At 43.2% G+C, this 144,179-nt stretch overlaps 5 protein-coding genes, 1 long non-coding RNA gene and 1 pseudogene across 14 annotated transcripts in view; 2 read left to right on the top strand and 5 right to left on the bottom strand.

Moving 5' to 3' along the window:
- The window catches only part of LOC116219592, a 12,340-nt gene extending 2,265 nt beyond the window's left edge, over nt 1–10,075 (bottom strand). Inside the window, exon 1 of the long non-coding RNA XR_006152327.1 lies at nt 9,508–10,075. This is a non-coding gene — a long non-coding RNA (uncharacterized LOC116219592). The remainder of the gene's footprint in view (nt 1–9,507) is intronic.
- A 5,928-nt stretch (nt 10,076–16,003) lies between these two features.
- Nucleotides 16,004–18,691, top strand: avpr1aa (arginine vasopressin receptor 1Aa). The gene is made up of 2 exons (XM_012842424.2): nt 16,004–17,223; nt 17,726–18,691. Exons 1-2 carry the CDS (start codon nt 16,353–16,355, stop codon nt 18,022–18,024), a joined length of 1,170 nt encoding a protein of 389 aa, XP_012697878.1. The 5' UTR covers nt 16,004–16,352; the 3' UTR covers nt 18,025–18,691.
- A 14,851-nt stretch (nt 18,692–33,542) lies between these two features.
- ppm1h (protein phosphatase, Mg2+/Mn2+ dependent, 1H) lies at nt 33,543–62,455 on the top strand. The gene is made up of 10 exons (XM_012842468.3): nt 33,543–34,446; nt 39,709–39,871; nt 40,476–40,832; nt 45,901–46,013; nt 46,730–46,814; nt 47,066–47,184; nt 54,387–54,450; nt 56,991–57,098; nt 59,105–59,256; nt 59,456–62,455. The coding sequence occupies exons 1-10, from the start codon at nt 34,214–34,216 to the stop codon at nt 59,601–59,603; spliced, it is 1,542 nt and encodes a 513-aa protein (XP_012697922.1). The 5' UTR covers nt 33,543–34,213; the 3' UTR covers nt 59,604–62,455.
- A 2,461-nt stretch (nt 62,456–64,916) lies between these two features.
- On the bottom strand, nt 64,917–102,727 carry mon2 (MON2 homolog, regulator of endosome-to-Golgi trafficking). 7 transcript variants are annotated; one of them, XM_031564937.1, is made up of 36 exons: nt 101,746–102,727; nt 92,781–92,844; nt 90,728–90,855; nt 89,401–89,532; nt 88,909–89,038; nt 87,952–88,049; nt 87,452–87,577; nt 86,498–86,698; nt 85,883–86,007; nt 85,302–85,447; nt 84,862–85,015; nt 83,687–83,883; nt 82,498–82,579; nt 81,830–82,011; nt 80,364–80,476; nt 80,023–80,127; nt 79,246–79,326; nt 78,792–78,865; nt 78,606–78,696; nt 78,172–78,273; nt 77,749–77,751; nt 76,772–76,882; nt 76,137–76,312; nt 75,509–75,671; nt 75,076–75,369; nt 74,096–74,294; nt 72,776–73,431; nt 72,039–72,182; nt 71,099–71,116; nt 70,451–70,579; nt 69,471–69,661; nt 69,263–69,323; nt 69,023–69,146; nt 68,541–68,748; nt 67,361–67,443; nt 64,917–66,971 (listed from the first exon to the last, which is right to left on the bottom strand). In XM_031564937.1, exons 1-36 carry the CDS (start codon nt 101,851–101,853, stop codon nt 66,808–66,810), a joined length of 5,163 nt encoding a protein of 1,720 aa, XP_031420797.1. In that variant the 5' UTR covers nt 101,854–102,727; the 3' UTR covers nt 64,917–66,807. The 7 variants fall into 7 exon arrangements, with proteins under 7 accessions (XP_031420797.1, XP_031420799.1, XP_012697956.1 ...); XM_031564939.1 differs by having other exon boundaries at nt 85,308–85,447; XM_012842502.2 differs by lacking the exon at nt 71,099–71,116.
- A 74-nt stretch (nt 102,728–102,801) lies between these two features.
- slc6a13 (solute carrier family 6 member 13) lies at nt 102,802–123,359 on the bottom strand. Of its 2 annotated transcripts, none has more exons than XM_012814222.2 (15): nt 123,002–123,359; nt 117,149–117,349; nt 115,842–115,976; nt 115,338–115,478; nt 115,151–115,238; nt 113,599–113,731; nt 112,365–112,499; nt 108,540–108,643; nt 108,292–108,416; nt 107,749–107,861; nt 106,851–106,988; nt 106,322–106,424; nt 106,026–106,126; nt 105,463–105,633; nt 102,802–104,990 (listed from the first exon to the last, which is right to left on the bottom strand). In XM_012814222.2, the coding sequence occupies exons 2-15, from the start codon at nt 117,342–117,344 to the stop codon at nt 104,826–104,828; spliced, it is 1,848 nt and encodes a 615-aa protein (XP_012669676.2). In that variant the 5' UTR covers nt 117,345–117,349; nt 123,002–123,359; the 3' UTR covers nt 102,802–104,825. The 2 variants fall into 2 exon arrangements, with proteins under 2 accessions (XP_012669676.2, XP_031420801.1); XM_031564941.1 differs by lacking the exon at nt 123,002–123,359 and adding an exon at nt 119,911–120,142.
- Nucleotides 123,360–132,854: 9,495 nt separating this feature from the next.
- LOC105913388 (aldo-keto reductase family 1 member D1) lies at nt 132,855–137,772 on the bottom strand. Of its 2 annotated transcripts, none has more exons than XM_012842442.3 (10): nt 137,646–137,772; nt 136,654–136,772; nt 136,174–136,341; nt 135,931–136,047; nt 135,641–135,718; nt 134,981–135,103; nt 134,680–134,789; nt 134,336–134,501; nt 133,522–133,604; nt 132,855–133,439 (listed from the first exon to the last, which is right to left on the bottom strand). In XM_012842442.3, exons 1-10 carry the CDS (start codon nt 137,698–137,700, stop codon nt 133,397–133,399), a joined length of 1,062 nt encoding a protein of 353 aa, XP_012697896.2. In that variant the 5' UTR covers nt 137,701–137,772; the 3' UTR covers nt 132,855–133,396. The 2 variants fall into 2 exon arrangements, with proteins under 2 accessions (XP_012697896.2, XP_012697897.2); XM_012842443.3 differs by having other exon boundaries at nt 137,642–137,755.
- A 1,664-nt stretch (nt 137,773–139,436) lies between these two features.
- Nucleotides 139,437–143,482, bottom strand: LOC116219646 (annotated as a pseudogene).
- Between the last annotated feature and the right edge of the window lie 697 nt (nt 143,483–144,179).

Raw genomic sequence — 144,179 nt, 5'->3', positions numbered from 1 at the left:
GTGTGCAATGCACCTTATCAGGATCTAGGAAGAACTCAACCACTTCATTCCTCTGCAGAACGTGGGGTCTTCTTTCCAAAGCAAGAGATGGCAATCAAGACTCTTTTCATTAGCGGTACCTCAGTGGTGGAATGACCTACTGTACGTAGTGCTATATATTCAACGAGTATCACAAAGCCTTTAAAGACTAACCTCTTTAGAACTCATTATTCATTCTTATGTTAATTTTTACAAGCCCTGCAATTTTTATATAAGTACAGTTATTGTTATTGTTGACATTAATCATTTCTGACCACACCATCTTCCATGTACTTGACGTTGCTGTTTACAACCCAATTTAGGCAGTCATATTCAAGGCTTGCAGACTGTCCATCGACTGATACATCTACATTTGCCTGATGCAATTCATTGCTATAATATCACAACTTAAACGTTAAAAAGCTTAATATGTAGAGTGGCCTCATATGTACTGTTATCATCACTCACCCTGGCCTGCAAACATAGTAAAATTACTTTTTCAGATCAGTCAGATATGATGGACAAAGACAACCTGTTCTGGCTCAAATTTGCATTTGTTACTGTACTGAGCTGAACTAAACTGAAATAACTGATACAACAGTCCAAACTCAAAATGTTGGGGCAAGTTGTCTTCTAAAATAACTTGATAAGGTATATGGTTTCTATAAGATAAGATAGATAAACAGCTAGTTAGTGATGGGCAAGAGTAACGTTACTCGGTTTGGAGTTTTTGTTCAACGTATAGAGTAATTGCATTCGTAAATTGAGTCAAGTTACAGTCAAACTTGCGGTTTCTGTTGTATATTTTTGCCACACGGGTTGTTTCCGACAACTGTGGCCCCTTCTGCTCCTGGGATGTGACTAATAGCAGTTAACGTTAGCATGTTTTAGCATGACGGTTTTAGCAAGCGCTACTTGGGATCTCTTCACCGGCTGTGTGTGTCAAATTCTCGCTGCCTTGATAACCCAGCTGCACATGGACCACAGAGAATGAATGTGAATACCTAAATGCTGAAATTACCTAAAATGCCCATTCCTACTAGTAGCCGTACTAAATTAGTTAAGGTTAGCTAACCTTAGCTGAAGCTAAATGCTTAGATACCTGTTCAGAAGAAAATCTGTCAACTTGGCATCCATCTTAAAATCTTTCTGGGCTCTAAGCTGTCTCCAGCTTTCAAATGCATCTACAATATGTACCCACAGTTAACTACGTCTCTGGTCATGGAGCTTTTTAGAAGGATGCAAAGGATTTTTAGTTCGGGTAGAATCTAACGTTATCTCTGTTATCCAGTTTGTTTGCTTGCTTCCATGGCTGCCGCACGCAGTGTTTTCTTGCCAATTTGTTTCGTATCTGGCAACCCAGGATGTCGAAATGGTAATGGGAAATGGGCAGTGGACGGGGTCACACAGGCCAAAACACAAACAGATGTTCCGCTCCAGTGCTAAAATCTCAAAAGGAGAACGTAGTTGGCTCTTAGTACAGTAAATATAATATTTTATTCACTTCAGTCCTATCACACCATATGAAATACAACTAGTGTCTGAATGAATCACTGTCTGCTTCAGTCAGTCCTTTTCTGTCCTACACTTGGCACATCCCACACTCATCCCAGCATGTAATTCTCCTGGACTAATGCTCTCAAATCATCCAAAGCTGGGTGAGCACAAGCATCTCTTGCCATTCCGACAGCTTTAGTGCCACACACAAATCAAAACAAAGTGCCAAAGGAACAAATGCAGGCCCAATGCCCACACTCAGACATTATTTACTGATAAAGTGTCAACTTAAAATGTAACCAGCTAATTAACTTGTCACACCACAGAATTAATACATGGATTAATACTTTGAAATGTGTTGGAGGTCGTGCCAAAGTTAATATCACGTGGATGCGTTATCTTCAGCTTTGTTCAGCATCAAGAGGTCGACTGCCCTTCCTTCTCTCTCGGTGATATTGGATGCCTAAAACAGTTTTATTATCATTTTTTTTAAACTTCTGTGTCATTTTTCTAAACACAAACCTGTATGATCTACACGTTGCACATGCCATCTTGTAGAGGGCTCTTTGAAATAGGTTCCTGTACACAAATAGCTCTTGAAGTCGATAACTTCATATTCAGTTGAACAATCTTCTTTGCGCTCATGCACACTGTACACATTCAGACATTTTTTCCCGCTCCTTCAGAGCTAAGATAGAAAAATCTGTCCAATGAGACAGGAATGGTGTGAAGCAAAACAAGAGATCTCACAAGTGCAGACCCTTGAACCTTCCCTCACAATGTGTCCCGGGTGAGTTGACTGTGAATCAAGGTAAAACTAACACAATCCATCATTCTGTCTAGGATGCATGACGGCTAACTCTGGTGTCATAAAAGTGGTCATTAAACTGGATCATTATCAGTTAAATGTTGCTGAAAGAACGTTTCGAGTTTAGAGGAAAGAGAGAAGTGCCAAAGGAAAAGGACTAAAATGGCAGCCATCCTCCTCCCTCTTTTCCTTTCATCTGAGTTCACCCTTAGACAGGTGACTGGCCAAAGTGAGGACTCCCACAAAGAGGTTTCAAACTGGGTGACATGATCTAATGCAGACTGCTCGAGATGAAAGAATGTCAACAAAACAAGACAGTGTAGCGACACACTGCCTCTCTGTCATCGTTACTCATGAAGTCATCACTTAATCACGTGTTTGTCTGGCTCCTGCTGTTGGATTTAGCTTCAGTTTCAGAAGGATACTTAGTCATTCGACACTGTTCATCACTTTTTCTAGAACAGCAATTGTTTGGTCTGACTGATTTAGATTTGGTGTGGATGAATTACTCCACTCGGAGACCATGTATATTAAAACACACCGTTTCTTGTGAATTTATGGAAATCTTTTGTAAATGTCCAGAATATGTAAATATGAAAATATTCAGAGAAAAACTCAAGAAAATATACAAAAAACTACAGGCATGACCTAGGTCAGTATGTACGGCACTTCATTCCCATAGCATTTAAGAATTTCACAGCTCCTTCTGAGACCTTTGGCAGTTGCATGTCTGTGTGTATAATACACTCCACTCATGTCATGTGGTGCAGAAATACCCCTCTGCTCTCCTCCAGGAACAGACACATCCTTTGTTGATGTTAAGCACTTAACAGCCTTTTGACAAGTGGCATAACTCTCTCATCTCTCTTGATAAAGGAGATATGAGATACTTCTAATATGGGGCCATAACTCAGTGAGGGCAATTGAAATGTTTAAATTGATTTTTTTACCACAGTGTTGCTATTAATGGTTTTACAGCGCTATATACGTTTTATTATTATTATTATTATTATTAATAACAGCAAAAGATTGCAGATGACTCGTTAGCATTGTGTAGGGCATGGGTCAAATGGACTGTGCTCTGTGAAATGGTGGAAATTACATAAGGCTCCCTACTCAAATATAGCATACATACGCGTAATGCAGAAAAAATGATGGCATGAAATTCCATGGACCATTTGTTGGCACTTGTACAGGCGCTTGTACCTATGTGCACTTAGACCTATGCACGTCAGCCAGACCGTTCCCACATTTTCATACAAGCAAGCAATGGAATATAACAAAGCCATTACATTCCTGAAAGTTCAAGTTCAAGTTCAAGTTTTTTATTGTCAGATGCAAAGAACATCACAGAGTCAGACTGGGCACTAAATATACAAAATAAATATAAAATACAATATGCTAAACATATAATACACATATAATAACCTATACTAACCTAATAAACCTATACTACAGAGATGATGGTCTGAGGAGAGCAATTTCAAATATAAAACTGAAGTCAATATGATCCTTTCTATAAGGAGGCTCGCATTGGGCCTAGCATGGACACAGCTTTACAGGACTGAGGTCTGTGCTGAGCACTAGGAGCACTCCCACTTTCTCTAAGCTATCTATAGGTCATGTGTGTTCTGAGGACAGATAAACAACTGCAACTGCTGTTCTTCCATAATCCATCTGGACATTAGTCATTCGTGACAAGAGACCGTTCCCTGCAATATAGAATACCGGATGTAGGCTGCCAGCAACATCCCAGGAAGCTCAGTACATTGTCCCTTGAGTTTCAGCACTGGGAAATTGGCATTTTTTCCTAGTAGTGCTGGTTCACACTTGAGCTTTACTTCCTAGAAAACAAGTACAGCAACCAAATGGGGTCAAAGCTATAAGGCTGCCATTTAGAGCTTGCCTTAGCTGCTTTTTAACCTTCCGAACGTGAGTGATAACAGCAACAACTGAGAGGAAAAACGCCTACTCTACCCCCCGGGGGCTGGCAGGGGCACTTGCGCCCAGACAAACATGGCGGGCACTGCAGGACACAATCAGCACGGGCGCTTTAGCTAATCATAAACCCTCTCGACCAGCATGGGCCAGCGGAGCGTGGTGTGTGTATTGAAAAGCCGCCGAGGGAAAAGGAAGCATTTTAATTGGCTTGCGATAGGGGCAACCTGGAAAGGCCTTGTGGTCCGTTATCGCAAAAACACTTTTCTCCAGAGGGCCTGGCAGCTGCTATTTCTGGGGCCGCTTGCTCACCCTCTGTCCTCTCCGGGAGGCGTCAGAGGAGCCGCAGTCGCTCAAACACAAAAGCAATAAGAGGCCAAGTGGTCCAGATAGCTGACAGCCCAGATTTTCAGGGCTGATATGTGGCCCTCCTGAAAACCTATTTCTGCTTATTTTCACAGGGCCCGGGCCTGTTGCTCACGACGTCAGTGAAGGCTGTCACGGGACGTTGCAAGACAGTGGGGGAGGCGGACAGCCGGTATAACTCAAGCTCAGGCTGGACACAACACACAAAGACCCCGTCTCAGCCTGGCCTCACAGGATTGGTGGTGGTGGAGAGGTGTGTGCAACCATGCTGTTTGCCATGCCCAACTGCACAGCTATTACGCTACAAGTTATCCCCCCCCCCAAGGAACAGTTTGTCAGCAGGGTCCCAGTTGTGCCCAGATGTGTGGACATGTGAGTGTGTTTATGAATGTGTGTGTGTGTGTATGTGTGAGTGAGTGTGTGTGCATGTGTGTGTGTGTGTGTGTGTGTGTGTGTGTGTGTGTGTGTGTGTGTGTGTGTGTGTGTGTGTGTGTGTGTGTGTGTGTGTGTGTGTGTGTGTGTGTGTGTGCATGTGTGTGCATGTGTGAGAGTGTGTGTGTGTGCGAAAGAGAAAGACGGTTCTTAGTGGCAGCAGGAATGTAAGCAATCTCGCCGAGTTTCTACCATGAAATGAATTGGCTGAAACGGTCGACATATGTTCTAGTTGAGTGAAAAATATGAAGGGATGAAGCTCCTCCCGTGTGACAAAGGCATAAAGGGCTGTGTGTGTGTGTGTGTGTGTGTGTGTGTGTGTGTGTGTTGGGGGGGGGGGGGGGCGTGAGAGGAGAGATGTTTGACTGAGATGAAACCCAGGAGGAACCCTTCTTCTCCCTCGCATGAGCTCAGCTCCAGTGGCCAAACTTTCCCACGTGCCCCAGTCCAAACAGAAGTTCACATGACACCCACAGCCACAGAAGGATGCGCCTCCCTTGCGGGCGGTTCATTATATCATCTCCACAAACTGTCGAGTAATGAAGGCTTGAACAGTGTTATTCTTGGATGGCATTGCTATTTGCGTCCGAATTAAGACATGCTTCACATGAAAGGGGAGTGAACTGTTGAGAAAGTAGGCCCAAGTGGACGTGCGGCAGAAGAACTTTTGGTGTCCTTTGGAGTGGGATAAAAGATTAGTGATGCCATTTACAGATAATGGAGTGGATATTGGAGTGATCTCCATTTGCACCAGCACTTTGTGTACTCAGAGTGCATCCCGAGTGGGCTGAAATCTGAGCAGTGTTTACAGTGAGCTGGACATTTTGAACTTTTTGTTTGGAAAAATGTAAAAGTATATATCCCCTGCTGTTGGATTGAACTCACATGAGGGCTTAAAAGCTACATATCTCATAAGTAGCTCGTAGTCGGAGGGTAAGGACATAACCCTTGAATCCACTTCAGCCGCTGTCAGTAAATTAGATTCGTTATTTTTTTTATTGTTTTTTAATTGTTTTCTTGGATTTGCGTCCTTGCTTCGCTGATTTTAGGAATATCAGAACACTGAATTTGTTGCTTAGTACAGCACAAGCATAATAAATAGACCCCAGTAGACACACAACAGACACACAATTAAGCTGAAATTGAGAGTGGGTAGGCAATGAAGGGCCTTATTGGGAGGGGGTGTATGTATATATGGAATGGCAGACCATAATATATATATATACACTACCGTTCAAAAGTTTGGGGTCACTTAGAAATGTCCTTATTTTTCAAAGAAAAGCACTGTTTTTTTCAATGAAGATAACATTAAATGAATCAGAAATACACTCTATACATTGTTAATGTGGTAAATGACTATTCTAGGTGGAAACGTCTGGTTTTTAATGAAATATCTACATAGGTGTATAGAGGCCCATTTCCAGCAACTATCACTCCAGTGTTCTAATGGTACATTGTGTTTGCTAATCGCCTTAGAAGACTACTGGATGATTAGAAAACCCTTGAAAACCCTTGTGCAGTTATGTTAGCACAGCTGAAATAGGTTAGAGAAGCTATAAAACTGGCCTTCCTTTGAGCTAGTTGAGTATCTGGAGCATCACATTTGTGGGTTCGATTATACTCTCAAAATGGCCAGAAAAAGAGAACTTTCATGTGAAACTCGCCAGTCTATTCTTGTTCTTAGAAATGAAGGCTATTCCATGCGAAAAATGGCGAAGAAACTGAAAATTTCCTACAACGGTGTGTACTACTCCCTTCAGAGAACAGCACAAACGGGCTCTAACAGAGTAGAAAGAGAAGTGGGAGGCCCTGGTGCACAACTCAGCAAGAAGACAAGTATATTAGAGTCTCTAGTTTGAGAAATAGACGCCTCACAGGTCCTCAAATGGCAGCTTCTTTAAATGGTACCCGCAAAACGCCAGTGTCAACGTCTACAGTGAGGCGACTCTGGGATTCTGGCCTGATGAGTGGCAAAGAAAAAGCCATATCTGAGACTGGCCAATAAAAAGAAAAGATTGATATGGGCAAAATAACACAGACATTCGACAGAGGAAGATTGGAAAAAAGTGTTATGGACAGACGAAATCAAAGTTTGAGGTGTTTGGATCACACAGAAGAACATTTATGAGACGCAGAATAGGTGAAAAGATGCTGGAAGAGTGCCTTGGTTGCAACACCATGCCATATCCTGTGTACAGCGCTTGATTGGAGCCAATTTCCTCCTACAACAGGACAATGACCCAAAGCACACCTCCAAATTATGCAAGAAATATTTAGGGAAGAAGCAGGCAGCTGGTATGCTGTCTGTAATAGAGTGGCCAGCGCAGTCACCAGATCTCAACCCCATTGAGCTGTTGTGGGAGCAGCTTGACCGTATGGTACGCAAGAAGTGCCCATCACGCCAATCCAACTTGTGGGAGGTGCTTCAGGAAGCGTGGGGTGAAATTTCTACAGATTACCTCAACAAATTAACAGCTAGAATGCCAAAGGTCTGCAATGCTGTAATTCCTGCAAATGGAGCATTCTTTGACGAAAGCAAAGTTTGAAGAACAAAATTAATATTTCAAATAGAAATCATTATTTCTAACCTTGTCAATGTCTTGACTATATTTTCTATTCATTTTGCAACTCATTTGATAAATAAAAGTATGAGTTTTCATGGAAAACACGAAATTATCTGGGTGACCCCAAACTTTTGAATGGTAGTGTACATACCCCATATATATATATATATATATATATATATATATATTTATACCCTATATAAATACGTATCCAATCTAGATGTTAAAAAGAGACTGAATAAATGAAGATTTGTGTTAACCAAACATAGTTGCCATGGTCACACAGACCTTAGTTATTATGAATAATTATGATTGCTACAAATGGCCGGCTGTTCACATGCCATCTATTTCTATAGCTATTTATAGCTTCTTGACATAGTTCCTCAGATGCAGACCAAAATATTTCAGCCTGTGTTTATGTTTTCTGTGAGTAAACGTGTATTTTTAACTTTAGGTACTAAAACTATGGGAGGAAATAGTTTGAGCTCTCTAATAGCTTCTCAGGCGAACAATGAACATTGTAAAAACATGTATTATGGTCTGCCATTCCAGTTACAATGTTCAAAAGACACGTGTGACATGCTCAGATTTGATGAGGCACGACAACACACACTTCTGACAAAGCTGACAAAAGAAAACTCGCTTTGAGATAGACTGAAGGACCATTTATGCCTTTAACTAGACATAGTTACACATTAGCCTGCAATCACTCTTCCAGAACACTGATTTATGTTAAATTATTATAACTATTGATTTTTTTGGTCACATCTTGAACAAGCGCAGCTTGAACAAGTAATAGCAATTTAATCAAAATGCTCACACACCCATAAAACACTGCTGACGAGAGACTACAGAGATAGATAAATGCTAGAACATCCTGCCTGGATGACTGAAAACGCATTGGTCTGTGTAATAATCGATGCCCACTGTCCACATCAGCTGCCTGACATGCTATAGTTATACAACAGTGCACACAAAAACAGTATCTCCCACTTAGCTGGAGCCATGGCATTTGGAAATCTTAGATATACAAAGGTAGACTGACAACTTCAATAACTCTGTGCTGTCAGGTTTTCATAAAAGTACATGATAACGGGTTACATAAGCCCTAGCCCTACAGGTGTATATGTCTTCTGCCTATAAAACGGCTGTCCCTGTTTGTTGAGCTTTCTCTGGGGCACTTGGACAGAAACTAAAGCACACATATCGACGTGCATAAAACTTACATAAGTCTCCACTTATTGCTTTTGCCGATCTCCGTCTGTGTGCATAAGGTCTGCTGGAGATTGGCGCAAACTCGTAAAAACTTAAATTGAATTTCCTTGTTTTATCTCCTTCTCAAGAGTCGGTCATTCAGTCAAATTTCAATAAAATGCCCTGTCATTATGACGGTAGGTGGTGGGGCATATCTGAGGACTGTTAATGAATAGTGAATGAATCATTTCTATTTCAAATTATGGCCCATTGCAATGGTAGAATATTTTGCTAAATACTGTGCATTTACACAACTGCCATATTACCATGTACAGCTACATATAACTGAATATACATGCAGTAATTTGCTATTTAAAATAACTATTATGTGCTATTATTGTTCTCTCCTAATTGATAATTGTGAATTATAAGTTTGTATGTGTGTGTGTGAGCGGGTGTGTGTGTGTGTGGGGGGGCTTTCATTTTAACACAGACAGCCGTATCCCTAAACAAAAGAACTGTGGGAGAACAAGGAAACTGAAGACTGGAGAAACTGATGAGCATTGCAAAAACAGCACATTGGGGGTAGTGCTGGCTTCTAGATTTGCTACCCATTGCTCTGCCAAGTTCAACAACACAAATAAAGTAACAATAAATCAATTTCCTGAAACTTGCTGAAGTGTAACTTACAACACAACTAGTGGGTGGTTCTTGTAATCTTCTCCCTCCCCTGCAATTCCAGAGATTCTTCTGTCATTTCCTCCTTGCTGTGATACAATCATTTGATATCATTTTCATTCTCATTAATACAGTCTGCGAGACGTACAGAGGTCTCAAGTCTTGATAAACAGCACCCCACATGATGTAAAACAGCTGGAACTTTACTCACTGTGTGAGAGACAAGAAACCCTCTCTGGTGTCATTAAGATTTAATGTGAATTTAATTTAACTCAAGACACACTTTTTGAAAGTTATACTTGCAAAACCCCACCAGTTTAAAGGAATACTATGCAACAACTTGCAGTGAGGTATGTTTGAGGTATGTTTTTATAAGCAACCAAGATATCATCTTCTAAATCTTGATGGTATATAGTCATATGAAATGAAAGATAAACACACCTGCGGCACCCGCTGGCCATGTTTCTTGGTTGATCCGATCGCAAGTGGGCAGCTCTAAGTGCATCAGTTCACACTTGGCATTAGAATGTGTCTAATCAAATTATACGGCGCATTTCGTACCAGGAGGTAACACAATGCGCCTCACAGAAGGAAAATGGGGGGGGGGGGGGGGGGGGGGGTACAAACAAACACAGTTTTTCCAGTGGGATGAAAAACCATATCATGTAAGTGCAAACATATTACAAGGCACGCACACATGTGAACACATGTGATCAGATCCCACTTCCCCACTCTATATGCAAAAAACCATAAACATAACTGGGGGAAGGCAGCAGTCAGGGATTAAAGAACATAAACCTGTCTGAATTATATAGTACGTTCCCCATCTTATGAAAAAAGCAGAGAGTGTGTAGCCTACATGCCCTTAGCCCACATGAATATTTGCGTTAGGGTCGTAACGATCTGTTTACCTGTCAAATACGTTCTATATGTCATGGTTTCATACAGCTGCTGGGCTCAGGTTTCCCAGGCACTTCTAATCTATTTAACACTAGAACCATGGCGTCAGAGAGTGTCAAAGTGATAATTTATTTGTAAATGAAAATAAAAAAGGCCATGTATGTGTATCTAATTTTGAAAACCGGTGCACGGTTCATTTTAGGCAGGTCTTAAGTTGAACTTGAACTTGGTGCTTTTGTGTTTTTGCCTTTCTTCCGCAAGGATTAATCACTGTCAGTAAATCCAAGGTGTATCTTCATCAGAAAGACACGAAACTAAGCTACATGCACAACTCTTTACTGAACTGACAGGGATTCACCAATATCTGTGACACCGTGAGCCAGGCTGCCCTATACCATGAGTTTGCAGTTCTGTCATACACGTACATTTATCATGTTAGCATATTTGTTACATATATATATATTTATACATACAGTACATTTAGCATGTTAGTAGCCATTAATTAGTGCCAACTGGGCTGTTAGTGGTGTTTCTAAGGTTTTTGCATGCCTTTTAGTTAGTAAACTCGCTACTTTTGGACCAAAACACCATAATGCTGCTTTAAGCCCAGTATGGTGAAAGAGCATATCATCTAGCTTTATCTCCATATCATGTTTTATTAGCACTGTCTACTGGGCAGCAAGGGTGGGAGTCGAGGAGATCCCATATTCAGAAATTAATATTTTCTATGTGGTCACACTGGTGGCTAGCTGGCCTGGCCATCTTTCAGTCCCTTACATCCCAAAAAACTAATTCTGCAGATTTTTTGTAGTTATATTCCACAGTTTAAAAAAACTAAAATCCTAATAGGCCTACTGGCTTAAGGTTGAGAAGAAAATGACATAATTCTTTTTATTTCATAATGAAATGAAATTAAATAAAAAGAATTATGTAGTTCAGCTAATGAAATAAAAAGAATTATGTCTTAGACTTAGATAGGTAGGCTATTATGTAAAGAACATCCACACATTTAAACAGGGCTTTAATCACAGAAATGTTCTGGAACAAATTTCACCTCAGCGTGAGCATTTTCTCTTCCCAGACACATTGCTTACATGACTGACACTGCGCAGGCAGGCTCTGTGCGGGAGCTTCCGTCAGTAATGAAGCGTCCTGAAGAAAAGAAAAAGAGAAGGGAGAGACAGTGAAGACGGATCACCAGTGTCAGCCCACAAAACATTGTGCCCAGGACAAAGACACTTTCTGCTAATGCTGAAAACAGAGAGGTGGCTACTAGGGATGAGGTAAAATAACACACACACACACACACACACACACACACACACACACACACACACACACACACACACACACACACACACACACACACACACACACACACACACACACACACACACACACACACACACACACACACACAAACACCCCGCAGCTAGAAAGGGCTATTGTCTGCACCAATTCTCCCCTCATTTCCTCATAAGGATGTGTAGTCCTCCATTCCATTTGCTCCACTGAGAAGAATGATTCACTCTGACACTGGCAAAATGTCACGTAAACAACTCCACTCCAACGTCTTTTCAGCATCTCAGCTGAAATCACTCTGGTCAGTTCCCTCCGAATTTTGGTCGTTCTTGTGAACACGGGTTTAAGGTTACATCTGGCGATTCTGAGACTGTTGATTGTTTGGTAAACTGTAGGGAATAGTGTGTGGGCAGACACAAAGTTGAGGCAAGTGTCATTTTGGTACGAGAGGGCTATCATTGTGTGCCGGAACTGAGTTCCTAAGAGACTTCATATGTCAGTCATCGTGAAAGTTGCACTGCATAGCTCCTAAACAAGATGCACAGAGTTCCACTAGGAATTATTATACAGTATATAGGAACCCTTAATACGCTTGTTTTTTTTTAACATAATAGGAATACTCAGTGGAATTTGAAATTCAATCAATGGTGTGCTCAGTGATGAGCTGAGACAGGATGAAGTCTGCTTCCCATGTCAGTGGGGACTCATAAAGACAGAATAAGGCAAGCATGGTTTGGTGCTAAGCAGATGCTGACAGCCACAGATTAGCAGAGGGTTCCAGCTCTCAACACAGGGAAATCCGTGGCCTGAGAAGATGGTTTAGCATTTAAAGTGATCTTGGGAATTTAGACAGAGAGGACATTGCACAAACGTGTGTGTGGATCTTCATATTACTGAAGAAAAGTTTGACTATTCAATTACACTGGTATCATCTCTCGGGAACCAGTGCCCTTTCCCCAGGAATTCATCTAATTTCCAAAGCGTGGAGTTCAATACAAATATTCCCGATGCTTTTCAGTCAGTAGATCTGTGCAATATCATGGTGTACCTCAACAGTGTTTGACATATTACAGATATAACTCTGACTGGGAGTGCAGCTGGAGAAAAGAGTGGAATACGTCTTCCTGTACTTCACATGTGTTTTTTTATTTTTTATTTATTTTTACAAATAATGAATTGAGCTCCACTCTGAACAGGCTTTCCACCAGGTCGTTTTGTCTGTAGATGTGTCAGGGTGTCAGAGATCAATAAGCGATGTTCTTGCTGGAATGCTGGAGGCTCCCATCCAAACTCCTAATGGAAGTCATGTGGTTTGTCGTTGCACTGAGAAATGTTGGTCAAAACTCTTATTTATCATACCGAACATTTTCCCAAAAAAAGTAATGATCAGGAAACTAAAAACATAAAGTGCACTTGTAATGAATTGTTGACTTTTTCTAATTGTATACATATAATGTGCCTTAGAATTGATTGACAAAGAGGCTGGATAATGGCTTGGAATTGTTAGATAATGATCAGCAAACAAACACAGAGGGGTAACCATCCCATAATAACACCGTGATGTACAATCAGCTTTGTAATACTGACGAACACTCTATGGGTGAAACATGAATTCTGAACTTAAATCCAGTCTTCCGTCATATAGATAACAAAGACTCGGTATTCTGTCCTTTTGATAAGAGGTGCTTCTGTTGTTGTTGATTTGAATGCTAAAATGGGTGCTAAAGTAAGAGTGCTAAAAAACTGCCGTTGAACAACAGATTAGTGGCAACTCAAGGCTGTCACGCTGAATAGGCCGTTTGCATTGTGTTTATCTTATCTCTTATCGGGGCCGCCTGACTTCCACATATTGTTCTTTGTACTGTACAATGTAGTGACATACCATCACCCAAAATGCCGCAATTCTTCCAGAATCTTTGCATGCCTAGACCCAGATCTCACAGCTGCACAGAATAAAAAGTTAAAAGCGCAACACTTACACAAAACTTTTTGATCTCACTGGATAAATATGTTGTGTTGTCCAAACTCACATTTCACCACATTTCAAGAAGGGGTGTCAGGTGTGTGCTGTGCACCTTAAAACCCCAGGGAGCGGATTCATCAAAAGGAATTGTGTTTAGGTGAGCTCAATGGAATTTCCTCTTCCTATTACACAACCCGTGAAAGACTTCAGGCAGGGGACTTTTTCTCTCTCCTGTCAGAGCGGTCTGCTTACTCTCACAAACAAGAATGGTAAATGCCTCTTCCTGAAGCGGACTGTCCTCTATATAAACAATTCAAGAACTGTGCAAGGGGATTAGCAAGCTTCCTTGTGTGTGTAGTGTCCCAAATTCTGTGTGTTCTGTTTTTGGAATGTATTTGTGTTTTCCTGTTTGTGTTAATATAAACATGTATTTCTGTTGTCATTTAGGGTCCTGTGTGCTATACAGATGCCTGTGTGGTGGATCCTGGGTAGCCAGCGTATTCGTCTACCGTCAAGTGTTTTAGTCATGTCAGAGCGCCCCTCCTAGGTTGATGCATGTTGGTTGGCTGTCTGGGTCAAACTAAAGGACTGTATCTGAACTGCCAGTTCAATGGTCTACCCTGCTGGGCCCTGGCCCTGGTGCAACCTGGCATCCTCCCGGGCACTGCCAGCCCACTCTGGTGGCATGGCCACCAACCAACACCCTGCTGTCGACAGTGGCAAGAGAAAAGGCTGGCATGAGAGGGAGGAAGCCACTGTGAGACCAGGAGCTGGTACACAAGTTCAGGCCCGCCGACATCCAGGACCCATGCATCATTGGCCTCGACCTGCTGACCCTCTGGGCAGCCATCACCACCCTTGGCATGGAGACTGTGGCGCTCTAGTCGGGTCAGTGAAAAACGTACGGACCTGAGGGCCAACGAACCAGCTACTGAGCCCCCTGTGCTTCATTGATCCAGTACCTCAGCTCACCGTCCAAGCCTTCAAGCTGCCTCTGCTGCTGAAGGCACAGCCAGCCAAGGGGGGGCTACTGCTGTGCTGCCAACAACCCAGGGGTCTCCACATCGCCACTGCTGCCAACATCAAAGCCACAGTCAGCTAAGAGGAGCTGCTGCACCAGGTGTGGGGGCTCTGTGGGCCATCTCCGCGAGTGATGATGGTTGCCTCTTTAGCAGTCAGTGACGACAGCGGTCTTCAGACTCCGGCAGCGGCAGCCAGCGATGGCAGGCGATGGGAAATCATCGACCCCCAGCTGTTTTGATGAGACCAGAGTCAGGACCCCGTCCACTGTGGCGTCCAGGGTCAGTGGGGGCGGGCAATTCCAGAATTGGCAAGACGCTTCATCGGCTCCGGTCCCACTTCTACTGGCCGGGGTGTTGCTAGGACCCTGAGCTCTATGTCTATAGACGTGCCTCCTGCACGGCTGAGAGGTGGGGGGGAGGGGGGGGCGTCCCAAAACGTTATATGGGGGACAGGGACATCCCAAAACGTTGGGTGGCCGCCTCAGTCCCTCACATGTGCCTAATGTTCCGGTTTTGGAACGCATTTGTGTCTCCTTGCTTGTGTTAATATTAGTGTGTATTTAGGGTGTGTGTGCTATCCAGATGCCTGTGTGTGGGATCCTGTGTAGTCAGCGAGTCTGTCCACCATCTTGTCCACCGTCTTTGTCAGTCAGAGTGTAAGACCTGCCTCCTTTTCCTTCAGCTGTGTGTTCTTTGGCCAATAAACTGGCACTAATTGGGGGTGGTGCGGTGTGTGAGGCAGGGGAGATCTCTGTGTCAGTCTGCATTCTTTTGGGGCAGCTCGCTACAATACGAAAAATATTTTGGATGGCTGACCCTTGAATGAAAATAACTCTAATTTAATGTTGGACTATGAAATTTGGAAGCGTGGACATTCATTTTCTTTTATAATTTATCTAATATATTTTTTTTTTCAAAGAACATGTTAATGAAAAACTGAAATGAAATGGTTATGTAAATGTATCTTTAGGTATAAAGACTACATCTTGGAAATGAGGCAGTACTTGGAGTGAGGATAATATTACATCCTTTCAAATCACCCACATCTTAAGTAAATAGTATCCTCAATCAATTTCTAGGGAAGAGCATAATTCTCTCTACTTGTAGATATGGTCAAAGGCTATTCAGCTAAACTTCTGGGCCCTCTCTTGGCTTTGCACAGGATTGATTATGCTGTCAAACTCAGAATCTTAATCTTGAACTCCAGACTGCATAGGCTTCCTATGTCGGGCACAGAGTGCCATTCAATGTTTTCCTTACATTCAAAATATTATGCTGGAGAATGGGTGGGTACACTTTTGTCAGGACAAGAGGGCAGTGGCCATATATGCGCTATATGACTGGTCGCTGGAGTAAACATCGGTGGGTTTGGCTCATGACACAGTGCGCATGGTTGCTGGAATATGACTCCAGTTTAAAATACCAGGCGACTGAAAGCGCACCCAGTGTGCACTGTGGCGGGCCAGTTTACGCTGTCCGAGTCTTGAGAGCGTTGGTGCGAGAGACGCAGCCTCTGCGCCACACTCCACCTGGAGTCACGGAGCGCACTGGAGACATTTTGCCATGCGTTTTTACGCAAATGCGTTTAACTTGAGCGGGTTTTTATTCACCTTCCACCAAAGAGCATCATAATCAGCGACCAGCTCTGCCGGCAACAAAACACTTTAAAAATGGAACCACTGATCAACACGTCTCTTTTTAAAAATAACAGCGATCCTTACGGAAGAAATGAAGAAGTCGCCAAAATTGAAATTACAGTTTTGAGCATTACTTTTGTTGTGGCCGTCATTGGTAACATTAGTGTTCTGGTAGCTATGCACAATACCAAGAAAAAAACGTCTAGGATGCACCTTTTCATCAAGCACCTGAGCTTAGCCGACCTAGTAGTTGCTTTTTTCCAGGTTTTGCCACAGCTGTGCTGGGAAATTACTTTCCGATTTACTGGCCCAGATTTTCTGTGCAGGGTTGTAAAGCATTTACAGGTGCTGGGCATGTTCGCTTCAACTTACATGATGGTGATGATGACCGTAGACCGCTATATCGCTATCTGTCACCCGCTGAAGACTCTTCAGCAACCTACTCGCAGGTCCTACATTATGATCATCGGCACTTGGATCGGCAGCCTGCTGCTCAGCACGCCCCAGTACTTCATCTTCTCCCTGAGTGAAATAAAAAACGGGTCCGACGTGTACGATTGCTGGGGACACTTCATCCTGCCGTGGGGGGTGAAGACTTACATCACCTGGATCACAGTGGGGATCTTTTTAATTCCGGTTTCTATTCTGATGGTCTGTTACGGATTCATCTGTCACAGTATTTGGAAAAACATTAAATACAAAACGAAAAAAACTACGTCGGACACCACTCATAAAAAGGGTTTAATTGGCAAGAACTCTGTTAGCAGTATCACCACTATATCCCGAGCCAAATTGAGGACAGTCAAAATGACTTTTGTTATTGTTCTGGCATATATTGTGTGTTGGGCACCATTTTTCACGGTCCAGATGTGGTCGGTGTGGGATGAAAACTTCTCGTGGGACGGTATGTATTTTCATTTATATTTGTATATTTTTGAAGGAAAAGTTATTACATTTGTTCCATATATCTTCGTACTAGTTTTATTTCACAGAGACTTATTTTTGTCGCCAAAGGTTGCCTTTTACCTTTGGCCAGTTTGTCCATATCACGTAAAAACAGTACACTGTGACACTAACGTCAGACTGCATTTTCCTCATTTTTGAAATTCGAAATATATAATTTCTTGTAAACAAATGGAATGACTTGTTCTGTGGTGTGTTGAGGCTCAAAGCAGGTTTCCCTCCTCATCTGCCCTCTGCTTTGTTTTTAGAAATAGAAACATAATTTAAACAGGCTTTCAGCCAATTTAAGGTTCCCCACTCACAACTTTAACGTGCATAAATTAGACTTATTTACCACTCTGTTTTAAAGGCTGGCAATAAACATTAAAATGACAGGAAATCGCAATTACCATTCTAAGCCCCTCTGAATGTTTTTCTCCCCTCCCTCTCTTCTTTCATAACAGATTCTGAGAACACCGCCGTCTCTATCTCTGCACTGCTGGCCAGTCTGAACAGCTGCTGTAACCCTTGGATATATATGATCTTCAGTGGTCATCTTCTACAGGACTTTGCATATTGTTTTCCATGTTGCCTCAAAATACACCAAAAGTTCAAGAAAGAGGACTCTGAAAGCAGTATCAGGAGAACCACACTATTGACTAGAATAACCAACAGAAGCCCCACATGCAGTTCAGGGACATGGAAAGATCTTGATAACTCGCCGAAGTCAGACAGGTCAATTCCATTGGATCTGCAGTCCTGATGCCCTGCATCAATATTCCATATTTATTAACTTTTAAAATGGTGGACACAGGTACCACAAACTGAATGTGATCTTGCCATAGACATGTCTGTGAAAAAAAGGGCATTAGACACAACATTTGGGGCATGTCCTGTGTGACTGATAAAGTGTTGGGAATAGGCACAATGTGGTGGGGACAAGTCTGAGCCAACTTCCCTCTCGGGTGTAGGTCTTGATCGAGGGCCAAAAAAATGTCTGATTTTTTTTCCAGACTTTGCTTATCTACATTTACCCTCGATCTGTCAGTCTGCTACACAAAATGCCAAGTGTGACAGTTTGTGATATTATTGAGGCTCAAGCGGCACATGCCTCGCCAGGGGTGTTAGAGCAAATCAAGAGGGGATTACCAAAGGAGACATGGCTGGTCTGTGCAAGACTAAAAAGTGACCAGCCAACTGTAAAATACCAGCCCTGATTGCAGTATAGTTTACACAGATTTGATAGCTCTCAGGATGAGGTTATTGGCCAGGAATTCACTGTTCACAAAACAAGACAGTCTAAGGAGGTTGCGAAAGCACTCAGTGGATCTATCCATCACTGTATATAGACTTGTGACATTCCATATGTGCTCCACGTGAATGTAAACATGCGTGCATGTGTGTGTGCGTGTGTATGTGCGTGTGTGTGTGTGTGTATGTGCATGTGCGTGTGCGTGTGCGCGCGTGTGTGTGTGCGTGTGTATGCGTGTGTGTGTGTCTGTGCATGTGCGTGTGTATGTGTGTGTGTGTGTGTGTGTATGTGTGTGTTTGTGCTTGTGCTTGTGCTTGTGCTTGTGCTAGAGATGGAAGCGTATTGCTCCACTCACATGCTGAAAATATGTACAAGGTTTCAAAATCGTGCTGGCATTGTGTATGTGTGTGTGTATGTGTATGTGTGTGTGCCTGTGTGCATTGTGTATGTTCTACTCAGAAATCACTTCTATCGACTCCTCACTCACGCTGCTTTGTACTTTGTACTGCGATATTGTATTTCAAAAGACGCAACACAGTGCATGTTATGTATATAGAAAAGTAATCTCTTGTCGTTAACTCAGTACACAAAGGCACCAGCTTCAATGACAACAAGGTTTCAGAAAATGTAGATATGTAGTCTATTGGGGTGGTGGTAAATGTGTAGGAGGACAGAAGGTGGTGGCTAAGCATTAAAAGGGACTACACAACATCATGTCTCACTCTCTGGTGAAATCTGGTCTTCAGTTATATTACAAAGGAAAGGGGTAAACACTTTTCACATGAACAACGTAAAGAAAGCATGTTTGGCCCCTTGCAGTTCTACGACTTAGAGGACATGAACCCAAACTATGTCCGGCCACTTCCCGTGTCAGGGTTCTTTCGCAACACCTCTAGAATCCTCCCGACTGACTCAATCTCTAGTGGGCGTTAGTTATCAAGGAGTCTCTTTCCGTCCAGCTTAGCCACAGTGATTATGCATTATTGCTAGGATTTATAAAATGTTTTCCTCATTTCTGAAATCATTGCCCTCAGCATAGATAATGCTTGTTGTAGGCTATATAAAGACATTGTACAGAAGGTTTCAAATGTCAAATAACACAAATGATGTTACCTGCATGTAATACATAATTCTTTTTTGGTGATGTTATGTGACTTTTATGCTGTTCTGCTTGTACACAGTGCCAAGAGAAGATATATAGCTTAATATAAAAGAATGCTAAGCTATGACTGCCATATTTCTGGGCTCTTCTTCCACACTTACTTTGGCCACACTGAACTCTTTGAGGTCTTTGCAAAAATGTGAGATGTATTAACAAACCTATCGACCTTAAGATGCACTTCTACCTGTCCTTGAAGCAGCAGAAGAGTTAGAATATCCTCCAATTAGAGTTAACATGCACTGAATAATGGTTATGACAGTAAGTGCTCAGTAAATTGTGTTCATTGCTGTAAATGTGGTAAAATGCCCAAAGTCAGTGGGTTTTCACTGCTGGGAGACACCTGAGGTGAGACTTCGGATCCTTTGAAGTCATTAATAATCAGATGGAATACCTCCATGAGATGTACGCAAGGCATACTTAAATGTGACTGGATGGAGATGCTGAAGGAAAATTGCGCTAATGGCACAAAGAGTGAGAATGAGACAGTTCAATGGTAAGAGAGAGAGAGATAGAGCGAGAGAGAGAGAGACTGCCAACAGTCAGGCAGTGCCTTCCAAGAACCACAACCTCTCCTTGGCTCTGAAGATGAGCTTCACTTACCCTGAATTAACCAACTCCTTATCCTCAGCTAACCATAATAGAGCCCAGCCATAGGCAAGGCCAGGGGAAGAACTACAGCTGTGGCTTGGGGCCCTAAGAGGAGGGGACCCCCCCCGTCGTCCCATACTGGGGGCCAGCGGAGCAGCATTCATCACAGTGGCCTCCACGCTGCCCGGTCCAGCAATGACCCTCTAATGCATTCCAGACCAACCTGACAAGAAGGGGCCCGTCTCACGCCTAGTATGGAAGTGAAGAGGGTGTGTGTGCGTGAGTGTGTGTGTAGTGGGGGACTGGGAAGGAAGGGGCAGGAGGGGTGCATGTGTGTGAGGAGGGGGTGATTCCCAGTGATTGGGAATAATGGAGTTGAATGAGCACTGGACCAGCCGTATCAGATCACTGCAGCGCTCTCCTCCGGGCCCCGACTCCCACATCTGTCTCTGGCTGGCTGGCTGACTCACACACACACACACACACACACACACACAGAGCAGCAGGGTTCACTGAATCTCTCACAATAGTAAAGGGCCCATGGTGGAAAAAAGAAGCACTCACTGCTCTGCAAGGTCATTGATAAACACAAACAGAAAGCCCATAAAGACTTTTTATACTTAGAACATTATGACAGACTACATTATGTTTGGAAATAGCTGCTGAAATAAACAAATGGGCATGTTTTCTATAAAGCCGCATCAAACATTGCCATTATCTAGTGACCAATGGCCCGAGTCATACATTTCAAACTCATGTGAAGCCACAAAGTATAATATGCTTTTTTTAGATTTCAAAGATTTATTGTAAATCACAAGAGAAATCCTATGTTTTAAAAATGAAAAAAGACCCCATCTTGAATTTGAAATGTTGGTCTTTCAAGTCCCTGTGAAGTAGAGCCAGGTGTTTTTTCTCAGTGTCTGTAATCAAACGAATTGCAATGCCTTTGATATCAGAAGAAAAGGACGAACGTTTCAAATTGCGTCTGGTGTTTCCTCTGACTTAGCTGTAAGGTACAAAGACCAAAGGTATACAGCATAAATTCTAGCTCTGACAAGAACACCTCTCAAACAAAGGCTCAACAACCTTGGTGATTATATTCATGCCTTTGTTCCTGAGGTATGCGCATAGCAGCAAAATTACTGTCAGATTAATTCCCTCATCAAGTCAAACAGCAGAAAGTGGGTCACATGGAAAATAGTACACATTCTGATCATGAAATCATATGCCATAGCAGAAGCCCATTTACCCTGTAAATTGATTTGTTAAGATTCAGGACATGTGAAGAAATGTATAGATGTGTGTTAATGGATGGTTAGCAAGGCGATCTATCCGTAGGTCAAGTGCACAGGAGCTGTGGGAATCATATACAGCAGCTGTCTTTTTAATAAAGGGGGATGATGCCTGAGGAGGAGAATTATTTTCACAGCTGTCTCACTTTCACAGCTGTCTAACTTTCCTCGCATTGCTGGAGACACATTGCAGATATTACTGCTTGCACATTGCACATGGCAAATCCATACTTTTGAAGATATTGGCCGACCCTGTGTTTCTTTCCACTGAAGTGTGCAATTACACATGCTTCTAAGATAGATAGATAAATATATATATATATAGAGAGAGAGAGACAGACAGAGAGAGAGAGAGAGAGAGCGAGAGAGAGAGAGAGAGAGAGAGAGAGAGAGAGAGAAAATTAAGCAAATGTTTCAATTGCAAAATAAGCAACTGATATCAGCCTCTGCCATTATAGACTATTAGTATACCAACAAATAGTGTAATACATTTTAATTTGTGTGGGCACCTCAAATGACCGTTGCTGTCAACAGGGCTGTGAATTATAGTGTTATCATAAATTATTATAACAATATGCCAAAATTCTAACTGATAACCCAACATGGACACAAAGCATTCTCACAGTTAGACACAGCAGGGTAATGCAGTCATTAGGGAGCCCATGACTATGTGAGTGGCAATGCTTATATTTCAGCAAATGGTTACAAAATTGACTGTTTCCTGAGTCTTAATCTGAAGCAGGATAAACAACCCTAATTACAGTAGGCAGTGCATGAGAACGCAGTTCACTCGCTCCCAGCTCCCAAGTTTCCCACTGCGGAGCTTCGTTGCTGGAGACATTCTCTCACATTCTTCCTCTCTGAGTTTAATAAGCATATGACTGATTCATGGTTTTAACAAAAAAGACCCAGTGATTTAGGACTGATACTAATAGACAGATCTTTGAGTCTTTTGAAGTCCAAGTCTCCCAGGTCTCGTAAAACCCTGAAGGAACACAAAGACAAGGTTGATTGTCACTTGCACTAGAGGTTTTTTTTTCTTCTTCTTCTTCATAAACAGACAAATTGGTCTGTGTTCAACATGGCAAGGGGAAGGCAGCGTCCTTTATTAGTAGGGATGCAACCCCACCCAAGGCTTGCTGACGATGAAAGCGCCTGCTGCAGCCTAAACGGTCCAACGACGTGTGCACTTCCATCCCAAAACAACACACTTCCTCTTCCCCTGTTATTGTTCTCCCGCACTCTTTACGACAACATAACGCCCGTCATGCGAAAAAACGTGCATTTGCCAGTGAGGCTCATAGGACCTGCCAGTGTTTCCAGGAGAAGGCCGGAGAGAAAGGGAGGAAAATCTGAGCAAGGATCCACTGGAAGGAGGTTTGGAATGGCCTTGGGAGATTCCACAGGCGAAGGATCTTGCCACTGATTTTTAAGCTCTTGTGGGTAATGGATGTCAAAGGCAAGCGCTCCAGTCACTCTGAGCTCAGAGATATTCGGTCACAGCCCATAAGTCATCTGGGGTTCTCGGAACTGCATGCTGAGTTCTCTCTGCGAGCTCATCTATTACTGGGAACGGAGCCCTCTGCAGTAGCAAGCATGCTTAGCAGGGCTCCATCTTTTGGACTCATAACGATAAACACATAACTGACATGGCATGCAGTAAACAAATATAACTGTCTCACCACATTGCACCCTGTACTTATCATCTGAACCAGACTGACTTCTACTAGAAGTAAATAGCCAGGAGAGGGAGAGAAAGAGACAGAGAGTGAGAGAAAACAGCTGTGCGCTGGTGATAATGCAAGACCTGATGAGCAAGGCCTGCTCCAATGAAATGACAGAGAATCCCAAAGCTCTCCTCAAGTATTTGTGAAAAAAGTAAACCTTTCATCTCCTCCAAAGTACACTTGCATTCCCAGGAGCCTGTTGACTGGATGTCGTCATGGTTCCAAAGCTGGGAGTTTTGGGATCAAATTAATAGCAGCAGCATGGGTTAAACTGAGTCTCCAGGGTCCAGTGTCCTTCGCGCACATGAGTGCAATCTACAACCTCCCGTCCTTATCCCAAAAGGTCAGAACAAGCAGCTGAGAGGAAATCGAGGATGGAAACAGATATTGATTTGCTGCTGACATATAAATCTGCAGATGCTTTGCTTTTATGTGTGGGCCAGGTACTGGTAATCACTCAGGTATTCAAGAGGAGACTCTGGATAGTACAGTCCTGAATAGAAGTGATTGTTTGGGACAAAACCTCATGACATGAGTATTATTCGTTGCACGCTCAGAAAACTATTACAGGTCAGTCATACGCATGTTCAAAAAGATCGCACAAGATTGGAGTTACACTACAACAAATAGATTCATTCTTAAATCTGATTGTTGCTGAAAGGTCATTGCGTCTCGTTATCGTTAAGCCCAAGAAAAAACCCTCATCAGAGTCCTGTTGTTGCCCCGACTGACCTGAGCTCATCTTAGTTAATGACAAGCAAATAATTCCAAACACGCTAACGAGCACATTTGTTACAGCAAGGTGGGAAAAGCATGACATTTATAAACAAAACGTCCTCATTAGCACCATGATCGCCTTACTTATCAATCAGCTGTGAGGGAGGGAAGATGCCACCGCAAGATGCATCTGGGTCAGCAATGATAACATCCATCTCGAATGAACCTCGCATCATTGAGTAATGAGAGGTTAAGAAAAGGTTGCAAATCGAACGCTAATTTATAGCACATAGAATATTCTCTCTCTCTCTCTCTCTCTCTCTCTCTCTCTCTCTCCCCCTTAGTGGAAGGTGTATGGCATATTCATGACATTTACCCCACATGATTCATAACTAAATGATAATACTTGATAACTTGATGATCCATCTTGATTAAAGAACTGACAGGTGTGCCTGCTCACTGATTTTAATTCCTGTTGATATATTTTCATTGCACACTACCACAGCTGTGTCCAACACAAGTGACACTAAACAGCAGTGCTCAGGACAGGTTTAATGGACAACCGAATGACATGTTCAACAAACTGTCGTGGTGTACTCATTTTTCACGCAGCTTTTTAACACCGACATGTGGAATTTAAGGGTAGAATGTGTTGTGTGAGAGTGTGACCCCAAATACAGATTTTGAAAGAGATGGCCTTAGCATAGACACATCACATTGAAGTTTTCGTTTGTTTTCATCCATAACAGGAAGACTTAGGTACAACATTCGTACAGTATGTTTCATTACCTGCAGATGTAAATGCATTTGTTTTGCCCACCCCTGACACCACAGTAGTATGCTTATATTAACTTGCGGGGGCGTGTAACCATGGCCTTGTCCTTGTCATGAGGAAACCATGAGGAAAGAGCGGTCAAGGTGCCCCTGATGAGAGCACCAACCCATCACAGACTTCAAAGGACACACGAGGCAATACCTCTGATGTTTACCTACAATGGCCTTCTGGTATTGTGTGAAGTTCTAAGGCCTCATCTTTGCTTATCTCCCCTGACATTTTCTGTCATGTGTGAAATTGCTGAAATGTCACAGCTATGGATGTTTGCTGAACCTTCAAAGATCAATACTCGAAACAATAAATAGTTCCTCTCCCAGGGTAGACACTTAGAATATTATCTCATCTAATTGCAGTCACCAGACACATGTGCAAAAACATCAGGAAATAATTCCCTTCCACAGCATCATTTGTCTTCATTATGGGAATATTGCAAACTGCAGTGTGAAAGTATCTGTGACAACTTGTGTTATGAAGGAAACCCCATCAGACATTTTGTGAGATGTTTTATCCTAGAAATGTCAGTGTCTTTGTGGCGTCCCCACTAGGCTGCACCCTGACCCTCATCCTTGTTCTATGACGGACAACTGTCTGGACTCTCAGGCCTTCGGGTGAATTGAGGTCTCGTAATCTGGAATCAATCAAGGATTTTACTGTGTGAAAGCCCCGGCCGGGGACCCCTGTGGTGACATCACTGGTCACGGTTATTTGGTGTGTTTATTAGAGAAGTTATTTTTAATGCCTCCAACCTTTATGTGTGCGTGCAACTCACTGAGAGAAGAGCATCTCGTCCAAGTCACAAGGGACTGGGCAATCGATGACATTCTGCAACGAAACATCCGCCTCCTCTTGCAATTCCAATTAAAAATGTGCCCAGCGGTGTTGGTCCAGGAGGATTAAAAATAATAAAAATGCATGATTTATGAGGTTGCGTTTCAATCAAAATAAGTGGGAGCCACAGAAGAGGATTCTACGCTCTTAATAACATGGCTAGAGGGTGCATACAACACCTTCTTCAGACATGATGGCAACACAGTCACAGGATGAGACCCAGGCATGCACTGCCCCCCTCTGGCAGACTAAGCTGCTCTTAATGCACTGCAGTGAGCACAAAACAAGCATGGCATGTCTTGTCTCACGAGTTGAGTCTCCTCAGTCTCCACATAAGGCAATATGAGGCCATGGATCAAGAAGAAATGAATAGATACAGATCTTATAATGACCTTGTTTCTACAACTAGAAGCAAAAGAAGTTAGATTCAGAAAACGCATGAATCAACATACTGTTATCAATGCCATGTTTACTGCTCTCACATCTCTACCTTCCTTCTTCCATCGCAGGACAGAATAATCTTCTCAGAAGAGCAAGTGTTCCCAGTTTCCTTTTTCCACGCTGGTTGGGGTGTGTTTGAGCCAAAAGGCAATAAAAATAATATACGGCTCCATGGGCAAATCCCTGAAGTCGGCGGCAGAACATCCTAAGCTTAGCATCGCAAAGTAGCAGATGTCAGTGGAATCTGTGCATGTTGTGGCGATAAATCTCTCCATCAATACACACAAACACAGCTGCCGGTAAGAGTGTTTTTGGATGTGAAACACTCTCCTCCGCTCTGCTCTCGCTCAGGTAGAGATAGTGTGGACTCTTGAAGCCAAGATTTCCCTTATGAGTTTGGAGCACAGCTTTTGGGGGCCCTCCAGTCAACTCTACCCTAAAACACCCTCCAAAAACACAATCTATCTCAAGCAAAGCTGTAACATTTTCTGGTATACCAGAAGATTTCACTGCACTTTACCAGTCTCCTAGAAACGTGACAAATTGGCCATCCACTTCACATCTGAGGAACAAACACAAGAGAATTGATCGATAAAGTGCAACAATTTATAAATCCATAAATAAAATGGTCTGTTTTCCATTCAGTTCATTTCAATTTTATTTATATAGCGCCAAAACAATAAAATAGTCTCAAGGCGCTTTACAAAGCCCAGTGCCTGGACCCCCTCCTCGCTCTAGTTGACCCTTCAGTGCACTCAAGGACACAAACCTGTCCCTGAATTATTTACATGTATTGGAATGGGTCACAAAGAAAATGTTTCATCTGACAATGTAGCTTCTTTTTAGGGTTATACATTTTATACAGTTTTATATATATCTATATAATAAAACAAACATACCATTGTTAAGCATTTCACTGTTGAACTGTAGAAATCAAACTCTGTATGTATATCCTGCAAATATATATCTCTGTATGTACAGTATCAGTATATCCTGCAAATGTATATCGCTGTATGTATATCCTGCAAATGTATATCTCTGTATGTATATCCTGCCCTCCTAGGCACTCGTCCTGGGCAAAGGCCATTTGGATTTCACAATTAACAGACATCCCTTGATGAGAGGCAGTAGCTGTTGCTGGAACGATTTCAGACAGGAGCATTACACACTTCCTCCCTTACTGATAGCAAACCTGACGGGATATAGACTCCATACGCAGCATATGGACAGGGTGAGGGAACACATTTCGTCAACACATGCCATAACGCCACGTACTTTTGCATACCAACACCTCAGATATGATAAGGCCCAAAAAGAAACATAGGTGTATGTCAATGCAAATCTGAACTGGAATGAACTAGTAGGAACCAGAGACACAGGAAGCAAGAACTGCAATTAAATGGAACTGCAGTCATGCTTGGCTCTACTGAAGAGTGAAATATAGTCTGGTCACAGGTGAGGTTAGAAGAAGCCCAGGAAAAACAGAAGTCATCATTTGCTTATTGGTTCAAAGTACATGAACTGCAGTGGACTGCAAGTCCTCAATTATTTCTGTATCTGCACTTCTGTTAAGTTGCTCAGATTACTGCTTAATTATATAGTGTATAGTGTATTAGTTGGTTGGGAAACCCACTGAGAGAAAATGGTTGTGAGGAAACAGTCAGCCATTTGGGCAAGCTCTGGAAACAACTTCATTTTTAATGAATCAATATGAATTAGAGGCCTTTTCATTTTGACGTTTTTCTTAACGCTTTTACTCTGCAAGTTTCATAACAAATCTTCAGACTGAATCAGTGACTGCTGACCACCATTCTATATAAGCGTGAGCCATTAAGCATGTGAAGCTGAAGTAAGCTCTGACCTCATCCACTTCCTGGCATGGACGCACACTCAGTCCACCTTGAAAGAGTGCCCATAATCCCTTTCATTCGGGGAAGGACTGAAGGGACAGGATCATCTGCTCCGGCAAAGGCGGAATTCCCAACAGAACCTCTATCTGTCTATGGTTCCTATCTGTGTGCTTGTTGTGATGAGGACGGTATGGTTGAGCAGAGATCCACGTTGACTCCACACACTCCATTCCCATGTCCTCAAAAGGGATTCTATCCTAGCTGTCACAGATGTTAGTGTAGTACTTTTCTTATGTGTAGTACTAATTTATGTTTTTATGTTTTATGTTATGTGTAGTACTTATTGTGTTTGTATGTTTTTATGTTTACTGTATGCACCTATACACCAGAAAAAATTCCAGGTAGGTGTAGGTGTATTCTGATGTTGTGGCAGCATTAAAGGTGCAGGATTGTAATCCCATACACTTTTTGTCAAATTCAGCAAACTGCTCCTCATGGTCCTCTAGCTGTCTGTTCAGTGTTCAGTTTCACTGTTCAAAAAACTCCAGTGTTCATACACAGTCCTGGCTCTGTAAATGGAAAACACACATAGTGTTTTTCCAGACCGAGCCATAAACAATCCAAGACATTCAGGAGCACAGAAGCTAGGGGTGTAACTTGATTGGCTTTTGAGCACTTTTAATCAACAACCTGTGCGATTATGAAACCGAATCGCGGACTGCATCTGTAAATATGTCAAGCTCTCAAGGGCGAACTCCACACGACCCTGATGGTTCAGTGACTCACCTGACCTCCCTGACAGGCTTTCTCAATTGCTTACGTAAAAAAGTTGGAGTTCAGGGCAAGAGAGAGAGAGAGAGGAGGGAAAGAGAGAGAGAGCGAGAGCGAGAGAGAGAGGGAAAGAGAGAGAGAAATTGTGAGAGAGTGAGCAGACACTATGCTGACTGCGGTACAAAAGGAAGACAAGAGAGATTTACCAGTGCTTACTCTGGCTGGCAGTGATCACAAGGTATTTGTAGTCTGCTCAGGCCCATTAAAGACATGACGGCACAGCCCCAGACAACACAACATCAGTTGCCAACCAAACAGCAGAGAGTGGTGCCAAAGAATTTGCAAGCTTGTCTGGAACAACACAAGAACTTAAACGACCAGAGCCTCTAAAAGCCGTATCTAACTTCACACACAATTCTGACAAATATTTTGCCTATGAGGAAAGACAAACTTTAGAGAACAAGGACAGAGCAACAAATGCATATTGAGGCATATTGACTTTAAAAACTTAAAAAAGTCCCAGACTGATGAGATTGTGCCCTTGGTTCTAAACATCTGGAAGGAAATATGTGGCTGATTCATCAAACAGCCATAATCCCTTTCAAATTAATTGTGATATTTATAATCAACTGCCTGTATTTCTGGCCTATTGTTGAAAGAGGAGCTGATTTGAATCAGCTCTGTCATGCAGCATGGATCCGTAATCAGTACCAGTCATGTACCATTTGCAGTGTCTGCAGTCTAAAGTTACGGGTTCAAGGCTTGAAACAACTGAAAGTTAATTTCTAATAAATTGCTTCTAACAAAACATGTTTATAAACTGTCTTAGACTGTCGGTCTTCTGCAGCTTGTTTGCTTAATGTACTTTCAACAGTAATGCCTAGCCAGGCAAGAAAAAGACTGACTAGTTTTGAGGCAAGTATAGTCTAAGAATGGTGTACTATGGTACCTCACAGGATCGGCCTTCTTCAGAGGTCTCCTGTGGAAACCTGATTTTAACCTCGCTTCCCTTCAGTAACAGCAGATGGGATCACATTCTCAAAACAACTTGACAAGAACTCAGCAGCTGTAAAATCAGGTGTGGAGTCCAGGAGTATTTCAAAAGTTCAACATCCAAGTATTAGCCAACAGATGTCACTTGTAATCAGTGCGGACCTGTTTTGTGCATCATGAATTTTCTGCCAATCCTCCTGGATTAACCTAGAGACTCAACATGTATTGATTTATCCAGACAGGAACAACAAAATAAACATGAAGGGAATGTCAAACACACACACACACACATATGTGTGTGTGTGTGTGTGTGTGTGTGTGTGTGTGTGTGTGTGTGTGTGTGTGTATGTATGCATAAATTAAGTCAGGATATGCTGAATTGCCAGTTCAGTTTAATTGATGTTTTTGCGAGAGAGAGAGAGAGAGAGAGAGAGAGAGAGAGAGAGAGAAAGAGAACAATCACGGCAGACAGTGTGAACTGATGCTCTGCTCTACATGATTTTTTTTATTTATTTAATCATCACTGCCACTGGACCGCAGAGTTTGTCAAAGTTAGTTTTTTCATCCGCCCCCCCTGTGATGTAAGGTCAACAATATCATATACTTAACTTGGAAACTTGCCGTGATTGTAGCCTGACATGGCTGATACGGAATATAAAGTTTGTATCCCTAGGTGTGTTTCTCTTCACGCTAGCACTCCTTAAAGTGATATAAGGCTCAATGTAGTCGACAACCAAAAATTACGAAATTGTTATGGCAAATTGACCTCTAGGAGACACTAGCTCATTGTGACTAATTTGTGAAGTAGCGCCACCTAGTGAATAATGTTCATAAATGCAATTTATAATTTGGATTCTTATACTACATTTGCTTACATCTCCTAAAGTTCCATTTGCCTTCCTCAACAAAATGGTTATCTATGGCAAATCAAAATTCAGCAGCTAATACATGTGTGAATGGCAAATCTTGATGGAATTTTGTAGGAATAAAAAATTGCATGTAGAAGCTATTTACCCAATTTCAAACAAATCATCTAAGATGCTACATCAAGTTACAACATGTTTTCCCTTATTACTCTGACAGGGTCTATCTTCGAAATTAATTTTGACTTTAAATCCTTGTGGAACATTAACAAAATCATTCAATCCTTCAATACTTGGGGCAATAAATACTATTCTGATTCTGATTCTGAGTTTGCATATTGTGCTTGGAGCTGAATGACAGCTGCTTGTAGCTATATTTCAATGTATTATAATATATACCCCTGCCTTGTATGTGCACAGGTGGTCATATAGTGTTACTGTTTCACACCCTTTTAGTGTAATAGATAATACATTTTTGGAAACCTAGGAATCTTTGCTATTTAGTGCTGTTTCAGTAAATAACCTTGGTTTATTGCTTCAAAGATTGGTAGGGTCTGAAATATATGGGAAAGGTAAGTAACTGCACATTCATTTAAAACTAGTATTCACTGTGTCTTCATAGATCGACGAAACATGGCATCTTAAGATCGGAGCATTTGTCAATTCTTGGGGATAGTGGCCATTTATTATGTCAGTTTTGCAAATACAGCGGACACGTTTGACACATAACAGTCCAAAATAACAGTCTTCTGTTTACCCAACGTATGGCAAGTTTTTTTTACTTAATCCTATAACTCCTGTTGTATCATATTTGCTACAGGTGTTTTTGAGAAGTCTATGACATCACGATGAATACTTTCTTGAAAAACCTGTTGTATGCAATCTGATAAATCTATAGCTTCAGCCCTCTGGTGGATTATCCGTGCACTGTAGGCAATAGCGGGCTTTTGAATGCTATATTCAAAATGGCTGACGTTTATATATTTGGCAGGGAAATCTTTGGCAATTTTGAAAAAGTCACTGTAAGAATAACATTTATATTGTTACTATATTACTGTACTTGAAACAACTTAACATTGCTATTTTAACCTAGCCAGAGTTGTTATTTCACCCAGCAACTTCAAACCATATGCTAGTTGATATTAAAACAAATTACTTCATCTGTACAAACTAGTGCTGTCAAACGATTAAAATATTTAATCGCGATTAATCGCATTTATGTCATAGTTAACTCAAAATGAATCGCGATTAATCGCAAATTTTTATCTATTCTAAATGTCCCTTCGTTTATTTATTTTTTTCCATCATTTTATTTTTACTTTAATGCCCTTATCAACATGGAAAAGTGGATTGGCTTGCTTTATGCAAATATTTTATTTTATTGAAAACCAATATTGCCAAACAGGGCGGTACAAAATAAAATTATAAAGTGCACATTTCAGGTAAACAAGGACTCAGCCTATAGTGCAGTTAAACCATGGCTTAATATTTTCTTTTTTTCAAGTTTGCTGGGAACATAGCTGTCAGGCCTCTTATTTCAGAAACATTGAACCGTAACAGTAAGGTTACCAATAAAAGGTAAGCCTACTACTTCTTTGCTTTCAGCCAGCTGCCTGTTGACATTTTCAGACAACAGTGAAGCTCTCTTCTTTTGCACAACACAACTTTTAAAAGTAAACTTTCCATTCAGAAGCTTTTTATCATCTATTTCGCCGTATCGCGCTCACCATTCACTCAAACTGTAACGTTAGCCTACTACACAGTTTGCGAGGCCAAAAAGAATGTAAATCTAAAAAAAAAAAAAATCGCGTTAATCTCGCGATAAGAAAATTAACGGCGTTAAAATGGGTTTGCGTTAACGCCGTTAATAACGCGTTAAACTGACAGCACTAGTACAAACTAAACATTTTCACTGAGTTGAAAGTCACACATTCTCCTAACAGTTCAACGCATATGCTAATGTAGCCTAACATCGATTATCCAGGCTAATATTAAAATAACAGGTACCCAACGCAGTCAAATAAAACAAGTTAGGCAGAAAGTAGATTTTAAGATTTTAGATAGTAGATTTTTATTTTACAACAGCCGTCGTTTTAAAAAGCAAGTGTTAGGATACTTTCCATCATGAGGGGTAATCCCACAGTTCCATCTGGTTTTGGTGTAATGTTAGACCTGTAAATCAAAATATACGGAATTGAAGAGTAACAACTGTTTTTTTAACTTGTTACAGCTCAAATAATGAAACAACTGAGTTAAAGTGATCCAGCCGCTAGGTAAATTATGTGACATCTGGTGGAGGAGAGGAGGGGGCACTGTCCTTAACCTCGAATCCAGCGGCTGGGCTACAGAAAACAAGTCAGAATGAGTTAAAATAACCCAACAAAATGACCCAAAGCCTTAACTCAGCATTTGGGTTGAAAACACAGCCTAGCATTTTTTAGAGTGTATAATTATATTTCATACTTAATGGGGTTAAATATTAAGTATAAAATGTATGTATCAAATATGATACAACAGGTATTGAAGGTCATTTATCTGTAGATCCCTCCATTGTCTTTCTTTTGCAATTCATGATTCTGACAGAAAGATTATATCTCAGCAACTCTTTGATGACACCAAACTTGGTATATGGACTCAGGATCCCTTCCTGAGGTAGTGCAAAAGAGTTGCATCAGTTGACCACTTCATTGACCCCATCATTTGACCACAACATGTTTTGCCTACAAAGTTAAATAACGGTTCCTGTTCAGAAAAAACCCACATGAAATATTCCAAAATGTTCCAAATGCAATGAACAATACCAATCTGATCAATTAACTGCCACAAAGGTCTGTCTTTTTATATATCAATAGCCTACTGTTTTTATTTTCCTAGTTACACTTCATTCTTGCACATTCTCTCATTTTATCCGGAAGTCATATTAGCAGTGTAGTTTTCAGTCCGTGTGTCATGCCTTGGTTAGCCCCCTTGTGTTAGCGGATTTGTCCACTGTTACTGTTTGTGCGATACGGGATAGATTTCCCTCTAGTCCTCTGTAATCTGTATGAGTTTTCTCACGCGTTCGCTAACAAAGTGACACTGAGGTCGTTCGGTGTATGGGCAACAGGAAATACATTAAAACAGAGATTTCTCCCTCGCTGCGCATTCTTTCTGGCTAGCTTGCTACAATTTGTTGACACTGCCCCAGGCACACAAGAAGAAGCTGTCAATATTTGCCTCAGTCCTATGCTGCAATCCCAATCAGGAGTTGCCATATGGAAGCAACCGACACCAATACCTCTAATTTTGACTCAGATAATGCTATCAGATAAGGCTTTGGGAATTGTCGCGATTCGGTCCAGTAGTCAAGAAAGCGCAATCCCGGGTGACGACTGGCTCACTGGTCACAACATTAAGCTGATCATCAGTGGTGGCTATGCGACTAAATCCCACAACAGGACTGTCACATGACTACGCTCACCGAGAGTTTATTTCCGTGTTCACTTGGGACTATATGAAACTGTAACTGTGAGGGGGTGCCTGTCTAGTCCTCGCATTTGGATGGAACGCCGTGCCAATTTGGAGTGGAGGGTAAATTCGGAATAAGGAGAACACCTGAATATACAGTAGGGGGGTGCGCACTGTAGCAGGATCATGTTCACACGAATGAAATCGGCCATGGCCAATATAGTGGGAGGCATCATGGCTGGTGGTACCAACGGCGATCATCTGGGAAGCTCTGATTTACCGCTGAAATTCCCCTACATGAGACCGGAGTTTTTGGGATTGTCACTTGACGAGATTGAGTGCTCCGCGGATCACATCGCGCGACCGATCCTCATCTTGAAAGAGACGAATAGATTGCCGTGGTCTACGGGTTATGCAGAGTAAGTGCTGAGTCCATCTTAAAGTAATAGGCTACATCATCTCTGTAGCCTGTTTGGAGCTGTCTTATCAGCGTGTAAGATGCAGACTCTTAAATGACAATCGCATACAGTGCCTTTTGTAAACAAATGGATTTATACATTTTATAACGCATTCGTCTGCGACCATAAAAAAATAGAGTTTATGATCTCATAAAGCCTCCTGTAAGATGCAGTACAAATGAGCAGGTCAAGCTACTTCTCAAATATGGAATATAATACACATGTCTTTGATTACTGCACACCACCGCTTTGATAGCCCTTATTTTCTACCTAGCTACAATAGTTCCATCCAATCACAGGCAGTAGCCTACCCTAACCTACTTGCAGAGGGCCCCTTTGCAGATGATGGGTGAATAAAGCAGCGCAAAGCTTTAAAGGAAAACAATCAAGGATATTTATTTGTTAGATGATTTTCAGTAAGGGAAACCTATGTGGAGAAACAGTCCTCCTTAGAGACGTCAGTAGAAGAGCCAGTCCTCGCGGATGTTGGGCTACGTCACCGCATTGAGTTGAACAAGTTTACTTTGATAAGTCCAAGAAATAATTCAAAACAAACTGTTATACCTCGACTTCTTTACCTACACATATTTTCAGTTTTCACATTTAAACATGATAATGATAGTTAATGGATCATATTTTTATTTAATAAACAGTGTTTTGATAGACTTTTGTTGTCACAAAGCTAGTTGGTACCACTAAGGTCCATTTTAATTAATTGGCATACTCCCAGTAATTAATTACTGCAGTTGTGCATGACAAGCAACCCCCCCCCCAGAACATATCACTAAAGTGCGTGAGCTCCTACCATTAGCAAGTAGGCATATTTACAGGATGTGGATGGATTTGCTCAATACAGATTTTCAAATGCAGACTTGCAGAATGCATTTCCTCTTCCACAGTAGCCTATCATATACTGTAATGCACTGGGAGACAGCACAAGTTAGGATGAAAACAAACCATCAACTGCTGCAGGAAGGGAATATGATATGAGGGTATCCAGTGGTGTCCATGTGGTTGTACCTGTTCTGTAAATTCATCTCTCAAAGCAAAAGACAGCAAGTCAAGCAAAACGTGCCAATTGTCATTTTACTTCCGAAAATTATGAAACTAGTAGTATAGGAAAAGTTCCTTTTTCATATCATAAGTATACGTTACACTTTCATGAAGAATAATATGTCACTATCACAGACAATAAGAAGTGACTTCTCAATATAGTCTCTTCTCAATCTTGTTTTTTCAGTGGATGTTGTTCAGTGGTTAAGTGGATATGCTGTCATGCAGCCTATTTACATGCAGCCGTAGAAGTGAACTGACTTAATATGCAGAACCGCTCTGTACTCTGTGAATACAAAGCACATCCAGTGCCCAGATATTCAGATAAAATGTCAACGTTGGCATGAGCACACGGCAAAGTAGTGCTTAGGACTTGTTTACCAACTGTGCAAAACAGCCACTCTGTGGCTGCCACTCGGCTCCAGATTGTGCCCACTTCTTGTTGAAACTAAAGCGATGGGTCCGTGGGAATCTGCACCCTATGCTCTGTGGAGCGTGCGCCAGGCCTCGGTGGCTTTAAGCAGGCTTGTCATTTTGTCAACAGCTGGCTCTCCAGCTGGGGGGCTTGAGAAACCCCACTCAGTCAGCAGGCCAGCAGAGGCACAGAGATTAACTGGCCCTCCCTGTAGAGGCAGCCGAGGAGAGAACTGAACTCTGATAAGGAATTGCTTTTTGCTAAGAGACATGCATGCTTCCATGCACATACAAAGGCACACACACACGCAAACACATACTTGCTTGCTTACACACACACACACACACACACACACACACACACACACACACACATGCACACACACTCATACTCACATACACACACACACACACTCGCATACACACGCACACATACACACACTAATACACACTAACACGCACACACACACACTCAAATACTCACACTCTGGCTCTCCCTCTCCCATTTATGACAACAGACACCAGGGGTGGACAGTCACTGTTTGCACTGGGCATACTTTCGTACTGCACTGCTATTGAGAGCAGCATATCAATTCAGTCATCTGTAAACTGCACTTCTATTGAGAGCAGCATATCAATTCAGTCATCTGTACATTTGTCTGCATCAGTGTCAGAGTCAGTCATAGAAATCATTCAGGTTATAATAAGTGTCCGAACTTCCCTACGTTACTAACGGTCCAATATTTTTATAATCTCATAAAACATCCTTTATACTTTTGCTGAGCTAAGGAAGTTGGGCGCAAGAATGTATCAGAGCTTCTTTGAAGCATGTCTGCAACATATGTACACACAGAGACACGCAAATACACACAGATGCAATATTTTGTTATAAGAAATGCTACTCAGCCTGATTGACAGTAAATGATTAATGCAGTAGTTCATTCACTTTGGCATGTGCTGTTTTTGCACAAGTGAAGCCAAATAGAAACAGTGTCAGTGTTTGAAGCGTAGTGGAAAATCTCAACAGATATTAACAGATTATATCCAGTCCCAAACACACAGCCTTTCAGTGAATTTATTTAGTAAATTCTCGGAACACATCATCAGCGCCAAACTCCATAATGTGTGTTTTGACCCCGGGTAATATGTTTAACATCACAGACGGGTATTCCGCAGGTGAAAGGGGTCTTTCTGCCAGTGCCCTGCGGCTGAGCCTGATTTTGTTTGCTCTATTTCATCTGCCAGTCTAGTAATGAGTTGGCTTCGATCACGGCATAGAAGAGACAAGGCTCTTTCAATACCAACAGCCGGACTTGCCTTTGGCAGGGGGGCAGCCAGGGGCCGAGTAGTGTAACTTTTGAGACTTCTGCCAGCTAGTGCGCTCTCACAGTGCTCATATGCTACTTTACATTTGAGCGCTGTGTGGATGTTTTTGTCTCTCTCTTGCTTTTGAAATTGGTGTCCTTTACTTTCAGTTCTGCCTTTGTCTGAGTTTCACTTTGATTCCGATGTAATTGAGTTTCTGCACCTCTGGCTTAGCTTGTATGTGGAGAGCAACTGTTCATGTGATCTGATCTGATCTCAGCATGCACTGGCTTCCTCTTTTCCACCCCTTACCCCATACATACATAACCCCTGGGGTCCTCCATGAGAAATCCACATTCAGCTGTGTCATGGGAGGACAGCAAGGGCCTCCGTTTGAAATGTCAAACCAAAACAAATTAAGGAAGATTACAGTCAATGTCTTCCCTATCCCCTTACCCCCAAGGGTGTTGTCTCCTCCTTTCAAATCAGGGCCGTAACACGTGTGAGCTGCAAATGTTGGGGATGGCAACCAGCAATACCTCATAGTCATCAGCAGTGGTAGCCCGGTGGACAGGATATGGATCCTTTCCTGCTTTCAGTTCCTCTCTGTTGACCAGGAGCTGAAGTGTTTCTATTGTATCTCCCAACAGTGAGGTAGCTGAGTTTTTTTTTTGTGATTGCCAAGTTTCTTTGCAGTGCTCGCAAGAACGCTCACCACAATGACTTAGAGAGAATAATTTATCGTTAACATAACAAAACAAATATTGAAGAATGTTTTGATGGATGAAGTGTTGTTGGCAGTGTTGTTGCTGTGAGGTTTTAAAACATAACATTTCCTTCATGGTCTTTACTTTCTTTGGGCAATTAATAGTTTTTTAAATGCTCTATGAGGTAACTGATACTGTCAGTGCCCTTCGGGTAAACTGGGGTGATGTGACACTAATGGCATCCCATGACCTGTATTGTCCAGTCCAGTTCTCTTATTTGATTGACCTGTCTGTGTTGTGACCCATGTAAGGACAAGGGTCACATTGTTCCCCACCATGGTACTATACTCTCGGAAATGTTAGTACGCTGTTGCTCTCTCTTGAGAAGTCACGCTACCCAACACACGCTTTTTCAGAAGGTGAGGCTGCAGGAGAGTAGAATAAACCTCACTGTCACATTATCAGGCATCATCATAACCTCCTAACAATTTTTCCACATTAGTCTCAGCCTGTTGCACTCGATAGATGGAATGAGGTTAAGTGTATCAGGGCATGAAGTCTGGGACTCTTTATCTGACCATGCGGGCCGGCCAGAGAGAGAGAGAGGGGGCTTATATCACCACCACACCAGGGGAGCAATCAGACAGGGCTCTTTTCCACTGATAGAAAACAAGCAGCATCCCCGATGCGGTGTGACAATGCCCCCCTCTCCGTGCTGAGTAATATCCGTGAGCGTCGCAGAGTCTTCCTCTCTTCTCCGACGCGGTATCTGTCTCCTGCCCTAGTTTTCATTGGTTGTCGACCTGTGACTCTGTCTCTGGGTGAAAGAGAAAGCAGCAGGTCTGTGTGAGTTCAGTAGAAAGCCAGGACACTTGACACATAACACAAATCTCTACCCCTCCCGCGACCCATGCCCCCCCTACCGCCCCCCTTGGCATTGATCTTTCGGGCAACACCGCGGTAACCATGAAAACCAGTGCTGCTCTTCGTTTGATGACCAGTATTCATTAGATGAAAGACCAGATTGCCTTAATCCTGTTTGCTATGAGTAATTAGAAGCCCTGGGCAACCACCCATAGAGAAAGCAGCCAATTATCCCTTGGTGAACTTCACCCTCTCCCTGGATGTGCGCTTCTTAGAAAGCTGAGAGGTTATGAGCCCGCTTCATCAATGGAGTATCTGAAATGCAAATTAAACATGTATGTCGATGTGAGATGATTTAAAAAGGGAGGACTCTGAAATGGCATAGAAGCTGTGCTTGGACTTGATTAATTGAATACACTTAATCTTTAAATTAATTTTGTTCACATGTATATTAGTTGAGGCACATTTCTGTCAATAATTATAAAAAAAATAGGCATAATACCGGTATGCACATATGTGTCAATATTGCGATGCAGTATTTAATGACGTTCTCAATATACAGTGTGCTTGTTGCATGTGACACACCAAAAGTCTTACTATTGATCCGGTAAGAGGTTGTGAGGAGGTTGCCATGTGTGTTATCAGCCACAGGACGGGACAGAGGGGGTAGTGCTGCATTACTGGGCTCTGTTTGATGGGTATGCGGGCACTGCCACGGTGTCCAATTGAATCTGAGCTCAGTCAATATTAATACACTTTATGACCGCAAAAATGTATGTCGTATAGATCATGTTTCTGAGTGCTGTCTGTAGTGATTTGTCAGTGTCAGGAAGTGAAGTGATGGGTTAAAATAATGACTGAATGCGCTGTGGTTGCACAGGGTGATCAATGCTGGGAAAAGTGCTCTGAACGAGGACCAGGCCTGCTGTGAGGTGCTGGCCCTGAAGAGGAGGCCGGCGCCCTCCACCCCCAGCCGAACCCCCACCGCCAGCAGGAGGTCATCCCTGCCCAACGGAGAGGGCCTGGGGCTCCGAGAGAACGCTGTGAGTAATGGCTCCATGGTTCACCTGAAGATCTTACAGATGCCCCCCCCCCTCCCCCTGGTTTGTGTCACTTGGTCTGGCTTGGCTTTGCTTTGCTTCTCTCACTCCATGTGCTGTTTGTCATCTGTCAGCTGTCTCAACAATCATTTCTGTCCCTGTAGCTATGCTATTCAAAACCAGGTCAACCAGTTTGTGCACTAAAATCCAGTCACTGCCAGTCACATACTTCTCCATTTCTACCATGTCATGCCTGGTGTTTTCTATGTTTTCAGATTCAGTTTGTAGCAGGTCATTTAGTGTATACTGTAAACAAATAGTGTAACAAGTTGCATTTCCTTGTTACTGGTTATGCATAGACCAGCTGATAAAACTTTTGCCCGCTTTATTTCCCCTCATAAACTCCACTGAGAAGAGATGACGCATGTATACAATGAAAGAATATTTATACCAGACAAGGAGTTACTGTTTCGGAAAGCAAATAGTTTTTTACATATCCTAGTGTGGGCCATAAGTTAATGTTTTATGGCAAGCAGCTGATAAAGAAGAAATAAGGTGGTCCAGTAAGAGGTTGTAATGAGGCGTCCATGTTTTGCTCCTCCCACAGGACGCCGAGGGGCTGGTGCTGCACTACTGGGGGATGTTTGATGGGCATGCGGGGTCGGGCGCGGCCGTGGTGGCCTCCCGCCTGCTGCATCACCGCATCCTGGAGCACCTGCAGGAGGTGCTGGAGATCCTGCGCAACTCGGCCATCCTGCCCCCCACCTGCCTGGGCGAGGAGCCCAGAGACCATCACCTGTCCCCAGGGGGCTCCCAGCGGGCCCTCACCCGGGCCGCCTCGCTCCGAGCGTCCGCAGGGGCTCCCAGTTCCCCCAGCTCCCCAGCCCCGCGCTTCTACACGGAGAAGAAGGTCCAGCACGAGAGCCTGGTCATCGGTGCCATAGAAAACGCCTTCAAAGAGATGGTGAGTGTGTAAGACCTGCTGGCCACTTGGGGACCGTTTGCTTCAGGGGACTCGGTAATCAGGCGCGCAAAGTCCTGTGATGTTTCTGATTAGTTCATTCCTATGCTGATCAAATACACTGATAATCTTTTCCACCTTGTTCAAGTATTTTGTTATGGTGTGACGATGTGATCGTCACTACAGATGAGTATGTGCTCTGACTGCCATGCCATTGAGCCTGGCTCTTTGGCGTTGCGGTCAGAGTGCATGTTTGGCACCCTGTAGACCCGGGTTCGTGTCCAGGTGGGGTGACCACGCTCTCCCTTCGCTACATATGGAAATTGGCAATTCAGTAGTTTGGCATACTTAGTTCTTCCTTTTACTTTTTGTTCCCTTGACATGGATATGAGATATTTTGATCACACGTGTAGTCTTGTCTGACCTGTTCTCTCAGGTGTTGAAAGGCAGTCCGGGAAGGAAAGACAGTCATGTGTCACTTAATGAAACTGTTTTGGGAGGAAATAATACAATTAGGCTATTTAGCCTTTGCCAATGTTGTAGAACAGTGAATAAATAACTTGCATAAGTCTATGGTGCTGTGGGCTCTGTTGTGTAATGACCATTACTGAGATTGCAGAGGCGTGAAGATTAAGGTTATGGGGAAGCAGGGGACCGTTGCTATCCTCAGCATCATTATGAAATCATTAGGCATCATTAAACATGGCCTCCTCAGCATTGAGCTCCACAATTTCACAAGATTAAATACAGCCCGGGACCAGAAGTGGGTTGTGTTCAGACAAACGATCTTCTCCCCAGGCTGACCTCCTCTGAAAAAGGCCAGCAGAACCCCAGATGAGTGGGCACAGTGAGGTGATTTGCCCCTTACGCCGGTGCTAGTCCATAATGTGCCACAGCTCCGCTGGGATGGGCGACATATGGTGCCATTCCACCGCATCGGAGCCAGTGTGCCGCCCGCCATCTGGCTCAGGAGTCAGTGGATGGGAGTCGTAAACTGTGGTGGGGCAGAACCGCCATCACCATCAGGGGGGACTATGGAGGTTAGCGCCCAGTCGAGACCAGTGGCCTTTACCAGTGGCCTCGAAGAGATTGCTGCTGCTCTATCCCAGACATAACCTAATCTAACAGTAAGGCAGCTAGAACCCTAATCTACCATTACAGCGAGGGAGTTTGGACTTAATCTAATCCATGAGGCAGAAAGGACCTTATTTAACAATGGGGCAGTCAGGCCCGTATTTATCTCTTGGGGCACTTAGAACCTTATTTAACAGTGAATCCACTTTTGTCTGTCTGTCCCGATCCATTCTGGAGAGGTAATGTGTCATTGATGATTGGAGCATAGTGAGAGACCTTGATAAGAAATGTGATGTCATGTCAGGCAGATGAATACATCTGTAAAACCATATAATCAATTTGTGTCAAATTCAATTGGTCATGCTATTTCAGTATTCTTTGTGATGGAAATGTGTCATAAGCTAATTAGATTGTGTGTGTGTACGCATGTGTGTGCAGGCTTGTGTGACTTGGCACTCGGACCAGGGGTATACATATACTTATGATCCATAGTGCTTTCCAAAAATGTGTTTTCATCAGTAACATTTTGTAAAAGTTCCAATCCTATATCAGCATCTGTGGGGCCCAATGCACCACTGACTCCACTGAAAGTGGCAGGGATTCAAAAAGGTATGTTACTGACACAGTGCACCTCACTAGGCAAACTGCCGTTTTTAATCAATTATGCAGCATTGCTCTATGAGGCCACTAGATGGCAGCATGCTACAACTCATACTGTGCTGCAGAGTCATCTGCTTCAGCAGTGCTCAGTGTGTCTGAGGGTTCTGCAGCTCTACACCATTTATCTGATCGAGGAGCTGCACTTCCTCCTTTGAACCATCTAGCGCCCTTTATCAAGTATCGCTACCTATTCATCACTTTACCCCGCCTGAGTTGTTCAGATAAGATAGCAGAAGTAGGCCATGAAATTATGTGCTGCTCGTCTGTACGACAGAAATATAACATAAACATTAGATCAAATATGAACTCCACATTAGCCCTACAGTTTATTAGATATGTAATATTTTAGAACAGGTAGACAGCTACATTTTACTTTCGTCTGAAACCATGGATCATAACATGATGATTTATAGGGTAGGTGTGTCTGACGGGGAATATGAAAGAGCAGGTTTGACACGTTCCTCACTGCAGGAGGTTTGGTGAAATTTGGACCTGGTTGCTTCTCACATTCTGCTCCCCTCCCTCATCCAGGATCTTTCTTGCTCTCTCTCTCTGTCCCCCTCTTTCTCTCTCTCTCTGTCTCTCTCTCTCTCTCTCTCTCTCTCTGTCCATCTCTCTCTCTTTGTGCACCTGCACCACAGAAGGCATGGAAATCTTTTACGCTGCACAGCCACACCTCATCTTATCCACGCTGTCTCCGGTCTCCTTGCCCTTTCCGTGCCCTTGACGCACCGTCTCCCCACTCTCCTCCACCCACCCACCAGCCCATCCACCCACCCTTCCCTCCCTCCCTCTCTGAAGATGAAGCTGCGTTGGTTCTTTGTTCTCGGCACACCTCCGTTCTCCAGGCACCTAATCATGAGCGCCGCTCTCCTGATGAAACGGTGGCTGCTGGCTGTCAGGAGCGGTTTGGTGGGCGCAGCCTTCTACGCTAACGGTGTCAGAGGCTTATCTCGTAGCCCGACGCCTCTGGTCGGTTTGTCGCTGACATGAATCAGTGCATTCCTGTGGAAGCAGCATGTTTTTTTTTCCTCTCTTGTTTTCCTCCTTTTTTTTATAGAGAAGCTGTCTGAGTCAGATAAACACGGGCCAAAGTGCAGCCATCAGGTGTGGTGCATCTGTCACTGGGGCTTATCGCCATCCTTGTTTGGGCACACAAGTGGGAAATGGTGAGCCTTCAGTCCCCGTCCTCATGCCTTGTAGACTGGAGAGAAAAACACTTTAACCTCCAACCCGTCCCCCCCCCCAAAGCATGGGCCTGTCCCTGACGGTGTGTTTGAGCCACTGCACCACTAAAATCTCATTAACCTCCAACACATTTACACTTAACGAGACAATGACTTGTTATTGTGTCATATAATGCCACATATGAAGCAGTAAAGTGAGTGGATTTATTATCTTGTAACTGAAGTCCTGTAAGTCCTATGCATAAGTCCATAAAAAGCCACACTCAAACCAAGTGAAGGGCTGTACCCATGAAGTGAAGTTGTCACAGGCGTAACATACTTTAAATGACATAACAGGCTAAACTTGGCCTCCGTGTTATGGCACTCTGCAGGTGTAGATGCTCCACCGACTAGCTGGGGCGTATTTTCAGTGTGACGGGGTTGAGTGCTGAATGTTGTAAACGTAGGCGCTTGGCTGAATATTTATAATTTATAATGCTGTACACATTGAGTTGCAGCATTTGTGACATAGAGTTTTCCCAAGGCAACCGCACAACCTGCTCTGACCTGTGTGTGTGTGTGTGTGTGTGTGTGTGTGTACGTGCATAAGTGTGTGTGTGTGTGTGTGTGTGTGTGTACGTGCATAAGTGTGTGTGTGTGTGTGTGTGTGTGTGAGTTTGTGTGTATGTCTGGAAATATAGTTGTGTGAGTGTGTGCACATGTTTGAGTGTGTATGCATGCGTGTGTGTGTGTTTGCACGTGTGTGTTTGTGCACGTGCATATGTGTGTGTGTGTGTGTGTGTGTGTGTGTGTGTGTGTGTGTGTGTGCGCATGTTTGAGTTTGTGTATGTCTGGAAATATAGTTGTGTGAGTGTGTGCACATGTTTGAGTGTGTATGCATGCGTGTATGTGCACGTGCATATGTGTGTGTGTGTTTGTGTGTGTGTGCACGTGCATATGTGTTTGTGTATGTGAGTGCGCATGTTTGAGTTTGTGTGTATGTCTGCGATTATGGTTGTGTGTGTGTGTGTGTGTGTGTGTGTGTGTGTGTGTGTGTGTGTGTGTGTGCGTGCACATGTTTGAGTGTGTATGCATGTGTGTGTGTGTGTGTGTGTGTGTGTGTGTGTGTGCGCACGTGCATATGTGTGTGTGTGTGTGTGTTTTGATGACACAGAGAGTGTAAAGGTGGAGGATATGTGAGGATAAGGTCGGTATTGGGACTCTGCCACTTTGTCCTTCCATGCCCATGCATACACACACACACACACACACACACACACACACACACACACACACACACACACACACACACACACACACACACATACTCACACACATACTCACACACATATAGTTAATCAGTGAGCTGATGAGCAACCAAGCAGATGGCCAAGTCACCACATGATGAGGCCTCGCTGAGACTGCCTGCCATCGCCTCTTGTCACAAACACTAGGTATTCATTCTGTGGCCCAGGAACCTTAGGCTTAGCCTTTCATTGTTTATTCATTGTGTAGTCAGACTAAGACACGGTCGGAGAAAGTCATTAGATAGTCATTTTCAGTAGAGACAAAACATATCGCAGAGAGGCAGTACGAGTAATTATTCCGTATGCATAATGAGAAAACCCTGCCATCCTTCAGTCCCAGGTTTATACAGTCTAGTATGAGGAAGACCTGTGTCTAGTATGAGGAAGACCAGTCTAGTATGAGGAAGACCTGTGTTCTGGCTCAGTTCTGCTTTACATGATGTAAATCTGGTATTGTCTAAATAGTAATGCTTCATTGAAATTAATGCTAACTTTGTATTTAATTCAGTTACTGATCAATTATTCATCTCATTAATTAACATAATGACTTTTAAATAAATGAATGCATTAATTATCATAATTAATGAGTTTAATTATACACTTTGGCTATGGGTTTTCCTTTTTAAACTCTTGGACATCGCTTTGTCTAGTGCTTTTGCCTTTCCCTTGACCATTTATTGCATACTGATTTCTGAAGGTCTCGTATAATTAATTAACATACTGTACATTTTTTAATCCATGTGCTTCAGGAAGAGCCCTACATCATCATATCATACCTCTGTCTTAATTTGTGCAAAAAACAGTGCATTAGTATGGAACAGATATGTGTTTGAAGCATAACATGGCTGTGCTTTAACCCCACAGGATGCACAGATTGAGAGAGAGAAGGCTGTTTACTGCATATCGGGGGGTTGCACTGCCGTGGCCGTGGTGTATTTCCTGGGCAAACTCTACGTGGCCAATGCTGGAGACAGCAGGTAAGGACATGTGAGCCCATGGTTGGGTCTCTGTGAAACTGCCAAAACGATGGCTAAAAATTGGCACACATGCCCATGTTCATGACAAAGTTGCATGAATCTCCATAGGAAATCTGCGTGGGTGATATTACTGTGATGTTTGAGTGTGTTGTAATGATTTAGCTTATCGACGAGCAGGTATCTTAACCAGTTCAGACAGAGATGAGCGAACGTCTTGTAAGACACAGCTGAACATGTTTGGGAATATGACGCTGCAAAACATTCCTCCTTAACATGCACTCTATTCCCGAAACAACTCCATTAAAAGCTGTCCTTATATATCTACACACGGATGTCTAAACGGTGATGCAGTGTGTATCCAATGCGCATATTTATGTGTCTGTATATAAGAGTTCCTCTGCATGTCCAGGATCTTCCGGAATAGTGTGCAGACAGACCTCCGGCCAAAAAGTCCCGCTTACATAACTACTGTAAATACGAACCTAAAGGCTAAATACCACCCTGCCTTTCCCCTCAGACCACACCGGAATAGAGGACCCTCTGTATAAAAGGACGACATTCTTCACTTGAAACATACCATAGACTTTGTTTTGAAAGCGCCAGTCATACGGCATGTTTCACTCGCCCGTCTCTATTTTACTGTTTGCCTACAGAAAGCAGGCCATGCCCCGTGCATGTGTCGTCTGTAATGCATGTATTCTTTGTTCATCCATCAGGGCCATCATTGTCCGCAATGGCGAGATCATCCCCATGTCGACCGAGTTCACCCCGGAGTCAGAGCGCCAGAGGCTCCAGTTTCTGGTGAGGGGGGAAAGCTGTTGACGGCGCCTGTTGTATGATCCAGCCCTATCATACAAACTCAGCCGCTGCAGATGTTAAAACGACAGAACCGGGGGAGGGGTGGGGGGTGGGGGGGGTGGTGAGTCAGGTTCTGTCAGGAAGAGGGATGCTTGAGTTCCCACGTTTGAAGGCACAGGCAGATGGAATCACCTCTCTCTCTCTCCCTCTCTCTCTCTCTCTCTCTCTCTGTGTTTTTCTGTTGTTTTGGACAGGGTTTCATGCAGCCTCACTTGCTGGGCAATGAGTTTACGCACTTGGAGTTCCCCAGACGGGTGCAGAGGAAGGAGGTGGGCAAGAGGATGCTCTACAGAGACTTCACTATGAACGGATGGTGAGTCCTGCTCTACGCACGGCCGTGGGATCTATGAATAAAAGCTCTGAGTCACCGCCCCGGCGGCCTACGTAGAAACGCCACCAGTTTGTGATTACTGTCAGCCTATTTTCACCGCCTCTTCCACCTTCTCCCCTCTTGCAAAAGAAGTTATGTTAGAAGAAGTCTGCCAGCCAACAGTAAGGCCACTTCTCTTTCAAAGTCCAAACAAATCACTGGGCCAAATGTAATCTTTCCAACTCTGTCCAGTGTTTTTACTCAGTGATTAATAGATTGTGTTTGTAACAGGCTTTTTAAATAGGTTTTAATCGGATCTGAATGGATCTTTTAAAAGACCAACCCGCCATCTTTCACTGTAATGTGTGTGTGTGTGTGTGTGTGTGTGTGTTTTGGCCTTCCTGGATCCACCGTACGATAGCAGTCACTCCGTGTCAGCTCAGTTTTAATTGGCGTAGCCGGTTGTGACGCAACGATCGATCAGAAGCGTCCAGCCTGAATCCACTCGGTTGTCCACGGCTTTACAGTGGGAGAGACAGGGTGTCTGATCGCAGCTGAGATAGTGAGACGTGCAGCACGGGGTCAAAGCTGCTCATTAACTTGTCCAGCATGGGAGGAGACAGAGGGCAGCGCTGGGGGGATCACAAGTGATGAATTATCAAACATGGCCCCCCGAGAGGGCACCCTGCATGAAGGGGGGGGGAGCTGGGGCGGGCGACAGACACTCGTCAGACCAGATGGGCTGAGTGCTCTGTGTACACTGGAGGTCCTGTGAAGACAGCGGTCTGGGGACAGATGTTCATGGAAATGTGTTTGGGAGTGTCACTCGGTTGGTTAGTCGGCCGCTCCGTGTTTGTCTTGAGTGTTTGGCAGATCCCAGGGCGGCGTTTGACTGATGTTTGGCATCAAAATAGCTTTCTATTCTGCAAATGTTAGCTCTTCTGTTGCTTGTATGTATGTGTGTGTATCTGTGTGTGTGTGTGTGTGTGTGGGCATTGTAAGAGAGAATGTGTGTGTACAATTTGTGTGTGTATATCTGTTTGTGTGTGTGTGTGTGTGTGTGTGTGTGTGTGTGTGTGTGTGTGTCAGCTTGCTTGTCTGTGTGTATGTTGGTGCACCTTTGGGACGTGATTGAGCCCACAGTCTAATTAGGAATGCAGGGCTGTGCCTCTGGCTTCTCTCACTGCTCATATTTTTACACTCTTTCCTCCCCCCACCTTCCTCCAGCTCCTCTCCATCACCGCATATCTGTCTCTTTCTTTCCCTCTCTCTGTCTCACTCCATGTCCCTTTCTCTCCTCTCCTCTCCTCCCTCTCCCTCTCCCTCTCCCCACCTTCCTCCAGCTCCTCTCCATCACCTCTCCATATCTGTCTCTTTCTTTCCCTCTCTCTGTCTCACTCCATGTCCCTCTCTCCTCTCCTCTCCTCCCTCCCCCTGTCTGTATGTCATTCTCTCTCTCTTTCTCCCCCTCTTTTCCCTTACCTTATCACCTACTTTTCTCTCTCATCCACCTTTTTCTCTTTATCTCTCTGATGCTCATTCTCTGAAGCCAGCTCATCCCTTCTCCTTGTGCTGCTCTCCACGCCTGTTTTCCCCTGACCCAGCTGGCTATGAAATTCGCACTGCAGATGGAGGGCTGTTGAGACTGGCAGGCGGTGCTGTCTGGGGGCTGTGTTAAATTGATGGATGCTCTGCAGTGGGCATGTTCTGCATTGGGCATGTTCTGCAGTGGGCATGTTCTGCATTGGGCATGTTCTGCAGTGGGCATGTTCTGCAGTGGGCATGTTCTGCATTGGGCATGTTCTGCAGTGGGCATGTTCTGCAGTGGGCATGTTCTGCAAGTTCAAATGCCACGGCAGGCTGTGGTCGGGCCAGCCACCAGCATCTGAGTTACGATCCTTTTCCTCCTCCTCCTCTTTTTCTCTCTATCGCTCTCGTGCTCCTCCTCCTCCCCTTCTCCTCCTCCTCATTTTCTCCAGTCATGCCACTATCTCCATAGGATCTAGCCTTTTGCCGGTCCTCCATAGCTGAGGTAGACTAGAGATGGATTGAAAATCAAAATGGCTGCCATTGATATGGCTGAACAAGTCTGAATGTGATGACAGTCACTTCTCACTGGAATAAGGAGACTCTAAATGTTTGGTGAACAGGGCCATGTGAGAATACCCAAAGTGACTGGGTGGAGGTCCCATTCATCATCTACAATCTGCTGTGGTATTTTTATTTGTTTTTAACTTTCTTAGTTTTTCGACACTCGACGTCTTTATTGATTCGCAGGCCTTTCCTGTGTCTTTCTCATCTCTGTGTTGTCATGTATGGTGGGGAAAATAAGTATTTCGCAAGTTTGGCCACTTGCAAAGAAATGTGTGATCTATAATTGTAATGGTAGGTCTATTTTAACAGTGAGAGACAGAATATCAACAAAAACATTCAGAAAACTGCATTTTATAACAGTTATGAATTGATTTGCATTTGTCGCAGAAAATAAGTATTTGAACCTCTATTTGAGTCACGTCAGGTGAAGTACCCACCACAACTGCAGACTACCTTGCCTACCTTCAATGAGTACGTCTTTAGAACCACACAGGTACTCATCCTTTAGAAACTAGCCTTTTGGCTATAATTGGGTGCATTTACATTTTAATGTTCATGAATGTACACTGTCCCTCTTGATCAAATAAATAAATTGATTAATTGATTGATTGATTGATTGATCCTGAGGGTACCATCCCATACCGGTCAGTGGAAAAGAGTGGCTGGAGGTGATGAATAGAGTGGGTAAATAGACCCCTATCTTTCACAGTCTTCTCTTGTCATACAGACAGACATGTCAAAACAAAATGTGGAAGCCTTAGCAATACCACTCCTCTGAATTCCCAAGGGCTCTCCTATCCTGGAGCTTCTCCCTCTGATTGTGATGGGAAGCGACTCTGAACTCACTCTGATGGCCTCAGTCTGATGCGACGTCTCCGTGTTATGGCTCAGTGGGATGGGATCTGACTCCGTGTATCTCCTGGTGATGTAACGACTGCTTCAAAAGCTTGATATCGGCCGTTTTAATTGGCCTATGCAATTGGAATGGAAGCATGATTGAGCTGAATGTCCAATTGAAATGTCAGTAGGAATTTGTGCATCATTGGAACTGAGACTAATTAGCAACTGATTATCTGTACTTTTGTTGGAATCATGTTGCTGCCGTTTTAAAGCAATATTTGGTGTGTCTGTGTAAGGTTTTAAATAGGATATTGAAGAGAGAAAGGGAAAATAATAATGATTTGAGTGATTCGACAGTAGGCCATACAATCAGGGGGAAATGCTAGACAGTTAGAAAGCCTAAAAGGAATGATCAAGTAGCCTAACGTCAGTATTTTAATTACAGTCTTATATCCATCAACCTCTCTGATTTAGAGCTAGTGACAGGCAATCCTCAAATCTATTGACTAGCAGATACGGTATCACCACATGAAAGCTTTGAAGTGTGGTGCAACTAGAAGAGGGTTATATACTATCCTTTTCCTGATAATCCTCACAAGGTCATAAAACATTTAACCTCACATCTCCAAACTTGTTTCCTTGAAAGAAGAAATCCACACTAGCAGGCAGGCGGGTAGGTGAATCCGCCCACACCTGCATTCCTCCTTCGCAACTGACCAAGGGGCGATCAGAGAGGATGATGGGGGATGGTTTAGGCACTTGGTTTGCTGAAAACCATCATAGGTTAGAGTGGGAAGTTAATCGGTAATGCTATTGATTTTACAAAACTAGACAATCTAAGCAAAGGTCGTTAATAAGTATAGCAGGAAACTCTGTCAATATTTTTCAACATTATATTTGATTATATTGACTAACAAATGATTTCCCTGTGGTCTGTAGCTATGCAACATAGTGTCAGCAAAGAAACAAATTAATTAATTGACATGACTGCCAGGTAGCCAGAGGAATGACACAGACACAAAACCAATGATGCATTATGCAGATATGCATAAGGTTAGAAAAACGTATGATGCATTATGCAAATATGCATAAGGTTAGCATAAGGTATGATGCATTATGCAGATATGCATACGGTAAGCATGGTTTCCAGCCAATCCAGTTGTGTGGCAACTGAACAAATGAAGTACGGTGTGTACTCTAAATGAATGTATGAATGTCTGTATGAAATCTAAGATATGACCATCCACTGCACAGACAAGGGGTTCTGATTCATCTCTTATAGGATGAATGTTGAGTGCTGATAGATGCATGGGACACAACATGATTTTTCTTGTCCTTCGTTTTCTTGTTTACTGCAAAAGTCTGTTCATTTTCATGGTATTTCAAACAAAATCGTTGTGGTTCTCTTGGCTAATTAGAAGGCAGTGATTTTTTTTTTTTGTGTACATACTTTATATAATGTGGAGACAGACTGTGTTGCCTGTCTCCCCAGTTCAGTCACTGAGCATTTTTCTCAAGCCACAAATGTTCTTGAAGTGGAGCTTCAGTCGTGTTGGTAAATAGATGACACTCAGTCAGAGTTGAGTGCGACCCAAGAGTGGGCTTGGATGTGTGCTTTGGGACCGCGCTTCCTGCGATGACTCCGGCTCGAGCAGCCTGAAAGTGCTGAGTGCAAAAGATCACCCGGTGAGAGCGCATATGGGCACTCGTGGTGGAACCAGTAATCTATCTGCACATTTCTCTCCAAAAGCTTCACTAATCCCCCTTGTGACTACACTAAGAAAAGTCTCTCATGTCACACATTTAGAAGATATAAGAATAACTACCATTTCATTTCATCATTTCTGAATGTCTGATGCCTTCAGTTTATTCTGTTGACACCGCCACAGTACTTGATTTGGATCTATTTAACACAAATAAAATGAGGAAAGTTTTGTATATTTCAGTGGTCATATACTATGTGTGATTCTACAAATTGGCCATATGAGGAGCTGGATGCATGTTTCCCCATTTACTCTCAGTTAAGACAAATGTTGCTCGACAAAAAATGAAGTCAAACAGACAACATGTGTGTTTGCTAGGGTTTTGCAGAGCTTGTCGCATACATAAATAAAAAATTGAAAGGGCACAGACGTGCTCGCGCAGTCCGATTGGATAGCAACTCAAATTTCTGCGTGCTGGTGTGTTGCCGTGGTCCCGGTGTGTGACTGTGTTTACTTTGTTGTTTTCGCGATGAGATGTAACGTTAGAAAATGTTGTCATAGAAACAACAGATGATGTTCTAATCCAATGTTTAGTCTCTGGCTCAGGACTGTGAAAGCCTACAGCGCCGCAACATCTGTCGACCACAATAATTTTTTGTCTAACTACACTTGTTTCCTGGACTATAAATTGGCCTTTAGTGTTTGACGAATGATTCAAAGGCAGCTCAGAGAGTCCACAGAGCACTCATTATACCCGACCTGCACGTCACTAGCGCGTCACTTAGTTGCACTACATCACAAGTCCTTAGTTCAAAGAAAACTGAGCTGTTCTAGAAATATGGTTGATTCCACAGGATTCAGATATTAGAGAGCATATGGATGAATGTTCTCTTTGTAGGTTTCGTTTGGTGAAGTTGTGCTTTAGGAGCCATTCCATTTTAACTGGTTTCTGACCCAGAGCACAGATCTATACAATGAATAGCTGGGGGCAGCTAGTAGGGATGACAAATGTGTTCACATGACCACATCCCATTAAAATGAATTTGAGGATGAATATACCACATGACCAGATACCATCAATATTCATTTGAGTATGTTATAAAAACTGGCTACCTACAAAAACATACCTTAAAAACAGTAAATACCTACATAGTATTGCTCTAAGCCCAATATCGCTAGCATTATTTAGTGTGTGAGTCCGGAGTGGGTTCTCTGTCTGCTTACTGCGGGAGAGATGAAAAGTTTGTCTTGTAGGTCTTACTCCACTCTAGTCCACATCTCTACCCCAGACTTAGTCTGAACACACAGCCCCTTGTAAGTCGCATAAATGACGACATTTAAATGTAATATTTTTTGTTCTGTCGGATTCTACCACTAGACCGTCTGATCTGCCTCTGTATGTCATTGTTGAATCAGGTAACAGTCATTCAGTCAGCCTAAAGTCGTGCTTCAAATGGCCCCGCCCCTTCTGGGGCGATTTGGGGCGAAATGAAAATCGCCCCAGACCTCTCCCATTGACTCCCATGTTAAATCCATTTTTTTCACAAAACAGAGCTCTCAATACATTATCTATGGCTTCCGGGAGGGCTCGCCCCTCCATGTCGTGTCATAAGTAATGGACGTAAAAGCCTATACAAACGTCATACAGCTCGACAGAGGCATATTCTGTCAAGATGGCCCCTGTTCAGTGCAATAACTCGATTCGCTCTTTGACAGAAACTATTTTTTAGTCGGCGTACTAATGAAGATACATTGACAACAAAACAATTAGGACTTCCTAGACCAAATGTATCCATTCAACAGGTTTCTACAAAGGTAGGGAAATCCTACATCCAAGAATTGGAACGAAAGAAAATTGCGGTCTGTATTTCATATACATAGGTTTCACAGTGTGTTTCACAGTTCGCTTCTTGCACTAACACTGAATAATTTTTTATGTGATGACTTATTTTGCTTTTGTAAGCCAATACTTTCAAGATCAGTCAATAAATATTGTTGGTTTTGACTTATGTTACCCCTTCTTTATGTTGTTACTGGACATATCATGTGTCCTGTTAAGCTATGTTACATCATACAACATATGAGACACGTGGATAATGAAAAAGTGGGATAATTTAATGTGGAGCCACATCATGTTTGCTTATGAAGGCTCCTGGATGCAACTTTCTTCCATAGCTTTCCACCTGTAACTTGCTACTCTAGCTATGTAGCAAGAGGGGACATATTACTGTTGTGTGCTGCCAATAGTGGACAAAAAGGTATTGCTGTATGAGTTAATCAGCTAACTTAATGTACCTACTGAATGGGTCGCCTTAATCATTATCAAAAAAATTACCCCCCCCTGAGAATTTCTTCAGGAGCCGCCACTGGTTACCACTATTACCACATTTCTTTTGCAGTTCTAACAAATGGTCAACATGGCTTTTCCACTACAAAGGCTTTGGGGAAACCCACCCCTGTGATCAATCTCTCACCTTCTTGTCAAGCCTCGGAGCGGTTTTCCTGGAGCATGTGTGCACTGTCTGCCATAAAGCAAAAACCCATTACAGTCTCCTCTCATTTGTGCAGGGCATATAAAACCATAGAAGACGACGACCTGAAGTTTCCTTTAATATACGGGGAAGGGAAGAAGGTAAGAAATGCTGTGCTGCTGACATAATTATTCCTGCGGCCTTGCGGGGCGTTCGACAGAAACTAAGGTCCACTATTTTTGCCATTTGTCAACTTCTGACATTTACTGACTGCTGCCTCAATAGAAATGAGGAACCATGTTCTGTTCATAACTTCAATGTAATATACTCTTTCAGTTAAAAGCATATTAAACATGTGTATTAGTATATATTACATTCCATATTTAATTAATTACTCTGTAAAAATATGGGTCAATGAGCGTGACAAATTACAGTTTTGTTAGACTGAAAGCCATTGCTGATTGTGTTGAATAAGAAGTTTGCTGGCTGGGGGATCAGAAGGAATTGCCAAAAGTTAGAGTGTGGTGTCCAAAGGCAAGCTGAAATATTACCTGAATGAGCCCTGGCCTCTACCTACCCTCCTTAATGAAACTGGGGTGTTTGAAAATGCCTACTTCATCAAGTCTATCTTTTTAAAGTCTTGCAGGGACATGAATGGTGGGTCGAAGACAGTGGGCTTTGTGCCAGACTAGCGGTGGAGGCAAAAAAAGAAGAAAAACCGCTCGCTGCTTATAGCTGCCTAATAGTAAACAATTAATCCCAAGATATTTCTCCTTGTTGGCCTGAGGAACGCCAGCACTTTGAAAGACTCCTACATCTTTCTCCTCCACATACTGGCTCCAGCTCTCCTCGATGTGCACTCTCTGTGCCTCCCCCTCTCCCACACACCACTTTTATGATTCCATTTCAAGTAGACCAGCCTCTGTGGTAGACAGCTGTTTCAGATGTTCGCCGACAGAGAGAGAAAAAAAGGAATCAAGAGTTACATTTCAGGCAGTGTGCAAATGAGGACGGCACTGAGGACTGACACCGCATAGGGAGACAGCTGGGAAACTTGTTTTTAATGGGGTGACACTTAGATTACAGATATCTTTTGCAGTCAATTGACAGCTTTATCTGAATGCTCCGGGGTGAATCTTCTCATCTGGCTGTATTTCAGTCTAAAATCTATAAGGTTGTTTTATATTTTTGTTATGGTTATAGTATTTACTGGACATGTTTTGTCCAAAGCGACTTACAAAACATAAAAAAGGTATTAAAAAACACATAAATGATTAAATGTAAAATATAGTGCTGTCAGTTTAACGCGTTATTAACGGCGTTAACGCAAACCCATTTTAACGCCGTACATTTTTTTATCGCGAGATTAACGCAATTTTTTTTTTATTTTTTAATTTTTTTAGATTTACATTCTTTTTGGCCTCGCAAACTGTGTAGTAGGCTAACGTTACAGTTTGAGTGAATGGTGAGCGCGATACGGCGAAATAGATGATAAAAAGCTTCTGAATGGAAAGTTTACTTTTAAAAGTTGTGTTGTGCAAAAGAAGCGAGCTTCACTGTTGTCTGAAAATGTCAACAGGCAGCTGGCTGAAAGCAAAGAAGTAGTAGGCTTACCTTTTATTGGTAACCTTACTGTTACGGTTCAATGTTTCTGAAATAAGAGGCCTGACAGCTATGTTCCCAGCAAACTTGAAAAAAAGAAAATATTAAGCCATGGTTTAACTGCACTATAGGCTGAGTCCTTGTTTACCTGAAATGTGCACTTTATAATTTTATTTTGTACCGCCCTGTTTGGCAATATTGGTTTTCAATAAAATAAAATATTTGCATAAAGCAAGCCAATCCACTTTTCCATGTTGATAAGGGCATTAAGGGCATTAAGGGCGTCTTGGCTGCGATCTCAATATTTACATAACAAATTTGATATGATTTACAAAATCTTACACGTATATATGGAGCATACAGTGGAAACGCTTCTGTTAGGTTACACATATCTGGTTTCCTTTATGTTTTTCTATAATCGGCACAAATTATGGCAATTTCTTATCATGGCTTTTTGAGTTCTCATAGTGGTTCTGATACTGGATGATACAAAGAAGACATTTCAGTCAATTTATAGATCTAACACAGACATACTGTACATGCTGCTTTTTAGTGTCATTCACAGCAAGTGGTATTTTAATCAGGATTATTGTAATGTCCTTAATAGAGCATATCATATTTTTGAGAAGCTTTCATTTCTGAAAATATATTTAGAATAATGACTTTTATTGGTGGATTTTATGGCTATCTATCAGGGTTAATGGTTCGTGTAAACACTGCCGCAAAGCTGTGCATACCACTCAAGCATACCACCGGTTTGCTGTAAATTGTGGTTACCACAGGGCCTGCATCTACTCACCGGAAAAGTCAAAACAAGCATTTTCATGCACCTGTATCGTTTTTCCTCTGACGAGAACATTTTGACATACTGGGCATGTTAGATCAATTAAGGCTCTACACATGAGACACACATGAGACACACATGAGACTCACATGAGAAACTGGAGCCCAAAGACTAAGTGATCAGACAGGCATGTCCACTGCATTGCCAGCCAACACAAAGGTCATGTAGACCACCCTTGCTTCTGCTAGAATGTAATTGTCAAACTTGGACCGTTTGCCTTCATTCATTTGCCTTGTATGTGTTTTTTCTGCTCAGGCACGTGTAATGGCTACTATCGGTGTAACCCGGGGCCTAGGTGACCATGACCTGAAAGTGCACGACTCCAACATCTACATCAAACCCTTCCTGTCCTGCTGTCCAGAGGTACTGCACACACATCAGTATACCGTTTCATAACTTATACATGAAGATCCGTTTCTAATGGCAGCTACTAGCCTCACGGAGCCAGGCCTATATTATGATATACAGCTGGTGGCAACCAGGGAGAATTTGGTCTAAGCGTGGGTAGCAATTATTAGCATTCTTCCAGACCAGTTCAGCACATCATGAAAGGTAAGCCAGAATGAATTGCATCGGCTCTCGCTGCAAGCAGACCTAATTCTTTAGAACTAAACCAAATTGCCAGAAAGGGATGTTTGGCCTTGCACAAGTAGGCAGTTGCTTGACCTCATCTTGCTCAGAATGCCTCTGTGCCAAGAAAAACCCTGACAATCTGACCCTTAAGCACTACATTTAATATTCCCATTGATGCTCAGTCTACTCTTTCTCAGCATCAAAGTTTAATAGAATGAAGTTTTCTTACTGGTACGGGTTAGAAGTTTGACAGTTATATTCAAACACTACAGCCAAACACACATTCGGTATAAAATAACCTGAGCACGATGCTCATTATTCTTTAATGAATTGGAGTAGGTGATGTTATTTGGGATGTGTCATTACATATGGCAGGTGTCTGAATGTCTCTGTGCTTCGAGAGCCATTATCTGATGATAAATGTTGTGACAATGTGAGAAGATAAGTGTCGCATTGAGCATCTACACTCGAGACGTGGTAGTTGTGTGGAGAGGAACCCATCCACTCACTTCTTGAAAGTGACCTCTTTTTAATCTGCCTTTAATCAAAAATTCCACGATCCACACACTCCCCTACCCACCCTCCCCCCCAGACCGTCAGACACCCTTCCCGACCACATGAGCTGCGCAGCCGGAGTGTGTGCTCGTAATCACCATGGGTCGGATTTCTCCAACAGCTCGCTTGATCTTTTATTCACTCTGCTCAGAGTTCAGTCACAGTTCAGCCTGCAGTCAAGTCTCTTCACGGATTTATCCATAGACACTTTTTTTCCCCCCGCTTTCCATCCCTTTGAACCTCTCTCCCTGAGCCGAGACGCGTTATATCTCCCCAGCCTTCTAAATATGCTTTCACTGTGCAACTGTACGGCACAGTAATAAGATGCGCATCCCGACGGTTGAACTCCGGGTCAGAGTCTCGACTCGTAGCGCCTCTGTTGAAAAGTTTGCAGCTCAGGAAGGAGAGTAAAGACCGTGAGCGCTTCTATGATGTGTGCAGGTGCCAAAACAAATCCTCCACGGTCAGAGTAGATGTTGCCCCTGAAATGCTTGTGTTGTCTCCACAGCCAATCAGACGGAAGCTCTGTGGGCTCTTTCTCCACCTGGGTGTGTGGCTGTGTTTTGTCATGGCGGGGGACCGCGGCGTGTTACCGAGCATTTTGTCAGCGCAGGCATCCACTTCAGTGTTTGTGGCAGCATGTCACTGTCGCGGGGAGATCAATGGCCCCGGCTGTGTGAAGGTGACTCGGGTGTATCGGGAGGCTCTTGTGCGGGAGGGAGGGGTGAAGTAGTGGGCACGTGTGTGGTCACTGCCATCACTTACGAGTGAAGCGAGTGTCAGCCAAGCAGAAAAGAGGTCACAGAGGAAGGCATAATTGCTATTCCTGTGAGGTAATTGATCACGCCCAGGCACTCTGAGCAAGGAGAAGAGGAATGCGAATGAGTTTGCTGAAGAGGAAGGGCAAAGACCATTGAATAGATTTGTGAAAAAAAGTAAAATATCTTTAAATATTAATGCTGTTTATTTAGGGTTAACTCGAGGCTACCGTCTTCTTTACAAAGTTGGTGTCTCTGTTCATTACATTCTCATGGATCACCAAAGCAGGGCTTTTATCACTAGAAATAGAAACAGGATATGTGTGAGAATGTCCAACCTAAGCTTCCATTTTTCATGGATTTTCCTGACACTTAGTGGACACAATATCAATCAATCAATCATCAATCAATCAATCAATATGCCCTTTCTCAAAGGCTGCTCCAGCTACCCTCATATCTCTGAAATAACTAACCTTTTCAAAGGTGAAGGTGTATCCCCTCACCCAGTTTGAGCACGGCACGGATGACGTGTTGATACTGGCAACAGACGGCCTGTGGGATGTGCTCTCCAATGAGGATGTGGCTGAGGCTGTCACCTGTTTCCTTGGTAACTGCGACCCAGATGATCAGAACAGGCAAGTTTTTCTCCATCACAGTGAAACCAGAATGATATTGCCACTGCAAACACTATCCTTTGGTTTATTTGTGATATTAAAAGAAGAAAGTCTGACAGTTAATCTTGTAAAGACACGTAATCCACGTAATCTTCCTTTCACTCAAGATTATGGTTTTAAACTGTGTGGTGATTTTGTCAATTTTCAATGTGTTTCCTAGATACACCATGGCAGCACAGGACCTGGTGATGAGAGCTCGAGGGGTGCTTAGAGACAGGGGCTGGAGGATCGCTAATGACCGCCTCGGCTCTGGAGATGACATCTCTGTGTACATCATCCCTCTTCTATATGGGAACAGGCAAATCTAGCCAACGTGGACTCGGGGGGTATTGAAATAATGTCCACATATTATGTGAAATCCTGAGGCCCCGAAGCCCATCTGAGCCTTGAAAAGCCAACAGATTCAATCCACTGACGGGGATCCAAACGCTCAACCTTCGACACCCAGAGGGTGACAAACAATTTGGTTTTGTCACAACGGAAGATCTCAGAATGCAAGACCCTCTTCAGTGCCACCATTTTGTATTTGTCAGATTTGGCACAGATTTGAAAGCTACTGATGAACAGTGTTCATTGTTAGCCATTTTTATCCCTGTGTGCTGTCTCAAAAAAGGGTGTGAGAATGCCAAAGCGTTGGCCATTCTTTTATTTTAACAATGTGAGATGATTAGAGCTCATTTCACTGTGGTCAAAAAGTTTGGGACAGGGCTATATTTTTTAAATGTAACAGGATTATTAAATAAATATCGTTAATATATCGTTTTTATCATCAAAGATTAGATTTAAATGTTAAACCTTTTTTTTTTCCCCAGATAGCTTAAGTGAATGCGTTAAAGATTGTTTCAAGTCTCCTGTTTTTACGGAGAGCCTGTGCAGAAATTAAATAGACTAATCAAAGTTGCTTACAAGTCATCAAGATAGTTTTCCCTCCACAGCCAGATTGCCGTCTCTCTCTCAGAGTAAGAGTGGCCATCTGCTGTGTGTATATTTCCACCGACACTAACCTAAACAGTGCTGTCAGACTCCCGGTATACTGTTATACCACGGGTCTCATTTGGAGAGAGAGAGAGAGGGCTGAATGATTCCTTGAGTCTCAGGGGAGCGGTGCTCAGGCCGTGCGTACTTAGCGCTGCACCCCAAGTGGAACTGCTTAAACCATTACCCTTACTCGCATGGTGCGAATGAACAATAGTCTGTCAACTATTGGTCGAAAGCAGTTTGGGTGCCTTTGCACGTGTTAACATTTGGACATTAGTTGCCCGAATCAAAAGCACCATAACACTTGGGGTATGCATCAGCTCCTTATGCAGTCCAAGTGATTATTTTGACAATTAAAACTCCCCATAAGTGACAAAGATAGGTACAATCTCAATTCAGATTTACAGTGACATTTGTTATCTACTGTCCTCTGTCAGACAGTACAAGTAGAGTCAGTATTTTTTTCTCAGCATGAATTACTGTTGTTGCATGATTGTATTGCTCCAAGGCATAATTACATAGTATGGGGGTCAGATTTTATTTAAACATAATCTGTTTTCATCAATGTAACAGTATGGGACAACCCCTATGTTGCTTTATTGAGGTTTGTGTTTCCTTATACAGAACAAGAAAACAAGGAGTGTTAAATAATACCACTCTCCTCAAGCGGTAACGCACATGTTTTACCGTTGCTGTTTCGCTCAAGATGTTGAAGTTATTAATGTAATCAACCCAATGCAGGGAAATAGCATTGGAAATTGTGTCAGACTCTTAAAGATCACATACGATTTTGTCATTAGTCCATGAACTGATATACTTGTCATCCCATTACAGAAATACCTCATTTAGAAGAGCTGAATAAAACATTCGGACATACATTAATAACATTTTCAGAAGGCACATTGTGCATACCATACCAGTGCATTCGCTGCAGAAGCTCCTGTACAATCTAACTTCATCCCCCAACTGTCTTCACAATCATTATGGTTATTCATGCTGCAAGCGCAGTGTTAGAGTAATTGTCTGTAAAGTACATTGCTGAGGGAAAAAAGCATGTAAATGTATACTGTGACTTCTGTGCAAATCAATGCCATGTTCGTGCCATAGAACATTTTATGTTTATGTTCTTAGATTGATTGTTTGATTAATTTAAGATTTCTTTTCCGATTTTTTTAATTTATTTTATATGAATAAATGTCTTAATTTATTAAAGAATCATACATGTTATAATGGAAATGATAGGGTCTTAGAATGTACAGATTGTTCTTTTTTCCTCCAATTTGCTGTCATGATTTTCTGTTAAATGAATGCTTGGTCATAAATATTTGAAGTGACGTTAGGTGAGCCAAGTGATCATTAAGATTACCTCCACAGGGGCTCCTTGTGTCTCAGCCTAAACTATCCCCGGAGTCTCTGTGCTGTATTTATCTTACTGATGGCAGAACGTGATCTGGGGTGATGGGAGGGAAATAATGTGACGCCTGACTGACTGTACAAATGAGGTTCTGCATGGGAGATTCTATCCAGGTGGATCATTACCAAGGAATTGCAGTCCACATGTCATGTGAAATGTGAAATGTACTCAAACTCCACATCCTGGCCTAAGACACTCTGATTCCCGTCTCAAACCTCTAAACCACAAGCTCTTCCTCCCTCCCTCCATCTCTCTCTCTCTCGCGTGCTCTCATATGGACTAGTTTTCTCTGTAAAATGCAGGTTTCAAGGTTGGATGATCAAATCTTTCTTGCAATGCAGGGGACTTGCCCATTGATTCCATCCCTAAATCATGGATTGTGTAAACTTCTCCAATTGTCTTGGGAAAATGGAAAGACTTTGGCTTTAAACCATACCACTGTCTGTAACTTCTTTGCTACATCAAGATTCTCTCTCCCCCCCCTATTCCTATTTGTACAGACTATAGAGGACACAGACTATAAAGGACTGCATCACATCAATAATGGATTGGTGTGCTATGGGCAAAGTGGAACAGCGGCCGATCTGATTTATGAAAATAATATAAATGTTCATGTCTTCTTGTGTGAAAAGTAAATGACATATATATATATATATATATGAAAAACAACATTTATGTACAGGAGACGCAACATTTGGATTTCTTTTTCTATGTGAAACAACTTTTGTAATTATTAGTAAACCTTTGGATTCAACATTTGCTAGAAAATTGTCTCATGTCAATTGATATCACACGTTCCTCCAGTACGAGAGCTTCACCTCTTCCTGTGGAGCACAAGATGGAGCTTCCAGTCTGCCAGTGGCCTGTCCCTGCGTTGGTACACGTAGGACTGAACGTCATGGTCTGAACGGTTGTTTTCATGTACATGGAGTCCCTATAGTTGCTGTTCACGCTGAGCAACATTGCAGGGGTGGGAAGGCTGAGGATTTAGGAGTGGCAGTGTGCTGCCAAGGGAGTCATACACACCCACCCACGCCCACAGCCGGAGTCTCCGAGCCATCTGGTCAGCATAACCTAAACATGGCTACTAGCATTCCAAATAGCACTCATTTGGAAAGATGTTGAGTCGAGTGTGTGTGTGAGGGAGAGAGTGAGCGAGTAAGTGAATGATAGAGTGAAAGCGAGAGATGAGAGTGAAAATGGTCAATTATGACACTGTACATCAACACACTTAGTCACTCCAGAGAGTGGATGGATTTCCAAGGTCACCCCATGCTAACTAGGGGTGCACCAGGATTGTTGCAATGAAAAAAAAACGTTCTGAGATGGAATATAACTCCAGAAACATCCTGATTTACAGGTCTTTTATTGAATGCCACTCTAATTTACACACTAGTTTAATCATACTAGATGGGAAGAGGCTCTGCCTGGATTACCTGGGGACTATTAACAAAACAGTTGGAAGAAAAAGGGAGGGTGTATGCAACATATGGCATACATACTCATTCATGACAAATACTAACTAATGGACTTTTAAAGTGAAGAAATATATTCGCTTTTGCTATGCTAATGCCATCTCCCTGGGTAAGGTGGAGTCAGGTTTGTGGAAAAGAAATCCTTCCTCATCGCAGCCTGGCAACCAACAAAGTCCACCAGACCAATCACTCATCTGCCTCGCCTCACCCTCCCCATCCCAAGGGAGGAGATCTTTAATTATACCAGGAATAAATGTGTTTTCCCTGTTCAGAGCCATTACATTTCCTCACTACCTTTGATAGTTTATAACATTTGGTCAATGGTAGGTCAGCTTTACCTTAAAAAAAATACACTGTTTTTGACAAAGCCTTAGAAACAATGGTGATATGGAGACATGTTCCTCCCCCATCTTGTTTCATGGATCTAATGTACACAGAAGACACTAAGGACCAGCAATTTGAAAGCATTCGAAAAATGTATGCTTTCCACGCGAGGTCCAGCTTTCAGCATACAGCTGCAATAATAATGGGAGCGGGCAGATTTTCCACCAGGGGCTTGGCGCAGGGGACTCCAATTTACGGTCTCTGGCTTTAATAGCCCCGGACTGATTTATCTCCAGCCGGGCCAAAAGGGGAATGTCAACAGAAGACAGAACGGGGGCTGGATGGACTGCATACCCGCCCCCACAACTTCTGTCTGCACAGTCCACTGCTTGGCCCACTGCGTGAACATTATGGGCAAGATAGGGGGAATGGGTGTCAGGACTCCTCCCTTCTCACCCCACCCCACCCCCAACACAAGCGGGCCTGTTGGTGCTGAACACCACCACACCATCACCTACCGTTTTAGATATTTCCCTGTGCAATGCACAAGATGAAACTCAAAACTATGTTGAGCATTGACTTAACTGTATGCCTGCCCTCTGCTGAAATCCCCTACCCCTCTCCCGTTCCATATCCATACTGCCATGGAAGTCAGCTGATGGGTCACATAGTGGGTACAGTAATTACTATCTGCCTCCTGCTTTTCTGCAGCATCTGTGGAATAAATATATCTGAGCCTAGACACGTGTGTGTGTGTGTGTGTGTGTGTGTGTGTGTGTGTTGGGGGAGGGGGATCTAGGGTTAAAGAACACCACGTGGATGAAGTCAGAGAGACGTCAGAGGATCCACATTGTGCGCATTTTTTAAAGGCTCTCTGTTCCTCCAGGACATTCATTGACCTCAGCCTGACAAATTCCCTATAACAAACACTAATTTGAGTTTGTCTTCAGATGTCCAGTCCAGCTGTTCACAAGGACCAAACATCTTTGGGTATGCGAAGTATTAACACCGGTCATCACACACGCAGAACATTACCTTAGCGGGTAGGCAATGCGGCCACGTCACAACTCTCTTCTTAGCAACAGTACCATGACCTACATGCTTTACAGATTGGAGGCAGCGACAGAGCCTGCGGATAAAATCAAATATCTATAAAAATGAATGGCCCTGTTTCACTCTCACCATTGCTTCAGGGAAATTGGTCTCAGTTCTTGTGAGCTACATAACAAAGCACTTTATGATGACATAAATGAAAGATTTTAGGGCTAGTCAAAACGGATGCAACTATTTAAGTCATTCAAAAGTCGGCATCTGAATGCAAGAGATTGATTTACAATTATTAAGTGCAGTGTGAAAATCCCTTCGACACCCATTTAGTAAATGATGTGTTAGGTAAGCACAGTTAAAGTTAAAACACAAAGCATCATTGATTCCAGTAACCAGTAATTTATTTTCCGAGTAGATACCACACAACACCTACCGCTTCCTTAATCAAGCACTCGTGCAATGCTCACACGCGGTGCACCCGAAACCGTTCAATTGTGAACATAAGCATGAATACCGTAGCACACGTCAAACGGAAACCCGAACAGCTGTCGATAAGATATCAGAATTATAATCATGTAAAATGAAGTCGTTCCTTCGTCTGAAGTCGATCTCCACCAGCACTAGCAAGGCAGTAGCTTGCGCAGTCATCTCCATAGCGGGCAATGTCACATCCCAACCAACAGCACAAACTACTACCTCAGCCAGTACATGGCGCACCAGGAATGCAGATCCTCAAAAATCCGTAAAATTCAACTAAGGGGAAAAAAGAATTGCCTCGTTTGCCTGAATAAATCGCAGAGGTACACTTCTTCCTTCCGTCTCTCCCGCTTGCCTTACGCTTTTTCTCGGCGTGCTCAAAGGCGCAATTGAAGTAGCACGATAACCCCGCCTATGGCTCCGTTGCTCTCTCCACCCCTCTGCCAACCTCCCTACAATTCGCCCTTCCCCTCACATGACCTGCTACTACTCCTACTGCCATCAGCGAGAATACAGATAACATACTAGACATCTGATATGTTCCACCATTACAAGACCAATCAATTTACCGTTGTACAGTAAATGATAATGGTTAAGAATAAAACCAGTAGTAATGATAATGATAGTAGACGTAATGGTAATAACAAAATAGTAGTGGTAGTAGTAGGAGTAAAGATGGTGGTGACATTGTAGTACCATATGTATTCAAAAGTTATTTCCTATTAGTTTCCAGTCCAAGAATTTGATTTTGAACCGTAAATACCAAACACCAAGGTAGCTCGATTACGACCTTGCAGCCAATTCAAGCCGATTACCCCAAGTATGTGAAACAATATCACTTCATCATATTCCAACATATGCACAAACACAGCATTTAATAGATGTACATAACATATACAGTATTTTTGACATGAATGTAAGGCACAGCCATTGATGAATTTCAGCATTAGTCCCACCACATGCTGCATGGATTTACTGTGCCTGTATTATGCTGCAGATTAGGGAGGTTTCATTTTGAGAGCAAGGAGAAAAAAGGATAACCCAGAGAATAGCCTTGTCATCTGGTACTCAGTACAATTTAAACCCTCCATTCATAGGATGTAACCATTCAATCATCTCTGAACATTGCCGTATCTGACTACCGACTGATGGAGGGAAGATCGTGAAAATGTGAAAAAAAATGTACTTCATCATATCGAACACCAAGCTTGTAGAACTTTTTTCCCATTTATTTTAAACACACAAGGACACCCCTTCTCAAGCGGACTAAAGATGACATGGAATGTTACAGTAAGATCTTGCATAAAATCCTGTGTGGTCAAAAAGAGTCCACCACAAAAGAGCATTCTTCCTTCACACGTTTCTTTGTTCGCTGTTTTTTTTTTCTTCTCCATTTCAAAGATGAATAAAGCCCAGATAACTCATTCTGACTTACATCGTTAACACTTATCACCACACACACTGTACATCAACTCCCCTTGCAGAAAAGAAAAGAAAAAAAAACACTGCAAATGTACTGTAGCAGTTAATCAACTGTGAGTCCAGCCATTGGGAATGGGTCATCAATGTGTTTGAGAAGCTTATGGTGATGAAGGTCAACCCTTGATCGCGGAGCGTTCAATACCATTTGCCACGGCGGTTGCTATGGGTTACTGTCCTTCAAACAGGCTCGTGGGAGATCAGAGTCCGCTCCTGTGGCGTAGTAAGGACACATTCAACTTTTTTTTACCCCCTCAAGTAATTAAAAAGTCCTCCCTCCTCCTGATCCCGGTTTGAGGGGGGGCGAGGGGTGGCTGGTCAGGACTCCCCGTTCTGCACTTTGGACACGGGGGGCTGCATAAAGTCTTTGAAGGGCCCCAGGGCCTCCTTGAGAGCTGAGCTGACCTCCGAGGAGGAACAAGTGATGCATTCCACCAGCGTGGGGTACAGCGCTATGACCTGGGCCCAGGTGTTTCCGTCCACTAGACAGCAGAGAGAGAGTGAGAGAGAGCGAGAGAGAGAGAGAGAGAGATGGAGGATGAGGAGAAGGAGAGAACAGATATGAGAGACAACCAACATCAAACATACTGTTTAATTCCATGATACAGTTGAAAGCTGAAATAACTTCCATCTTTGGGACATTTTACCACTGCTCTGCTTCAGGGGAGCCTGACGTACATGAGAACTGAACAGTATTGGTACCTATATGCTGTATGTCGGCTCTCTACACCCAGTTCTCAATATCACTTGTAGAAACGATTTAGTTAACCAGCATCATTAGAGACATTATGTAGTACATCCTTTTGCTTATAAAGAATGAACATTTATCATTATCCACTCAAACTCTTAGTAAAATCCTTAAATTACTCACCATTTTCTGGCTGGGTCTTTTTAAGTGAGTCCATTAGAGTGCTAACTGCTTTTAAGACAAAGATGATTTCGGTGACTTGTTGCCTAGAGGAAGGATAACAAAGATGATCAGGCTGACAGAATCTAATCCAACCCTCTTAATATTTGGCTTGACGATTAGTACACATGGCATCAACTCAGAGGAAAACGACAAACAGCCGTCAGACGTGTCAACATCGGGGGGGACGAAAGAAACGATGGGTGGAAGGGGTAAAAACAGTGCAGGCGAGAATGATGCAAATGGCATTAACCTGAGCAGATGGCAATCAAGCTTCATCCTCTGTGCACTGAGAAAGATACAGTGAGAGAGCTGTTATGCTAGTATGTGTCTGCACCCCACACCCACACACACACCCACACACACCCACACACACACTCTCTCTCTCACAGACATCCACTGTAAGTACCCACAGTAGGGGATATTCACTGTTGACAGCCAGTAGAACTGCAGTGTCTGACATGAGACAGCTGCCTGAGGGCAATGCCAAAGTACTTACCTATGCATCAACCCTCAGCTCTAGCTGAGAGTGTGTATAAGTGTATATATGGAGTGTGTTTGTACATGAGTCAGTGTGAGAGAGGATTAGGTGGGGATATGAGGGTATGCAGTGCCTATGTATGTCCATGTATTATGTTATATATGCTTGTGTGTGTGGGTGTATGTGTATATATCATGTGGGAGTTTGAATTGAGTGAGCATACATTACAACATATTGAGTCTCTCTGTGTGTGTGTGTGTGTGTGTGTGTGTGTGTGTGTGTGTGTGTGTGTGTGTGTGTGTGCGTGTATGTGTGTGGGTGGGTGTATGTGCTTGTAACATAGAATTGATGTACTTACATGGAATGTAGTTTGTATGAGTGTATGTGTGTGTTTATGGATGTGAGGAACTTATAAAGGTGATGTATGTGTGTGTGTGCCCAGTACACGACGTTGAGGATCTCTGGGAATGTTGATTTATTTCTATGGGAATTTAGATTTTTGAGTTTATGTGTGTGTATGTGCCTCTTTATGTGTACCTGGAACTTCTAAAGCGTTTTGTGTCTGTGTGTGTGTGTGTCTATGTCTGTATGTCTGTATGTCTGTGTGTGTGTGTGTGTGTGTGGCCTTTATGTGGGGTGAAGCAACAGACCCATGCGCCTCACCTGGGCAGTGGGCAGCGCCCGCTCAGCCTCTCGTCCTCCACGTAGCGCCGCAGCACGTCCTGCGCCCGCTGCAGCAGCACCGACAGCGCCATGCGCGAGATGTAGCCCTCCTGTGGCGTGGACACCTTGTTGCTGAAGGAGAACTGCAGCAGCGTCTCGAAGCACACCTTGGAGAAATCCTCCCGCATCCGGATGTCAATCTCAGCCTCTGCAAGCCGCACAAGCGTGGGCAGGGAATGTCGTCACAGTCAGACACAGCACACAATGGCAGCAATTATACGAGCACGCAAAAAAGGCTAATATGGGTTTGGAGTATACCCCCCACAATGCATTGCTCTGCGCAACCTTAAATATTACACAGCCCTTAATGTAGAAGATTATACATAGTAATATCCATGAAGTAAAAAAGCTGCATAAAAGTACAGTGAGCTGAGGAGGCTATTTGAATGTGAGGTGGGTTGTGTTACTTTCATGCAGCTCACCAGTGAAAGAGGAGGACTGAGAGTGGATGGAGCCTCTGTTGAGCATCGCCATGATCTGGCCAACAAAATCTTTGGGGATGAAGTTGGCGAATGGCAAAATCTCTGTGCTGATCAGCTGCACCACCTGTGACGAGAACACCGTGGTTAACGTTACAGGTCACAGGCTACAGGGAATCATCTTCCCCAAGTGATCTACTACGGTGCAGACAATGGGAAGTCAGCACAAAGTAGAGACAATACCTCAACATCGACTGCTTCATTTTTCTGGAACTCCTGGATCGACAGGTTATCCGGAGGCATGCTGGACAAAAGAAAAAGGCATGCTGGAACAGGCTGGTATGTAATATAGTGTCAGTGTAATCCGACCTGTGCTGCACCCTATTGTCTCAAGGTGCTGATGTCGATACATATTCAGGTTTATCTGTTGGAGCTGTGGCGGCCCACGTACCTTTTGGTGAACAAGAAATCTTCGAAGGCGCCGGCAAGCTCTGGCCACATGGTATCAAACTTGCCGGAGGAGGCGTGTTGGCGGGCGACGGGGAGGCCGATTGAGAGCACTTTGAGCAGCGAGGAGACGGCCAGCTTCCACGTGCTCTCCGCAGGGCAGGCGTACTTCAGGCCCAGCGGCATCCGAAGGGTCTAGAGACAGGGAGGAGGAGGAGGACGGAAAGAGAGAGAGAGAAAGAGAGAGAGAAAGAGCGAGAGAGAGATAGAGAGAGAAAGAGAGAATGCCGTGAGTGAATGTGAGGGAGAGTTAATGCAAGCATGAAGGGTATTGGAATTAGGAACAAAAGAAAAGAAAAAAAACAGGCAAGGTCAAACCAGTAGACAGAAAACAAAAACAGAAAAAGACAGAGAGTCAGGGAGGATGAGGAGGAGATCACAACAGGACTACAGAGGCAGGGCTAAGAGAGTGGAGACACAGTGTAGACAGAGGTAAGGATGAAGGGCAGCAGGGTGTGAGGCTGAGAATAACTGGGGCATTAGTAACACCGCGTGCGGACAGGGAGACACTCCTCGTGCGTGCGTGTGACTCCTGCTCCCTCAGGCTGCTGCCGGGTGTGGAGGCCTCGCACAATCTCCACCCCGACATCCAGCCTGGCCTTTCTCACGCCTCCCAGCCTCTGGACATCTGCCGTCCCGCACGTAGTGATTTTACTGCTTCTGACTACCACCCTCGGAGGTTTGCATGACTCCAATCACCGCGTACATGCCGTAATAACAGCAATTAAACTGACACAGCTGTCTGTATGAGTGCTCTGTGTGTGTGCGTGCGTCTCTGTATCATTATACTATGAATCACAGCCTTTTGTTTTGTGCCCCTTTTTGTATAGACAACAGGAAATGCATACTGGCTGGGCTGCTACACATGCAGCCTATACGCCCTAAACCGGATGCAATAATGAGCGCTGTGAAGAGGGGGCTTACCTTGATGATGTTTTGAAGAACTTTCTCGTTTATGACTGCCTTGTGGCAAGCAGTCTTGTGGTACAAGTCTACCACTACTTCAAGAGACCTCTCAGCAAAGGGCACATAGTTTAAGGCCACCCATTCAGCCTGTAGGAGGAAAAAAAATACAGATAGCGAGAGAGAGAGAGAGAGAGAGAGAGACAGGCGGGGGTGGAGGGATGGGAGTGAGAGAGACAGAGATAAAGAGAATCTTGTGTTTATAAGTGTTGACTTTGTTTATGACAGGACAGAATAAATCCATATACCTGTGTTGTGTGCTGACAGGGCAAAAAAAAAAAAGGAACACAATCAGTAAGGTGGCATAGATTTAAAACAGCAAAGCATGCAAACGCAGTCAAGACCAAAAACCCAAAGTAAAGTCCATATGTACAAGAGTTAGAATGAATAGTGATAGGCAGACAGAGAGAGCACAAAAAGAGAAAGAGAGAGAGACAGAGGGAGAGAGACAGAGAGAGAGAGAGAAAGAGAGAGACAGACATACGTGAGTTATGGAGGACAGAAGAGGAGGAGGAGGAGGACAACAGAAGGTGAAATCCCTCGACTAGCAGTGTTACCATTCAGCTAAGCTTGTGTAGCTAGAGGGGGACTGACGGAATGGAGACTCACCGGTGCAAACAGTTGGATCTAAAGTGGATCCATTGAGTAGTACAGAAAACAGAATGAGAGAAGAGTGAACAACCGTTAACTCCTTTACTGGCCACTACAGACAGTCCAGTGCCAATACAAGTATTGAACCGCTTGACCAACTGACTGACGACGACATCAAATACAGACAGATGTGCAGTGGATTTAAATACGGACTTTAGCTACGGACACGGACACAGACACGTTTATCTGGCCATTTGGTCGGTTGGTAAATTCAGTTCAAACAGTGCATTGCTGCAGCAACTCAGCTATGTCACTCTTCACACCGCGGCACTGAATGAAGGCCGATCAATACTTGGAGGAGGCTGAGCGGAGAATTAAGCATCGACACTTGGCATGTGACACTGCAACTGTGATGTTGCCGCAAAGTTGTGGAGGAAAGCACAGTGGTGTCAATGGGCTTCTTTGTACCATTGTGACATCAGAACCAGGAAGAGGAACCGAAAGGAGCCACTACTCAAGGGTCACATGAATTCAAAGTTTACATCAGGGATGTGTTTTTTCATCTACAAATCCAGCTAAGAGTAACGGATCCATATCTACAATACTCACCTCATAGAGATGTAGGACACTCAACATTAGTCAATTAGGTAACTCTACGCACCACGAGAGCTCACGTGAACAACTAGTTCTGGTCTAGATCTCTCTCTCTATGACGGGCAACACAACCACTACTGTGAAGCATGTTATACACAAATAAAACCCTTGATGCAATATGAGGGCAAAGAGAAAGGGGACGCTGGACAGAACACACACGCAAACACGCACACACACACGCACGCACACACACACACGGCTCCGGGGAGAGGCCTGTCGAGGAACACTCGTGGCCTACAAAACCTAGCAGAGAGGGCAACCAAGAGCACCGGAGCGGAGAGGTAGTCGTCACGTGGCCACCCACCTGGTTGTATTTAGCGTTGGCCACGTGTTTGGTTTCCACTTTGCCGTACTGCGGAGGCTTGCAGGAGAACTCCACAAACAGCAGCAGCTGCTCGAAGATGGCAGGGTACATAACCTGCAGGGTCTCCGGCCCCACACAAATGGCCTGCCATGGAAAAGGGGACAACACTTAAATACAGACATCAATGTCCCACATACACACACACACACACACACACACACACAGACAGACAAGACATGCACGCACTCACACAGACACACACACACACATACATACATACATCCGAGGAAACTCCCATGGTTCACATTCTTAACACAGTATGTATTTTCACATGAAAATATAGAGTTTCCTAGCCAGGACTGGGAATCACGGGACAGCTGGGAGAGGTGTTCCAACTCCAGCTGGTTTAGCAGAGGAGTCATATAACCACTGGATTCCTTCTATTTGATCATAAATCAGTTCCCAGGATTCTGTATCAGTTTGTGAGAGTGCAGTGGCTTGTGTGGGGGTGTTCAGGTGTGTTTTGTGTGCGTGAGCATCTATGCCTGAGTGTGTAAGGGTGTGAGTAAAAGTTCCCACGTTTGCGACTGCATACGTGAGAGTGTGTGCGTTTTCACAGATGTTCTTGTCCGTGTATGTGTGGGTGTGCAGGAATATATTAATATATGAATAATATATAGTTTTCTAAGCAACTAAACATGTGTGAACTAATGTGTGTGTTCGAGGTGGTACGGCACCTTCTGCAGGACGTCGAGGGCTGTGAGCACGGCCTCCTGCAGGCTAGTGAGCACGGCCTCGGTGTAGGAGGGCAGAATGAAGGGCGATGCGTCGGAGCTGATGGGCACGGAGACGGCGCCGTGCAGGATGACGCCCAGCTTGCGCAGGTCCTCCATGCTGAAGCCGCTCTTGACGTGCTGGTAGAGCGCCGGGAAGATCTGCACCAGCGCCGTCAGGAAGGGCTGGCTGGGGATGAAGGCGGGCTTGTCGGCGCCGGGCGGCGGCGGCCGCGTGCACTCGGTGCCCGTGCGGTACCACGTGTTCCAGGCCGACCACCACAGGGCCGAGTCGTCTAGCTCCTCCGCGCCGCCGGGCGGAGGCGGCAGGGGAGGCTGGGCCTGGGCGCTGTTCATGTAGCGCTGGGCCAGACGCTCGGCCAGCGAGTCAGAGCGCAGCAGGGGTCTGCCGGGGCCGGCGGCCGCCAGCGCGTCCACGAGCACGGGGGGCACGCACATGGCGGCGAGGGCTTCGGGCTTCTCTGTGTCCTTGACGGGGGTGACTATCTGCAGGATCTCCTGGAAGCTCTTGAGGGCGGCCAGCGAGACCTCGTTGTTTTTGCTGAGGGCAGCCGACTGGATGTGGTCCAGGAGCACCTCCCAGGCCTTGAAGAAATCACCTGAGGGATAAAAGCCAGATGTGAGCAAAATAGTCATAAACACGTGCCTGATTTCTTTCCACTATGGTCAAACCCCCCATACATGCAATGTGAGGTTCACTGAGTTCATGTTACTGCAGTACTGCATTTTTTCCATGTATCTAATGTGATAAATATTTTCCTTCTCCCTTGACCTGTGAGTCACTACCACTCTATTGTATTACAATAAATTAAAAGGTAGAGTTCTGGCGAAAGGTTGTTGATATCTGAACTCAACAGCATTTCAAATTACACCCTTCCCTTCCACACCCCTGAGGCAACGTGGTGATTGGCTGGAATTATTTATGGCTCTGTCTGAACCACTATGGAGGACTATGCGGAGCAGTGATTTTGACCAAAAGTGTACTGGATTAGAATCGTGGGCTGCACCTTTACTGTGTATGGTTTGTGTAAAACTGATGAGTCATGATATCAGGTTTCTTTTAAACCACCCTGATGAACACTGCAGATTGAATACCATGGCACTGTGATGCTACAAACATCATGCTACAAACGATAAGCTTTTAAAGAATCAATAGGCTATGCACCCATTACATATACAACATCTTCATTCCAAACCTTGAATAAGCCTGCAATCACACCCATACAAACTATCTTTCTTGGCCTGAAATCAGTCTCCACACACCTAGCTGCTGCAGAGGGTATCTTCTGGTGTTGAAGATCCGTGCCACCCCAGCGAGAGTGAGCACCCAAGTCTCCGCCCACTGCTTCTCTGCCGTGTCCCGTGAGTGGTGGATGAGGATGTTCCCGCCCCCAGACTCGATCTTCTCCTTGTCAGCTGTGGTTGAGGACTTCCTCACACGGTCCAGGAGATGGAACAGCACCTGCAACAGAGGCAAACACACGATAAACTAAACTAAACAAAGCTAAACTACACTAATCTGAAACCCATCATACTGATTAGGGTTGACAAAAGTGATGCAATGCATGCTGGGTCAAATCAGGGCAGGGGGAGCAGAGCTATCCGTCTAAGAGATGGTTCTGGAACAACTAACGCAGCTTTAGAAATGTAAAAAAAAAAAAAAAAAAAATGAACGGTGAAATGTTGATTTACTTGGCAGAAATGAAGTAATCTAAAATGGTCACGTCAGACGGGACAACAGAGCACTCTATCGAAGGGGAAATTCTAGTGAATGGAATGCATTTATATAGCGCTCTACTCATAGAGCACTCACAGCGCTTTACAGATTAATGCGTCAGATATCTACCCATTCATACACCGATTGCGAGTCAAGATCGTACTAGCAACCTTCCGATTGCTAAATGACTCCTGTACCGCCTGAACCACTATCGCCCACACTAGTCTTATGTTTATGTTTATGTTTTATGTTTATTTTATGTCTATTTTTTTTTTAATCACTGTGCATGTAATTTGTTTTTGCCCGTAATTTCTTTGCTGTTAAGCACTTTAAGCGGCATTGTTTTGAAAGGTGCTATACAAATAAAGTTTATTATTATTATTATTAGTCTACTTCTCGCTGAGTTCAGTCTGCACTACACGATCAATGTGCTCATACAGGCAGTGTTCCTGGTCAGCTCTAGGAGGAGGGGTCATGATTAGGGGTCACAGGGGTCATGTTTAGAGGTCACAGGGGGCTCCTTTACCTTCCAGACAACGATGTGCCAGGTGGGCTGCTGCAGGAGTGTACCGTGGGCGGCGATGGTGGAGAACAGGGTCTGGCCGGCGCTCTTGCGGACGGCGGGCCGCGGGTCCACGCACATCTCGCCCAGCTTGGCGTAGAGACAGAGCCAGAGGCAGTCGAAGGGAGGCGCCGGGTGGAAGGGCCTGTTGAGAGGCTCGCCCTTCTCCAGGGCTTGTTTCTCCAGCATGACCTCCTCCCGCTCCAGCTCGTTCGTGATGGTCTCTCCCCTCTGGAAGAAGTAGTCCGAGATGTTCCACTACAGGGAAATGAGGAAGAGGGGGAGGGCGAGCCAGAAACAGGTTAATGTGAAGTTAGGTTAAAAACTTGACAGGGTTTTGGTGCTAGCCTGAACGGGATTGAAAGTGAATGCAGTTTTGAAACGGTGTTCCTCTTACCAGAAGGCCAATGGAGGTGAGGCTAATGTTGAGTTCTTGGTTCTGAAGACCAAAGCTGCCAGCAACATCCACTACAATCTGGAGGCATGTGCAAGGCATGGTGGGTAGGAAGTCAGTTACCACCAACTGCAGGCACTGGAAGGCTGTTCGGATTAAGGACTCTCTGAAATGAAACATTGGCACAGTAAGAACATTTAAAGCACCTCAGTTTATTTTTTGAAGGTGAAGGCTAGTGGACGTGCTAATGTGATTCTAATTATGTGTCACACAAGCATTTGAATGTATGCTTTCTTGAGATTCTTTCCACATTCCATCTGGAATCTCAGGGAGAACATTTAAAGCTTTCCTGATGAGGATTAAGCAGACTGTCAGTCTAAATTGAGCTCCGAATGGAGCCACTCCAACAAAAATTTAATCTAATACAGTCCAAGACCGACCTAAATTATTGTTTGGAAAACTAACCTCACAAGACATATTATTTTATCTCCGTTCCTAATCAGTGGTTCCAAATCAACTAATTGATTATGCTGGCGTTCTCTGCCTTTCATGAGAACAGAGACAAGGGCATCATTCACTACAGCAATTCCATCTCTGTCTCTGTCTCCTCTCCAGGTATTTGTCCCCTCACCCTTGGTCGTTGCGGATGGCTCCGATGACGCCAAGCACCAGGGGCCAGCCGGGCCCCAGGCTGTCCCCCTGACTCTGCAGGATCTGCAGGACACACTCAAGCTGCTTCTGCCTGATGTCGGCGTGGAGCACGTTGGAGAGCTCCTTCAGCGGATTCAGCAGGAGCAGCTGCAACCGCTATGGGAGGAGCAGAGGAACCGCGGTCAGGCAAACGATAACCACGTGCACGTATGCGCGCACACACACGAGCACATACATACATACATACAGCACCTCTATGCATTAATAAGGCTTAATTAAGGGAAATTAATGTCTACATTGAACCTCATTGGGCCTGACTCTGAAGTGAGGGAGTCCAGATGGTAAACAGCCACATGACGGCCACTGGAGACTATGACATCAATTACTTATGGACTACTGAGGCAAGTTTAAAATGTGTGTCTCGGCTCAGTGCGAGAAACAGACTTCAAACAAGACTTCAAACATCTGAAAAATCACTGAAAAACCACCCAATTACCACTTTGATGTTGCATGACACAATTCAGAAACAAGAACCTGTGTGTCCCAGAAAAGAATAAGGTGGAACCGGGTCTATACGGCTGAACCCTAAGAAGTCGGTTCTGGTCTAGAGAGTACCTGGTTCTGGGACAGAGGAGGATCATGCTTGTACGAAAGGCCGGCTTTGATGAGTGAGGTCACCGCCTCCGCACCCCACTCTCTCATACGGGCATTAGGGTGCTGACACACCTACAAGAGAAACAGAAGAAGCAGACAGAAACACAAGGGTATGGCGTGTGTTCAGAAACACACACACATAGAAAGAGATTTAAGACACCAGAGACAATCCACACATACAAACACATCAAAAGGCAAAACAAGACACAAGACACAAGACTAGACTCGAGAGACGAGACAAAACAACATTAGGAAGCGTACACTGACACACTGTGATAAAACAGCGCACAGAGCAAAGGAGGCAAACAAAAACAACAACACAGGCCGTTTATAAAGTGACGGGACTCAACAAACAGCCGACAGGAGAGAGTTTAACCAGACAGAGACAGACAGACAGAGACAGAGACAGAGACAGACAGACAGACAGACTTCAAACTGAGAAAACACAGGCAAGCGACTCCTTGTCGCTTTTCCTTGGGGTGCCCTCCAGTCAGTGATGTGGATAGAAGAGAATGACTGACACCCAGTGACAGAATCGGCTCACTCGTCATTGCAGCTGATAAACAAATCACACGGCTCTCTGGTGTGCCAAGACGATTTCTGACAGTGCAACACACAGCGGGCTCAGTGACAATTTCACATGTGATTGATTGTACATAGTGATTTACACAAAGAGTGCTGGTGAAGAATTCCTTTCTGGAAAGAATTTCAAACACAGACGCACATTCTGCAACTTCTGAGTAGGTCTGTTAAATAACTCTTAATAATAAAAAATGGCATGTAATCACGCCACTGTGTCATGACTGAAGTGAAAAGTGAAATGGAAGAAAAATCACATCCTGAGAAGACATTCCATCAAATGGAAATAGGACATGGCTGGATAAGCTTGCTGGCCTTCTATGTCCACATAAGAGATTGGGAAGAGATTCTGATCTTACCTTCTGCACAACCCGACACGGGTGCAATAGGAAGAAAGACAGAAAGAGAGACAGCATGAAGACGACCATTTCATATACACCGATAAAAGACAAAAACACAGCCTCTCAAACCCTGAAGACTACCACCCATACTAAGAATGATTGTTTGAGTGCAGAGAGCAGTTGAACAACCGCTTCCAGGTGGGGAATTTGAATATAACCGTTTGAATATTACACACATTACACAAATCTAAACTATAGGATTAACTAAGCATAGCACAAATGGGGGGAAAAAATGCATAGCTACATTAGCTTCATTACACTTCCCTCCACCTCATCACATCTGCTCTTCTCCTTCCCAGCACAACACACACGCACATGCACATGCACACGCACACTCACAATCACACTCACACGCACACGCATGCTGTTAAAAGAGCTCACCTCCAGGAGATGAGCTGTGAGGGGTCTCCACAGTATCTCGATGCGGTCCATGTTCACCAGCCCCGTCTCTAAGAGCTTAGCCACCGCAAAGAGGGAAGGCTCCTGGAGCCACCGCAGGGAACACACGCATCAGAAGAGTTCAGATGACAGAGCAAATCGTTTGAGATAGTAACATGTTCGTTGAAATAAATGAATAGACAAATTGACAAACTGAATAGATTAGCAAACTAAAAAGGGGCTTAACAAACAGAATAGACTAACAAACGGAATGGACTAACAAACTAAATAGGTGCTTAACAAACTAAATAGACTATAAAACCTGAATAGACTAACTAACAAACTAAATAGGTACTTAACAAACTACATGGACTTCACACAAACCAAGCAGTGCAATCATGGCATTGTAGAACTGTGGTCCCACTACTCCTACTCACCTTGTTATTTCCATAGGCCATCTCCATAGCCTCCATGGACAGAGAGCAGAGGGCATTGATCAGGTGATGAAGGGATACATCATCCAGGTACCTAAAGCCACACATCACACGCATTAGAGAACACACAAATCAGAGACAGGCTACTCGTGCGCACTAGTGACTCCTGGAGAGATGGGTTGTGCTTACTGGGAACTCTCAAACAGCCTGGAGAGGATGTTGGATATGACAGGCAGGTCAGTCATCACAGCCGTGGTCAGGACCTGGGTAATAGGGGGGAAAAAAACAAAACACTGCAGTCAAGGGAGCTCTTGGGATAAACAGAGAAGTAAACAATCCAAATCCCCGTGAGTCTAGAGTCTGCTATCTCCTGTGTCTGCGATCTGCTACGGCTGACTTGTTTTTTTTGTTTGACTGGACACAGTAGAACACATCAGCCGACTCGTGAGATGTGTGCAGTGGGCACGCATGATGGACTGGCTTTTGACCGGGCTCTGTTCAGGTCAATCAGAGGGTTCCCACTGGCCCAGCCCTGGTAAACGGCAGAGGGGACTCACCGTGCTTGGGCCCTGCCCTACTCCACACACACACACACACACACACACACACACACACACACACACACACACACACACACACTCACCGTGCTTGGGCCCTCCACGGCACGGCCTGGCTTCAGCACGCCGCCAACCCCTGGCTTCAGGCCCAATATCCACACCAGGTGCTGGGGAGAGAGAGAAGACGAGAGAGAGGAATGAGCGAGAGACACCAGCTGAGAGAGGGAGACGGAGAGAGATAGAGAGGAATGAGCGAGAGACACCAGCTGAGAGAGATAGAGAGGAATGAGCGAGAGACACCAGCTGAGAGAGGGAGACGGAGAGAGATAGAGAGGAATGAGCGAGAGACACCAGCTGAGAGAGATAGAGAGGAATGAGCGAGAGACACCAGCACTGAGAGGAAGACTAAGAGAGATAGAGAGGAATGAGCGAGAGACACCAGCACTGAGAGGAAGACTGAGAGAGATAGAGAGAGGAATGAATGAGCGAGGGACACCAGCACTGAGGAGACGGAGAGATAGAGAGAGGAATTAATGAGCGAGGGACACCAGCACTGAGGAGACGGAGAGATAGAGAGAGGAATGAATGAGCGAGAGACACCAGCACTGAGAGGGAGACTGAGAGAGATAGAGAGAGGAATGAATGAGCGAGAGACACCAGCACTGAGAGGGAGACTGAGAGAGATAGGAGCTGGTGGAGCATGGAGAGGAGTGCTAACAAATCAACTGCATGAGAGCCTTCAGGAGAGTCAGGTAGATTTAAAGCACTGCAATAAGTCTTCCTCATGAAAGTGAGTGTGTGTGTGTGTGTGTGTGTGTGTGTGTGTGTGTGTGTGTGTGTGTATGTGTGTGTGTGTAACTCACCTGGAGTGTGGCGAGAACAAGCTGCCAGGAGGTGCCCAGCACAGCGCCATGGCAGTGGGCCAGATTCAGCAGGGTCCGCATGCACTGGATGTTTTTAGCTGTGAGCTGAAAAAGAAAGACAGCGAAAGAGAGAGAGAGAGAGAGAGAGAGAGAGAGACAGAGAGAGAGAGAGAGATAATTAACATAACATAAACCTCCTTAAGTAGCTATTATAATTAATCCCGAGTCCATTTAAAAACAAGCAAAAGGACATGAATGTGGTACAGTGTGGATATGTTTCTGACTGTTCAAAGAGGGTTGAGTGGTAAGAGCAGTGGTACAGTCAGAGGGCAGCTACTCACCACCACCGTGCCCTGGGGCTGCACTGTGAGGGGCTGACCCACAGCCACCACCTGCTGGTGGGACTCGCTGGAGGGGCTGATGATCTGCACACTCTGGCCCTGGATGGAGTAGGCTGGGGGAAAGCACACGGACACACAGTCAAACTCACCGACTCGTATTCAGATATATGCAACTCAAAAAGGTGCTGCAGCATGCATCGGCCACAAGAGGGCGTTGCATCCCCACGGACAATAGTTTACACACCAATGGTGAAGACATGTCTGTGATTACAATATTAATTATGCTACAGGAGTCCACGCGCGCACACACACACACAATAAACACCCACACAATAAACACCCACACACACATTAAACACGACTACGTCAAAAACAAAATTACAGAGGCAGAGAGGGCAAACAGCTGCACTCACAGCAAATCATACTGTGCATGTTTTGGGCTATTAATCTACACTTGATCACCATCAAAGTGGCGCTAATTGAGACGGCACACTCGCAGGACCACTCCAAAAAGCGCAGCGCGTGCTGCGAGAGCGGCGGTAACGACACATTTGGGCGCCTTGATTAATTCATACCCATGCAAACTACGCCACACGAGATTAGCACTGCAGCCAATTTACATGTGGCGCCAGTTTAAGTGATGCGACTTATCACTCGGGTGCTTTCAGAGTTAAGATCATTTCTCCGCATGTAATATTTATGAGGGGGATCTGTGTATGTGTGTCTGTCTGTGTGTATATATCTGTGTGTGTGTGTGTGTGTGTGTGTGTGTGTAGGTGCGAGTGTGAGAGGCAGAGAGAGACAGAGAGAGACAGAGAGAGAGAGAGAGGGACAGTGATGTGTAAAAGAGAGACTGGGAGAGGGAGCGAAAAAGAGAGGTAGACTTCCCCTGACACGCTTATCCTGCTGTGACTAATTACTGTATGAGCAGTAGGCATCGCACGGCTTAATGACACCTAAGTAACAGATCAGACGTGCTCCTCGGGGCAGCGTACATCTAAGCACACATCGTTTAGGAAAGTCAAACAACACTGATAACATAACGCAACACAACCACACTCCTTTCACCATCACTCATTTATACCAGTCCATGCCCAATTCAAATTAAATACAAACATCTCCAATCTGCAATGTATTTTGTTACACATTCCAGGTACACAGACAAGATTCAAGATTGATGCAACTAGCCATGGGATCTAGCAAGCCTATCATATGACTGTTTGATTACACACACATATCTGTGTAGAAGTGATGGACAGTGGCAGTTCCGGATAGGAACAGACCACACAAAGAGACACAAGGGTAATATACTCAATGTGGCATAGACACACAGAGATGAAGACATATACATTCAGTCAGTCTGGAACTCTCTCTCTCTATATATACACACACACACACACACACACACACACACACACACACACACAAACCCAGTGTGCAGAGAGAACGAGAGGGGCCTGGCTCACTCTTGTTGGAGAAGTTGGCTGCATTGCTGCTGAGGACGGTCAGGGCGTAGTGCGGGGGCAGGGAGGCCTTGCAGATGGCCGTGATGAAGGCGTCCCGTGGCGTCACCAGGGCCAGACGCCCACACAGAGTGGCCATGGTCAGCTCCGCCTTCAGGATGTTCTCCGTGGCCGTCTCGTCCGTGCTGTGGAGGAAAGAGAGATCAGGTACACATGGCAAACACCCACAGGTAAACATGAACCCCCCCTCATATCGGATATAAAGAAACTATAGCACTCCAAATACTCATCAAAAACATACCTCAAAATATCTAACTTTTAATTATCACATTTTTTTTTACATTTTTCAGGGACTTGAAATGTCAGTATTGAGCATTGTCAGGGCTTAACGAGCAGATGCTAATACAAGTAGCTTGTTAAAAAGATGCTTGTCTTTTACTAGAACACATATTAAGGGAGACAGACATATCAGTGTTGTGTAATTGCCTTCAGGAAAAGCACTGATAGGAGACAAGCTGCTTTGGTCAATGTAAAGTCTAAGAGGTTAGGAAGCTTCCAGTTTCATAACTAAACATATTCAGTTATACAGCCAGAGTTACAGAGGGCTTCCAATAGTTGAAGTCCCATCCCCTCCTGTTCTGGGTGACAGTAAATACAAAGTGGAGTGGTACCTGGCGTCTAGAAGCAGAGAGAGAGCAGCCAGAAGGCCACACCAACACGCATTCACCATCTCCTCCCACACCTGATGCGCCACTGGAGACAGGGGAACACAAAGAAACTTTAACACAGAACTTAATAGCCTGACAAAAATGGCAGAAGTGAGAATGAAGGCCACAGTTGGGTTAACTGACATGTTTAACTAGAATTATATAAGCAAAAAGTGTGTTGTTGCATATATTCAGGTATTTATAAACTGAATACTTTACATCTAAAAGGCTAAAGTCCAGTAAAATCGGGGGGGGGGGGGGCTCACATTTAACATGCTATTGGCATTCCTACAGCTAGAGGTCAGTATATTACTTTGAAACAAACTTCCTGTTCTTTCCCCATACCTGAAAAAAAATCAGTTTTGCTGTTATATATATGCTTTCTGCTCATATGTGCCTTACACTTGGCTTGTAGGCCCAAGGTGGTTAACAAATGGTGGTAACTGTGGTTAACAAAGTCATCTTTTGTTGTTTTTGTGTACTCGCCATAAAGCTGAGCACCAAGATTTAAGCTTATTCAACCACTTGAACAGACCAGATCGTCTACAACTAACTGAAGTCCAAATAACATTTCATTTTAAGTCCAATGAACAGTATTTTGTTTTGTTTTGATCGGTATGTTATTCTTACATTGCCGAAAGCTGGCCTGTATTGTTCACAGCTGGCGTGTATTGCTATTAAAGGAGAACTCTTGATCATTTGGCATTTTGTAATCCTATGTGGCAACCATCCACGTCAAAGTAAACGCTTGTTTTCACCACTGACGGACTTGTACATTTTATTGTAAATGTCTGACAACATGGAAAGGATCCCTACAGAGGTAGATTTGTGTCAATTTACCTCAATAACTGCAAAGAAACTACAGAAAATGACTGGTTCTACAATCATCAGTTTACCTTTCTCTTCTTCCAGTCCGGAAGATCTAATGACTGCAGTCATTTTCCACAGCCCCATAGGATTATATTGTTATTATTGTTGTTGTTATTATAGCCGTTTAGCAGTTGCCATTTATAGAGTTTTTAACACATTTCTGTCCATAGTAAAAATGTGTACCCAAACAGATATGAAAATAGGGCCCAAATTATAAAAAAAAAACTGGTGTTCTCCTTCAAGACAACAGAAGTGGTCTACAACCCAGCAGGCTCTCACTCACGGGGTTCTTGGGGGTTCCCCTGTGAGGCGGGTGCCTCTGAGCCGTCCCGGGTGGCGGCATCCTCCTCCTCCTTTGCCAGCTCCTTCTCGATCATGGAGGTGATGCCCCGCACCAGGTCCAGCAGGGCGCTGAAGGCCACAGACATGGCGTAGCCCTCGGGGATGGACGGCGGCTCAACTTTGTCCAGCATCTCCAGGCTAAGGAGAAAAAGAGTTAGAAGATATCTATATATCTTATCATATATTTACTGACCATGTACGCCTGCTCTACCACTACCACATCTTTGACACGTGTGCCATTCACCTTGATCAGTACTAGCATTTGAGTTCTGTCACTGCAATAATTCAGTATAGTTCCTGAACATGTACGTGACACGTATGTTCTGGACCCTTGTTGCTCTGCATGTGTTACAGTGTTCTGTGTATCTGCAGTGATGGGTGGGTGACACAGGCCATAAACTCTACTGCTGATCATGCCCGGCAGTGCTTTGTTTGTTACTGAGGGGTTTTAATCAGGAAAAGATGAGCACAAGATACAAAGGCTCATTGTGTAGTCTGCACTTAATTCTCTAGAAGCCTGAATACATTTTTTGGTTTTATTTGTTGATTTATTTGGTGAGCGCAGGCAAAAAAAAGGAAAAGAGGAAGACCATCTCATCAAGCATTCCCAGCCACACAGCTTTGTGCATGATGTGTGTACAGTAAGGGTTTTTATACTAGGGTGACCCTGGTGAACCTGGTGGGCATGGCATCAGCGGCTGGTTTTGTTGTGTTTTGCACAAGAGCAGCAGACACACACACAGTAAGTCCTGACCCCTCAGTGCACTGAGCACGAGAGGCGCTGCTGTCTGGACGTGTTTTGCTTGAGCCTTGTTTAGTCAAGCCATCTGTGCGCCTGAGACGAGAGCGGGAGGTGAGGGGGACGAGGCAGAGAGGGGAGCTGGAGGTGAGGAGGCAGAGAGGGGCAATGGAGGTGAGGGGGACGAGGCAGAGAGGGGAGCTGGAGGTGAGGAGGCAGAGAGGGGCAATGGAGGTGAGGGGGACGAGGCAGAGAGGGGAGCTGGAGGTGAGGAGGCAGAGAGGGGCGCTGGAGGTGAGGAGGCAGAGAGGGGAGCGGGAGGTGAGGGGGACGAGGCAGAGAGGGGTCGGTCGGTCGGTCGGTCGGTCGGCGCTTACTAGGTGGCCTTGGCGCTGCCCTGCACGCTGACGGTCATGAGGGGGATCCAGGTGCCCCGGTACTCAAAGGCAGCCTGCGTGGTCAGGACCCCGCTCACCCCCGCCAAGCCCTGCCCGCTCTGGGCTGCCGTCTGCGCTGCCGACCCAGAACCACCTGAGAGAGAGATGGAAAGAGAGAGAGAGAGATAGATAGAGAGAGAAACAGGAAGACAAATCCTACAGGTATTACCCACTTTTAATCATATCAATGGCTTTTTTAGATCTAAGGCACTGTACCACAACTGACTGAATTCATTACACTTTTAAAGTACAAACATAGCACTGTAGTACTAAATTACGTTCAAACAGGGAATGACATCAAGACAGAAGTACAAAGCTACCATTATAAAGCAGCTAGTCATATGTTTGTATAGATCTGAGGTTTCAGCAGAGAGGCTTACACTGACCAACAGGTGTGTTGGTGGATGCTGGGTTCCCAGCGTTGGGCACGATGAAGAGGGACTGGATGAAGGACCCCAGGGCGTTGACAATGTCCCGGAAGACCTTGGTGGAGTGTTGCTTCATGTCATAGGACTGGCAGAAGGAGCTACAAGGGAACAGGGTTTCAGAATGAAAGCACCAGTCCACTTAATTGTTAAGTGTCCACACACAAGCCACGTTTCAGACGCATTCGCTAAGCACACCGTGACGTTTCAGCTATCCTTAAATCCATGGCTAACAGCCCCCCATCAATTCCAGACAGACAACTGGTACTGCTCATTTTTAGACAAGGCCACCCTTTCGACAAATTTCAAACGGCTGATAGTAATAACAACCGATGAGAACTTATACACAGAAGGTGGAACAGAATGTTAAGGATGAGGGTGGTGCTGACGGTGCTTGTGTAGGCCTGTCATTCATGTTGTATGTGTGGGGACTGCGTGACTGACAGTGTGTGACAGTGTCCGCCTTTCTCTCTCTCTCTCTTTCTCTCTCTCTCTCTCTCTTTCTCTTTCCCTCTCTCTCTCTCTCTCGCTCTTACCGAAGCAGGTGAGGCTGAACACACAACCGGTGCACAGACTCGACGGCCACGGCTCGCAACCACTGCGGCTTCTCCCCGTCCAGGAACTTCACCAGCAGAGAGAGGAAGATCTCACACTCTGTCACCTATAGGACAATGGACATGCACACGGAACAGTGAACACATACGGTCATCACTTTTAGACGTGCGTCACAAATATAAATCAACGAAAGAAGACAGAAATAGAAGGAGACCACATGGTTGAACACTGAGAACAGGTCGCTGACAAAACCACGACGGACACCAGAGAGAAAAAGAGCAGAGAATGACAAACACTGACATGACAGGAACACCAAGAGCAGAGACTAAGGCAAGAAGGAAAAGCCAGATAAAGATTGAGAGAGACATACAGATGGACAGACAAGACACAAGAGAGAGGGGGAGTGTAAGCAAAAGGAAGAGATTGAGAGAGATGGAGACAGAGATGGAGATAGGGATGAGATACAGGAAGTAAGAAATGACAGAGCGAGAGAGAGAGAGAGAGATGAACACTGAGAAAGAGAGATAGAGAGAGAGAGATAGATACACAGACAGACAGAGACAGAGAGAGAGAGACAGCGTCCCTGTGGTCCTCACCAGCAGGCTATAGAAGTGCTTGATGAGGACGGAGACGACGCGCAGCAGTCTCATGCAGATGGGGAAGTAGGGCTTCTCCACGGGCGCGGGCGAGGCCGAGCTGCCACCGCTGCTGCCCTGCCGGAACTTGATGTTGGGCGAGAAGAGCTTGATGACCAGGGGGCACACGCGCTCCTTCAGCAGGAAGCTGAACTCCTGGTGCTGCAGGGAGGGATCAATGAATTTGATTAAATATATTTTATTGTGATTGCCTACTCTTGATTGTACAGCACTTTGGTCAACGTGAGTTTTTTTTAAATGTGCTTCTTAAATAAATTTGACTTGACTTGAACCACAACTGAATCAGACCACAACACATACAGGCAGCAACTCAGGGGATTAACTACAGCAAGGCCTTCCAATCCAATGGGCAGAAGCATACAACTCAGACAACCATGACTCAACCATGACTGTGGCAAGACAGTAAAGTCAAATGTAAGCGTCTTTGAGAACTGTGAAAAGCGCTATATAAATGTGATGTATTATTTTTTTATTATTATTATTATTATTATTAAAATATGACTACAAAGGCCAGACTACACGGTAGCGTAAACGAGGACAAAGAGTTCGAATATATTCAAAGCACACATGGGCAGATGTGTGGAGAATATGTTCTGATAATGCACAAAAAAGTAGTGCGGCCAGGTTAACCTCACAGAACTACCCTTTAAATACTAAGAGTACATCACCCCACGCAGGGGTTAAGGCTACATAATGTGCTGTATTGCGTCAGAGGGAGTACGCTCCTGTGAGTCACACATGATATATGGGGGGGAAAAAAGAGAAACCAGAGCAAAACTATGACCCTCGTGGGCCAAGGACAAATGCATCGCCCAACAAACAGTTCAGTGCACTCAGCACTGCGTGCTCTCCTGCGGCAGTCTGCGATGAGGAAGCACAGTTGAATGTGCTGACCTGCAGGAAGACTCCAGGGAAGTCATTCAACACCGACTCCAGCAGCTCCAGACCGAACGTGCGCGTCATCTCCGTCATGCCCACCAGCCAGTACGGAGCGTCAGCGTTCACCAGCTGACACAAATCCTATTCGAAGGGAAAACAAGGGAGGATGAACGTGTGCAAAATGTCTACTGCATGTGATCAAAAGTGTTTCTTCAGTATAAAAAAAACATTGTAGTGGAGAGACACTGAAATCTACAGCAGACTCCTAGCCAACCCTTAACAGCCACTCCCGAGTCCAGATGCAAGATCACTCAAGGGTGTTTCCCAATACTAGCCTTTAAATATCCTTGGCCAGAATACACCTAACCCAATCCAACTCTAACAGCACATCAGTGAAACTGTCAATATCCCATGAAAAACACAGATGGAATAAAGAAAACATCCTAAATGAAGCTATATTTCAACTGAGTAGGAAATCAAGAGAATGAGTGTATAGCTCCCCCTGTTGGATGTACCTGGAAGAGCATGTAGGCGTCCTTGGCACTGGGCCTGAGGGTGCTGACCGAGCGGCGGTTGCTGTTGCCCTGGACTGGCGGGGGCTCATCAGCCATGCCTGAGAGGGGTGAGAGGGGGGGAGAGGTGAGGGACATTTGACCTAGCTTGGCCCCGGAGACGGGCCTGAGTGGGAATGGTGCAAAGGCGACTCATGTGACTGCTGGGCTCTTGCCACAGGCCTAAGACAGGCTGAGATTCATGGGGGCACAACAGGCCACTGCTCTGACCCCTCCAGGCAGTTTCGACTGAATTTGTCAACACAAACAAGCATGCACACACACAACTGCAAACACAGACACACACACACACTCAATCACTCAGGGAATCAAGCATGTATGCTCATCCATAAAAACACACACACACACATACACACACTCAGGCACACACACACACACACACAGACACACACACACACACACTCACACACAGGGGCACTCAATCACTCTCACACATGCCTGTCTTGAATTACATTAGCACCAGGCAGCCACGGGAGCTGCTGCTCCTGATTACATTATCATACGTGGACACGGAGGGGGAGTAATAAAATCAACACGGCACCAAACAGGCAGACAGCCTACAAATGAAAATACGCCCGAAAAAGAGAAGGAAAAAAAAAACTCCCCCATTACTTATTCATCGAGTTCAGAATTAAGTCATGGGATAAGCAGCTTTTGGCGATCTGAGAATAACTCCTCTTCCTGGCTCCAGAGGGAAAACAAGGCAAGAAGACGAGATTGCAAAATGAGCCCGCAGGAGAAAACTTTTCTCAGAGTGGCTCAGCGTTTTGAAGTGATGATATCCCCTGTTCAGGGACACAATGGCCCCTTTCTTCTTGAGCCTTCTGCTCCATCCATGAGAAGGAGGGGGAAAAAAACACCACTAATATACTTAACTGTGTTAATGAGGTGCACGCTAACCTTTAAATCGCTCATCTTCTGCCACCATCCTCTCGAAGACGACAGTGACGACCTGTCGCACCGTGGCGGCAGCTGTGTTGTTGGTGATGGTGTCCTTTGTGAAGTGTAGGCGGAAGCACAGCACGATAGCCTAAGGGGGCAAGGAGCCTATTTTAGAGACAAACATACTGACGCTACACACACAAACAGAAGACGCAACACCTGTGTTTTAAGAAAGCCCAGCGTGAGGAGGATGTGAACAGAATGAATAGCTAATAAACACAAGCCTTCTCTCCCTAAAGAGAGCAAAACACATAGAGTGGTTTGGTACTGCATTAAACACAGTAACAATTAGATACGTGTTGCACTTCATTCATGGTTTTATGTCTAGTTCTGATTTCATTTCTCAATGCTGAGATCTACTAAAATCCCAGTGAGATACTGTGCTTAGGGTATTCTTCAGACTGGTGATGATATGTCGTCACAAAGAGGTTAATGTGAGTAGGCGAGTACCTTGGATAAGACCTCATCGTGCACCACTGTGTTTGTGGTGAGCAGCACCAGGACCGTCTGCAGCAGCTTCAGCTCCTCCAGGCCATTCTCCATCAGCTGCCACAGCATGTTAATGATGTTTCCAGCAGCCGCCTGGCAAACACACACACACACACACACACACACACACGCACACACACACACACACACACACACAAACACACACACAAACACACACAAGCTTAAACCCTCATGAATTAGTGTCCATCTTCCCACCTTTGATCAATGAGTCAGTGAGAATAGGTTCAGAGGTCAACATCATAGCCTCAGGGTGAAGTGGAAGGTCATGAGGTTGCAGCGAAGATGGCCTCTCCTAAGGCTTAAAATGGGACCTTCAGAGGTCACTACAGCAAACTGCTAAAGTAATCCAAATCCTTTCTGTCCACATGAAACACTGATAAAGCACAAAAGAACAACAACAGAATAATCTGCAAGCAAACCATTAAAAAAAAAAATATATTATTTGGCCCGACACCCAGATGTCTAAATGCTGTTGGTTCCACTGAAAATCTGATTTATTATCGACATCGGTGTGGGGTGTTTGGAAAAGAAGTCGAGCTCGTCCACCGCTGGTCCCGGTCACACTGCTAAACCCCAGGGCTTATGTGAGATGCGGGGGCAGTGGAGCGTGGTGAAGGGGCTTTTTTAGACTGAGCCCAGGATGACTGCGGCTGATCACCCTGCAGGGGCTGTGTGCAGGCAGGGCGTTTTCCACAGACAGCTGGTCTCCTCCGCAGAGCAGACCAGGGGGAAAGGCAAAGGTGACAGACACTGGCTTGTGAACTGAACACGTCTGGGCTCCACCGTTCGCATTGTGAGCAGAGGAGAGGATGAAGTATGGGTGTTTGGCAGAGTTCAAAGAGGAGGAGCACTTTCAGTGTTGTACATTAACATTAATATCAAAGTCAGATTAAATTTCGAGTAGCATCTGGCAGTCAAAACTGAGACAGCTGTCGGACTGAATACACTATACCGACTACTACCATCATTAGACCCATATTCCGACTACTACCATCATTAGACCCATATTCCGACTACTACCATCATTAGACCCATATTCCGACTACTACCATCATGAGATCCCTTGTTTGTACTGTGGGGGGGGGGGGGGGGGGGGGGTTATGAAGAGCACAAGATTGCTTTGCAAAACTTTCTGTGTTTATAAGATATCAATGCAATACATGTTTATATCTATTTCTTAACGGTTTCATACCAATGAATACAACAATGGATGAGTTCAGTGTAATTATCTTCTATTTCACAAAGGGTGTTTTTAGGCAGGCCTTACCTCGGACACCACCTCGTGGGTCATGAGTCTCTGGATGGCCGCCAGGCACAGCTGGGTGATCTTGGGCTCCTTGGTCCCACAGCCCATAAGGAAAGGCTGCACCACCTCTGAGCTGTTCTCCTTCAAAGCTGCAGATACAACCAAAGGTCATGTCACACCACGCACATGTCAACTTGGGGGGTAATTAAAGGCATGTAATTAAAGTGAATGAGTGGTGGATTCTCTGGTCACGAAGTGGCAGCATTTCCTTAATAAATACAGTCTTTGCTTTGACTGAAAACTTCTGTTTTCAAGTATTCAGAATTTAAAGAGGTACTGCACACCTAAATGTGTTTTTTGAGCTATAAACTAAATGATATGACTGTACTGTGATACTCAACACACCAACTACTGGTTAAAATCATCCTGAACCTTGCAAGGCTGATGCTGATGTAGAGTCGACCGCTTGGGACTTCTCTACGTCATGAAATGAGATGTGAGTGTGAGTCTCATTTCCATCTGCTCATTAAGACTCATTATTCAGGCCCTCCCCTCCCCAGCCCCCACTTGCCCACTTTTTAGCAGTTGGTGTAAGTAACGCACAGAGCTAGGGATGAAGTTAGACTTGATTGCTGATTTTACAATAACCTTAGAAGGTGCTATATGTTAAGGATTTTAGTTTAAAACATTCAAGAATTAACTAGAAATAGCAACAGAATATGAAGAAATTACCATTTTGGTGTGTCAAAAACAGTGCCTTTGCACTGAGTAGCCCAGATATCTACTAGCTAGCATGCTAACCAGCTAGAGCCTAGAAAACTGACAAATGGACCCAAGCAAGCATGGCTATCCTGTATTTAGTATCAAAAAGTAGCTCAGTAGCATGCCCATAGGTTAACATCAATGGTTAGACTGTCAGCTAGCTCAAAAGCTTGAGAGCTCAAATGAAGACCTACAGGGGTATGTTAGCCTCGACTAACTTAATGTAACATATAAATATCAATTGACATTGATGGAGACACTAATCGTAGCCTAGATCTATCTTTCAATCATATAAATGTTTCCATGCTACATGTGGTCTTCATCCTCCCCCACTTGGCCAAACTTTTAGTTTACTTCTGCGAAGGGATTGGAGGTAGGGGTGTACATACTTAGTAATACACTGCCCCCAATCTGCTTGGGGTGGAAAGTATGAAATAATTTTGCTCGCTAGTCAACAATTAATCAGGCTTACATATAGCCCTTTTAGGGATAACAATAGCTTACTTATTCACAAATACACTCCATACACACTAAACAGGAACTAAGCTGCTGAATCTTATCTGGGGCAGATACGACATGGAAATAAATACCGAAACACCATCGCTCTCAGAGAGAAGTAAAATCTCAAAATAGCAGACTGTAGCTCATAAACACTATTAAATATATGTTGTATGATACCAATGATGGAAGATGATCAATTAATTTCATTTTAAACCAATTTGATTAATTGGTTCTGAACATGTTATACCATTTATTAAGCTAACGGGATGGGCTTCCTTTAAAATGTAAATTTGTAAGTGTTTACGTTTGTACTTGTGTAAATGCTACATGGACCAAACTCACTTTAGACAGGGTCTCAGACATTCCATAGTGGAAGTGGAAGTTTGGGGACTGACACTTCTACGATGGCGCCGCGGATGGCTGCCTCTGTGTGTTGGTGCGCATCGTTTTGTCTTGTTTTGTTTATCAATTCAGTGTTTTATATATTGTTTTCTTATGTTTCTTGACTTGTAGTACTTACTCTGTTTATTGTTATGCACCAAAATGCTAAAGAAAATTCCTTGTATGTGTAAACTTATTTGGCAATAAAAACGATTCTGATTCTGATTTCAGAAAGAATTCAATAAGCACTGGGCAGACTGCTAGCAGTGGGTGAGACAGAGGGAGACACACAGAGGGAGAGAATAATATTCAGGCAGTCAGGTCTCCCATGACAACACTGCCAAGACCTTTCCTTGGGTCGTCCTTGTCTGAAATGACTGGAGCTCCAAAATGACATGATGTGAGTGAAATACATACAGATTTAGTTTACCTGCTAGAATGTCTGTGTTTCTTGCGGCAATAGTTTTGATCTTCACGATCCCGGACTCTGCAGCCTGGAAATACACACACACACACAAAGATACACAAAACCCTGTTAATTTTCACACGGTCTTTCCTGGATACGCTACCCATTACACCTCTAGGTTTTTGTTGACTTGTTAAAGACAAGGTTCCTGACAAAAATAATCTGTCAGGGTCATACCAAACCAAAAAACAAACTCAGTGGACCCCCGTGAAATGACATCACCTATACCTCAATGTGGACTGCACCTCACGAATTTGCAACCTTGAGGCAACAGCCTTGAGTCTTTTTAAAGATTTAAAGATGTGATTGGGTGATAATTATTTAGACAAAAATGACAGAAATGAAAAGGAGTAAACAAACTAAATTAAAGTTGAATAAATGAACGAGATAAGAAATGCCCCTTCAAATGTATTGTAAACTAACTAAACACAAAAATCAGTAGGCCTAAAATATTTTGTTGTTCATCACATAGCTTCTCATGACAACATTGAACTCTTCAGTACTGCACTATGACCAACATGGGTATAGTAAAAGCATTCACTATTCATTAATGGACTACAATCAACATGGGTATAAAAGCATCAGGGAGAGAATGGCACACATGCAGACAGTGACTTGAAATGACCCCATCTCTGGAGGGCTGGAGGCACAATGCAGAGAGGGAGGGAGGGAGAGACAGACAGAGAGAGACAGACAGAGGGAGAGACAGAGAGAGACAGACAGAGGGAGAGACAGACAGAGATAGACAGACAGAGAGAGAGAGAGGGTGTCTGAGGACTGAGACAGTTCTGAGCCAGAGCAGCCCAGTGCTGCCGATGTGCACCGCATAGCCAAGCTCTGGCTGCTGACCCACATCGCACAGTCAACAGAAGACCCTTTATGAGTCCCAACAGAGTAGAAGAACCACCACCAAAACATACACGGCAAGGACACTCTTCCCTTCTCTTCTCACTCCCTAGCATCTCTCTCTTTCTCTTTCTGTCTCTCTCTCTCTCTTCCTTCCCTTCTCTCACCGTTGGGCATTTGTCTCCTTTCAGCCTCTTAATCGATTCAGGTTGACTGTGACTACCACAAAGCTCCTACTCCTGCTCAATGTATCAGTTGCTTTCTCAGCAGTGCTGTGCTGTGCTGTGATCTGCTGTCAGAGCTGCTGGAAAACAAACGGCGTGAACAGGTCGGCCATTACACGTGTGAAAAGGTTCATCTGCCTGACAAAAACGTGGTAGTGCCAGGCAGTCGTTGACAGATAGGCTACTGTGCTGGCAGGAGCCGTGAGAAGGTACAGAGGCAGGCCGAAGTGGATGCAAGGAGGATGGATACTAAGTCAGCCCTATAGGATTAATTTTAAAGGATTTCATAATAGTTAGGAGTTGGAGCAAGCGCAATTGAAAATCGTATTCAATGTTGACAAGACGGTATGTGGGATATCTGCCGAAGACACCTCCTTCTGTGTTTCCAACCAGTTTTCATCTAAATTGAAGGCCTAAATACTAACAAAACACTAACAATCTCTACCAAACAAGGTGCTAAACTAAAGTATCTAAATATGCTTAAATGCGTTGCTAAACTGGGAAGACAAAGTGAACATAGTCCTGTGGCCTTTGAGGTAGCATGTCATTAAAACCATGCTGTTTACTCCGTTATGGAAAGAAGGGTGTCAACTCAGTATTAAAATAAACCACTGCATTCATCCAACAAGGTTAAATGCCACAGCTTTCTCAGAGTAGCTCCTGCCAGAGGCCTGAGCAGGACTTTTGACTGGAGTAAGGTTGACTAAAACTGGCCTTCAAAAAGGACATTGTTTACTCAAACAAGCCATATATAATAAGAGCTTATTAATCATATTAGTGTGACTGCTCATTCACACAGCATTGTGAAGCGGTTCTCAGGAATTCTCCAAAATTGTGGTTAAAATTGCAGTGATTTTGAGTACAGAAATCAATCTGTCTTTTTTTTCCCCCAACTGAAATGAATGGTGTAACGTTCACCTATTGTGACGTCACTAACTCTGCCAGATGTAAACTAGGCCGACCCTACATGGCTCTGGGTAGACCGACCCTATATGGCCCTTGGTAAAGCAACCCTATATGGCTCTGGGTAGACCGACCCTATATGGCTCTGGGTACACCGACCCTATATGACTCTGGGTAGAGCGACCCTATATGGCTCTGGGTAGAGCGACCCTATATGGCTCTGGGTAGAGCGACCCTATATGACTCTGGGTAGACCGACCCTATATGGCTCTGGGTACACCGACCCTATATGGCTCTGGGTAGAGCGACCCTATATGACTCTGGGTAGAGCGACCCTATATGACTCTGGGTAGACCGAGCCTATATGACTCTGGGTAGAGCGACCCTATATGACTCTGGGTAGACCGAGCCTATATGACTCTGGGTAGACCGAGCCTATATGACTCTGGGTAGAGCGACCCTATATGACTCTGGGTACACCGACCCTATATGACTCTGGGTACACCGACCCTATATGACTCTGGGTAGACCGACCCTATATGGCCCTTGGTAGAGCGACCCTATATGACTCTGGGTAGAGCGACCCTATATGGCCCTTGGTAGACCGAGCCTATATGACTCTGGGTAGAGCGACCCTATATGACTCTGGGTAAAGCGACCCTATATGACTCTGGGTAGACCGACCCTATATGACTCTGGGTAGAGCGACCCTATATGGCCCTTGGTAGAGCGACCCTATATGACTCTGGGTAGAGCGACCCTATATGGCCCTTGGTAGACCGAGCCTCTGGGCAGACCAACCCTATATGGCTCTGGGTAGAGCGACAGTCGCTGCCGCTTTGCTTTCTTTAATCTGTCATTTCAACCATGCCATTACATGTAAGCAAAGATGCATAAAAAGCAGAAGATATGATTGGGGTGAGCATCATCTGTGTGTCAAAGGGATGTAGACTAACAGAACATTTCTAGGTTTTGCTGTTTCCAGTTGACCAACAAATTCAAATTCGTCCTCAACATCGGGATACTGCAGCCGAATTTGGTTGGTGATGTACATATTTTCAACATCAGACAGTTAGATACACGCATTTCTTCAAAACCAGATCTTCTACCGATCTTTTACACACAGATAACACTAACTACAATTGTGTCTCATGCTTTTTATTCATATTTGCTGAAAGATTTTCATGGCTTTTCTCTACCTATGTAGGTGCACCACAACTTCTCACAAGTCAGCTTTCTTGCAGACAGATAGAATTAATTTTAAGGTTCCTCGTCGGAGTACTCCCAAAGAGGACCTATTGCCAGACTCGATGACATTGAGGATTTCAAAGCAAGTAATCTCAGTATCATGGACATTCTTTCTTTACACTGAAAGCACGGAGCAGAGCGTGGGTAGCGTGGGTAGAATGGAGAAAGGTCTTTTAAAACTCACACCTTTAACTAAATATAAATTAGATACAATGTTTGCCTTGATCTGTTATGCAGCATACTGCACACAATAAATGAAGACTGTAAACTCATTTTGAATACTGTCATGTATTAGTGCTGTATAATCTGTCATTTGCTATGCATGGGTTAGTGATCCCATGCTGCTGCAGAGCAATCACACTTTGCATTTTCTTGCAGAGATGCATTTCTAGTTCACAACTTAACTTTTCTCTTAAAGAGACTAAGCGACAACTTGCCACTTTTTGAAGGATGTTTTATAGGCAATTAGTACTTGTATCGTCTTCTAATTAGTTTTCTTGGTATTCATGTGAAGAACAATTAAACACACACTGATTCAGCTAGCCGCCTAGGCTATGCAACATCGCCAACTATATCGCCAAAAGCCATGAGTTATGCTAACAAGCCTTTTATCAGTGTCAACTGTGCTGTTGTTGGGTGTTTGGAAGGATTTTGCATGCCTTTTTGGTAGTTAGCTTGCTAGTTTTCGATCCAAACTCTTTACTGCTGCTTTAAAGTACTGACTGACCACTAACTGTTGAGGAAACAGCCAGTTACATTTAAGGTCACTAAGGTCATAAAATGTTTAGCGACTTGAAATGAAAAATAAGTTATGATCCAAACATAAGTTAGTATAAGAGTAATAGTTCTGTCCAAAAACAGCTAAATACAGTACTAAAGTGGTTCACTACTAAAGGCTGAGGTCAACCTGGCAGTAACTTAGCAACAGAGATTTCATTTTAGTTGGCACTGTGCACTACTCCAGACTCTACATCAATGCAGAACTAAAACCCAGTATAATCTTTAAAAATGCAAGTATCGCTCTTTGCCTTTGTTTAGACTTGAGAGTTGCTGGCCTTTGAGGGCAAGTAAGTGGAAATCAGTGCGCTCCAATCCAACCACCTAGTGGTTCTCCTCACAAAGCCAACACACGGACCTCCAGCACAGGAAGTCAAACCAGATGGAAAAAAGTTCAAAAAGGCTTGGTGAAGTAGTCTACCCACAGTTGAAATAACAATAACAAGTTGCCTTTGGAGAAAAGGAAGGATAAAATGGGGGGTTCAAGCTTGTTTCTTATGAATGCCAGTCCACTACAGTTAAGAATTAAAGGTAGGCGATACTGGAGAGAGATTGTTGATATTTGAGCTCAACAGCCAAACAAAACACCCTTCCCTTCAGTGCTGCTTCAGAAGCCACGCATGACCATGCATTGCCAAGGCAGCAACACTAATAACTGGGCTAGCTGACCAATTTGGCAGAATCCAGAGCATCTGCTGTCCGAGGGCCAATGCTTGACACGGGCGGTGGAGATGGTCTAGACGTTCAAGCCTTACACGATGTGGAAGTGGATGTCTCTTTATCATAGTTGAAGCAAAACAAACAAAATATCAAATATCATTCGAACAGATGACTTGCAAGAACACAAAAACAGCATCTAAAACACAATGGAGTAAAAACTAGCGAGAGTTAGTTGTTTAGATTGTTTATACAAAACTACACTGACCAAAAAGGGGACCGTAGGATTGTCACGTTATCAGATAACAAGGAAGGTACCGTTACCCAGAATAGCATTTCAAATTATTAATCAATCCAAATAATCCCACTGTGCAAGAAAACTTGTGCTTTTAGGTCTTAATGACTATGAAACTCTTTGCAAACGTTGGGACAAATGCCATGGTATAGAGCGAACAACGACACGGCAAGTAATGTAACTAAAGTTAACTAGGTTGTGGGTTAGCAAACTGTCGCTACAGTTGCTGCTGTGAAGCTGAAGTTGCTGCTGTGAAGCTACAGTTGCTGCTGTGAAGCTACAGTTGCTGCTGTGACGCTACAGTTGCTGCTGTGAAGCTACAGTTGCTGCTGTGAAGCTACAGTTGCTGCTGTAAAGCTACAGTTGCTGCTGTGAAGCTACAGTTGCTGCTGTGACGCTACAGTTGCTGCTGTGAAGCTACAGTTGGTGCTGTGACGCTACAGTTGCTGCTGTGAAGATACGGTTGCTGCTGTAAAGCTAAAGTTGCTGCAGTGAAGCTACAGTTCAAATGCAGAAGATGAGATGGCTTCCCCGAGCCAGAACAGCCACTCCAGACATCGATATTCTCCTGCTACTATAGCTAACATCACAACAACAGCATATCTTGGCAATTTAGAAAATAAGTCTGTAGGAAAGTAATTTAACTTTACCTCACACACAAATGTGACGCAGGTACTTGATTGCTAGCTAACCAGTTGTGATTAGCCATCACAAACATTATAAAACGGGACAAAATAATACCTATTGGTTCTGTGAAACAGCTAAACTAATATTACCCATCTGTCAAGCAGAAACACAGCAACCTCTGCATTGGATTTCATGCCTTTCAACTCCACCTTTGAAACGCCTCACCAATGTTAATGAGCCTCAACACTGCAGTGCTCATATAACTTATTTAAAATGTTTTGGCTGTTTCTTGGCCATCTCTCTTTCTTGACAATGCGTGGAGTCCAGCATGTTAGCACACACAGAAGGGACAGCTAGTGGACTGTGAGGGAATATTTACTGAATTTGATAAAAAGTGTATTGGATTATAATCACTTACTGCACCTTTAAGAAAGGGCTTTTGTGGTTTCAGTAACCTGGTGGAAACATCCTGCTCACAGGCAAACAATATCTTAATACTGGGACAGTTTGTGGAGTAATGGGAATGTTAGACACATAATGTTGTCTAATGCCAATTGATCCTAAACTGGTTGAACTGGCTGAACAATAATGAATAGGCTCTGTGTATTGTATGACAGCTAGGCTACGGCTCACTATAAATAACCTTCATTCAGGCCTAGGAATAGCAATCCCTCTAGCCTACAGGGTGGTGCTAACTGAAATTAAGTGGGGTTTTTAAGTGATGAAAAAAAAATGCATACAGCTAGGGCTCTCTTGAGTGGGCCAAACATACCACACCATTCTAATATTTTTTCTAAATCAACTTCAGTCAAAGTGACAATAAACACCATGGAAATTAAAACCAAATTGATGTTGGAGACATAACTGCAGACAGAAGACACACCTATGAATGGATTCATTTTGTATTTAAAGCTGGTACTGAAGCCTCTCCTCCCAGTAACCAGACATACACAAAAGAGGAAATGTTTTAGGGAGTCCCTACACATGGAAGAAAACACTGAAGATTTTCAGTGTTTTCTTCCATGTGTAGGGACTCCCTAAATGTACCACACCCTTATGATTTTTAGCCTACACATGTATTTTTGCCCCCCCGAAACACAGCCCACTTATCCTTAAGATCTAAAACAGCTGAGCAACACAGCATGAAAACAGTTTGTCCTACTCAAGGTTGAGGCAACAAGTTCATTATGATCTCAGCTCACTTTAGAAAGCATTTCAGGGACAAACCACAGGCTACACATTTCAGAAATGCAAATGATAAAAAACACATACAAATGCAGTGACTTTGATAGAAAAACAAACCTATCCCATTCGTGAGAGTCACTGGCTATTTTGGGGATGTTTCTACTTAATTCAGCCTGCTATGGATTGTTGCCTGGTAAACAAGTTCCCCCTCAATGGACTGTTTTTAGGGACAAAACACTAGGCATCAAAAATCTGCAGAGTAATATTTAATTTGGTGATTTAATCCGGTGATAATCAAATGTTTTTTTTTCAAAAGGGACCTAATGGTGGCCATGTAAACACAACTACACACAATCAGACATTGACCTCCAGACTAAATGACAAACACTGGTCCATGTGGTCAGCATGAATGTACCTAAGTAGTCCTTGTTTTCTCACTGTTCAAATGGCATACACTAAACTCACGCTGTATAATACCCAGTGCCAAGTATAGTTACTATGCGTATGAAAGGAAGACCATTACAGTTCATCAACAGGTTTCTATGTAAGGTTTCAAAAAATAACTATACTTGTAAGTAGCCTTTATTCCCATTTGCTTACCATTGGAATTCTACTACATGATCTACTGATTAGTTTGTGTTTACGCATGTCAAGTTTCCAATAATAGCAGTTTAACTACTGCAAAAGTTCCTGGTGTCGATTACCATTTTCCTGTGTGCATCCTCAGTCTGACAGGAATTTCTGAAAGCAGCCTCTATTCTTTAATAAACCCTCACTGGCCTAGATGTTATATGAAAGCAACCATCAGGGAGTCATGGATTTTACGTTGCTAACATATGTGAGTTGAACAAACGAAATACTTTTCTCTAAAAGCATAACTTTAATGTTAAGCATTCCATTTGCCTTCAATAAAATCATCTATTCCACAACCCATTAAGTATAGGTGTAAACAATCTATTCTACCAGGTAAAAACATTCAGCCATTTAGCAAGATTTTCAACTCACATTTTGTTTAAAGGTAAAGGATATTCCATGTATGGCGTGCAAAGCAGTAACCAAATACAATACAATAGGAAGTTAGCTTCTGCACAATTGTACCATACAATACTCAAGCCCAGGTGTGTACATGCTTTTTTGATTGCTAAACCCCATCCAATAAATAAACACATATCTTGAAAATGGAAAGAGTTTTTGCTTAAAGTATTGGTGAAAACCCTATTGGTGCGTTCCCTTCAGAGCTAGCCAAAAACCTGTTTGGGACCTACCCCAGCCTATGGCCTTGGTGAGTGGCAACACAGATCAGTTTCTGCTTATCCTGTTTTATACAATGCACTCAGTCCTGTGTTTCCGTTTTCAAGTTGCATACGAACCCAAAGAGGGCTACTGTATGGCCAAAGGCATACCGTACCAGGCCTCCAAATAAGACGCTCAGGGTTTAGTCCGAACAACCAACATACTGTGTTTGAGGTCAAAAAAACAAACAGGGGCTTACGAAATATCATCAATGGTTAAGGCTGAAAAACGCCCCAACTGACATGGCCTTCGACCGTGCATCACCCACAACTTAAAGGTTGGCGTGGGGCTTCTCAGGAAGCTGTGGCGTCCAGGATGCAGAAGGCATCAGAATGCAGTGTAATTAAACATGGCCATTTACTCGGCCCAATCTAATTTGTACTCATACAATTATATAAACGACAAACTAAACTGAAAAAGAAATGTAAATTAATTCAGCTACAAATTGTTTAACCAAACTCCTGTGAAACGTTAGATGGGATGAAAGACAAGTGAATAAATTCGGTCCGCATTCATTTCGTGGTCGGTGCTACACAACCACTAAGTTAAAGAGCTAACAATATAGTTTACCTGATGTATAAACAACAATCAAAAGGTTACTAAACATGTTGTTCGCTAGGCAAGTAGCTTAGTGCCATTCTTGTATTGTCAGTGACTATCCTACATCATCTGCAGCTGTCACAGCTGCATTCCCAGATGAAGTGTCATCTCTGCTCTCAAGCAACGTTTGCTTTTAGTACCGCTGTGTTGATGACATCAGCGAACAAATGAAAATACAGTTTGGGGTAAGGTTTGTACGGAAAAGACAAGTCATAAATGGTTTAGCAACATTCATTACTTGACGTTGGCTAATCAGCTAGCTAGCTAACGTTACCTCTTTCACAGGGGGAAATTTTTTCTTGCATTCCATGGACAGAGACCGCAAATCCGTTTGCATGTTCTCAAGCAATTTCTTCACGGCTTCGGGGCTGCTCGTCGACATTATTGCTATTGTCTCAGGCCAAATATCCAAAACATGAAAATAAGAGGCTTGCTATAGCAATCCTAAGGCAGGGTCCGGCCTACTTTTTCACCTCCAGTGAAAAAATACAAGCGACGAGAAGCACTACACAAGCGTCCATTGACACAATCTTCCACTTTTCTTGCACTAATCGTCTGATAGCAGGATTAAACCGCCGAGGACGTCATCTGCCTTCCTTCGCCAGGTATCCAATGCATCACCCATAACACTTGTCACCATAGATATATACAGTGAAGGTAACAGCCAGCACGAATAACTTATTTGTTCGTTTCAGCCATGGGTTTCATGGCTCCTGAATTCACCATAGCTAGAGCCGTTCCGATCCCACAATGCCTGTGCGAATATTGACACGTCACTTGGACTTCCGTAAACAGTGACCGGATTTCAGGAAACCTTTAACACCGCCCCCCTCTGGTTGTCTGGGGGAAACCTGTCTATGAGGGAAACAAGTCCTCTAAAGTGAAGTAAAGAGTTAAGAGGTGTAAAAATTCTCCCATCAAATAAACTGTAGGGCTAGTGATTTTTGTACTACTTGTAGTTTTAAATTAGTTTTTTGTTATTGTAATAACCTTAATCCTGAATAAATATGTGGACAGAAGTATGCTGCGGCAGTATTTTCCCTCCCATAGCTCTACACAATTCTGTAGCCCACATAAACCGGGGGTAGCACACTTCTCTCTAGCTTGAAAACTGGTTAGCTTACTAATAGGATGGATCATAACAAACAAATAAAGACAAAATTTTACATACCGTTAGCTTTAAAATTGATCATTAAGAATGTTCTCTACAGACTTTGCATCTCTGTGGCCATGACCCTGGTTAAAACCTTGGACCATGATGTTAATATTCATTTGTATTTGTGTAATGAGGTAGCCTATAGATGACATAGACATAGCTGACAAGACAAACTTGAAAAGCATGTTCTTTAATTTTTGGGTTACAAATGTGCACCTGTATAAAAATGAATCCAATCAATCAATGTAGCTGTGTAACTATTGATGTTACCAAGCAAGTAAAGTGAGGCTTCTCATAAAAACTCTGGGTGTTTATTACTGTGCTTTTAGTCTCTGTTTAGTTTTCTGCAGATTTAGTCAGTTACAACTGTCATGAAGCCACTATTCTCTACTTCTCAGGATTCATGAAGTATTTGTGTGCTACACTTGCACACATACAGTAGTTCCCCACGTGGTTTGAATATCACCAAAAGATCTAATGCAACATAAGGAAAATGAATTTACAGTACCATCTAATGACAAATTTGCTCTTAGACATGCAGAAGCCATACTAAATGTAAAATGTAGGAAGTCTTAAATGTTACAGCTTTGTCCCTGAAACTCAACTTTGAGGCAGTTGGCACTAGGAGGCCTCTGATTAACTTTTATTGAATGGTCAGATATTTAGGGTGGAGCGCAGATAGCACCAGTACTGCCTCACATAAAATTCTCATGATGCTTTATGTCACTTTGGAAATAAGAGACTACTAAGTAACTACACTGATAATACATACAAAAAAGGACTAAAAAAAAGAAGCACATGATTATTTTTTCCATGGACAGATTTTTACACACCTCCGTACATTTGATCCCATTGAAAATAAATTGTACAAGGGTAGCCTTATGTCTACAGTGCACCCAGATATGCCATAGGAACTGCTTCCATAATTGTAATAGAAATTGTAAAATCTGACATTGCGATATTAAACAATATTATGTACTGTACTCATTTCATCTTACTACTAGATTAAGAAGATGTTATATTCATGAATGGTTAATGTTGTCTTTTTTACACTGAGACTGGATAGCTATGCTAATGTATTACAAAACCTTAAAAAAAACACTGATTCGCTATCAGCCTATAGCCCCATTGCATTATGAAAATAAATTACATTGTATGATATAGTCAGGTAGTGGCTTCAAATATATTTCATTAAACATTTTAGTAACAGAAAAATTCCAAAAACTCTTCATTGGCATATAGTTTTCTCTAAGCTTTCAAACTGTCTAGATTTTCTATTAGTCAATGATTTATGATGTAGTGTATATGTCTTGACCAAATACATGTGAGCTTGATTTTGACATTAGTTTCCACAACACGTAGCCTAGCCTATCTGTTTGAGAAACTGTTGATACGCAGACCACAGCCATAGTTTGCAAGTCGAATGACCAATCTGTGGCTTCTAAAGTAGTGATATTCATTATGTGAAAATTCAGATTTTAAGGATATAGTTTTTGGCCTACTACTGGCTTAAAGGTCAAGTCTTTAAAGAACAAAATGATTGATAACAGTGTTAAAGACATCATGAAAAAAAGAACATATCAGCGCATAACAGCAATGTCCCAACATAGATTTAAGAGACATGATGAATCTTTTGTATGCTTATGTGCAGAAGAAAACCATTACAAATATATAAAAAACATTTTTTCTCAGATCCTACAATAAGAACACTTTATGTACAAAAACTAAGGCAGCCTTTTGAGAAAATAATGCAAAAACAGACATACATGCTTCCTTAGAAAGCAGATATGATCACATGGACTGAAACGTCCCTACATACATCAGTGTCAGTATATACTTTGTGCTCCTCTCTGTCCCCAGGCAAAAAAGGGCTACCACACCATGTCGCACCCTAAAAAAGACTTGACTGAATGAGATTATTATTCTGTTACCGTTTGTGTGCCCAAGAAATTACCCACAGATAAAGCCCTATGTGTGCCCCAGAAAGCAAGCAAAATAGCAAAGTTGCCCCAAAGCAACCTGCATCTGTGCTGTCCACAGAAAACTTCACAGGAGAGGAGGGGGGGGGGGGGGGGGGGGGGGCAAAGAACAGTTATGCCCTTCTTGTGCTGGTGCATATTTGGCTGCCTTACAATGTTTGAGGTATTGAGGTGCAGTAGAGCTTGGGTTAGGGGTATTGAGGCAGAAACAGCTAGATCCTAACAGTGAGACTCCTTCTCATTCACTGGGATGTAGCCGTCCTTAGTAGGGGCACTTCTCTGGGCGAAGTCTTCAGAACCTGCTGGGAAGATCGCTAGCAGCTTTTGCTGATCCCGCTTGGACTTGGGCAAATCAGGAGAGGGTTGGGTGAGATAGTGCCAGCGCTACGAGAGAAAGAACAACATTATATTTGGAGGGGGTACAAGCAAAGTCTTTCATTTGCCCACAATCGGTGTGTATGGATAATCAAATATCTGGAGAACCGTTTGCACTATAATAACTACTTCAATACTAAAATCTCTATTCAGTTATTACAGTATGTACTAGCACAGATTCACGGAGATAGGGGATACTATAGCAAATACTCTCTTCAGAATTACATTGTTAATTTGTGGTGCTGGTATGCACTCTCACAATAGTCGGGTATACATTTGTGGAGTGAGGTGGCATTATGCACTCTCACAAGATAATTTTACTGTAGCCTTCACCCTAAAAAATACGACGTTAACAATTCGTAGACACGGTTGGATATTTGAACATAAAAAAATGTAATATTCACACCCTTACTGCTTGCTATGTGTATGTGTGTGTGTGTGTGTGTGTGTGTGTGTGTGTGTGTGTGTGTGTGTGTCGTACCTCCTTCAGTGTTCCGCTGGTGGTGCAGAGCTTGTAGACCACCCACAGAGGGATGCACACCATAGAGGACAGGGCCAGAAGCCAGCCGATGCCATACCCCCACCACGGGTACACATACTCATTGTTGTACTTGAGAGGAGTGTACTTAATCAGGGAGAAGGCAAATGTGCCCTGCGCAGATAAAAACATTACGGTAGGTTAGTCATTATCTTTCTATAATTATCTAGACTCTAATTATCTAGAATCTATCTGTAATTCTCATTATCTTATGAGTTATGACTTCCTTCTTAAACTTTATCCATTGTAAGGATTACAAATGAGTTGTGTGGGGTATACAATAATGGTATGTGGAGAGATATTTCTACAGCCCAGAGGGACTACAATTTAAAAAAAAGGAAAAAGATCTACAATCAGAGTATTTCTGTAATTGCTGTAACTGCTATTCTGGTATTAGCCAGCAGGTGGAGCTCCTTCTTCACTCATTGTTGCTGAACACCCTGACTGAGCTTGGGTTTAAAGCTTGGTTAGATGGCTAGATGTTTTTATGTTAAAACAAAACTCACAAAGCAGGTAGCAGGAGTGAAGAACATCCAGCAGTACTTGATGAGTGCTGCAGGTCGGTAACCAATCATGTCCTCGATGTTGTCATAGAAACGATCAGCACCTTGAGGAAAAAGTCATGATTTAGAAATAGCAATAGTTTGTTGGCCTCCGTAAATACAATAAATCAGCAATGCCATAGAGTGACAATTATGATGGTCTGTTGAATACATACAGAATACCATTTACAAATCAAATACAACTGTGAGTGTTATGTGATTTTCATGGCTTATGTGTGTACAAGTGTGCAGGAACTCACCATATATCCATGCAATGCAGACTGTCTCAAAAACAGCCACAAACAGAAGGCACATCCCACTGGCTGCGTAATAATCAAAGAGTTGGAAGACATACATGCCACCCTGGTGAAAGAGATAGAAGCAAAGATGTATTAAATGGGTCAGATGGTTATAAATGAGTCAGAATACACTGGCACTGAACAAAATCCCAAAATGCAAAATACCAATACAGTAAAACACCCATACCAACGGGATACATTATACAGTCTGTTTATAGCATTAATGGTGGGACCTGGTTTGGGGCCTGCCATTTGCCTAAAGTGCATGCTATTCTTCTATCTTGCATGTGTTGAAGACACACACTTGGCTTTGTCTGCCCAAAAGTAACTCATTAACAGGAATGATTATAGAAAGATCTTTATCTCTTCAGCGAAAGCAGTAAGGTGAGTCCTTCCAAGTATCCTACGACAGTGACAGGTCAGCCCAGCCTGAAAAAGGAACATTCTGAACAGCTCTAAACCATATCTACAATGGTGTTAAGGAAGCTACCTCAGTAAGCATGATCAGTCCAACCATGTAGGACACAATAGCCACTCCCAGGATGAAGAGCTCTCTCCGATTCTTACGGCGGAAAACAGAAGGGTACATGTCCACCACTGACGTCACCAGACTCTCCACACATACAAACTAGACAGGCAAAGAATACACAGGACTAAATACATGAACATTAACAACAACCTAGGCTAAAGTGTGATGTTTCCTTCATACACTAATTGTTTCAAGCTGGTTAGCAGTTCTTGTCACATATCTCACTTGTGTTTGTGTGCAAGAGGAATGTTTATTGTTGTAATGTAATAATTGTTTTGTTGAATGTAATAATTGTTGTTGTTGTTCAATATTGCTAAAGAAAAATCCTATCCCTTCAAGATGCTCTCCTATCTGGAGCCTCTGACTGATACAAAACGCTGCTGCTCGTTAACTTACTAGAACTAAACAATTCAGGCTCTGGGCTCTGTAAAGTGCCTTGAGACAATTTCAGCTGTTTTTGACACTATATAAAGAAAGAAAAGAAAAATTGAATTGAATTGTTACAAGGTTGCCCAAGCATAAAAATGTTATGAAAGTTGTTTTGCTCAACAAAAAAGTAGTATATTTAGGTAGTCAAATGCGGATTCAGTTATTAACAAAAACTATTAATGAATTTAAACACATTTTTGTTTGTTATAATCCTCTTCATGAGAGCCAATCTGTGGTGTCAGTACTGAACCTGGATAATGGTCACGTCCATGGTTCATTTCTTGTAACAATCAAAACATTTCATCGTCATTCATTAGTTTACTCCAACGGAACCCCAAACACATAACCTGTGCATTCCCAGCAGTCCAATCATATTGAAAAAGATTATGTTATATTAAATAAATATAATAGATTAGAAATAGGGGCTTGCCTGGCTGTCCAGGCCCAGCAGCACAATCATAACGAAGAAGAAAACGGCCCAGACAGGGGAGAAAGGCATCATGGAGACGGCGCGTGGATATGCAATGAAGGCCAGACCAGGACCTGGGCAGGGGGGGGGGTGAGAACATGTTCTGTAAGTGTAGCTGGTAGTGGAATACCAATTTCTATGATGTCCATAAATCTTGTGCAGGCCTCTCTCCTAATGGTGTGGTGGTAAGTAAAGTGAAATGCTACATGGGTGAGTAAGCATGGGAAATTTCCACCTCTGTCTTCAAGTGCACCGGTATATTATGTGTAATATAACTTACTTTTTAACTTTCAAGGGCAAGACCATGAAAAGATAACATACAAGACACACAACGCTTAAGTTAGTCTACATTTGTCAAGGTTCAAGTTCATCAGACAGCTTTTGAAGAAGGTTTTTTCTTCAAAGGCTGTGTTCTTTTTTATAGGTTTGCCTATGCCTGTGGCGTGCGAAGTTTAAAACAAAGTGTTTCTCTTATGTTCAGGTGTATGTTGTAGAGGGAGTTACCTGATTCTGCGACTTCTGAAATGGGCACATTCTGTTCGTATGACATGAAACCCAGTATGGAGAAGATGGCAAAGCCAGCAATAAAGCTGGTTCCACTGTTGAGAAAGCATAAAGCCAGACAGTCCCTGGAAGAGAAAAAATGCACTGTACTGACCAACAAAAAACATATGACACATCGATTAAATAGTTTAATTAGCGTTTTATCAAGATACCTTCTTACACTTCATATTTTCCAATCCAGTACTCACCTGTAGCAGTTGTTGTTATACTTATTGTAACTGCCAAGTGCTGTGAGGCATCCCAAGCAGATGGCATAGGAGAAGAAGATTTGTGTCCCTGCATCCATCCATACCTGAGGGGAAGTATGCATGAGTATGCTTGACTGACACCTGTGGCACTGGTGGAGGATTTAAAGACAGGTCAACATTTAAACTAATTAGGGACCAAGATGGTGAATGCCAAATGAACACAAATAGGCGCCTTTGGTCAAAGGTTTGGAGTCCAGAGGGAGCTGTTGCCGGTGGAGACCACTCAGTCGACATGGTAATCACAAGTGAGTGCTCCAACTCCTTCAAAAACCTGCCCCTGCAGCTACATAGCTCACAAAGATTAAGGACCCTTACCCAGATGCAAGCGAAATTAAAACAAAAGATGTCTGTCAATCAGTTCTGTCTTTTCATCGATTGCACAAAGAGCCCCTCCATTACTCATTCGACGATTTCTCTAAGAGTGGTGCTTTTCCACTTGTTAACGCCTGTGACCAGCTCCAGTTTGAATGAGGGCAGCCTTTGTTGTCTGCATTCTGCAGGGTGGTGTTAAAACCCAACGGCAAGGTTTGGGCCACTGGCAGCATGTAGCGCTTAGCGCTTAGAATAGAATGTCTCACCAAACAGTCACACCTGTGGTCTCGCCACATGTCAAAACCTTACACACGGCCACTTCATGATATACTGTGATGCTATGAGTATGTAAATGCTGCTCGGGAGAGCAGGTTTCTGTTATGAATAGGCATGTCTTCTGTTGTGGAAATTGCCTTTAAATAACAGGCGAGGCAATCATTTGAAATGACACAGGGAAAAAGTATTGAACCCATGCAGAAAGGGAGGTGCAAAAAGGCATTGAAAGCCAAGACAACAGCTGAAATCTATCAGTAATTAGAAAGCAATCCGGCCCCTTGTCAATGCAAATTAATATCAGCTGGTTCAGTCCCAATTGATGGCCTTTAAAAAGGTGTATCATTACCAAGGTGTCACACAAGAAACATCTCATGATGGGTAAAAGTAAAGAGCTCTCTCAAGACCTTCACAACCTTATTGTTGCAAAACATACTGATGCCATTGTTTACGGACGCATTTCTAAACTTCCTAATGTTCCAGTTAGCACTGTTGGGGCCATAATCCAGAAGTGGAAAGAACATAATTTCACCATAAACTGGCCACGACCAAGTGCTCCTCGCAAGATTTCTGACAAAGGAGTGAAAAGAATTATCAGAGTTGTCCAAGAGCCAAGGACCACTTGTGGAGAGCTTCAGAAAGACCTGGAATGAGCAGGTACAATTATTTCAAAGAAAACAATAAGTAATGCACTCAACCACCATGGCCTGTATGCACGCTCACCACGCAAGACTCCATTGCTGAAGAAAAAGCATGTTGAAGCTCGTTTAAAGTTTGCTGCACAAGATTTGGACAAGCCTGTGAAATACTGGGAGAATATAGTCTGGTCAGATGAGAGCAAAATTAAACTCTTTGGATGCCATAATGCACACTATGTTTGGAGGAGAAATGGCACTGCACATCATCCCAACAGTGAAGTTTGGAGGTGGGAACATCATGGTGTGGGGCTGCTTTTCAGCATACGTTACTGGCAAACGTCACACAATTGAAGGAAGGATGAATGAAAAAATGTGCAGAGACATTCTTAGTAAAAATCTGCTGCCATCTACCAGGATGATGAAGATGAAACGAGGGTGGACATTTCAGCTAGACATAGAACAGCCAAGGAAACTCTCAATTGGTTTCAGAGAAAGAAAATAAAGCTGCTAGAATGGCCCAGCCAATCACCTGACTTGAATCAAATTGAAAATCTATGGAAAGAACTGAAGATCAGAGTTCATAGAAGAGGCCCAGGGAACTTTCAAGATTTGATTTTGTGTGGAAGAATGGGCCAAACTCACACCTGAGCAATGTATACCACTAGTTTCTCCATACAGGAAGCGTCTTGAAGTTGTCATTACCTACAAAGGCTTTTGTACAAAGTATTAAATAATATTAGTAAGCGTGTTCAATACATTTTCCCTGTGTCATTTCACATTATTAGACATAACTTAATTTCTGAACTAATTTGTTTGGTTTCTTTGTATGTTTGGATTACCTGGGTTGTTACCAAAATCTGGTGAAAATGTCATGTCAATAGCACCTTTGGAAATATATTTACAGAGAAAAATGGTGACGTGTTCAATACTTATTTTACCCGCTGTATGTAGAGTCACAAAACGCAGAAGCATCTGCAGCAGAGTTTCTAGCCTAAACCAGGAAACAATTTGAAGAAATAATTGTCTATACTGTAGTACCAGCCTTGGGTTGGAAAGACTGAACTAAGACTAAACTTTCATCTCTGAACAGCATCCCGATGCCAGTAAGAGTCTGTGCTGACCTGGCCTATAAAAAGTATAACAGCACCACTGGGTAGGACTCTCCTACCACCTGTTGGATGCGCAGGGCAGCGATTCTCTACCCAATGAGCACAGTGTGACTATTTCGGCTGTTTGCTGATGACAAACCGAAATGACCATGATACAAATACAAATAATTTCATATCAGGCTTGTGCTGTAATCAGTTATACGAAATATGGGTAAAATAATGACATCTACATCACTTAATTAGCCTGCCACTCCACATTTGTTTATGATTCCTGTCATGTAAAATGGCATGCAAATTATTGATTTAATCTGTTAGTAATTCTGTTACATTAGGGAACCTCTACAAATTACATCAGAACTGGTAGCATGCACACAAATGTACAAAGCAGAGAGCTAGGCATATGGACTGTTTTGTTTGGGTGTAGCTCGCAAGCAGCAAGTGCACTAACAATAATAGAATAAGTCTTCAAGGAACTCTCTACAGCCGTTAGCAGTGCTTACACAGATGTAATGTTTGAAAGACAACAGAACAACATTTGCAAAGTAGCCATCAGTCAAATGCTGTGTGTCATACGCTCCAAGGGCACTATCCACTGTGTGGTCGTAGATCAGGGGGTTCCTCCTCCCCATAGAGATGAAACAGTCTGAAACTGTTGAGACTCACAGATGGCCCAAACAAAATGACACTTCCCTGCTGAGTGAGTAGTTCGGGATCATGACACCAACACCTGTTCGATCCCTTCATTGCACAAGGGCAGAATTAGGCCAACCAAATATAAAACGATCAAACAGCCCTCAACTCAACAACAAATCCTGACAAACTTGCCAAGTCCTAACAGGCCCACTGTGTGTCTTGTTCGGGCCCATGGACAAGATTATCTCCAAGGAACCACCCCCACCCCCTTGGGTCCTGATCGCTGATCACATGTTCCATTTGCGCACGGCAAAACAGCTCTCCTCTCCAACACACTACCCCCCTGACAACAGGTCTGACTCCTTACCAGTGTCGCACAAACACAAACACTGGGTTGTTAACTGGCTTCTTTATGGCACAGGCACAATGACTCTACAACAAATGGCTCTGTTATTTACTGATAGGATAGGTTAGGAGGTTAGAATAGGCTAGTATAAAATAGGATAGGTTAGGGAGGGGGAAATTCAATAAATCAACTGAGGTATGTGTAAACGGTAATGTATATTAGATTAGATTAGATTCAACTTTATTGTCATTGCACAGAGTACAAGTACTGAGACAACGAAATGCAGTTTAGCATCTAACCAGAAGTGCAAAAAAGCAGTAAAAGGGCAGAGTATGTGCATATGTAAAGTGGAATATGTAAATAAATAAGATATGTAGAGTAAGGAATAAGATATGGAGTATGAACAGTATTGAAAGTAGAATAGCAGCAATAGAATTGAGTAAACCCCTCTGACCTGTGGGTCACTTAGTCGTCCCAGATCTGGGTACAGATAGTACTGAATCCCTCGGGAGGCCCCGGGTAGGGTCACCCCCCGAATGAGCAGGATCAGCAGCATGGCGTAGGGGAATGTTGCTGTGAAATACACCACCTGCAGCAAAAAGACAAAGGGACAAAAAAACAACAACACTAAGAGCCATGCATCCACTTTTTGGTAAGACCCAGGAGATCATGATATCCCGTGTGCTCCACACTGTTAACGTCAGCTGAAAATTGTGAATGGTCCCCCATAATGAAGAGTGGGAAGAGTGACTGGCTAGTGGCTAGTGTGAAATGTTCTGATGACTCTGCAGTCGCGGGGTGTGTCAGCGGTGATCAGGAGAATGAGTACAGGGAACTGGTGGACCGCTTTGTGGCGTGGTGTAGGGACCACCATCTCCTTTTGAATGTCACTGAGACTAAGGGGACAGTCACTGATTTTAGGAGAAACCATAAGTAAATGAAACAAGTTGAGGTGGTTGAGGGATGCAAATACCTGGGTGTTCACCATGACAACAGACTGGACTAGAAATACAACACTAAGGCTGAGCAGACTACTTCTCGAGGAAGCCTAGGTCCTTAAATGTGTGCAACAAGATGTTGCATTTCTTTTACCAGTCTGTTGTGGCAAGTGCAATTTTTTTGCAGCCATCTTTTTGGGCAGGATCATCAGAGCCAGTGACACAGCAGACTGATAAAGGAGGCTATCTCTGTGCTAAGGACTTCCCTTGAGTCGTCGGAGCTGGTTGTGGAGAGACGGATGTTGCACAAACTGCTTAAAATAATTCCTCTCCATAGCCTACTGATCAGACAACAGAGTGTGTTCAGTCAGAGGAACCCTTCAGCTTAACTATAATAAGGACTGCTACAGGAAGCCATTCCTGCCCACAGCAATCACCCTGTGTGATATCTCCCCTCTGTGGCGAGAGACAAGGCTCCTTCTCGGAGTGACAGTGTCAAATTCTGTTTTTCCATTTCTTTCCATTTTTATCCAGCATAGTAGTTATTGTTATAGTATCTCATTGTGTGTTTTTTTAATTGATGTGTGTATTGCTATTGGGAATTGCTGAGAATCAATAAAGCACTCTGTCTGTCTGTCTGTCTGTCTGTCTGTCTGTCTGTCTGTCTGTCTGTCTGTCTGTCTGTCTGTCTGTCTGTCTGTCTGTCTGTCTGTCTGTCTGTCTGTCTGTCGGTCAGTTGTTATAGTTCACCTTGCCAGTGGATTTCACACCCTTCCAAATGCAGAAGTAGCACATGACCCAGGCGATGAAGAGACAGAGGGCCAGGTCCCAGTGGAGATCCCCCATGTGGTCAATCCCAGAGGAGATCCTCAGAACCTTCCTCCTGCAGACACATTACATGCACTGATGAACATTACTGGAAAAAGGTTCCTTCGGGACTCTTTAATAAAATAAAGGTCCTTTAAAGAACTTTTTTCCCCAGATGAGAAAGTCACTTTCACAGTACAGATGACAAGGACATTTTATAACCAAGGAACTTACATACAAAACTTTGTAGGTATATCCAAGAAGGGTATTAAGAAACATTTTCTCTTTACTTGTTTCACTCTTGTCTATGGACAGCAAACTCATATTATATAAACACGGACACTAGTTTGTTACACATCAATTCTTACATGGTTATTCTGTCAAGACATACCAAAGTACCCCCCCCCCCCCCTAATCAACTAAACTGGACTAAAATCTAAATAATATATTAAATAATATCCCCTTACACCTAGCCAGGCAGCCCCTCTCTCTCTCTCTTTCGCCCTCTCTCTCTCCCTCTCCTCTCATATCACATTGCTAATGCTTATAATAATACTGATAAAATGGTCATATTGCCTACTGTAAATCTACTACCCAAAGGTATCTCCTTATCTGTTTCTGAAATAAATGTCTACTAACAAAAATGTTCTCTCTCCCTTGTAGCATGTTCCAATTGCTGATGGAAGTGGAAACATTGCTCCTCACCCCCACTACTCCTCAACTACGCATATGGACAGCCAAACTCTACCCACTCACTCTGTTCTTTTTCTTTCTCTCCTAATCCAGACTATCTTCGCTATGGGACGCTGCTGTAATCTCTCCACCCGGTCTACCCGTAGAAACCCTCTGCCAATTGCACCCACCGCCACCGCACTGCCGTACACTTACTCTACCTCATACCCTATGCTAGCATTTATATACAATATATATTATTGCCACCATCGACATGTTTCTCTGTTCCGACTCCCCTTACCCCTGTAATAGTAACCCTATCAGCACAGTGTATACCCACTAAACTGGTCTTGTTTGTATCATGTATTTACCACCGGATGTCTGTATATATATTATGTACACCTACCAAATGCAGGATATGTACAGCACCTGTTGTTTCCCATCCCCTTCTGCCACACAACCCTCCCCCCATCCCCCCTTCCTATCTCCACCCGGCCGACCTCAAGCAGATGGGTCCCCCCTTATGTGCCGTGGTTCTGCTTAAGGTTCCTTCCTGACTAACAGGGAGTTTTTTCTTGCCCGTGTTGCCAATGTGCTTGCACTAAGGGTGTTCAGGCTCTGGGCTCTGTAAAGCGCCTAGAGACAATTGTATTGTTATGGCGCTATATAAATAAAATTGAATTGAATTATCCTTGATTGTGATCCTTTTCAATGAGAATGTATTTCAACACATTTAAGAAAGAAAAGTGTAATCAAGCTGCAAACCTTTCACTTGCTGTGATTACAAAATGGATAACAAAGCAATGTGGATAGTCCAACTTACTCCCAAAATTCAATGACTGGCGAAGTAGCATTCGTCAAGTGGCTTTGGTCCAGAGAATCATTTCTTCTTTGGAACTCCACGCAAGAGGCTTAGAAACCATAACAGACAGAATAAGACACGCTGGAAATATCCATTCAATGGATCCATGTTTTGGCATGCATAATTCAGAAACGCAAGCGTGGATTACCTGTGTTCCATGTATTGTTGCAGGAGGCCCAAGGCAAATCCCAAGTGAAAGAGAACCTAAGGTAATATATTCCCCAGGCCAATACGATGATGTAATAGAAATTTAGCAGTGCCACAATAACCTGTGTGGCATATCCAACTCCTACGCCCCAGAGAAAGAACAAGATAACACTTACGGGTGGTCCAGAGAAGAAAACAACACAGAGTATGTTGAGTGATTATTCATATACCTTCTTTTACTATTTTTAACTTGTAAGCAAAACATTTTAGTTTGGTACACACAACTGGACATTCTTTAATCATATGCACCTCGCTGAATGCTTCTGCCTCTATTGCTGACACACATTTTAAAAAATCTAGTTGAGGAAAAATCCCTTTTTGATAAATAAATAATATAAATAAATAAATACAGTTTCCCAGTTTTATGTTTCCAAGCATGAATCCTCATTTCCAATAAAAAAAAACTGTAATATGTGAATGTGATAAATGGGATATGACTACTCACCTTCAAAAATGGGACAGATTTTCCTCCAGCAGGTGATGCCACCCTGACTGGTGTATTGACCCAGTGAAGTCTCCAGGAAAAACACAGGTATTCCACAGGTGAAGAGGAAAATAAGGTACGGGATGAAGAATGCACCTGTTCAGAATGGAAGGGAAGTTGGAGGTGAAGCATGTCTCTTAAAAAAAAACTAAAAAAACTATTAGAGCTGTGATCTTGAGCTTCATGTGATCTCTGATAGGGAAATATGAAACTCTGACTTTAATCAAGTATGAATGTATTAATCAAGTGCCTTGTATTAAAAATGACCTTGTATGAATGTGCTTATGTAAGCAGGAACATTGTCTTTCTGTGTTTCTGTGTGTGTGTAACTGATGCCACTTAGTCTGCATATGTGTAAGAGCATGTTTGAACCAGAGGTGATAAGAAGGATCGAACTGTGCTTCTTTCGACCTTGTGTAAAACCGACATCCTTGCATGACAGAAAGCATAGTGAGATCTCCCCGGACGTCAGAGACCCACCACGTGGTTATCCCTGCTGACAAATTGTTTTGCCGTCAGAGAACGTTAACTTCTTTCTATATAAACCTTGTGTGATGTGTTTTTTTAATTTGGCTTCTCTCTCGTCTGATGCAGTCTGGGAGTGAGCCCAGGCCCCCTTTCTCTCTGAGAGAGGGCCCGTGCCTCTCTCTGGCCTGCCAGGAAGTGGGTGAGCCCAACGGGCTTGTTGTTGTTGTTAAATAAAAATACTTATATGCAACTCCGGAGTCCTGAGGTAACTTGAGTAACTTTTCACCTAACAATCTCTCTCACCAATACTAATTTAGTCAGCATGTACTGACATAATAATCATTTGCGACATAATGATAAATGTTTGTGATTTAGCTGTGCGTAGTTGTGTGCAGTGGAAAGAAAGAAACGGCAGCTTTCTAATGACAGTTTGCTGCAACAAGAGGATAAGACTTCATCTTATAACATCTGCTGTGTATTCACTATGAGCAGCTGCTCCTCAAAGACAAAAAACTTCAAACAACAGCTGTGACCCCCTAATCCTATGACGAAGAAACTTCCAAAAGCCTGTCTGGTAGGCCAGGGGTCCGTTTACTCAAGTGCTTTGCAAACACAAAACAAGATGAGTGTATCTGAAACACACTATAAAATGACCATCAAAATGCCAGAAACAGACGACCCCCCCTCAAAGTCCTGGTCTTGCACGATAACTTCCTGTAAGAAGCACATCACAACTACGACACTGTAATACACTGTAATAAACAAAGATGAGTATGGCTGTCACAGAGAGAAACACCCACCTCCGCCATTCTTGTAGCACAGGTATGGGAACCGCCAGACATTGCCCAACCCAATGATTTCTCCAGCAACGGACAGGATAAACTCCATCTTATTTGTCCACTGACCACGCTCCTGCATCTTCTCCTCTGTGTGTGGGACAATATCCAAAGGCCTGCTGTGGCCATTTGAAGGATCCCTTTTGGCCACACTGTCCATGTCTCCTATGGGCATGAAAGATGAGAAACACATACGATCTAAGGATACGTATTGAAAACGTATTGAGTTGTGTAAGTGCATTCAAGACATTTAAAACAAAACTGAGGGCGCACATCACACCAGTCTTAAAATCACTTCACTGGTTACCTGTTAGTTTCAGAATAGATTTCAAGATTCTCTTAGTAGTCTGAAACGGTGGAAACCTTTAAATGGGCTCTTAAGACATACCTCTTTAATCTCGCCTATCATTCGCTGATATCGGTTTATTTAGGCCCCTCATCCATGTTGTTAATTTCTGTGATAAAATAATGATGTGTGCAGGTATTTTGGCTATGGACATTACTGCTTCTTCTGCCCTGCCCCCTCTACTGTAGTTTTTATTGTTACACTAGGTCTCTATTGCTCGTAGCTTGGCTGTTCTCTCCCTTGTACGTCGCTTTGGACAAAAGCGTCTGCTAAATGACTAAATGTAAATGTACTGCGAGCTGCATTTTGAGAAGTCAACAGCTTAACACATGCATGTGCATTTAACTCTTACAAACGTGTGCAGAAACCCCACATCGTGTTTCTCATTGGTGACATGCGCCCCTTGAATGGCCATGATAGTCATGTATGACATTACCATGGTACATGCTGGCCAATGACCCTGTAGATCAGACTCTAATGAAAGAGCTCCTTCTGTGCAGGAAACAGACTGCTCACTGACTGTGCTCACTGCTGTCAGTTCGTGTTAACAGGCCCGAGGTTCCCCCCCCTGTCTCTCGCGTCACTTGGCACTGACCAGGCCAAAAGGCCCCCCTCTGCTCTGCTCCCCTCTCCTCCCCTCCCTGTCCAGACCAGACCAAACTAATGATGGGGTGGGGGGTTTGGATGAGGTGGGAAGGGGGGCTTTAAACATTTAAACAAATCCTGGGCTCCCTCTAAAGCTATGTCCCAAGGGCCATGGGAGCCAAACATGCTAGAGCGTTACCTCCTGAGGTGAGATTGAAATGAGGGGATGGGACCGAGCAGACCGGTTATTTTTCTCAAGTTCTCAGAGTTGGAAAGGTCAGCTCGCATACATTTTTCGTTGGAAAGAGTGAATCTTGAACTTGTTGAGACGCTGATCAGACAGGTTTAGTCAGCTAGATCTGTGTGTTTCAGATTGAAATCCTCTACATTTTAAAACACTTAACGTTTCAACTTGACATTGGTTTCCTAAAGTCAGGGTCACACTGTTTCACGCATCATCACTAATGTGTAATCTACCCTCGCAAGGACTTGCAGCTGATCAGTAGCCTGAAGCCAAATCTCATCCTGATTTGGGAGCACCTGCTATTTCATTAAACTCCTTTACTTGGCTATGATCTGCCATGGAAGTGGCATAGCATGTGCGATAGCTTCTGAAATCCTTTCCACCAATCATAGGTGCTCTCTCACTCCCCTACATTTACAGTCGTAGTTGAGTAACACACAAGTGTTGCACAACTGCTATAACTGGCATTTTCGATACATTGCGTTACCTAACATGTGGAATCTTGCAGAGGAGAGTCTGAAGCCATTTCTCTCTGTGGGTGTTCTGACTAATACATTACAATGGTTTTCAGAGTTAATTAAAAACAGGTGCACATTATAGGGGAGAATCTTCCACACACCTTAAAGTATATTGGTGCAAAGTATATGCTGCATATGGAAAAAGTGTTACATTTCATATGTTTTTACTAATATAAATATAAATAATATTACTCTATTTGAATAGTATAGAGATATAGGGTGTTTCCAGGTGTATTCTCTCATACCTATGTAGTTTGAGGCAATACATTGTTTGAAAGAGAGAGAGAGCATAATTGGTTAACAATTAATGGAGAGGGGGCATAACTCAAGGATTGCTCTTGAAAATCAGGCCATAGATATAGTCAGATCACCTATACCGACTGTTTCTTGGTAAAACGATCATATTTGCCAGAGAACATTTGCCAGAGAAATGTTTTTTTTTTTTCAATCAAAGTATCCTTTGCTTGCTAATACAGTTCCTGAAAAGGAACCAAATAGAAATGTTAAGGGTTCTTTTGTTGAGGCATACCACCAAATCATTTGTCAGTGGACTACACACTTAAACCCTATAAATGATTGGCAGATGAGATACAGAACCGTGCAACTGTTAGCTGTAAATTATGTTTATGTAAATCATTGCAATAATCTGCTAAATAAGCATACCTAGAAATTCAGCTCTTCATGTGCAACAATCACAAATAAGACGACAGGAACATTTAAATTTTCATTTAAACATTCCACAAATGAGGGAGGGCCAACAAACTACACAAAACTAATTTAGGATGGAACTACTCGAAAAGCATGATTAAATACAATACACAACCTAGTTGCAGTTATAATTGAAGGCTTCTAAATAATATCAAGTGCACATAGACACTTTAAAAAAACACTTACACTGCTTGTTTAAGTCCCATTCACTAACATGCCATTCCAAAATATGTATGCATTAAGAAATACCATGAACAAATAAGAATAACAGAAACTCACAAATCCTATTAGGCCTTTAAAAAGAAGAAACTCAAACGGAACTCACCCTTCATTGTGATGCCTCAAGGTAGCTGTTAGGTTTGAGATGTGCCAGGGAGGTATCTGACAATATAATGTGAGTGGAGGGGTGGAGAGTTCTGTAATTCTAAATAGCCCGTCAACCTTCAATGAGCTTCCAGCTAACCAACCAATGCACTCCACTCTCCCATTCTGATAACACTCCCAAACACACAAATGCAAACACGCACACACACACACACACACACACAGAGGGGGAGAGAGAGAGAGGGAGAGAGAGTGAAACAGAGAGAGAGAGGTAGAGAGATAGAGAGGAAGAGAGAGAGAAAGAGAGGGAGAAAGAGAGCGATGGAGGGAGAGAGAGAGAGAGGAAGAGAGAGTGAGAAAGAGAGGAAGTGAAAAAGAGAGAGGGGGGGAGAGAGAGAGGGAGAATGCGCCACACAGTGGAGTCTCAGTGTGACAGAAAGATTGCATAACCTTTGGGCTCACATTCTGCAAGGACTCCCTTTCAATGGTGGGAGAGAATAGTGGAGTGAGAGAATTTCTTCCAATAAAGGACCACCTTCACCAAAATTGCTCGTTTTGAACCGAACTGAAAACATCCCTCCAGCGTCGTGAAGTCGTCCAAAGTTTTTTCACCCAAAAGCAAGTCTTTATTCATCTGACTGTACCGCTTCCTCTCACTCCCAGCTCTTCATTCACAGCTTGTTCCCACACCAGTGGCACCCACTGAACTGGCCCAGTTTGAAGAACTAGTTCAAACATTGCAAGCCTTGGCATTCTCTGCTCGTGAAGGCTTATTTGTGCGAGTCTCCGTGCACCCCCATCACCCGACGGATCACTCTAGTCTAACCAGAGACATTTAGTTTTCCCAACGAAAGGCAGCTTTTTGGGGGGGTTTGTCCTGATTTTCACCACATCAAGAGTAACATCTCAAGGTGTTTGTTAATAATGGAGTCGTTTTGGTGCAGGTCAAAGACCAGTAGACTCAGTAGGGGACCAGAATGTTTGGTGTGAACCTGGCCAGGACTACCACAGTGAATGCATAGCCCCAAAGTGAAGCACAGAGGTGGGAGGGTGGGGATAGGGCGCTGCATGGGTGCAAACGATGTTGGGGAGATTGTTGTTGTGGCATTGTTCCCTTGCAAACCACATTGTTAGAGTCACTGTTTAACGATTAGGCAATGATTTGTTGTGCATTAACATTGAGAGAGTTCTCAGGGAAAAGGTTTGAGGATGGATGCAACAATGGCACTTTATGTAAATGATGGAATCTAAATGAGCACGCCAAACTTGAAGAAGGGCGGGAAGACGCAGTCAGGATTTCTGGACTTTCAGCGTGGAGACACTCTCTACGCTGCTGCTCAGAGAGTGGCCTACCTGATTGTAGAATTAGTGGCATTTATACCATTCAGTCAGGTAGAATACAGGAGGGGAGGGGAGACCACACCCTATAGGCGATGGCAGGGGAGACAGTGGGGTAGAGGGGTTCACCTGTGGGGGGGGGGGGTGATACCAGAGGACGAAGGGTGATAGCAGAGGACGAAGCTATCTGGGAAGAAGGGGTTCAGATGCTAATTGTTCAGGTCTCATTGAGACAGACAGAGTACACATCCGAGGGTATGAGTTACAGATACAAAATAATGCTACACTTAGTTCATGTCTCTTACAACAGTAGAATAGCAATATTTTCGGTTCTATGAGTTCCTCATATGAGCATTTCTATGCTCACACAAGAACCACCATGCAACAACCAATCAGAACAGGAAAACATCAATGTGCGGTTCCATCAGAATGTACTTTAGTTTTATTAAACAGTCGATATTAATTTAGTCCACTACATGACTGTAATACAGATTTAGTGAGTTCAGTCACAATGGACAACATAGCTTAATAACCTCTACTTCTATGCACATTCCTTTCTATTCAAAAACAGTCACAACCTTTCACAAAGCTGACTACACTTTGGGATTTTGTATTTTGTATCCCTTAAAAAGGACAAAATAGAGACAAAAGGATTCTCTCCCCCCCCCCAAACAACTGACTTGAACCTCAAATGTTCTGCTGCACTACACAGCGGTGCCACAGGTCGCTGGTCAGGGTTTGTCTGCACCGTCTTAAAAAACTGTCCTGTCTCCCCCAATTAAAATCGCACAGTTTTGCTCATAACAACCGGCCTGTTAATTATGAGTTTCAACATGTGGTAAGACATCTCCTGTTGAGTTTTTGGTTAATTGCCATTAAGTGCTCTCGAGGACACAGCAGGAGGTTTTTCTCATAAACCTTCAAATGTTCTTTTTTTAAAACTTTAATTAAGCCTGTCTATTCTTGTGTCATTATGTCCTGAAATAATGAATGTTGCTTCAGACATGAGGATTGTTCATTCACAAGCCATTACAGCTGTGATGGAATAGTTTTGTTTATGCTTTCACTATCTGACCATACAGTGGGGGTGCATGCATATGTACTATCTGACCATACAGTGGGGATGAATGCATTTGTACTATCTGACTATACAGTGGGGATGCATGCATATGTACAAATTAAATACACTTCTGCAACCCTTCCAACAGGTTTATGCATTTGAATATATTGGTCTATTGGCTTTGGTCTATTGGTCTATTGTTATTCTTCAGAGCCCATATGCAAAAGAAAACGTAAGGCTAAAAGTTGCTCCTAACTTGAGAATTTAGGAGAAACTATTTGGGTAAAAGTAATGGGTGTGTCAGTCTCAGTGGCAATTTTAGTCTGAAATTTGTGGTGGGGCAATTTTGTATGACATCATGTCACCGTCACAAAAATAGAGGTAGCTGCTGATTATTATAAGCAGTATCTTAACTGCGTCAAATACCGGCATGCGTCAATTATTGGCCACGTTCAGTGTTGTCATGTTTACATTCACTCTCGTGAGTGACTATGGAAAGAAACGTAAGCTCCCACAAAATATGGCATTTAAGCTTTACTTGTGAATTTTTTTTACAATATGAAGCAAAAGGCACAACTGAAACAAATATCAGCAACAAAACATGCTGCTAAATGAATAAAACCTTGTAAAAAGACGATGTCCTTGCAGGTTGCATTGATACATCCATCAGCTCCCAAAATAAAGTTTGACTCACCGAATCGCAGTGTCTTTTCAGCCTGGTGTCGCCCTCGCACATCGTCTCAAAAATGCCTGGGTTTACTGAGTCGGCTGACTCGTCGTGACCATGCAGGCCCAGTTCGCACTTCCCACAGAGCTTTAGGCACGATATCAGCCTCCCCAGTCTGCTTGTTGTGCTCTAAAATGTTCCGCTGGTAAGCACTATCTATCTGTGCCATGATGTTGACCCCTGCCAATAGTCCCAATTTCATGGCGCAATTGATATGACTTTTACTACTCTCATGTTTCACCGTTCTTTCTGCCAGATGCTTCAGGTCTTTATATCCATCAGAGTAGGGCTGAACGATTAATTGCATTTGCGATTTAATCGCGATATGATAGAACGCGATTTTCTAACCGCAACGTTCGCGATTAAAAAACGTGGTCACAAAAAAGAAGGCATGGAAAACAGAACAGAACAGTGCTCTTTTTGTTGTGCTCGCAGTTAGCCATGTCTTTCTTTCAAATCACTCCATCTTGAAAGTTCGATTCGCTTTCTCACCAGGCTGCTGCAGGATCAAGTCGTCTGGTCTGTGTGGCCCCAAACGTTTTATTTCCAATTTTTCTTCCAGCGGCAATGTGCTAAATTGCACCCTCAACAAATAATCTACGTTATTCATTGTATTACGTAAAAAAACTCTTCCAAAGTTGTCGAAATCTAGTGATAGCTAACTACTGTATGATTTAATTTTGTTCTTAGTCACGGGGGGGTACAGGTCTCGTGGTTTTCGAATTATTCCAGTCTAGTTGCCAGGCAGATTTCGTGGGGCACATCTGAAAGTGCCCCACCCATAGACATATATACATATATACATATATATATGTATATATACATATATGTCTATGGCCCCACCTATGGAGTTAGATTTGTTTCATAATTCACAAACAAACGAAACGCGATTCAAACAAACGAAACGCGATTCACAAATGTATTTCATGATTCACAAATAAGGCCGCGTTCACATTTGACTTCTTTTTTTAGAAAAAAGCGCTGCCTTCAGCGCCTTTTGAGCGCTTCAGAATTCATGGATACCATGTGACTTCACTGTGTTTATGAGGGATTATGTACAAGATAAATGTAAATGTCGGGAAAAGAAAGTTGGGGCAGATGCTTTGCAAAAACACAGAGGAATTGCTAATCGCTAACGGCTAGTAGCATGCTAACATTAGCTAGGTAGCTCAGACACCTCGCAAATCCTCTTACACGTAGTTTTCAGTTACAATAATGTGTTTTTTTTATTGTACGGTGTCTATTTCTCGGTAACTTTCTAAAAATCTAAGCAAAAAAAAAGTAAAACTAAAAACTTCTAGGTACAAATACGATGAACTACAGAGTTTGGTCCGCCATTTTTTTTAAACTAAGGTAGTAGGTTAGTAGGGAAGGTACGCTGGTACCTACTCTCCTCGTCCTGATTGGTCAGCTGTCAAAAAGGCACTTGACGTCACCCAGCGCTTTTCTGAAAAGTTGAGAAAATTGAACTCAAAAAGGCGTCGGGAGTTGCGCTTTTTTAGAAGTTTTTAAAAGGCGGCCGCTTTTTAAAAAGGCGTCGTTCTTTTTCCTTTTCCCATAGGGTTGCATGTAAAAAAGGCGCCGGCAGCTGAAAAAAGAAGTCAAGTGTGAACGCGGCCTAAATGACCCCATGACATTTGTTTGCAACCTGACGAACACGAGTTACAAATCCCTGCATTCGTCTGTGTGGATATTTGGAACTTTCCTAACGTGTTCAGATTCACAAATGCATTTTTTCTAAAAGATATTCTCTGCAGCCTATCAGATCTCTTCCAATTTTAGCCAATCACATTATTGTGTCTATGTGGACTACAAACCACCCGTCATAGTTATGGACATTGTCCGAGATCACGAGCAATGGCATCTGTTAGCTGCCCACTAAATGTTAGCGAAATATAGCTTGTTAATCTTATTAAACCGATTATCATACATGGTTGAATATTCTGGTTGAATATTCTTGAGAATGGCAGGATCCATGTTTAGTCATTTTAAGTGTTTCCTAGGCTAACGTTTAGCAAGCTAGGCCTGGCTAACATGGATAGAGCTACGCTAGCTGCATATGTTTGCTCTCTAGCCACATCTTACATGGTTAAATTGTGTGGCATGTCAAACTAATAAAATTGTGTGGCAGTAGCTTGGTAGTTAAGCATTGGTAGCTAGAAATTGGTCATTTCATGCCCAATGTAAATTATAGCAGACATCTGAATGCTGGGATGGTCCATTCATTCGAATTTAGGCTAATATTCCGCAGAATTCTGAAGCACCTTATGTGTGTCTGTGCACTGTGTATTTATTACCTTCTCATAGCCTGTCTCACCCTAGTATTGTCGGTATTGGCGACATTAGGTATGGTAGGGGCCATAGTTACAGCCCTAACTTTGCTCTGCTGCTCGGCTCTCTGGCATTGGGGAAATATTGCACAAGAGCATGCGCTGCTGCCTCCACTTGACTTGACTTGACAGCCCCTGCTTTGAAAAAAAAAATCGCTTTAATAATCTGTTCACTAAAGTCCCATGTAAGATGTTAGATGTTAGATGTTACCTGGCTAGAGAGCAAACTAATTCAGCAAGCGTAGCTCTATCCATGTTAGCAAGGCCAATGTTATGTTAGACATTGACTAGCTAGCTTGCTAAACGTTAGCCTAGGAAACACTTAAAATGACTAAACATGGATCCTGCCATTCTCAAGAATATTCAACCACGTATGATAATGGGTTGAATAAGATTAACAAGCTATATTTCACTAACATTTGGTGAGCAGCTACCAGATGACATTGCTCGTGATCTCGGATAATGTCCATAACCATGATGGGTGGTTTGTAGTCCACATAGACACTATAATGTGATTGGCTAAAATTGGAAGAGATCTGATAGGCTGCAGAGAATATCTTTTAGAAAAAATGCATTTGTGAATCTAAACGCATTAGGAAAGTTCCAAAAATCCACACAGACGAATGCAGGGATTTGTAACTCGTGTTCGTCAGGTTGCAAACAAATGTCATGGGGTCATTTATTTGTGAATTACAAAATACATTTGTGAATCATGAAATACATTTGTGAATGGAGTTTTGTTTGTTTGTGAATCACAAATCACATTTGTGAATCGCGTTTCGTTTGTTTGAATCGCGTTTCGTTTGTTCGTGACTCGCGTTTCGTTTGTTTGAAACGCGTTTCGTTTGTTTATGAATTATGAAACAAATCTAACTCCATACCCACCGCTCAATGTTAACTTTGGCCTGTGTGGTTCACGCTCATTGGTGTTTCCATGGTAACGGTGGGGCAGCTTGGGCCGTTGTCCCACCGGAAAGGGAGGGACAGGGGAGAGCAGCATTTCACAGAGCAAGCACACAGACAGAAAAACACACGAATCAAATTACTTGGCAGCTTGGGCCATAGACATATAAAGGTATATGTCATGTATATATGTCTATGGCTTGGGCCGTTGCCCCACCGGAAAGGGAGGGACAGCGGAGAGCAGCATTTCACAGAGCAAGTGTGGGTTTTATACCGGCTCTAGCCCTTTGGTTGCCCTAGGTGAGATTGAGTTTTGCGCCCCCCCCCACACACACAATACTTAACATCACTTAACTTTGCATAGCAGTTTTTTCACCCACTTATAATTATACTATTCTACATTGCAGTTCAACAATAAAGGTTGCATGGAAAACAAACACCAGAATAGCTTCAGAACATTTTCTTTTTTATTAGTTTAAATAATTTATTACACACTCAAAGTTAGGATTAAGTTAACTCCATAAACTGTGCAAAACACTCTTAAGCACCTGTAAGGACATTTAAGCAAATTATGACCCTCTATACCCTAACTATACCCTCTACAAACAAAAGTGCTTTTATGGATACTGTACGTACCTCTACAAAATATCTCAAATACCTCACTACAATTCTTCCAGTCATTTAGGCCACTCCTAATGAGGTGGTCATTTTTCTGTGAAAAGAGCTTGCAGCAGAAGCAATACAGAGTATTGTTTTTCCTTGAATATACAAGCCAGCTTCTCTTGATTTTCTCCCCATTTACTAATTTCCTGTAGAAGTGGTTGTGGTGGCAGCTTCTCCCATCATCTCTTTTTGGAAATGTAAAGTCTGGACTGGTCTGGTATGGTCCTCTGCAAACTAACTCTGTCCTTACCGGATCACAGAGGGCTGGCCAGTCAGCAGGATCTATAGGTTCTCCCTGGATAGCAGGAATTGTGGAGGGTGAGGTGTCTGCAGGCGGCAGTGTAGTTTCACTGGTGCCCAGAGTGCTTGATGTGGTCCTGGATGTCCCTTCACCTTCACCTGTATTCAAGCATATTGTATAGCCAGACAAGCGGTGTTTAATATAATAAGTGAAATGATCATGAATGTGGTTGAACTTCTTTAAGAAAACAAGCTATTGTATTTAATACATGCTAACATGTTTCTATTGTACTTTAAAGTATGGATGTGGCTTGAATAAATACTATTAAATAGACTCACCTGAAGCAGGCTGTGTGTTCCTGGCCTGTGTGTTACTGGCCCCTTGAGTACTACTGGATGTCCCTTCTCTTGCAGCTGTATTTAAACACAGAGTTCATCCATGCTGTTCGTTACACAGTTGCATTTGGTCATTTCTATCATCCTACCACATAGTTGCATTGTACAAATACATTTTATCTGACCATGTAACTTGTAGTAGATATATTACAATTACTGCCACAAGGCTAAATAATACTAGGCTACTGATTACAATTAGTAGTATTAATGTGATGTGATTATGAAAGTAATAATTGCTAATAATAATAACAATAACAAAAACAGCAACAGTAGTACTAGTTGTGTAGGCTACTTACAAAGTTCAGAGGGAGGCGAATCAGGCGTCCTTTCTACAGCAGAGTGCATCTGATCTCAGTCACTACGCGGAGTTTGAGTATCTAATCATGTATTTAATGATGACTTTATTGACAGCACAAAACTGTGGGTGCTTCCAACATAACCGCGAGCGCTAAAAAGCAAAGCCCACCTGGCTGTCCCTAGCAAAGCCCAACTTTGCTAATGTGCAACATTAGCGCAGCACTGCAACCGAACTTGCTACTTGAACTTTGCTACAGCCAAAAGTGATTTTCCTGACCACGCCCCCCATCCGACTTTACGCATGCGATTTAACGCATGTAATTTGTGCCGTGGACACGTACAGTAACTCCTCAGACTTATATTACCTCAGACAAGGTAGCTAGCTAGCAGGTTAGCTGGCAAACTACTCTTACAAAACTAGAAGACGATACAAATTTTAAAAGACGTTTTTACTGACTTTCACAAACAGAAAACACAGCCGATTACCAACGTTGTCATTATTGGTACACAAAAACAGCTCTCACTGACACACTGGTGCTTGCTCATCCATAAATTAATGACAGTAGGCTAGCCCCAATACACCTTGCCTATGTAACAACAGGACTAAGTCAACTGCAAAGTAATACAATGGCATAAGATAGTACTTACCTTTACAGGAGGTCGTACGTGTTAAGTAGTGGTTGAAGTTGAAGTTTATTCAATAACAGCTTGGATACGATCGTCAAATGCCTGTGTGTGTGTGTGTGTGTGGAGGTGGCTAGCGTAAGCTAACGGTTTCGCTAGCTGTTAGGCTTGTGTAGCTTACGTTAGCTAAACTAACTATCGCAACGACCCGTATTACCGCCCGAGACCTATAATCGCCCTCACGCGGGTAAACGTTACTTAATATTGATTTCTGTATCAACCAGGATAACGGATTTTAAACACCATACGCTCCTACCCAAAAGGGGTATTTAACTTGTATGTGTGCAAAAAATTGCAGTTGTACAGCGTTATTTAGTGTACTAGACAGCGATTCATTTCTGTGTGTACAAACCCTCATGGAACCAACTGAACGAATTCGATTTCGCGACAAGAATTTGTGAGGGTCATAGAGCTTTCCATAGACATATATACAGAAAGGGTGTTTATAGGTTCCACCTCCTGTATCAGCTAAATTTGCGTGTCGTTCTACACAACGGAAAAAAACTGAAAACACGTTTCAGTTGAAATCCAAACAAGTTACCAGTCCTAATCTAGACACCCACCGCTACTGAAATATGTAAGATTGATTGATTAAATATTTTTCGATCTATAAATGTTTTTAACTGTTGGTCACTTTTTTAATAGCTGGGGCGGTAATAGGTATCTTTACGCTAACCAATCCATGGCAAACAAAACGATAAAAAAAAAACTTCAATCACAGTGTGACTGTTATTTGCCGCTACACAAACGTGGACCTTACTTGACCACAACGGTGCTTCGGGTATTATTACTACGGTTTACAAATATAGTTGACCGTCAGCATTAACGCGATCAGGTCCTTTTTATATTAGGCATTTTACATTTAGGCATATATTCAACAGCTATGCCCTTGAACTCCGCGAGCAGAGGTTAACGAATGAGGAGTCGATACGTCAAACCGCGACAGACAAAATGGCGTCTATGACGTACCCTAGTAGATATGAGCATAGATATATATAAAGGCTAGGGGCCTGTTCGAATTGGCTTAAAATGCTCCCTTCCTTCCTTCCTTCCTTCCTATTAAGAGAGCAAGGACTGTTCGAATTGTCTTAAACCCTCTCTTCCTCTCTAGTAAGATACCTTGAAATACGTCACATAATGGTCATTTTTTAAGAGAGCATCTGAGCTGCCTTGCTGTCTTATGGCGGCAGGTATTACCCATAACTCTCTGCGCCATTCCCTAACCGGAGACAAATTTAAAAAAAGATGGCGGATGAAATCGTCGAAGTTCCACAAAAGTATTCACCGATGTACGTTTCTTTGCTTTTTTTGGTAATTTTTTAAAAAAGTTACCGAGAAATAAACAGTGTACTAGGTACTTATGTCATGATTGATTAACAAAAATAGTCTGTTTCGTTAGCGATGTATCCGTTAGCCAGGTCGCTAACAGTAGCTGCTAGCTAGCAAATAAGCACACACAGGATGATGACACAGCGTCATGTTGCCGTACATCCTATCTTAATAGACTGTTCGAAATCAAAGGTTTTTGAGATACCTTCCCCCGAAAGGACCTCTCTCGTTAGACACCTGTCTAACAAGAGATCAAGGATTAGACAGCTATCTAGGAATCCGAACACAGCCTAGATGTCTCGTCCAACGGAGTCGAACGTCCGCACATGGCGGCCCCAGGCAGCTCGCTCACCCATACCATTGTGTTCGTAGTGGTATGTACTTTTTAAATAACCATAACTTGCTCAATTTTCAACGGATTTACAAATGGTTTGGTTTCTTACAAACGTTATTAACGTGGTTATAATTCGGGATGCTTTTGGGATATTTTTAAGAAAATAACATAATTATTCGTAAGTATGCAGTGTCATAACTACACCTCTGACGTTTATAACAAACCAACCCGTTTAAAAATCGGTTGAAAATTGAACAAGTTATGGTTATTTAAAAAGTACATACCACTACCAACACAATGTTATGGGTGAGCGAGCTGCCTGGGGCAAGATGGCCGCCATGTGCGGACGATCGACTCCGTTGGCTGGCAACGCGGACGAGACATCTAGCCTTTATATATATCTATGGATATGAGCACCTGTCGGTAGGAAAACTGTATGATCAGGGAAAGTGTATTAAAACCGGATGTCGTCACTTTAAGCCGGTCTCTGGTTGGATAAAGCTTTTCAGCAGAAATGGACAAGGACCTTTGATTTATTCTGTAGGAACCATGCCGATGCCTGACTTTTAATATTGTGTGACGTTGTTGAAGTTCAAGTTCAACATTAATAGCGATTGAATTACCCTTGTGTCGTGTAATCGCTAGCGGTAAATAAACGTGAATAACTTGAATGACTGATTAAGGATATATGTTACACATCACAAACACATGTAATCGATGGGTTTTGGGGGAAATGAGGTAATTGGTTAGCTTAAATTGCAGTATCTTAGGTGAGCTAATTGACCTGGCTAGCTATAGCGGAATTAACAGTGCTAGCTTTGTGTTTGGTCATATAGCTTCGTAAAAGTTCGGTTAACAAGTCACTTGTGTGTTTAGTTGTATGACTTCGTAAAAGTTCGGTTAACAAGTCAATTGAGCATTAAGCCACCTGACTATAATGGGTCTATTCATATTAGCATGCTAACGTTAGACTTATTAGCAGCGAGGCTAGCTAGCTACTATGTGTTCCAATGGATTGTTGGTCTAAGCGTTAGCTTCAGTTAAGTCCTACAATAGGACAATACTCTGCAACATTCGTGTACCACATGGACAACTAACCGAGTCAATGTAGACATAGGTTAACAAGTCACTTGTGTGTTTAGTTGTATGACTTCGTAAAAGTTTGGTTAACAAGTCAATTGAGCATTAAGCCACCTGACTATAATGGGTCTATTCATATCAGCATGCTAACGTTAGACTTATTAGCAGCGAGGCTAGCTAGCTACTATGTGTTCCAATGGATTGTTGGTCTAAGCGTTAGCTTCAGTTAAGACCTACGTGTACCACATGAACAACTAAACGAGTCAATGTATACATATAAAAAGTTGTGTAGATAGCTTTATTCACATAAGCCGTATAACTTCAGGAACTTCAAGAAAACCGATCGTTTGCATGCCAGGCGATCAACACAACTTCTCAACTAAAAAGTAAAGGTCCTTGTCCATTGCTGCTGAAAAGCTTTATCCAACCAGAGACCGGCTTAAAGTGACGACATCCGGTTTTAATACACTTTCCCTGATCATACAGTTTTCCTACCGACAGCACCCTAGCAGGTATAAAACCCACACAAGCACACAGACAAAAACACACGAATCAAATTACTCCAAAACAAGACTATAATACTTGTGAGTCAAGTTTATTCACACACATATTCACGCTACTTTGCATATAAAAATATATATATGTATATTTTGCCGCGAAGTACGAATGTATTGAGCTTCCTGCACAACAGCGTCATCTGGATCTGGTGGGGCAGTGCCCCACCTGCCCCTAATGTAGAAACGCCACTGGTCAGTCTTATCTTTGGGACTCCTAAAGTTTTGACTAAGAGTAATTCACAAAGCTTCTTGCTAAAACTAGCATCTCAAACTGGCATCTGGGAGCCATGCTGATATAAACACCTGAAAACCAGCATATGCTGGTAGATGGCCTTAGTTGGTCCAAACTGGTATGACCATGTGAAAACATAACTTAAGCTGGTCAAACTAGCTTGTCAACCCCACCAACAACAACACCAACCAACTGAAACGACCCATTTCATTACCAAAATGTAAAGGTATAGTCAGTGTGTAGTTTTTAGTGGCATCTAGTGGTGAGGTTGCTGAATTGCAACCAGATGAATACCCTTCCCTTTACAAGCGTGTGTGAGTACCTACGGTGGTCGTCAAATGCCATAAAAACGCGAAAAACCCTTTCTCGAGCCAGTGTTTTCGTTTGTCTGTTCTGGGCTACTGTAGAAACATGGTGGTGCAACATATCAGACTCCGTGAAAGAGGGCTCATTCCCTATGTAGATACGAAGGGCTCATTCTATGTTCTATGAAAACAAAATGATCCGTAGTTACAGGTAATTATACACTAATGAAAACATAATTATGAATACTATATTCCATTTCTACTGACAGATGCCACTAAAAACTAAAGACTGTGCCTATAACTGAATGTAATGTTTCATTGTATAATTAAACCAACTCCTGTCTACACAAATGTGTCATCATACAGAGGCATTTTAAAAACTATGCAAAGATCGTGTTATTTTTAGTTTGTAGCCTATGTCATATTTATGTATGTATTTATCTATTGTTTTTTTGCAGTAGGCTATGAAGTTTGTTTTTCAGACTCAAGTATATTATTCTTACAAAAGATACACTACCACTTCAAGAACACGTATGTTACATTCACAAACACAGAAAATGCCTTGATTGATTGAATGATTTCGAAGTTAACTGTACCCTGGCTATTTAATTTTGTAAGCTATCTGGTTACAGCATACAATGTTCAGTTATTACGATTATTTTAGTCACAAACCATTGTAACATGACTGTTTCTCAGCCTATTAGTAGCACTAACTTATTAACATCACCAGATTCACAGCTATTATTTCATACTGACATTAATCCAGTCTTTAAACTTTGATGTAATCCTGGCCTGAATTAATTGCAGATATTCTCAAAGATGGATACATCACGATAAAAGGAATATGCTCATATTTCTTCTCGATATATTGTTGTGTACAATGATTCAGGGACAATTACACAATGTTTACACATATAAATGAACATCCAAGTTGACATGTCTAGTAGTGGTATTACACATCTAGTAATTCATCTGATGGTAAGGTCATCTGGAAATGTCATCTGAAACACTGTTAATAGTCATCATGAAATGGGTATTCCGGATGGTCACTCCACCTGTTAGGAAAACAGGAAATTGACAATGTCATGAGGAAAGTACCAGTACTGCAATATTAAACTTGGCAAGGACAGAACTTACATGAGAAGCTCCACAAAACGGATGTTTTTATTTAGTCCTTCAATTGCTTTCATTTCTTCATCAGTGAGTGAAAAGTCAAATATCTACAAAATAGCAGAGAGATGTATAAGAAATTATTATATCCTGTGAGTGAACATGAGATTCATGATCAAGCAGCTGCTGTGACCACCAAAAGTTGGCCAGCATAATATCCAAAATGGTAATCTTATCATGGTAACAAACGATGGTCCCCACACTGGATTTGCTCAGACACCTCGGGTCAGGAAACAAACTGACGTGTGAGTGACTGCATAGTCATATATAATATAAACATAGTATGGGAATAGGGTAGGCCATTGAGAACCATCTCAGTCAGAGAAACCTGATTATCATACAGAACAGCAAAAGGTTGCCAGACCTGTTTGCATTTGAAGCCTAGCTCATTTACATTAAAAGCCTAGAGGGTGTCTTAAACAGTATATATTGCTAGAGTTGGAGATGTTTGTGGTTCAGATCTGCACCGCTCAATCCGGAGTATGTTCCACGTGCTTCGTTACTGCACAGATTGCTGCATCGACCACAAAATAAATGTTGTTTTTCTTACAAGACAGATTGCGCAATCAAACGATAAAGAAACTTCCTTTAAACTTTAACAATGATGTAACACCTCAGTCACCACCTCAGACACAGTCATCCCCTGCTTATATCAAACGTTTCAGGGGGAACTGTCTAGCAGTAGATAGATCACGGTATCTCCCTCCGACCTTTCATATGATGCTCATGTCTTAATTCTGCATCAGACTTTTTGAGAGATGACACTGTCACTTTGGCCAACCTGAAAGTTTTCATCGATGCGTTGGCCAGTGAAGCTTTTCGGGATAACCACCACACCTCGTTGTACATTGAAGCGTAGGGCCACCTGTGCACTATTCTTGTTGTACTTCCTGCCAATGTCAACCAACACCTCGTCCTCCAACATTGGTGGGCATTTTAAGTTGACCCTAAATAAGAGCACAGTCATAGTCAGCTTCCAAGTAGACATTACAGATTCAGTAGTACTTTTATTTCCTTCCTTAATAATACTGTTTACTTGGGATTTATAACACATCTAGGAAGTGGATTAAAGGCTTATCTATAAAGCTACAGTTTGGGTTTAGTGATAATGTGCTTCATTAGTACCAGGATGCATCTCGTGAAGTCCCCAGTGGACTGTAGCCCACAATCACAATGCCATTCTGCCTACAGTACTCCAGCAGTTTAGGTTGCGTGAAATATGGATGACATTCAACCTGTGTCAAAATATAAGACATACCATTAATTCATATCATATATCATGGAATAAGCATGTAACTACAATCACATTGGCAGTGTCGTGTTACATTCCCATAGTAATCCCTTTTTGGGCGTCTCTTAATAGTGTCTATAGTATAACACATAGAAGAGAAATATCTTCATACAAATACGTTATGCACATACTTACTTGATTAGAGACAGGTCTGTGTTTCAGTCCTGGCTTTTTCAGTATAAGCTCTAGCTGCCTGCGATTAAAGTTTGACACTCCCAGGGACTTCACTAGTCCAGCATCTTTGCAAGCCTCTAATGCCTGTTTAAAGTCAAGTTAGTAAAGTTAGTCTTAAAACAGAAGTTCTACCTTTGAGAAGCTCTTGAAGACCCAACTCTTCAGAGAGCGTCTCCATTCCTAACTTGCACTTCTACTAGTACTTAACTTGCACTTACAGCAGTTACATTCCTGCACTTTTCTTTTAAATTACTTATGTAAAATAGTATTTATTGTTACACAGGTCTCTATTGCTCGTAGCTTGACTATTCTCTCCCTTGAATGTCGCTTTGGACAAAAGCGTCTGCTAAATGACTAAATGTAAATGTAACAACAGCAACAACGCACAAAACAGGGAGCAAAACACAGGTCTAATCATGGCATGCACTTTGTACGCAACCTCGGTTTTATTGCTCTGGCCTTGACGCAGAGGCTGTTTAACACTGACTGCTATCATTAACATATTATTCATACCATCGTATCGTAGATTAACCCAATTCATTATACAAATCTGTCCAACCTCAAGACTTTGGGGAAAAAGGCTGCATCATCAGACAGATTAACAAACAGATGTTTACTTACTTCCCACGTGGCACAGAGATCTGCGTCATGGTAAATGTACTTCCCATTCTCATCTTTAGGGTAAAAGACATCTCCTGGCTAGGAGAACAGCATACAGAAATAATCATACACTGTATGGGCAAAGTAAGATTTTACTTTTGTGCAACTCTTGCACAAAAATAAACATCAGAACTGAGAATACTGCATCTTACATTCTCTTTGATTATAATATCAGACAGAAGCTTGAACACAGATAAAATACAATCTAAATGCTGCATATGCCTATTACAACATAAGGGTTCTTTGCTGACCTTGAAAGCAATGGGAAGCTCGATTATGTAGAGATCTACATAATCGAGCTGAAGTGTCTTGAGAGTTTTCTCCAAGGCAGGTCTAACCATTGCTGGAGGGTGATAAGTGCACCACAGCTGTCAGGACAGGTGGCGACAGCCAGGGTCAATGATAGGTCACAAAAGATTACGCACGTTTTATCTTTTAATGTGAATTTTTAAGCAGTTATGTAACCAGCAACCCACAAACAAGAAATTACATACCTTTCCACAGTAATAGATGTCCTCTCGTTTTACCGTTCCATCAGCTATTTTCTCACGGATCGCCTGGCCAACTTCATGTTCATTGAAGTATACAAGGGCGCCATCAAAGTGTCTGTATCCCACATCTATGGCCAGCTTCACAGATTCATAAGCAGTGCCTTTAGGTGTCTGATAAAAAAAAAGATGCAGAACACCATTTGCATATTTGATCTACTTTGAAACAGAAATTGAATTTTATCAAGCAGGTTCCAAGTCATTAAATGGCAACCAAAATGGCTTATGTGAATGTACCAAGTCATTTAATTTTAAACAGTTTTGTATGGGTTTGAATCAGAAGTGCATTTGCTTAATGTGTATGCATGTAGGCTATATGGTGCACATGTGGTTGAGTGTAAGACTGCAGAGCAGAGACAGACAATCTTAAAAACCTGTGGCTCGAACATTGCCATAAATATCATATTTATCATATCATAGCCTTACTGTCCGTGGGTCCCCGTATGTCCCCAGTCCCATGAGGGGCACGGAATTCCCATCGCTCAACGGAACAGAGTGGCTCTTTGCCGTTAGGTTCATCGCTCCTCTCAAAATGTGGAATATGTCTGTTCAGACAGACCAAACCAAGTTAATGGGTAATGTATTAACCTACCTTTGCTCCTGTGTTTCTCCTCCTTTGCACACATGTATAGTTATAACCTGAGGTGAATGACTCCTAATGGTCAATTTCTGGTGGGATATCGTGGAAGCATTTCACAAGCCAGAGCAAGTTGACGTTGTCAGATGACTCTCAATCATACATGACAAAATGAAGGATTCCTGATTTGTCTCTCATTCTTTAAATACATACAATTGTGCAAACTTCTCCTCAATAAAGGATTAAGATATGTAGGTTCTGAAACAAAATCATATTCCAAAATATATCTGGCGTCCCCTATTATAGTTGTTCTATTCAAATATAGGTCTGGCGTCAGGCATGGTGTACATAAACCATGCATGACGCGTTTTACTGCGCCTCAGTCATCCGATAGATTAGAACACCGTTAACTTTGGAGCGCCTTGCGGTACCTATGGATATTCTGTCACCTTCTTGGTGGGTGAGACTAACAAACGTAGCGTACGTTATGGACACAGTTTTTTTTTACAGTAGTACAACCGTTTTGTAACAATGACAAACAAATGTAGGCTATAGCATAGAATATTAGTGTTTTCGCAATGAATGCCCCCTTAGCGTATCCCTGTTGCCGAGGTTGAGGGATAAAACGACACAATGGGTAGGCTACAACTGATCAAAAGTGACCCATTTAGTGACCCTTAAGTTTTTCTTGAATTGAAAACGAAAGCTTTCGCACGTCTACATGGTTAGTAGGCTATGAAACTGTTGCAATTGTAGGCAAGTTAGGCTACAAAGAGCACATAAAGCTATAGACTACAATAAAGCTATAGATGACAATAATAAAACCTGGATACATACTTACAAAGCAGCGAGAGTGGATGTGTCTCCTCCTTTTTACTGATGTGGACTGTGTGCATGTCATTGTACAGTTACAGGTGGAGTCTCTCCATGCAGCTGCCACATTTGTTTGGGGAGGGTCTATCATCAGCATGTTCTAAAGTCTAGTTAAAGTAACACTATGCAACAATTTTACTCTTTTTGAGGTATGGTTTTATAGGCAACTAGTTTTGGTACCATCCTCCAATTTATTTTGATAGCACATGGTCATGGTAAGGACAGATAAACACATGTTTCTTTCCCACTAGCCATCCAGGATATGCCCTATGTAGTTCTGTGTACCGGGCTGGAACACTGTTTCTAGGGAACCATAGAAGAATTTGGTCAAGTGACCACACATTTTTGAAGAGTCAGCCATTTTACTCATCCTGCAAAGAAGAGCCTCATTGCATGAGAGGAAAGCACATTTAAGTTAAAAAAAAAACAGTTTTTTGCCTTCAAAAGTAAAATGATCTATGATCAAGGTTTTTTGATTGTTGTGTCTGAACAGTTAGACAAGTTTGGAAACATTTCACACATGTTTTAGTGCTTTGGTAAGCTACACTATGAGTCTATATAGCTAGCATGATTTTAGCTCAAAACTGCTGGATGATGCATTTTTTCCAAAAAGGTGGGATTGGGGTGATTTGCCAAAGGGCCTGGGTTAAGTTGTGCCAGTGGCACCCCACTTATGAATATTTTAAACATATTATTTAATTGTAATTGTACATTGTATTCTTACATTTTATCACTAAAACTATGTGACATTCTTAATTTTAGACCAAAAATAGAAATTGACCATCATGCCACGGAGTTATAAGAGGAAGACAGGCAGGGCTTCCACTCCTCTAGAGGACATAATTAAGACCTTTGTCAGGTTTTTATTGGCACACACGACACACTGGAACACACACGTGCATATATGGAGGCGACACAGGACACACACACACACACACGCAGGTAGGCCTGAGGTCGCTGTGAATTTTTGCATGCCTTTTTACATCCTAAAATGTGTGGGGTTTTTTGGGAGCTGTAAACCATGTTAAATGACTGAATTGTGATGGAACAAACGAATGCTGGTGTAAATATTGATAAAATTCCAATTTTGCAGAGAGCAGCCCAGTTTAACGCGGTAGAGGAGATGGTGGTTAAACTGGGCTGCTATCTGCACTTGGATTTTCTGGCATCTCTTCCCTGTTGTTGCGCAGTAGCTTCATTCCACTGTGTCGAAAGGCTCCTGACTCCACGGGGTGGGCTCCTGGTCCCCGGCAGGGCCGGGTTTGGGCATCAGTCCCAGGTCTCCTTCGGCAGTCAGACATGGCCATTGGCGGGTGTAGTAACTTGAACCACTTTATGTTCAATCTGTTTATTACCACGTAATCCAACAATACAGTTTCATGCAGGTAGCTTTATCCAACTGCTAGCATGCAGGTAAACTTCCAACTGCCACACAGACCAACCACCCACACCAGACTACTGCTGCCACCTAGTGGCTTAAATGCTAAAATAGTAAATACACTTTACTACATCTCCCCCCTTTTAAGCAGGAACAAAATCTTAATGAGGTAAATTACTTAACACCCAACCGCAGGTCAGTATTCTCCAACAGCACTGTACCTACTAAATTTACAGAACAGAACAGAATTATTATTATTCATTATTATTATTATTATTTCTTTTATGTATATCTGTGTGTGTGTTTGTGTGTGTTATCAGTCCTTGTCAGTCCATCACACAATTATGTGTCAGTGTATATCCAGTGTGTGCATCTTCATTTTCAGTATGTCTCAAAGTCCTCCAGATATGCAGGAGGCCGTCTCAAGCGTGATGAGTGTCTTCCCCCTGCATGAGGACTCTCTACCCTTTCCCCCAAAGTCCCTTGGTTCTCGTCCCTGTCAGGAACAGGCGCCGTCTCTGTGTCCTCCTGTTCAGAAGGGGTTACCCGTTCTGGTGTAGTAGGCCCTGACGACGGAGCTGCATCGGAACTAGGTGAAGTGTAGCCCCCCACTTCTACCTCAGGATTCTCCACAGGATAACACGCTCTTGAATGGATCTGGTCTACATGCCTCCTGACCACTCGGCCGTCCGCCAGCCTCACCTTGTAGGAGACTGGCCCTGTCGCTGTCTCTACATGTCCAGGAATCCATCTCGGTCCTGGGCCAAAATTCCTAGTGAGGACAGGATCCTCTTCTCCAAAATGTCGGCCCCTTGCCCTCCTGTCATGGTTTTCTTTCAGTTTACCTTGTTTGTCTTGCACTCTCTTTTTCAGGTCAGGATGTATCAAATCCAGACTGCAGCAAAGTTTTCGACCCATCAACATTTCTGCGGGTGACAGCCCTGTAGTGGTCTGTGGTGTTGTCCTATATGCGAATAAAGCTCTTGCCACTTTTGTTCTTAAAGAGCCCTCAGAACACTTCTTCATCATCCGCTTAAAAATTTGTACGGCTCGTTCAGCTAAACCATTGCTGGAGGGATGGTAGGGTGCTGATGTCGTATGCCGTATGCCATTTTTCTGCAGGAACTCCTTGAACTCCCCACTCATGAAACAAGTACCATTGTCTGACACTAATAAATCTGGTAATCCATGGTTACTGAAACTAACTCGCAAACATTCAATGGTGGTAGCTGAAGAGGAAGAAACTACTGGATTGACATCCATCCACTTTGATTGGGCATCAATGAGCACAAAAAACATTTTTCCCATGAAAGGTCCTGCGTAATCGACATGCAGCCTTTGCCAGGGCCGGGCTGGCCAGTCCCACGGGTGAAGTGGAGCTACTGGTGGGTTATGCCTGTACTCCTGGCATGTGCTGCAGGTTTTCACCACATTCTCCACATCTTGGTCCAGCCTTGGCCACCACACATAACTCCTCGCCAACGCCTTCATACGAGATACCCCAGGATGGCATTGATGTAACTGCTTCAACACGCCACTTCGGCCTGGCTTAGGCACAATGACTCGTGCTCCCCAGAGCACACACCCGTTCTGCACACTTAATTCATTTTTTCTAACATTGTATGGCCTGAACTCCTCTCCCTCCATTTCTTGTGGCCACCCCTTCTGTACCATCTCTCTAACTCTCGCCAGCACTGCATCTCTGTTAGTCCATGATCTCACTTGGTCAGCTGACACCAGCGTAATGTCCGAATTCTCCAGCATGAGCACTCTCTCCTCTGGCCCTTCTGCTTTCTGCACCTCGGGTAATGGCAGGCGGCTGAGTGCATCAGCATTTCCATGATCCTTCCCTGGTCTGTAATGGATCTCATATTCGTATATGCCCGTAACGTCACTGCCCATCTCTGAATGCGTGGAGAAGCCATCTGGGGAACTGCTTTCAATTCATTGAACAGTGACAGCAGCGGTTTATGGTCAGTCACAATTGTAAACCTACGGCCATAGATGTATTTGTGGAACCTCTGAACTCCGAAAATTACAGCTAAGCCCTCTTTATCTAGCTGAGAGTAATTGCGCTCAGCTTTGCTCAGTGTGCGAGACATGAATCCTATGGGCCTCTCTGCCCCATTAGGAATTTTGTGAGATAGCACCGCTCCTACACCATATGGAGATGTGTCACATGAAAGGATTATTTCCTTTGTAGGGTCATAATGGACCAAGACTTCAGCGGACTGCAGTAGTCTCTTTGACTCTTCAAATGCAGCTTGTTGTTCTGCTCTCCATCTCCACTCAGTGTCTTTACACAGTAGCTTGTGCACAGGAGCTAAAACAGTTGATAGGTTGGGCAGGAACTTATTGTAATAGTTTAGAAGACCCAAATAGGCCTTTAACTCTGTCACATTTGATGGTGGTGGTGCATTTTCAATGGCTCGTACCTTGTCTGATATTGGGTGCTGGCCCATGGAGTCCACTTTGTGGCCCAGGAAAACCACTTCACTTGCCATGAACGTGCACTTGCTCCTCTTGAGTCGTAGCCCTGCATCCTGTAGTCGCTGCAAGACTACTTTCAAAGTGTGGAGGTGCTCTCGGTCATTTCTGCCCGTCAGCAGGATGTCATCCAGGAAAATCGCCACGTGTGGTATCCCCTGTAGGACTCCCTCAATCGTGCGCTGAAAAATAGCCGGGCTGGAAGAGACTCCAAAAGGTAATACTTTATAGGTGAAAAGCCCCTTGTGAGTATTCACCGTCACAAACTTCTTTGACTCCTCATCTAAAGCAATTTGATGATAAGCATGGCTCATGTCTAACTTGCTAATTTTTTCTCCCCCTGACAGGTTTGCAAACAAGTCCTCTATCCTGGGAATCGGGTATTGCTCAAGTTTTGACACTCTGTTAACAGTCAATTTATAATCCCCACACAGCCTCACAGTATTGTCAGGTTTCAAAACTGGAACCAGAGGAGCAGCCCATTCAGAGTATTTGACTGGCTCTATAACATCCTCCGCAATCCGCAATCGATCCAATTCAGCCTCAACTTTTGCTCTCATTGCATACGGCACTGGTCTTGGTTTGAAAAATCTGGGTGCTGCTTCCTTGTCCACATAGAGTTTTGCTGGTGGCCCCCTCAGCTTACCCAATTCCTCCTTAAACACTTCCTCATTTTGTGTTAGCACATCTTGCAATGTTTGTGCTTTTGCGCCCATCAGGTGATTTATTGAGCTCCATTCTAAGCCCAGTTCTTTAATCCAGCCTCTCCCAAGCAGGTTTGGTGCAGTGCCTGGCACTACCACCAGCGGCAAGTCTTTCCTTGTTTTCTTGTGTTTCACAGCGACAGTCACAGTTCCTAATATTTCCACTTTCTGTCCTGTATACGTCCTCAGTTTAATGGAACCATCTGCCAGTTCTGGCCTGATTTTCCCTGACCACAGCTTTTGGAAATCCGCCTCATTCATTACTGTCACCCCACAACCTGTGTCTACTTCAAACTTGGTTTTCTTGTCATTAACTGTCAATGTCATGGTGAGAGGTGCAACTTTTGGGATAACAGTGTCTCCTATGCTCTTCATCACAAACACATCCTCTTCCTCTGATTCACTCCCTTCTCTACCACTGACATGATGTGTTCTCTGGGTTTTCCCCCATTTTCTTGTCTGCTGTTTTTCCCCCTTTTTATCTAAGGATACATCCAGTGAGAATCTAGACTTACACATTTTCTGAATGTGCCCTGCCTTACCGCACATGTGGCACTTTGCCGAGATGAAACGACAGTCATTGGACATGTGTTGTTCACTGCCGCACCTGTAGCATGCTCTGTTGCGCTCTCTTCTAGTTTCTGATCGCGCAGCAGCCATTTTGTGCACGTCCTGGTTGCTTGCAGACGAGGACTCCGACAACTGAGTCTGCAATTCACGCACGTCTTTGTTGGCTGCTTCCATCGCCTGCGCGATTTTTAGAGCCTTATCAAAGGTTAGCCCAGTCACTGAAAATAAACGACGTTGTATCTGTTCCTCTCCAATCCCACACACCAGTCTATCTCGCAGCATTTCGGTGAGCTTGTCTCCATATTGGCAGTCGCTCGCAATTTTCCTCAACGCCGCAACATACTCCAACACAGTTTCCCCTGATTTCCTGGCTCTGGAGAAGAGCTTGAAACGCTGAACTATTTCATTGGGTTTTGGATTGAAGTGTTCCTTAAACAGATTCACGAGGTCGTCATAACTTTTATCTCCTGGTTTAGCAGGACTGAGCAAATTCCTTATCAAACTGTACGTCTGGCTCCCCACTGAGCTTAACAAAATAGCCCTCTTCCTCTCTGGCTCTTCAATTTTATTGGCATCAAAAAAATGTTGCTGGACTTCACAATACTCTTCCCAAGATTGCTCCTGACTATTGAACGGTAACGTGCTTCCTACCAAACTGGCCATGTTGCTCCTAGAAGTTCACGTCGTCCTTTATCCAACCGTTTTGTGACACTTTTCCACAGAAGCTTCTTCACTGTGCTTTTATCCTCGTCGCCATTTGTAGTAACTTGAACCACTTTATGTTCAATCTGTTTATTATAGGGTGACCAGATTTGAGTTTGTAAAAAAGAGGACACTTTGTCGTGGGACCCCTCCCAGAGAGTTTTTGGACATCTTTTTCACATGCATATGACCCCGCCCCCTCCCCCGCCACGAAGTTTTGACATCTTTTCCACATGCAGATGTCATGTACTATTGTAAACCGGGCTGTAGTGGTCAAATTAGAGGTGGGTAAACTATTGAATTTTGTGATCAGACAGACCTCGACGCGAAGCAATGCAACACAAAGCGTCGCGACTCTGTAAGGCTGTCCTGGCTATATTCCATTATGTTATCAGTTAAAGTCATATTAAATCAATGACAGTGAATAAATGTGTTTGTAGTTTATTCAATTTCAAGAAAACAGTAAAGAAAAGCATGTGCAGGCCTCACAACAATGAAGGGGGTGGAGGGGGAGACCATAGACATAGTATACTATGTCTATGGGGGAGACAAAAGAAAGGACCTCTATAGGACCTAAAAAAAATGTAAGGCCTCTGGAAACAGGCCCTGGGTGTTACAGCTGAAAAGTATAATATAAAAAGAAATCATGCTGCAATTAAAC

Source organism: Clupea harengus, chromosome 3 (assembly GCF_900700415.2).
Source record: "Clupea harengus chromosome 3, Ch_v2.0.2, whole genome shotgun sequence".
NCBI classification, from domain to species: domain Eukaryota; kingdom Metazoa; phylum Chordata; class Actinopteri; order Clupeiformes; family Clupeidae; genus Clupea; species Clupea harengus.
Note: the sequence above shows the minus strand (reverse complement) of the source record. Positions and strands in the feature narration are given on the sequence as shown.

Coding starts and splice junctions, on each gene's coding strand:
- avpr1aa (XM_012842424.2), top strand. CDS start 16,353: ATGGAACCACTGATCAACACGTCTCTTTTTAAAAATAACAGCGATCCT. Junction 17,224..17,725: donor TGAAAACTTCTCGTGGGACG/GTATGTATTTTC, acceptor CTTTCATAACAG/ATTCTGAGAACACCGCCGTC.
- ppm1h (XM_012842468.3), top strand. CDS start 34,214: ATGTTCACACGAATGAAATCGGCCATGGCCAATATAGTGGGAGGCATC. Junction 40,833..45,900: donor AAAACGCCTTCAAAGAGATG/GTGAGTGTGTAA, acceptor TTAACCCCACAG/GATGCACAGATTGAGAGAGA. Junction 47,185..54,386: donor GACTTCACTATGAACGGATG/GTGAGTCCTGCT, acceptor TCATTTGTGCAG/GGCATATAAAACCATAGAAG.
- mon2 (XM_031564937.1), bottom strand. CDS start 101,853: ATGTCGACGAGCAGCCCCGAAGCCGTGAAGAAATTGCTTGAGAACATG. Junction 86,699..87,451: donor TCCCTGGAGTCTTCCTGCAG/GTCAGCACATTC, acceptor CCCTCCCTGCAG/CACCAGGAGTTCAGCTTCCT. Junction 76,313..76,771: donor CTCCTCTGTCCCAGAACCAG/GTACTCTCTAGA, acceptor CTCCTCCCATAG/CGGTTGCAGCTGCTCCTGCT.
- slc6a13 (XM_031564941.1), bottom strand. Junction 115,977..117,148: donor GTGCTACAAGAATGGCGGAG/GTGGGTGTTTCT, acceptor CATTCTGAACAG/GTGCATTCTTCATCCCGTAC. Junction 113,732..115,150: donor CCAGTCATTGAATTTTGGGA/GTAAGTTGGACT, acceptor ATGTGTCTGCAG/GAGGAAGGTTCTGAGGATCT.
- LOC105913388 (XM_012842443.3), bottom strand. CDS start 137,705: ATGACATGCACACAGTCCACATCAGTAAAAAGGAGGAGACACATCCAC. Junction 134,502..134,679: donor ACTTCACGAGATGCATCCTG/GTACTAATGAAG, acceptor GCTCTTATTTAG/GGTCAACTTAAAATGCCCAC. Junction 133,605..134,335: donor GCATCGATGAAAACTTTCAG/GTTGGCCAAAGT, acceptor GCTATTTTGTAG/ATATTTGACTTTTCACTCAC.